This window comes from Tachypleus tridentatus, chromosome 12 (genome assembly GCF_004210375.1).
Source record: "Tachypleus tridentatus isolate NWPU-2018 chromosome 12, ASM421037v1, whole genome shotgun sequence".
Classification (NCBI taxonomy): Eukaryota; Metazoa; Arthropoda; class Merostomata; order Xiphosura; family Limulidae; genus Tachypleus; species Tachypleus tridentatus.
In genome coordinates this window covers 105,778,677-105,881,039 of record NC_134836.1, presented here as the reverse complement: position 1 = coordinate 105,881,039, position 102,363 = coordinate 105,778,677, and the positions used below count along the sequence as shown (strand labels likewise).

Sequence of the window (102,363 nt, the reverse complement as noted above, 5' to 3'; positions counted from 1 at the left end):
CAGAAAATAGAGAAAGTGATGAGAGAAAACATACAATTGCCCTCCTGGGAAAAAAAAGCAGTTCATAAATAAAGTAAACTGCACAGTGATAAATGGTGAAGAATGTTGCCAATTCATGAATGTCTGAATGACACTTCTTACAAGCAAGCAGAAAGAAAAGATATGTCTTAAAGGACAAATGATACCTGGAGGAAGAAGTCAAAGGTTGAAACAACAACTAGTGAAAGCATGGAGGACAACACAGAAGTTCTAGTCCAGAACAGGCATAGGACAAGGAGAACTGATTAGAAAATACCTGAAGAGGCCCATGAAAATCAGAGCAATCAGCTAAAATTACAGTTTGGAACTGGAGACAAGAAGAAAATGAACATTTTGGTATCAGATAGATTGCAAAAACCTGAGCCAGGACTTTCAAAGTGGGAACAAATCCACAGAAACATAAAAGGATGGTAAGTCTACTCTTTGGGAAAGATCCCATTCAAACAAGAAAATAAATCTTTCATCAGGTTCAAAGCTCCAGGGGCATTACAGACCAACAACTGAATCTGATGACCATAGATCCAAAAGAGGAATTCCTAAGTGAGAAAACATGAGTACTGAGAATAAGTGCCATCTCACAGTTAATATAAGACATGACAATTGAATGGACCACAAACAAATTATCTGTGAACTGAAGCTGAAGATGCAAGCAAGCCCAGTAAGAAGTAATGTTTCCAGGATATTGATTTGAAAGGATTACTCCTCTGGAGAATAAAATCACTGAAATAACAGACGTGTCTAGAAATGATTACATCTGGAAAGAGAAACAATGTTTACAGATGCAAATTAAGTAGCAGAGGGAGTGAAAAGGAACACAGTCTGGTTGCAGTAACAGCAAACAGCAATTACAACAAAAAACAGTTAAAAAGATGGAAGGAGAAACATGAAGGCTGATAAAAAATCCCAAGAAATGTTTCATCAGTTGCCTGTTGATTGAAAGAGAGGTAAGTGGGCAACTAAGAAGGATATGGGACTTGATGGAGTTTAGAATCCTCAAAAGTAAGAGAACCTCTCATGAAAGTAGAGTGAGAAATTAAATCCTAAGTTGGGTGGAAAACAAAAACCTTATGTCTTCTACAGGCCGTAGATACATGGAAACAAGAGGAGGTACAAAAGTGGCAGAATGATGATAAAGGGAAGTCCAAAGATACAGGGAAAGACACAAATATCATTAGCAAAGGGAGTTCAGGTAACAAGGATAGATGAGACTTCACAATGACAGAGTCAAGAAGTGTCACACAAAACAAACGTGTCTATGAATCATGATGTTCAGCCTGGTAAGAAAGACAAGAATTATGAGAAAGGAAAATAGGAGCAAGGCAGCACTGCCAACTCTCATAGATGAGAATATGTTAGAGCATTTGCAATTGATACATCAAGAAAACAAAAACTCCAGGAAATAATGCTGGTGAGCACTTCTAAAGACCTTTAACACAAAGGGAAGGAGAAAGGTGAAGAAATCGAAATAATGAAACCATGTTAATAAATACACAGCAGTAAAAGAGGTCAAGGTCTAGTGCCAAAGAATTAGGAACAAGTGTCTCCATCAATACTTTTGAGAATAAGATGGAAAAGCTTCATGAGAAGATGAAGTAGACATGTAGTAAAAGAGCTGTGCATTGGTTAGATTATGGTAAGTAAATTTAATAAAAGAAAGGGAGACATCTCAAGTAAGAAAGAGAGATTCAGAGATTGAGATTTGAGAGAAATAAAAGGTTGATGACCCAAGGCCATAAAAAAACTCACAAAGACAAAGCTGCCATGAATTAACAAGTAGTCAGGATAGAAAAGCATCAACTCGAATACAAGTACCTGGGGAATAGAAGGGAGAAGAGAAAGATAGAAGATAAAGGCTAATGAAGGAGAAAAATCCAAGATTTAACATAAACTACCAGAAAAAGAGAATGTCATACACCTGAAAAACAAGAGTTGCAAAGTAAGAAATCAGAGGTATCTGTTTCTTATCAGGAAGAGGAGAACCAAGAACAAAGATAAAAGTCGTCATTAAATGAGGCAGGCTCAACAGAAGTGATATACACAGAATAACAGAAGATATGGAAAAGACAACAATAAGGTAAAACAGTACCAACTATATGAAGTGCAACTACAATAGCATTATTGATAAAGTGCCTCTGGTTGCCAGTGAAACTAGAAAAGGGGAGTCATGAAGTCAAATCTTAAGGTCTTGGGAAATATCAAAAATCTGATTCTGAGAATTCATGGCTGAAACTAAGCTGTGTATTGACAATGGTTGCTTTTTTTTAGTATTTATAAGGTGATGAAATAGCCAATATTCATAGTCCAACAAAATAAAGATTCTTTAAGATAAATTGAGTGAGACAAAAGAAAAAGAACTCAAAGTATAAGGCCATAGTGTCACATAAAATCCCATAAAACTTGAAAAAAGCACAAGAAAAAACATGTCTAAACACTTACAGTGCTGACAGCAGAAATGACCCTGTGTTCATATGCTGTGGTACTTTGGATTACTGCAAATGGGAGATGTGTGCCTATCCTACTGGTAGAGGACTACAGTCTAATGATGATTGCATCATAGGCTAGTGCAACATACATTGACATGTGCAGAGATGGGAATTTTGTTCAAGACTTGCAGCTTACACATGAAATAATATAGCAGTGCACATGATGTATCAGCTCTCTACGGTGAAGAGATAAGTAGCATTTCAAAAACGACTGTTAATTTGAAACAATTTAATATGGATGTACTCACAGCATCAGTCATTAGTTCATCTAGAGACACATCTACAGCAATACAAATACTGCAAGAGGAATCCTTCATTTTGACTTGTTTCAAATACTTTTTGCTTGGTCCTAAAATAATTCCCTTTTCTTTTGCTTCTTGTTTTCTCTTTCTCTTTTTTCTTTTCTTTTGCCCTAGCAGTATATTAAAGAGTATATTATAAATTTCCATATGTATATAATCAAAACTATTAAACAATCCAGTACTAATCTATGTTCTAATACTCTTTCATGTTTAACAGACTACATCACATTAATACTCGAAAGTGCCATAAAAGGAGTTTTGTGCCAGTTTATTAGAGCTACCTGTCAAGTCTGTCATAATATTTGCTCTTTGCATTCACTACTAGTCCATTTACTCTTACCAAGAAATAAATAATTTTGAATGCAGGTCTCAATTATTTGTCATGGCATTGGCCATGCCATAACCCTGTTGTCCATATACACAGATGAGCTCACAGATAACTTTGTGTAACCTTGTTTAATGCTGTGTCTAGCACTTTAATTTCAGTTGTCCTAGACTAGTGATGTTACAACTGTAGTAATACAGCAATTTTCAACTTTACTGTTATATATAAACATCAACTATTTGTAAATAAGAAACTGCATCAATGCTTTAATATTTATAAAGTACAAAATTAAATGTAAATTACCAGCAAATTCAGACAACACAAATTAACTTTTATTGTCCAATTTTGTAAACAGACTCATATGAGAAGACATCAGCTTGATAGCAGCTTTCATTAACTGTTTTCTGAGAGCTGCTTAAAGCCTTGTGCATTTTCAAATACGAAGAATTGTATATATTAAAAAATACTTATAATTAATCCATATAAACACACATAGCAAATACAACAAAATTCAAAACATGCCTAAAGAATGGAAACAAGTATGTCCACAACACATCCAACTTTACCTTTTTATCTTTACAACAAACCATAAGATAAACATTTGCTCATTAATCTTTTATGAATGTGTTATGAACCATAATAAAGGTATAAGTTAAAATTCAGTAAGCAAATACAATAAACTAATAAGATTTTTTTCAGCTGGTTAAATCAACAAAGTTTATAATTATTTTGCATGTTGTTCAGTAGACTTATTAAATCTATTATATATATTAAATCTTGCAACTTCTGATTGGAAATAACACTATATAACAACATTTTTACTTTTTCTTGTTCTTGGGCAGCAAATGTTATTTTCCAATTGCTTATGCCTAAAGTAAATAGAAAAGTCCTATTTTTCTCTTCAAACTTTGTTTTTTGTGACCTGGGAGCATATAACGAAAACATGATGGGAGACTATGTTTGGAGGCTGATACATGAAAGTGATTTACATTAGTCATAAATCTCGAAAAACTACTCACTTCTAAACATTTTTGTGTAACTTTAGTACAAATACACGTACATTTTGATTCATATGTTGTTTTATTCAGACCTTACATAAATGAAAATGTGCAAATTTGCCCATTTTTACATAGCAAATAGGTTAATTTCTAAATTTCATTATCCAGGTCACAAAAGCAAAGTTTGAAGAGAATAATGGCCATTTTCTGAACTTTTACAACATATGCAATTAAGAAATAACACATGCTATCCAGGAACAAAATTTGTGTTACATAGTGTAATCAAAGACATATAATCACTACATTTATCCAGATTTAAATTTTTGAAAAAAAAAAGAACAAAAACTATTTTAGTGCATAATCATAATTTGCATTGTCAAAATGCTACTTGGAATTTTTAATAAAATATTTACTGAACCATTTGTTAAAATTAAGATAAATTGGTGTTAAATGTCTTAGTAAAAGTAAAAACTTTAAAGCATATAAATCTACATATCTAAGTGTGGAGAGAATAAACATAACTGAGTAATTAAAAGTCATTATGTGGTGTGATTTACAAATAATATTGCATTTATGGAATATAAAATATTCATACATTTTTTATAAACACTAGCAGTAGATAATACAGATGTTACAGACTTAAGACATGAAAGCTTAAAGTTATTTATAACCTTTAATGAATGACATAATTTATTGCAATTAGCTTTTCTCATATAGAAGTCTCAACTTGATAATGTGTCTATCCATCTGGAGTATATTAAGTTATATCCCTTTTCCTGCCATGAATATTACTATTCCTTGAAATCTACTATAATTTTTGATCTTATCCAATAAGGTGAATGGGCATACATGTTGTGTTTGTTAGTTCATGTTATCCTTTTTTGTATAGAAATATAACTGACAACAAAAAACATTGTTACATTCAACTTATTTTCAAAAACCAAATTGCATCCCTTTGATAAAACTAATTTCTAAATATATTTCTCAGTTATAGGTTTTGTCACTTGTTTTTGGACAGTGTTTTCATGTCTATCAATAGAAATTAATTATATAACAAGCACTGAAAATCTGCACATAATTTGGCAGAGAAATGTACATTTTTCTTAGTTTTGGCAATCATCATGTTATACATAAGATTATAGATATTATCAGACCGTTTTATATTGATGTCTTCACTACAAAATAAAATTATATTTTAAAATATGAAATGAACTGTAAGTATGTTGTATTTTCAACATTTATTCACATGTTTTAATAGGGCAACTCCCAGCCATCAACAATAGAACATTTGGTACAATGGGATATGTTTGTACAATGTAACAGTTAAAAACTTTAAAACAAGAATGTTAAAAAGTTAAACAGAATACCATATAAACTTAGGATAATAACCACTATTTTCCAATCACATTTACAATTCTTAGCATAATTGAGACCAAGAATGGGAACCAATCTTCTTCTTACTATAATGGATATACTATGTATAATAGTATCTATGTATGTAACCAAAACTCCTGCACCATCTTCTGAATGGCACCACCAACAAAAATCCATAAAAATTTCACAATTTGGGTATTCCAGACTCAGGCAGTTAAAAAAACAAACAACTGTGGTATGTGTAACAACTACTTTCTTATGATAAAACACTTTTAAATAAAAGCACTCTCCTCACAACAAGAACATGGCTTTATCTAGGGCTGTATGGAAGGGTCTGATCATATCTTTATTTATGTCATTTTTAAGTACAGTACTGAGAAAATGGGGTTCTTAAACTTTTTTTCAAATAATAGCACCACTTTTAATATACAAAACCATTACAGTTCATATTAGTAAAAGTTATGAAAATTGCTGTTGATCAAAGTCACAATCAAAACACTTTTTCCATACACTAATTCCCAGAAAAAAAAAATCCTTGTTTTTAGAAAATAAATGTCGACTTACTCTATTTTTTTTTCAAGGAGTTATGAATACTACAATTAGTACATAGTAGCATAAACAGCCACCCACAGGGTGACATTTCTTCTAGTACAAACTATAACCCTTTGCATCTTTGAAAAGCTTTAATCTTTAAGTTTAAACACTTATAAAAAGTTGAAATGAGATTTCACCCAATTCATGTGATACATAAATGAATATGAATTTTTAAGAAAACATTTTCCAGATCAAATGTTAATACAGCAGATTTTGGGGCACTTTTCAATGATACTTTACAGCTTAGAACTATTCACTTCATTCTTGCATAATATTTTCAGGTTAAAATAACACCAGTTATAAGAGCCCTAATGCAGGTAATGCCATCTCCAATGGCAATACTACACACAATCATCTTTCTTGATATCCAGTTTAAATACATATTGGTTTACATAGTGGATAATGAATACAAGTGTTCTTCCTTGGCAAAATAAAACATTAACGATGACTTTATGTTACATCAATAATTCAGTATTTCAGTTTTCCTAATGCATTTTGAATAAAAGATATGAAAAAGATGAACCACAAAACTGTTTCTTATTTCTTCACTTATGTTTGATGCTGACTACAAAAGTGTAATTTCAGACCTTCATGACATTCTGATTAAATATTAGCAATATACAATACGAAGTAAAATATCATATTATTTATTACAAGTGAACAACTGAATGATAAAATTCCATCAGATAATATTTCTGGGATAATGAAATGTAATAACCACCTCCTTTAATCTGGAATTATTGGACTACAAATGATCAAGCACCAGTACTCTGAAATCTGATAACCATTATAATAAGAAATTCAACAATATTAATTTACCTTAAGACACAACAAAAAAAGCATAAAAAACACTTGGAAAAATGTGAACAAATTAAAAATATGTGGGGCTAATGGAAGGCTTTATGATTGTCTATAAATATAAAATTATTTTTTGTGAGATATTTGGTGAAAATGTGGAAAAGAATATATGATGGGCTGACAGCCAGAACATCTATCATTAGTTCAAGTTACTGAATAAAGTAATGTTTTACACATTACTTCATCAGTGAAGATAACTATGACACAGAGGATAATGACTGCATGACTTCACTACTTTTATATTTCATGGCAAAAAAAGACAAATTTGTACAATAGCATTTGTTATATGAAATCCGATGTTCAGGGACCTGGTGTGTATTGGTTTTATGACCATATATTCATTACAAATGCTAAGCAATTTATAACCTAAAAATGTAAACTGAAAAAATACAATAAAAAAATAATACAAATACTGGTACAAAGTTTGAAATCAACCCTTAAAAAGAGCACTATGCCAAAACTAAATCTCTTAAAGAAATGTAAAAGGTATTTTATTGTGAAGGAACACAAGATAATAAGATACATAATTATGCAGCAAGAAAAAAAATAACATACTGACATTTGATCTTGTAAACTGTTAGCTTTACAAATTCTGTAGATTTGTGATTTAACACAAAATATAGGTGTAATAATTACAACAGAAAACAAGAATAATCTTTTAGTATGCTTACCATTATCAGTAAATAGTTTCTCTGAAGAGAAAATAATACAGTTGAAGTGATGATTTTCCTTCCTACAGATACTGTTCATAACCACTTTCAAACTCTGACATGTAAATATACAACTGCATAATATAACCCCTTGATGTGCATTCCTGTACATGGTGAGGGAAACCCCAGAGAAGGTTCTGTAATTTCAGTTTACCTCCTCTGGGATCTAAACATCCACCTGCGTGTTTGCTGGTCATGGTGACCTGTGAAGGGGAGGAGAGGATCCTGGTGGTTGAGGGGTCCAACTCCAACACACTACTTTGGCCTTGAATTCCTGTAGAAGGGCAGTCTTGGGGTGGGTACCCCAAGATCAATCGACTAGCCCATTTAGGCCAGGGTTAACCGAGCGCCAGCATAGGACGTCCTCAACAGGTGTTGTGGGCATTGTATCTGATGCTGGTGTTCAGGTGTAGTGCTCACAAAACCCTGGTATCGCTGCAGTGATTCATCACACGAGGTTACTACTGAGAGGGATTTGAAGTATATCCCCGAGTCAGAGATTCTCACTGGTTTTTCCATCCAAGGAGTTTCTGCAGTGAGGCATATCTCCATTCACAAAGATGGAATTAAAATGCTGATCAATGTCCTCATTTTGACATTTACAACACTACGTCAAACTGCCACCATCAAGGCCAATTATCTTAATTGCAGGGTACGGCCATACATTCTAAACTCTCTCAGATGTTTCCAGTGTCAGCGGCTCGGTCACTCAAAGAAGTCATGTCATGGTTCCTTCATGTGTGCTCGTTATGGTAGCAAGGATCATGATACCTATGAGTGTGAAACGGACCCTCGCTGCATCAATTGCAGTGGCTCTCTCCCATCCTACTTTCGTTCTTGCCCTGAATGGTTGGAAAAAAAAAGAGGTGCAGTGTTTCAAACAATTCATAACATTACTTATCCTGAGGCTCTAAGGTTGCTGTCTACCACTTCATCACGGATGTATGCTCCTGCACTCCATTCCACTACTACAGTGGGACCGCAGACAGATCTTTCTGTACTTCCAAAAGTATTGCTTTAAAAACAAATGAAAAGTCTTTTGACCTCCATAGTTAAAAAACTTGACGAATCAACTTCAACACCCATCTCTGTCTCTTACATACATTCCAACAAATCCCAAGATCCACTTCCTTTGGTTCCAGGTACAGAAATTTCCTAGGGTACATCTTCTTTTCCCACTCCAAGATGCAAAACAATCATTTGTTCACGTCCTCAGTCGCTGGAATCCTCTTCCAACAGCAAAAACCTGCCCAATCGAACTAAAGCAGGATCCATGGAGGTCGATAGACCTCCCTTGAAGAAAGACAGTAAAGAAAGAAGACGTGGTCGTAAACAAAAGGGTTCTCCATCCAATTTGCCTACACATAAATAAAAATGGCTACCTTGATACAATGGAACTGTCGAGGTTTACATTCTAATCTGGATGACACCAAAACACTGACTTCTTCCTACCATCCTGTATGTATTTCTTTACAGGAAACATTTCTGAAACCTGAAAATACAATCACCTTTCAGCAGTTTTCTTTGTACAGAAATGACAGGCTGTGTGATGGATGAGTGCATGGAAGGGTGGCACTGTTGGTTGATCAGCATGTGCCCACCCTGTCTTTGCCATTCGATACACCCTTGGAGGCCATAGCCAACTGTGTTTCCTTGGTTCATACCATCATTATTTGTTCTCTCTACCTGTTGCCTGGAGAGACCTATGATCAATCAGACCTTGATGCTCTCATTGAACAGTTGCTGTCTCCCTCTGGGGAAGTGCTGATATCGATAGGAGGGATTGCTCAATAGAATGTATGTTCTCTGATCACAACCTTTCTCTTTTCAATACTGGTTCTTCTACTTATTTTCATGCACCTTGTCAGTCCTTTACTGCTATTGATCTCTCAGTTTGCTCCCCTTCACTATTCTCCCATTTTTTTTGGAGGGTTGACAATAATCCACAAGGCAGTGATCATTTTCCTATAATTTTCAGAGAGACTGGCCATGGTCAATGCCACCCGACCCAGGTGCTCCTGTGGAAGCTGGATCAAACAAATTGGTCCTCCTTCACTGCTCCTGCAAAACTTGATCCTGCCATTGTCTGTAAGCCATTAATAGACAACTGTGTGGCAGCAGTAACTGACTGTATTATACAAGCAGCTGCTCAATGTATTCCTAAAACCTTGACGTGTTTTCCACGATATCCTCGTCCATGGTGGAATCCTGCCTGCCACATGGCATGGAAGGCTCAAAAAAGGGCCTGGTATACTTTTCGTAGGTATCTCACACTCTCAAACTGCATCACTTTCCAGCAGGCCTGTGCACATTCTCGGTGTGTAAGATGTTAAAGCCAGGAAGAATCTTAGATTAAGTTCACAACCAGCAATTCTTCTACCACCAGTTTCCAAGTCATATGGGACAAGATTTGAAAGTTCAGTGGGCAATATAATTTTGTCCCCCTCTTGATTTGCTCTCTGATGGCCAGGAAATTGATGATACCCAGTGCATTGCTGGTACTCAAGGTGAAAGCTTTTGCTGGGTATCTAGTACTTCTGCTTCTTCCTACACCTTCTTAGCCATCAAGACTCAGACAGAGAGATCACCTCTTTCCTTACAAGCTGATTGTCTATATGACTATAATCATCCCTTTACACAGGTTGAACTCAAACTGGCCTTTCATCAGTCTGGCAGTACATCAGTCGGACCTAATGATGTACACTATGAAATGCCACACCATCCATCTCTTACTTATTTTGCTATTCTTCTGATTGTTTTTAACCAGATCTGGCAGGAGACTGTTTTTCCTGATGCCTGGCTCCAGGTTATTGTCTTACCTTTCTCTAAGCCTGGGAAGGATCCCAAGAGTCCTTCAAACTACTGTCCAATTGCTTTAACAAGCTGTCTCTGTAAGATTTAAGACAGGATGGTTAATGCTCATCTCGTTTGGTTCCTTGAATCAAACAACCTTCTCTCACACACTCAGTGTGGGTTCTGAAGACAATGCTCCACAATAGACCAGTTAATTTGCCTTGAAACATCAGTTAGAGAAGCATTTTTGAAGTGACAACATCTTGTTTCTATTTTTTTTTAGAAAAAGCTTATGATAAAACTTGGAAATATGGCATCTTCTGAGACCTTTACTCATATGCATTGCATGGCAATTTGCCACTTTTTATTAAGCATTTTTTAATGAACTGCCAATTCCAGGTCCGTGTGGGTACAATACTTTCCCATTTTTTCCCACAGGAACTTGGAGTCCCTCAGAGCTGTGTTCCGAGTGTCACACTTTTCATTATAAAGATTAATGCCATTAGTGAACAACCACCTCCTACAGTTGCAAATGGTCTTTTCGTTGATAACTTTCACATCTCATGTCAGTTATCAAACATGAGATTTACTGAGTGGCAGCTTCAAATTGCAATCAATCATATACTTAAGTGGACCATAGCAAATGGTTTTCAACTTTCCCTATCTAAAACTGTTTGTGTACATTTCTGCTGCCAATGGGGTATTCATCCAGATTCAGAACTTTGTATTGATGGTGCTGTACTTCCTGTCATCACTGAGGCAGTGTTATTAGGTCTTATATTTGACTGTAAATTAAATTTTATTTCCCATATCAAGCAACTTCGCGTCAAATGTATAAGAGCACTGAACATCCTCCATGTCCTCTCTTCCACCTCTTGGGGAACAGATCAATACTCCACGCTTAAAATTTATTGTGTCCTTATCTGATCCAAACTTGACTGTGGGTGTATGGTTTATGGTTCTGCCAGAACCTCAGCACTTAAAATGCTAGATCCTATCCACTATCAGGGGTTTTGGCTTTGCACTGAGCCTTTTGTACTTCTCCAGTCCAAAGTTTGTATGTAGAGTCCCATGAACCCCCTCTGTATATTCGCCATTTGCAGCTGTCTCTTATGTATGCTTCCAAACTTCGTTCTTTACCACTACTACTTGGGGTTGTGTTTTCCATCCTCAGAAGACCACACTTTTCTATAATAGAAAATCTGCCATTGTTCCTTTTAGCCTTCATATTGAGGCATAATCAGAAAAATTGGATATATCTTTGAATAGCATAACAGTATCAGCAGTTCAGCCTCTTCCACCATGGAAAAGTACTATCCCCAACTGTGACCTATCTTTGAATCATCTGAGGAAGGCCAGTACTCCCGATTGGAAATATCGCTCTTTATTTGCTGAACATCTTTCACACAATACATCCATTCCCATATATATGGATAGATCAAAATAAGGTGACTCTGTAGGTTCTGCCATAGTTTGTTACAGTTTAGTTGTAGCATACAGAATCTCCTCTAAGGTTTATGTATTCATTGCTGAATGGTATGCCATTTCTCTTGCCCCAAATCATATTAAAACTATGTAATATATAAATTGTACAATCTATACTGATTCACTCAGCTGTCTCTTGGCCCTAACATCATTCCATATTAGTTACCATACTATTCTTATCAATATCCAAAACAAACTGGCCCATCTCTCTCTATCATCTATCTCTGTCCAGTTTTTTTAGATAACATGTCATGTTGGTATTCATGGGAATGAGCTAGCTGACAGAGTGGCAATAAACATGAAGTACCTACCTCTTACCTTCATAATATAAACAGTAGTGGCAATATTTATATGGTGTGCAAAGGCCTTTCTGCAATCTATAAGTAACTAATACCTGAAACAATAGCCAGCAGCTAAAATAACATAACCAAACTTCTGAAGAAACCTCAGCTTCTCTTAGGAAAACAAAAATAAATCCTATTCCATTATTAGAGCACCTTTAAATAAGATGTTTAATTTTATTCAATTGAGACTTGTTTTAGAATTTTATATTTGTATTGCTGTGTTAATGTTTTCAGAGCAGAAATCCATGATTAGTAGGATTTGTTAATCAATTATTCATCAGAATCACTAACTGATTTCATTCAATTATCAATTTTTCTCATGAGACTGGGATAATTGAAATAATCAATAATAGTAATAACTGGAAGCACTGATTTTGATTAATTGGTTTTTGTGAGATATGACATAACTTATTAAACTGTACAAATAATAATGAGAAATCATAATGACAATGTTTCATTACTTGAAATAACCAGAAACAGTAATCACTAGAAACACTAATTTCAAATAGCTGATAATTTTCTTAACATTGATCAATCTGATCATAATTTCAAAAAACAATTATTTACACAACATCAATTGATGATACTCTTGGGTAATTGATTATATTGATTTATTTACTCAGCTCTCCTATAGAGATTGACCTTTGTGGAAACAATGAAATTATGTTGAAGCTACATAGTTGGGTTGTGCTGCTAGTTTCGAAAGTTTTTTTGTTGCCTTCACAGGATTGTTGTTTGTAATTAAGCATAAAACTACACAAGGCTCCTGGATGTTGCTTCACCCACCACTGATACTGAAACCCAGTTTTTGGTGTTGTAAGTCCATAAACATGCCATTGGCAGCTCCTTCACAGAAATCTCTTACTACTGTTTCAGAATTATTTTTATCAAACAACAGCACCAAGGGATAATTGATAGGTTATAGTTGGCTGATGCATATATAGAAATAACTGATCTGATAGTTTTATATTTAAGCTTTTTTATACTTTTGGTGTTCTAGAATCAGTTTCTAAAATTTAGTGTCATTTAGAATTTTAACTTTTTGTAATTTTTTTACAAAAATTATTTAGTTTTTTATATATTTGTTCAGGATTTTTTTGGTAATTTTGTAAATATTTCATTGTCATTTATTAAGTTAAATATGTTGTATTTTACTCAATTTATGATTGCAATTGCACTTCTTTTACCTGCTTGGGATAATATATTCATATTTCTTCAACTCTTTCAGTGCAGAGGTTTCATGTTTTATTAAGTTGCTTTTTAGTTTCTGTTTGTGTTTTTTTTGAAAGAATGAAGTTTCTTTTGACAATTCTTCTAAAATTAAAGTAAAAAAGTTCTTTAGTTGGTTTTGGTGAGAAAGAAGTTTTCTGTTTAAATTCTTTAGGTAAAACATGAAGGTTATGTTTATGCTTGTTTTTTGCATTGTTTTAGGTTGTTTGATGTTAATGTTTTTTATATTTATATAGTTATATTTGTCTTTTACTTCTTTACCTAGGTCTTCAAAACATATTTTTAGTTCTATGACTTGTATTCTGGTGGGGAAAATAGCAATGCTCAAACCTTTGGTATAGTATTTATTTTCAGATACTCAATAAACACTGAAAGTTTAGTAAAAATTTATAGAAAAATTTGGTTCCCTCGTAATATATATTCTTCCAATTTTACCCTTTGAAAGTTGATAATTTTTATTTTTTCATTTTAACAATTAGTTGAGTATTTAGGTACTTGAATCTGATAAATCAGTTACAAAGCCAATAAATATATTACTCAGCATATCCCTTGTGTGTGTTAAAACACTTTTTTATAAAACAATATTCCATATCAACCAAAATGAAAAATTCCATCATGAATGGAACCTCAAAGCTTCTACAAACTATAAGTTTGACTTCTTTCTTACCTCCTAATAGGTTTTTGTTGTAACCACTTTTCATGTCTTGCTTGTTTCTTCAATTGTCTTTTAGATATACATGTAGTTTGCTTGACAACATTATCAGCAGTCTCACACTTATCAAATGTTACCTGTTCTTCTTGTGTTTCCTCAGTCAGTTTAATGGGACATCTTTTCTCTTCAACATCACCAGACATATTGTACTTCATTGGTTTTTAACTGTTTTACAATATTTACAAAAGTGTTAGTTACATATAAAATATTTTCCCTCTCTGTCTATCTATATATATATCTAATTATACATATATGTATCACTAAATAATACTGCAAAAACAGTTCAAATTGTGTCAGTGACTATTTTTGTAAGACTTTAATATTAATATTATTGTTTTATTGTATTACTTTTATGTTTCATTCTCAATTGCTCCCTTTATATCTTTATTTACCATCATACTTTAGTATTGTTGTTGTATTTGATATACATACAATATTTATTTTTTATTTACTCAAGTTTGTGTAGAGTATGACTACAAAAAGCCTTAAAAAAATAAAAACCATGTGTGTATTTAACCATCTGTAGATATCCACATTCTAAAAACATCTTGTAGAATTATACATGGACAGTACTCTACATTATAATACCTTTATTTACAAGCTTTCAACCCTCTTACCACAGCACTCTTCATCAATCTACAATGTACTGAGCAACACCATCAATAAAAGAGCTGAATGGTCACAAATAAAAGTATTTTAATGGAAAGAATGGTCCATAACATATTTCTGTTACTTTCACTCATTAGGTTCTTAGAAATATCATACTATTTTAGTCAGATCATTCTTCATTATTTGTTTTTCAGATACAAGATTTACTGAAATAACACATATACTGTAACAGCATTTAATATTATGTATATCAATGAAATCAGTTTCTTTCTACTTTTAGAGAAAGTTATCACTTTTAAGTTACAATTCCATATGCTAGTTTCCATGCATATATTAATTATAAAAAGGCTTTGAGTGCAACAAATTGTTTAACAAAACAATAATCCACTATTAACTATTTCAAGACTGGAATTCTTATGAGAGAAAGTAGGTTTTCATCAAATATACATGCTTGAAAAGTTACATTTTAATCCAATGGAAAATTAGATTAAAATATACAGTAGTAAATTTTTAAATATTATATACATAATTTGGTAACATCATACAGAACTGTCATATTTTATCACTGAATCAGCAAAAATATTCCATAGCTTCAAAGAAAAACTGGGAATTACAACACTCCCCTGAAATTCGGTAACCTGGAGGTTAGAGTTGGAAGACAGCTTGTAGGTGGAAGTACAAATCCAAAATGAATTATACTGATACTAAATTATACTAAATTTGGTACCAATATGGTGACCAATGATCTCCTGGGATAGGTAACATTTCATTTTATAGGATATTAAGGAATAGATATGTGAGGCAATGTTGTTGTTTTTTAAAGTCCTTGAATAGTGAGAATGTACCAGAAAATTGTAAATTGGATAATTTAGCCCTAATTTTAAGAAATATGATAAAACTGTCCAGGTAATTACAGGTCTATTAGTTTTATATCATATGTGAAAGAAGTTCATGAAAGTAATTTAACAAAACTTAACATTTTATTGGATAGTCATCATTACTTCGCCATGGTAAAATCTTGCCTTATTAATCTTAGTGTTATATTACCTTAAACTACTGCCTGGTTAACTTACCTTACAACTTACTACGTGTATATTTTAGCACTCCAATCCAAAATTGGGTTATTCTTTCAGTGACGTTCAGAATAATTTCCGTGGTCCAGTCACAGATTGTTTCAATTACTACCTGATAAAGGATAGCTGAGTCTCATGATCAGTTATAACTGATGGGGTGTATGTAAACAATTTGCAGATGACAGAAAAGTAAATATCTACATGCCCTGCAACTTTATAATTTTGTCTAAAATTAAAGATATGCATGATGCACAATATAAAAATCACTAGAATTAAAATATAACAATATTTTCTATACTGAAAACGGAAATGTACAGTTGTTTAGATTATTTTCACCATTAAAATTTTAAAAAAATAGATTCATTTTGGCAATAGATCTAATAGAGTGGCAGCTATAGTCAATGAGATGGTGTAGTATTCGTAAATTTTACATGGTTTTGACTTGAAAGTTAAAGTTGTAATGTGTGTCCAAAGTTAATAAACAAGCACAGTTCTTATTAACGAGTGCAAAAAAACCAATGTGCAGAAATTCTATCTAAAAGGTAAAGTTACGATATCTATTGACACAGTCTAGTCTCTGCTACTTCTCAGTCTTCAACAAATTAAAAATGATTGAATTTGGCCTGTTATTATTGCGAATTATTAATAATAATAAAAAAAGATACTAACATGTTCAAATAAGTTAATACAAAAGGAAAGCGTAAAGTTACATTCCACAATAAGGTTAGCTTTACCTCTCATTTTATATATTCAAAATATTCATTTGGAACGTTTTTCGTGTTACTGAGAAATGAAAAACAGTTTAAAATAATCTTTTGAAAATACCAGCTTTGAACGACTTTGACACATGCGGAATTTTTCGACAGTAGCGACACTCTCTGGATACATTCTTCGTTGTACCAGTGTTTAAATCCAGTAAATTATATATACAATGGATCAAATAGATAAATAACATTGCAGTTTACATGAAAGCTACATGCATACAGACATAAGAATTATTCCAAACCGAAACATATGTAAAATATTATACAGAGCTATGCCTTATTATAAAATGTCAAAGTCCTGGCTCCTGCAGTTTAAAAATTATAAGTGTGTTAATTATATATATATAACATATAAACATAAATATAACATAAAAAAAAAAGAAGCTAACAAAGTTCACCTACCGGCGGCTTAATTTAAAAGCTTATAACCCTGAAAAATAGGGTTTCGATACTCATAGTGGGCAAAGCACAGATATCCCATTTTGTAGCTGAGTGCTTATAACAATAAACTAAATAATATGAAACTTAGTAACAAGGTTTATACACTTACATATTGTATCAAGCAATCATGTCACTACAAGGATAAGATAAATTACAAATTTCGTGATGACGAAAAATCCACTTGAACTAAAAATGTATCCTAAGACGGCTGGTATGGATATTAAAATTTTAATTAAAATAAAGTACAGAACAATGTTTCGACTTTCCTAGGTCATCTTCAAATTAACCTGTACGTAAACTAACAGTTAGTTTCATATTTATCAATTTAATCTAAAACGGGTGTAAGAAGTTAGAGGGTGCTGAGCATCACACCACCAGAGGACAACATAAGTATATCGACCTCGGGCAAAGGGGACGATGACATCATAGTTCCAACGAAGCGGAGCCAGAGTACGATTGGTGTGGTGCTGTGACAGGTGGGAGTAGTCCAGAAATAGTGTTGCTAATCCGCGATGATTAATTTATATTAGAGTCTCTACGTCTCTCAACATGCAATCAATGTTTTAAAAAGTTAGAAGTAAAAGTTATCGTTACGATTCTTGTATGCTTTCTATTCAATTAGACTACATGAACTGATTATTCACGTTTTAAAATAAGACTGTTGTCACTCATGCTGAAACATCTACTAGCAAAACTTTAAAATAAAGTACTATTTACATAACTGTACTAGTTTATAAAATACTGAATTCGCTTTTATACAATGTTTGTACATTATGTAAACATTATTATTTGTTCATTTCAATTTACTAGATAAAATTTTATACAGTTTAAAAAGAACAGAATGCAATTATTGTATTTTAACAGTATTTACAACACAAGTATTTTATGCTTACTACTAAAGACTGTGACAGACTCCAGTTAAATATTCAAACAGTGTTAGCCAGAAAATATAGCTTAAAATCTTTTTCAAAATGAAAGATAATTTAATTATTATTGATTCAAAATTACTTTGATATTTCTGATAGCTACTTAGACTTAAAAACTACGTCAAAATGTTAAATGTACGAGATTTGCGATTTCATTATACAGTGAAATAAATTATATTTGTATGCATTTGAATGTTGAATGAGTTATTTGTTTCCAAGTAATGTTCACAAGCTCAGTAACAAGTTTAGACATATCCTAATTGTTCATATAAGAATACAAAAGAAAGTCTAAAGCTCAGCCAAATCTGGGTCACTTTTGAAATATAAAAAAATATACTGTTCGTTTCATCACCAGTAATCAGATTGATGCAGTTCTACCACATGGGAGAAAATATGACAAACCAGATTCTAAACAAAAGTACCGTATATGTTAACATATAAGGCGACTGGGTGTATAAGACGACCCCATAATTTTCAAGTTAAAGTGTAGGTTTCAGGGTATACTAGCCATACAAGACGACCTCTTCCCCTAAATTGTGCATTTCATTGGGGGAACCAAATGAGCTTGTGAGAAATTGCTGTCTGATAGTCCTTAGCCATCAGTATGCAAAGAAATAAAGTTTATATGCTTACTGAATATATTTAATATATTTTTGTGATTCTATACATAATATAACTAATTAAAACATTTTAAGGGTTAATGTTTTATCATCGATTAAAACATTTTATAGGTTGATGTTTTATCAGCAATTTCAACTAAAATAATTATTAGTTATTAAAATATTTTAAAATCCAAATTCTATTTATTATCTGACGTCAGATGCTCATCAGTTACGTTTAATTTCAACTAGTTAGAATAGGATGCTTAACTGGTTAGCGTGTGATTGGCATGTCGAATAGTAATAATGCTAAGTCTTATTATTAAAAGATAAGGTAACGTTGTACATTTTGGGGGATTTTTAGATTATGAGCAACATTTCCCCACAGGATTAAAGGTTCACATATCATACCTGGCGTATAAGATGACCTCTAGTTTTGGGTTTTTTTAAAGCTTCAAATGTCGCTTATATGCCAGCGTATACGGTATATAATAAGATATATTTTTTTGCTTAAAAATCTAATATCTATGTTTCTTTGACATGGTAATGATTGTTTTCAGCTATATCCATTACATTAACAGATAATTTTATTGTCTTTTACTCATTATGTACCACATTATATTTTAGTCTATTGGTTCATTTTTTTTGTTTGTATATAATAAAGCACAAACTACACAATGAGCTATTTGTGCTTTGCTCACCACGGATATCAAAGCCTGTTCTGCAGTGGTAGTGTTGTAATTCCAAAAACATACTGCTGTGCCACTGGGGTACTAGTCTTTTAGGAAGAAAAGAAATGCTACGGACATTAAAGAAATGTTGAAAAAAGAACTAATCCAGCAAAACAGAATAAACAACAGTTAGGTTTCTTTACTATTATAAACCGGGAAGAATTACGTGTTTTATCTCATATCTATTATATTGGTAACAACAGTTGGTATCTAGCTTTTAGATAATAGGTAATAGGGAGAGTGTATGGACAATGATGTCATAACACCACACACCAAAGACAATGATGCCTTAGTTTCATGAAGTGGAACCAGAAGGCGAGTTGCTACGGCGCCATAAGAGATGGAATTTTTTTTAGGGGGAGCATTACTGGGGCTACTTTACTAGGCCGCCATGATGTTCTTATAATAGAGTGTCTCAATATGCCATCAATGTCTAGAGTTAATTGGAATCTAAAAGTTAAAATAAATATAATGCTGTTACACATGTCAATTTTTTTTATCACGCATATTATCCATCATTTGAATGAGATAAATATTATGGCTAATAATTTACTTTATATACTTTTACAATTATCCATAATGAAAGAATTATATCATACCCAGTGTTTTTGTGAATACTGAAAGTTTGTTTTTTTGTTTGTTTTTTGAATTTCGCGCAAAGCTACACGAGGGCTATCTGCGCTAGCCGTCTCTAATTTAGTAGTGTAAGACTAGAGGGAAGGCAGCTAGTCATCACCACCCACCGTCAACTCTTGGGCTACTCTTTTACCAACGAATAGTGGGATTGATCGTAACATTATAACGCCCCACGGCTGAAAGGGCGAGCATGTTTGGCACGACGTGGATGCGAACCCGCGACCCACAGATTGCGAGTCGAATACCTTACCCACCTGGCCATGCCGGGCCCTAGTATATATGTTTCTTCTATAACTGACGCTCCCCAGTGTCACAGTGATAGGTCTGTGGAAAGAAACTGGAATTTGATACCCCATGATGGGCAGAGCACAGATAACTTACAGTGTAGTTTTATGTTTAATTTTAAACAAACCTCTAACCCTATAATTATGACTTTTATTGTTCTTGATAAGATATTTCTTATCACACATGTTACTTCAGAGTGTTTACTTACACATGTTTTACAAAGATTAACAGCGTGTATATGTGAGCATGATGTTATTATTATAAGGTCTTACTAACGACAGTATTAATTTAAACAGACAGCGTTTCTGTAGTTCTTTGGGATTTGACAAATATGCCGTTTTGTTATTAGAGGCAAAACTCTTATTTGAACGAGAAATCTATTATAACATTGTTACATATGTTACTTTGTATCATAAATATACATTATGTAAACTATGTAGACGTTATGCTCAGTAATTTACTTTACATAGTTTTATTTTTATCATTCTAAAACGTACTGTTATCTAAATCGCATATTTAGCTTTAAATTGATCACTAAAATTTAAATAATTACTATTGCTCGATGTCTGTAGTTGTGTGTATTAACAAATCTTTCTCAAGAACTTGTTTCTTGCTGGTAAAAACTATATGCATATAGACTAAGAGCTTGGTAAACTCTGATAGTAGAAAATGATTCCATACCACTCTACACAAGTAATTTTTTTCATTGTTTTCTGCTATGTATTTACCATCTAACCAATTTTAAACACTTAATGACCAGTATCACGCACATACAAAAGGTGTGGGTTATTTCAAAGTCATTCATTACTAACGCATACCAGCTGATTTAAATTATATATTTAAAAACGGCTGGTATGGGTAGAGAAAACATTGAGAAACGAGTGACATTCTTCGGTCATCGTTAGGTTTACAAAGAAAGAAAGGGTCACTGACCAGTAGCTGACCACATGTTTGAAGCGGTTGTGTAACTGAGTGTCGGAATGTAGAGGGCGTGCTCAAATATTGGATATATTTATTTATATAGGTATAAAGGTGTTCCTTTGTATTGGCTTATTTTGGGCTTGATTTCTTGTATAAGTAAGGCTTCTTTAATTTTGTGTTTGTTTATGTTCGTTTATTTATTTAGTATTTTAGTGTTTTCTATGGTTATGTTGTGTTTATTTGATTTCCAGTGTTCGAAGACGTGTGAAGGTGACATTTTGTGTTTTTTGAATCTGGTTTCCATTTTTCTATTTGTTTTTCCAATATAGAAGTCCTGGCAGTTATCACATTGTATTTTATAAATAACGTTGGTGTGGTGTTTGTCAGTGTAGTTTTCACATAGTATAGACTTTAGTTTTGTGCCTAGTTTTTTGAATAAATTTGGTATTAACTGGAATGTCATATTTTGTCACTAGTTTTTGCCAAATGTTAGTTATTTTTCTGCTGATGTCGGGAATATATGGTATACAGCAGTATATGGTTTCGTGATTTTTTAAATCGTGGGATATATTTACTTTTGTTAGTTGATTTTGCTTTTTGTCTAGGTGTGTGCGTATAATGTTTTCTACGGTTTGTGGAGGAAATTTGTTGATGTTTAGCTTTGCGCTTAACAATAAACAAACAAATATGATTAATACAGAAAGATTCGCTTTGTCATGTTTGTGTTTTTTCTATGCTTTTCATGTCCGATTTTTTTTGTTTGTTTGTTTGTTTAACATTCTTGAACTCCCCTCTTAGCGGATACATTAAATTTAAGGCTTTACTTCACCATTATACATGTGTGTTTTTCGAAAATGGTAAATACAATGTTCTAAAAAGAACTTCTTGGAAAAGTCAAGATATGAGAGATTTAATTACAGGCTGAAATTAGGCCTCTTATTGAACAGTTTTCATTCAATAAATTTTTAAATAGTTATTTTCTTAACTTGAAATTCAGTTAGTGCTTAAAAAATTATGTGATTAAAGTTCCAATTTTTGTACACAGTTACTCACCAATGTATATAAGTGGTTAATCTTTTTCTTCTATCTTCTATTCTACAATGTAATATTTCTTATACTTTTTAATTCAAGAATGCAAATTTATGGTAATATTTTAAAGTGTCACAGAATAAAACCAATCGTAAGTGGACTAACATTCCGTTGGAAAATGCATTGAGGATTAGTTTACATAAAGTCCATAGATGGCAGCAGGGTCGAAATATTTAGTTTGCCGTTAATTGCATTGATCGGGTCTGATCGTTTCACCTACAAAGAGTTCTGCACTTTTACCTATTGTCATTAGAGGGACAAAATAACATATTCTCAGTTTACCCCTGTAAAGGGTGGTCCGTAAGTCCCTACCCATCCATATATCCAGTGTATTTGTGTGCTGTCCCTCATTCTCGCTGCATAATATTATGCGACGCCATGTTCTGTGAGACATTTTCCTCAACTTATCAGGGTTTATTGTTCCAAATGCCGCGGTAACAGCTGCCTTCAACTCATCATTAGTATGTTTATAATAACATATGGATGGGTAGGGACTTACGGGCCACCCTGTAGAAGAAAGGCTCATCCTTCAAAATCTTTTGTCATAGTTTTTATGCGTTTATTAATATACGCTTATATATAAATATACACACACAAGTGTGTGTTTTCTTATAGCAAAGCCACATCAGGCTATCTGCTGAGTCCACCGAGGGGAATCGAACCCCTTCTTTTAGCGTTTGAATCTTCCGGTGCAATGAGATCTGACATAATTGTAAAATAATTTTAAAAAATTCATAAGAGATGCATAAGCTTCGATGTAAGAAAATGATTGGTGATTCATTCGTTTAGAAAACTATATGTTACAAAAGAAAAACAAATCGAAATATAAAAACAAATACAAGGTCAGTAAAACAATTCTTCATGAAGTACAGAAAGGAAACAACGACTTACATCTTCTCACTTTGGAGAAATTTGTAAGATGAGGGATACTACATCATGCAGCTCCAGAGTGAAAAGAATTTTATCGAGTTGTTTTCTCTCTTTACCTGCAATACAGTATAGTTAAAGAAACGAATGAAATGCCCTACTTGATTACTCCACTAAAACTGGAAATCAAGTACAGAAGTGTGGCCTATTTTTGGATATAGAGAAGGGATAGTTAGCAACCTCTCCAGATGCCACTGTTGGGTCTGATGGTATAACTGAACTTAAATTCCTGCTAAAATCTAAAGGAATGATTTCTGTACATGTTGCTCTGTCAATTAAATATTTCTATTGTGCTTTACTTGATAATATTTTGATACTAAAAGATACACATACATATTACTATCAAGTACATAACCGTCGAACGAAATCCTCGAGATGACAATTTTTGGAATGAAAAAATGTTCCCTGAACTGGATCGGTTTTATTTTCACACACTATTGCCAGAAATAACAGATCTACGAATGACAAGAAGCATGGTTTTATGATAACAAAACTATGTTCTTGAGGCCAAAAGATAGCTGAAAGTAAAGAAACAAAATGAAATATAGACATCCTTCTTGAAGGTTTATTTGAACCTACGTTTCGATATACATGTCTCGTTTTGTTTCGGATATAACGGCATCAGAAGCCTTGTGATTTATGTTTGTTATTGTGAGTGTTTTTTGACAAGTTATATATTTATGTTATGAATCAATGTTTACGTTACAAAAGTTTGTTTGGTTTGGTTTTTGGAATTTTGCACAAAGCTACTCGAGGGCTATCTGTGCAAGCCGTCCCTAATTTAGCAGTGTAAGACTAGAGGGAAGGCAGCTAGTCATCACCACCCACCGCCAACTCTTGGGCTACTCTTTTACCAACGAATAGTGGGATTAACAGTCTCATTATAACGCTCCCACGGCTGAAAGGGCGAGCATGTTTGGCGCGACTCGGGCGCGAACCCGCGACCCTCAGATTACGAAGCGCACGCCTTAACGCGCTAGGCCTTTTCACTTTATCAGAATTTGCAATGTTACATCACAAAGAACATGACCACGTTGTTTATTGTGATACTGTTTTACAAAATCAAATCAACCTCACAAACAATTTGGATTTATTTTAATTTTCATTTGTAACATAAAAATATTTAAAAGTACATTACGAAAATAGTTTATAAATACTTCAATAATGTGCAGTTATTTCATTGTATTATTTCAAACAATACTTTTAATTAAAAATTAATCACTAAAATTGCAACTTTCCTAACTTTCGATCAGTGTTGAACTTGACTAGTTTTGTGACTCAGCTGGGTTTTTCCTATAAACGTGCTTATTTACCACATACATATTCTAAATAGCAGGTATTATGTAATTATTTATTTCAACATTGTGTTCCTTTTTTCTTGGGGCGTTCCTCTGGCTGTTAGTGTAGAAGAGGCACCCGAGCCTTGTACTTATGGTAGCATGTGCCAAGTTTTACACACCGATATCAAATAGGCGAAAACGCCTTTGGTATTATGTGACTACTTATTTTTTTCAGTTCATAATCAAGAATGCAAAATTAATCTCGTGACTTTCTGCATATAATGAATTATAATTGTAATTATTTAAAATTTTAAACAGTCATACAAACAATTTATATGTTAAGATTTTATACGTGTTTTAGTCCCATATTATTTATCTTTACACACGTTGAAGGTATCTTACAAACATTGTTACTATTGAAATTCTCACAGAAAACAAGCAAGGTTTATTGCTTAGTTGTGAATATTCCTGCATTTCAGTTTTATGTTACTGTAAGTGTGTGTTGGCCCGGCATGGCCGAGCGCGTTAAGGCGTGCGCTTCGTAATCTGAGGGTCGCGGGTTCGCGCCCGAGTCGCGCCAAACATGCTCGCCCTCCCAGCCGTGGGGACGTTATAATGTCGGTCAATCCCACTATTCGTTGGTAAAAGAGTAGCCCAAGAGTTGGCGGTGGGTAGTGATGACTAGCTGCCTTCCCTCTAGTCTTACACTACTAAATTAGGGACGGCTAGCACAGATAGCCCTCGAGTAGCTTTGTGCGAAATTCAAAACAAACAAAACTGTGTGTTCTTTGTCAAGTTTTATTAGTTCGTAAGAAGTGCAGTTTTATATCTCTATTGTTTGTTTTTTTATCTACGTTCATCTACAACAGTGTTGAATTCCAGCAGTTCGCTACTAATCAGATAATGTATTTGTAACTAGCCTCAGGTAGGTTACTAAAATCGTTCCTTGACCTGATTCTGTGTAGAATGGGGTATTTCGTAGGGGTGATAGAGTTTCTGTGATATGTGAAATAAAACCGAAACCACCAATCTCTGTGATCTCACAATGCAGACAAAGTTGTCATTTTTACGTACAGTATAAAAAATAATAATTTTTATTGCACGAGAATTCTAAATTTAGAAAGTAGTATGTATGAATACAGCTAAGAAGGAACTGTGAACGTAAGCTTTGTTTTCTACAGCGGGCAATACTTCTCATGCGTAATGAATTAATTGCTCGTTACCTTTCTCACTTGAAGCGTTTTAAATACGTGTTATAAGATCCATCTCGAAATACAGGTTTATTATATTCAAAGCGTCTGTACAGTATTTTCTCTGCTAGTGAAGTTGTATAGGCTCACACACTGTTGAACTAAACATCAGGAAATAATTCGAGTTTTCAGTTCTACTCCATTTTAGTCATAGTGCACTCAGTTAAGATACTTTGTAATAAGAATTCAGATTCAATACCATAGATTTAGCTTAACGATATATTATTTAATTTGCATGTGAAGCATATCTATCATAAAAAACAGTACACATTACTAAATCTAAAGAAACCAAACTCATGCTTCAGATAATACAGATAAAGTTTTGAAACCAATAATACAAAATATTATTGGACAGTTCTCTGTAGATCACTAATAGACATTCGCTTCTTCTTTGTGGGTTTTTGGTTATTTTGGAAAAATTTTGATACCCACGCGGGTCAGGTTCAAAAGACCTCTTCCTCAATCCCTAATTTTCATTTTAGCCACTACTATGTTGTAGTTGTAGTGCTTTAGGGCCAGTGTAACCCACAGTACTCCGGCCCTTTTCAGGGCAATGTCCATATAAAAATATTTATAAACCATGAATATTTTACTAATTCTAACCGTCCAGTGCATCATGGCCAGCTTGATTTATATTTCTTAAATATATATTCATTGGAGAGAGGAACTTAGGGTTATGTTCATCACGTACGTGGTATCTGTCGCGATCACACAATAAATCATTTTTATGCCAATTTTTATTTAAATAACTTAGTGTATTATGCAAGAACCTCTCAGATACTGTCTCTACGTTTGCATACTTGTGCATAAATGTGGATGAAGTACTGAGTGGTACTTTATAGGCTGAAGTTAAGATTGAATTTTGTATTTTTTGTAGTTTGTGTAGTTGTTTTTGTGTTATGTTTATCCTGGCTGGACATGGTTATTCTGTAATGGGTCTAAAGTATGTTTTGTAGATTTTTATTTTATTATCAGGTGATGTACCTTGATTTTTACCCGATAGGTTTCTTGCATAATTTGCTCTTTTCCAAATTGTAGTCAAGATATTGTTTGTATGCTGTATCCACGTTTATTTGGTATCGTAAGTTAATCCTAAAAATGTAGCTGACGTAGCAGTCAGTAAGAATGATCTGTTCATGTATAACCTTTGGTGGATCTTTTATCAGTTTATTTAATCTGGTAAATAGTATTACTTAGGTTTTCGGAATATTTATTTTTATTCTATATTTCTGGCTCTATTCTTCTGAATTATTCACGGTCGGTTGGAGGTTTGTTGCTGCTATTGATAGAGTGGAGGCACTTTTCCAAACTGCTACATCGTCGACAAATTGTGATGCAAAACCTGAGTTTAGGCCTGACAGTGGCGTATTACTCACTTACATGATAAATAAGATATGGCTAACTACCCCTCCCGTGGGACTCCTGCTTCAAGTGAAAAAGACTCTGAGTGGGTTCCATTCACATCTACTTTACACTTTCTATTGTCCAGAAAGTTAGATAGCCAGCGAATAGTTAGTTCCCTGGGGTAAATCTATTTCCGTTAAGGGATGCCAGAACCGTGTCGAATGCTTTCTCAATGCCGAGAAAGTAAGCTACAACGCATTCGTTCTTGTTAAAACTGTCTATAATTGTTTCTGTTAATCTGATTAAGTGGTCTGTAATTTGTCTATATTTCCTAAAGCTGTTTTGAATTTTGGGTAATTTTGTGTTTGCTTCGAAGTAAATCGATAGCACTGCACAACAATCTTTTTGAAAAGTTTTAGCTGATTATGAGAGGTACCTGGTGGATATGCACAAAAATAGTTTTGGTTTTGCTTCATCACGTGGGAACTCTCAGAAATAGACAGTTAACTGTTTACCAGCAATAACGTATTTAATTGCGTTTATGTTTCTAATACGCTACTAAGTTCAACATAATTAAAAGTGTTTTGCTCCTGATTTTCGCTTCGTATTCAATGACCGGTGCATCACATTGCAGTGTCCAACAGTAGTCAGCAAGCATTGACGGATTCCAACTGCCCTGATATCGTTTTTCTATTGTAGCAATGTCCTGGTGAAACTGAAGATTTCGATGAAACGGAGGCCCTGTATGGCCAAGCGTGTTAAGGCTTGCGACTCGTAATCTGTGGGTCGCGGGTTCGCATCCCCGTCGCGCCAAACATGTTCGCCCTTTCAGCCGTGGGGACGTTATAAGGTGACCATCAATCCCACTATTCGTTGGTAAAAGAGTAGCCCAAGAGTTGGCTGTAGGTGGTGATGACTAGCTGCCTTCCCTCTAGTCTTACACTGCTAAATTAAGGACGGCTAGCACAGATAGCCCTCGAGAAGTTTTGTGCGAAATTCAAAAAACAAAAACAAAAAAAACGATGAAACGGTACATGATGGGCAAATTTGGATGTGATTTTCGTGATCAGCAGCCAAAAAACTATAAGAAACACCCAACAGTGTTCAAGAAGCAAAAACTTTGTTGTGCAGTGTAGTCGGTTACTAATTATCCTTTCTAATATTTTTCCTATGTAGCTGGTTAGACTAATCGGGCGGTAATTATTTGGTTTATTTGCTGGCTTTCCTTCTTTCTGGAACATTAAAATTACTGCTTTCTTCCAAGAAACAGGGATATATACAGCTGAAAATGATAAGTTAAATAAGGCTGTTAAGTATTCATATAATTTGTGAGTGCCATTTTTAGGAGAATGGTTTGTATTCCATCTTCTCCAGATGCTTTGTTTTTTTGATGTTTATTGATACTTCTGTTACTGTTATTTCTTTTATCATTTGATGAATACTCCAGTCTATTGTTTTATCTACTATTACTGATGTGTTTATTGTGAATCTTGGCATGGATATGGTTTTGATCTGTTCAACATGAGTTTATTGACTTTATTATAGAAGTATCTCTTCATGTCTGGTTTATGGTGTGTTTTGAACGTTTTTTTCAGGTGGTCTTCAAATATATCTGCTTTTTCTAGGTTAGTGTAAGCTGTTTTGCCATCTGATTCAAGCGGTGGGTACTCTTTGTTGGTTTTTCCTGTGTTGGTATATCTTTTCAAATATGTCCAGAATTGTTTTGGATCTGTTTTATGATTTAATTGTGAGCAGAAGGTGTCCTAACTCACAAATACACTTGAGGATTAGAAATCTGGTTTGAATTTTACGCAAAGCTACACGAGGGCTTTCTGCGCTAGCCATCCCTAATTTTGCAGTGTAAGACAAGAGGAAAGGCAGTTAGTTATTACCACCCATTGCTAACTCTTGAGCTACTCTTTTATCAACGAATAGTGGGATTGACCATCACATTATAACGCCCCCCACGGCTGTAAGGGCGAGCTTGTTTGGTGTGACGGGGATTCGAATCCGCTACCCTCGGATTACGAGTCGAGTGCCTTAACCCTCTGGCTATACTGGGCCGGTAGCAATCTGTTTATTAGCTGCTATCTATTTTTTATTGTTAGTAGTTTTACGTTTCCCTGGCTGTTATGATTGGCTTATATGCATTTCAAAATATTAGCTTGATCATTTGTTGAGAAACATTCGTAATAGCATACGGCTTCTAATAGGAAGAATGTTATATACGTGTCACGTGAGATCTTACCAATGCAACAAGGATAGTAGTGTACATAAACTAGATCATCGACTAATTGCAATATAACATATTCATGCATTAATACTATATATTGCTGTAAATCAGTAATAGTTGGCTCTGAAGGAAAACCTCAATTATTCAATATTAGTGCCTCTGGATACTGCAGTGCTACCCTCTTAAAGTTAACATACTTCGAAATATTACAACAGATGTATACATATCACTGGCTAGGTGTGGGAGAATACTTGTCTGTTCCAGCGCATTTTCCATGTACTACCAATTTAACTTTATACATATAATAATATTTTTCCCCGATTTACTATTATATTAAGCATTTTGATTATTTGTATTACTCTCATTTAAGTATGTGATAGTCTTATCCTGTGTTATCGAGGAGGGGGCGAAGGCAGGTTATCTTAACTTTTAAATACTGGAAATCGAATGAGAAATGTTACAGCTCATTTTACCAACACCCGGAGTTCGATTTCTCGTGGTGGACCACAGTACAGGTAGCCCGATGTATCATTTTGTACCAAAAATAAAGCAACAATATTTTACACTAAAGTAATCAAAGAGATTACTTACCCTAACCCCACCTTAAAATTGTGGATTTTTGGTTTCAATGTGCGCCTGAAATTTCGGTCATAATCCAATCCCTTTTACACAATTATTATCGATAAACGTACAAAAATGTTTCAAAGTTATCCATAATTAAGATATGAATACGGATCAGATTTGGAGTGGACCATGGAGACACTGTATCTCTTGTAAAAAAAAATCACTTAAATCGGGTTATTATCTTTCGAGCACTGACATTTAATACCCTAGCCAATCTCCTTCCGGAGGTTGAGGGTGAGTAAAAAGCACTAAGCCAAGGGTTGGCCAGGCCTAAGGTTCTTCGGGAATACTTAATTGTAATAGGCTTGTTATCTTTGTCAACATGTGTCCAAGAAAACTTAGTCCTCAAATGTTTACGGAAAAGTAAGTTAATTGCTGTTATTATAACAGTAATTAAGCACATTTATTTCTAGTAAAATTGTAATTTCATTCAAATAAGGGATAACAATAGATTTGTTAAAATCCTATGGACAATGATATTGTCATTACAATAATGGTTATATAAAATATTGTTCATTTACACACAGAGACGAATACGGTCCTTGCAGTACATTTTGTTGTAAGTTTATGTTCAACTGTTCTTATTTATGAGTTTTTACTGTTGAGATTATGTAAAGATAACCCTAATGGATGAAAACATTTTCCTTTCTGTTCTCGACCGATGTAAATACAAACCCCGTGCCGTGCCATTAACAAATGTTTCAGTGTATGTTATCTTACTAACGTATATTAATGATATTAGATTGAATTATAATGAAACATGAGTTTTCTGTAATAAAAATGAAAACGTAATCACATTTCCGTCAGTTTTACAATTCTTACTCACTACAGTAGGAATTGTAAAATGTATTCTGGCTTTGGAGATGTTTACGATAGTAGGATCTACACAGAGCGAAGGACATACCGTCTGCCAGACTTAATCTTCCTTCGCCTGTCTAAGGTGTTCCCACTATATAACTTGTACCTTGGTGTTATGTTAATCATTTCCCGCTATTTCTTTACTTTTTGATTTTAAAAAATTGTTCCTTATAAAAAAATTTTATCATCTGTTATTTATTCTGTTTAATTTTGAATATGTTAGTCTTACTTTATTGTACCTGGTGAAGCAATGGATGGATTTATATTCTTAAAAACGCCCTAAAAAATAATTACTTTCGGATACAAACTTAAAAAAATACCATCCATAAGTTCAAACGATTCAGAACCACACTCGCGTATTATTGCCTGTTCGTAACCCCCCTAGTGGCACAGCTGTATGTCTACGGACTCCACCGCTCAAAATCAGGTTTTGATACCCGTGGTGGTCAGAGTACAGATATCCTATTGTGTAGGTTTGTGCTTAATTCCAAACAGAAGCAAAAAAGTGTTCTTAAACCGTATGTTGATTTAAGAGTAAATTATTTTGTAATATCTCACCATATGTTCACTCGAAACTTCAAAGTAAAAATGAATACATTGAGTTAGGTCACAGTGTTGTACATTGAGTTAGGTCACAGTGTTGTACATTGAGTTAGATCACAGTGTTGTACATTGAGTTAGATCACAGTGTTGTACATTGAGTTAGGTCACAGTGTTGTACATTGAGTTAGGTCACAGTGTTGTATCTTTGTTGCCAACCTTTACGACAGAGTACAAAGTTCATATTTTATTGTCTAACGGTTTATATCATTTGACGGAGTCGTTTTTGATTATTAGTTAAATATAATACAAAAATACGGTATAGTTTATTGTATAGGGTTATTTATTTATTTGTTTGTAATGCATAAGTTCGTCGACAGACGTATCATAAACAGAATTTAACTGTCATTTATTTGTCAAATTTACTCTCCTATACACACCATAAACTCAACAAAAATGTATAGCACTGAAGTGACTATCGGACTGTCTGTCTGATCTTCTGGCTACTTAAATACTACAGCGTGGCTTGTAAGTCCCTACCCATCCATATATCTTATGTATCTAGTGTATCTGTGTGCTGTCCCTCATTCTCGCTGCATAATATTATGCGACGCCATGTTCTGTGAGACATTTTCCTCAACAATACAGGTGTTATTGTTCCAAATGCCGCGGTAACAGTTGCCTTCAACACATCATTAGTATTATAACGTTGTTTATAATAACATATGGATGGGTAGGGATTTACGGGCCACCGTGTATGCTCCCGTGTATGTTAGACCTGCCTCTCTCTTCAAGCTTTCTTCATATATTATTCCTTTTCAACATCTGAAATATCTTAATGTTATACGTTGTAATTATGACACGTTAAAAGTCCTTGTAACAAACAAAACAAAAATTATAAACATAGTATAAGACGCTACGATGTAAAGACTGTTTCGCAAAAAAATAAAAAATCTGTAAAATATGACACAATCATAAGATATTTAAAACATATCTATCAAACACATGTTTTTATCGACTGTGATGGTAAAATAAATAACTTGTTTTAATTTCTTTCTCTGGTAATTCTGAAAAATATTGTATGCAAAACGTTCTCGCTTGCTCCACGCTCGGCATAGCTACGTGGTTAAGGCACTTGACTCGTGATCTGAAGGTCACTGGTTCGAATCGCTGTTACATCAAACATGCTTGCCCTTTCAACCGTGGGGACGTTATAATGTGACGCTCAATCTTATTATTCATTGGTAAAAGGGTATCCCAAGGGGTAGCGGTGAGTGGTGATGACTATGTGCCTTCCCTCTAGTCTTACACTGCAAAATTAGGGACGGCTAGCGCAGATAGCCCTCGTGTAGCTTTTCGCGAAATACAAAACAAACAAACTCTCTGATCCTTCATTAATTTGGTAGAATGGTTGCATGCTTTATGGTATTTTTGTTCGAATCATCTACACGAAACTATAGAGAATTAACGCTATTTCCAATATTGAATTCAGTTGTTACGTTTGTAAAACAAATTTTGAAAAAGTGATAACGCATAAAAGCACTACTTTTCAATTAAACTTCTATCTTCAATAATCGGTGCTAATGTTTGTTTGTTCTGGAATTTCGCACAAAGCTACTCGAGGGCTATCTGTGCTAGCCGTCCCTAATTTAGCAGTGTAAGACTAGAGAGAAGGCAGCTAGTCATCACCACCCACTCTTGGGCTACTCTTTTACCAACGAATAGTGGGATTGACCGTAACATTATAACGCCCCCACGGCTGGGAGGGCGAGCATGTTTTGGCGCGACTCGGGCGCGAACCCGCGACCCTCAGATTACGAAGTGCACGCCTTAACGCGCTAGGCCATGCCCGGTGCTAATGACATTTGTTCTTTTTTAGAATGTTCGGTTAAATAGTTATTAGACACAAATAAATGTTCGATAATTTGCATTATTTTCGTTTGTGATTTCCGACGCCGTGTTAATGAATTTATTGTACACGCGTTCCTCATACTGTTATTTATCAAAATCAAACCCAAGCAAACAAGTCTTTATATTTTAGCTAGCTACGCAAATAAGATAAACTTTTATTTGCAGATTTTAGTAACTTACTTTATTATTATTAAAATGTTCCTTTCTCTAATATAAAGTGATATTAATGTTCTTTCAACCATGAAATAAGTTGTTAGTAAGTCTACTTTCGTTATTGAACTAATTTAAATTTTGTTGTATTATATCTATAAATAGCTTGACGTTGTTGTTGTTGTTTTGTATTAAGCACAAAGCTACACAATGGGCTATCTGTGCTCTGCCCACCACGAGTACCGAAACCCGGTTTTTAGCGATGTAAGTCCGCAGACATACCGCTGAGCCACTGGGGGGCAAATAGATTGAAAAGCAATGTCTTGGTTCATTCATTATTTGTAAGAAAAATATTTAGGCATACATTTATTGTTTGTTCCAACTGACTAAAAAATCGGCTGTCCTTCACACATTACGAAAGTTAATTATAGTAATACATATAAGTTGAAAACAAATCGTCAATCACTTCTAGAAATGGCATTGAAGAGAGACAAATGTATTTAAAAAGGACAAAATATGAAAGGGTGGTAGATTACACGAAGAAATAAATCTTGGATTCAATCAGCTCTATTAAAGCTATATTGTAAAATCAGGCACACGAAAACGTTAAATTGGACTCATTAGGCACTAAAGTAAGTGTACAAAAATGGCGTATAAATGAAATGAATTTTAAGACAATGATTTAAAAACTAAATTTTGAAGAATAGAGGTATTTAATAAATGTCTTGTGTACTGGAATGTATATATTCGTTCATTGCTAACGTCAGGGGGTAGCTTAACAACGAATACACCTAGGATTTACGCAGATAATACGCGATCAAGTACTAACCAATCGAAACGTGCTTTCTGCTGGGGTTCTAAAGGAATGTATAGCGGTATCCATGGCAGTTTAACTGTGTTGTTCGAAACATTGTTGGACAAGTGTGCTATGGCTACAGGTAGCCCGATAACATCCATTTTGAAGAAACGCCTGCTTTGTGAGTAAACTGAAATTCCTCACTGCTGGAACTGTTATTTCGCAGACAAAAATAGTGAACAAAAGAGTTATTAAGATTCATTATCATTATAAAGACTAAAACTCACCCGTAATGAGTTCTACTGACAATCTTGCTCGGAGAAGACCTTTAAGTAGCAGGAGTGCATGGGACAATGGAGATGGAGACATGGAAAGTCTGGGTCCTTATGACAGTGAGGTCAAGGAAGCGGGTTTTATTCCCGATAAGGATAGAGGAGGATGTTGGCATTGCTTAAAGCAGTGTATAGGAGGTAAATCCTATAAAATTTATTCAAAATACGAATGGAATTACCGTGTAATACTTAAAACGCAAAATAATATTAAAGGATTTTATTTGTAGGGTAATCAACTTGAAGTTTCAGAGAAATCCCAGTGTCATACATTGCTGGTTTAAGATTTTCACGAGTTTTAGCTATTTACCTAGACGAAATTAATGTAAATAAAACATTATAACCAAACTTTTAAAGCAACAACGTTGTTATCGTTGGTGTAGTATAATGTTTTGAGTTTTTTAAAGTTTGATTTTTCTGTGTATAGCGTAGAATGTGTGATTCTATCAAGAGATGTGGAATCTGTGGTCAGCTTTCTGCATAGTTTGTATTTAATGGGCAGTCTTCTTGAGAGTCCTAAGAGCAAACGTTTTGGTAATGTTTGATATATGATGATAATATAATATTTCCAGGTATATGTGATATGTTATCTGATTGTATAATCATTATAGCTAGTGTGTGATAGGGGACTTAAAGTGATTTTTAATTAATATGTGGTGTATATTGTAGATGGAGTCTCATCGGGTATGTATGCATGTAATTTGAAGGCAGTATTTCTAGTTAAAATGCTATGGGTTTAAAGTTAATTTTCTTTGTGATGTACGAATTAGGAAGCAGAGGCGATATTTTAGATAATGTCGATGCGTAAGGCAACAATAATAATTTTGGATACTTTATAATGTAGGATCTAAAGGTAACTTTTATGGATATCGGGCGAATAAAATGTAATGTGATCAATAGTTGATCTTCTTCAGTGATATATACTGCATAATGTATAATATGGGTTTATAGAAATGTAATTTTTGTATATTGGATACGTCATGCAAAGGTAATCTTCTCAGAGACCGTGTAATGTGAAACCTAAAAGCATTGATTTTGGAGATGTATTATACGAGTTCTATAGCATATTCTTCTGGTAATGTGTGATTTAGGGATTAAGTGATATATATAGATATTGGGTAATGGATTAAGTGTTGTGTAAGGGTAATATTTCTACATAAAACATGATATGAAAGTGTTTTCTTTGTGTATAATGTAAAAAATGAGAACTTATGTGACCTCCTTGAATATGGTGTAAGAGTTACCTTTCTCTGTGATGTGTGTTCTGAAGGCAAACTGATTATCGTCTGTCATCAGTATGGAAATTAAACAAAGCATTTATACACTGTTATAAACTTTACGTATGTTTAGCGATTAATGCTATACTTAACTGTGTTTACACATCGTTAAAGGCTTTTATGTATAGTGATAAATGGGATATTTAACATGACTGTGTTTACATGTTAGGATATTTATATATTTAGAAAAGGATTTCTTCTTACAGCATCTGTTTGGAAACTCAAATTTACTTATTGAACTATTTTCGTGAAAGGAGAGAGCCTTGTCTTGATAGTTAAAATACTTGTACATTTAAAACTTTTATCGCCATTGGAACAGATTTAGAGTGAAATGTTTGCTAAAAAATATTGTATCATCAGTTTGAATCACTCGAAATGCTCAACTTTTGTTTCTAAAATAAGCATCTCCTACTCAACAAATATATGTTTTATTCTAGGTGAATCATTTAAGTTTTCCTTTTATATTTCCTTTATATTTATACAAAATCTTGTCGGATCTAAATCAATTCCGCTAGACACGGAAAGAGCGAAACCGAATAAAGTACGTGATTATTGGTCGTACAAGAATTGTTCTAGGTCGAGTGCTCACGCGCATAATGTGAGGTCACTCGTGTGAAAAGTTACAGATTCAAATTCAGTTTGATCAAATGAGTAGAGATACAAACTATTAGTTAGATCAAGAATAGTACGGACACAATCGGTTCGGTAAATTAGGACAAATCTATCAGGTCTGTTAGGTAAATACAGTCCCACTTAGCCACGTGTTTCTAGTAATTATGAAATATTCAAACTGGTAATTCTGTCATGTAAAGGAAGTTATAGGCTGTAAGGTAAATAAACGAAATACTGAACGTTTTACGTGAATTTTTTCGGCTAATCAAACGAATATAGGCACAGACGGATTGGCTTCATGAAAATACACACCAACTAGTTGGTGATTGTGTAAATATATGTATATAAACACGCACAAAGTTTAGTCAATTATGTAGATATGCATGTTTAATTGGTCATGTAAGTACATAAGTTTGGTTGATCATATGAACACATACACAAAAGTTTAGTTGTTCACACGAATACACACACAAAATGTTTAGTCTGTCATGTAAATACACACATTTGGTTGATCATGTGAACAAACACAATGTTTAGTTGGTTTTGTTAATACACACGTTTGATTTGTCGTGTAAATACAAGTTTGGTAGATGATGTGAATACAAATTCGACTGATCATGTGAATGTTCTTATGTATATGTTAATGATATGATTACGCTCACTGTTTACCGTAGCTTAACAAACTTTTGTACATTGTATAAAATAATCAAAGAACAATATTTTGAAACGTTTATGTGTATAAAAAAAACAAATTATTTCTATTGACAATAAAACAAAGTTAACTTAATAAGTCTGTAATTTTTTGTAGCTCTTCCAGAGATCTGTAGATTTTAAACTTGTTCACATATATAACTTTTTAGAACGTGCGGAACGTCACTTTGTTATTAACAGAAACAATGTTAGTTGCCATGGAAACAGTTCGTTGCGTGGCAGCACTACTAAATTAAAGTGTGTGTATCGACCTTTGCAGCTACTGTGATTTCGCATCCGAACTATACTTTGTGCACGTATGTATGTTCTGTGCCTGACTGCAGTAACACTCTTCAAAATTCGTATAACGTGTACGAATTTCATCTATAGTTCCTAACATAATTATTCGAATTGGATAAAATCATTATTAAATGGAAACAAGCTTGAAACTTGTGTAGAAACGTAAAATCGCTTAAAATAAACCGAGTGCAAAAGCATACATTAATTGGAAATATAAATGTTCTATTTTTTTAACGTTCGCTGCGAATGTTAATATATTAAAGAACATTAAAAAGTAGTTCGATATTACAGAAGAAAAAAAGTCATTGGGTTTGTAAACAAAGTGTTGAAATAAAAATATTAGTAGAAAGAAATTCTGTTTGTTTTCTTGAATATAAAATGTATTGGAGTTAGGAAGTCCAAACCACATGCACTTTAGCTAGGCAGTTTTAGAAAACAAACAACACAATCACATTGACTATGTTAAACCTAAATAGCGTCATCATGAATCGTTTATTTATTTGTTTTATAGTATAGGAAAAAATACAAATATAGCTTCAAATAAATCTATATCATTATTTCCTTGTCGGGACTCAAATCGTAATCTGAGGGTCGCGGGTACGAATCCCCGTCACACCAAACATACTCGCCTTTTCAGCCGTTGGGACGTTATAATGTGACGGTCAATCCCACTATTTGTTGGTAAAAGAGTAGCCTACGAGTTGACGGTAGGTAGTGAAGACTAGCTGCCTTCCCTCGAGTCTTACCCTGTTAAATTAGGGGCGGCTATCACAGATAGCCCTCGAGTAGCTTTATGTCAAATACAAATTAAACCAAACCAATTTTCGTGTAAAAGTCTAATCATGTAGGCTCGGCATGGCCAGGTGGGTAAGGCACTCGACTCGTAATATGAGGGTCGCGGGTTCGCATCCCCATCGCTCCAAACATGCTCGCCCTCCCAGCCGTGGGGGCGTTAAAATGTGACGGTCAATTCCACTATTCGTTGATAAAAGAGTAGCCCAAGAGTTGGCGGTGGGTGGTGATGATTAGCTGCCTTCCTTCTAGTTTTACACTGCTAAATTAGGGATGGCTAGCGGAGGTAGCCCTCGTGTAGCTTTGCGCGAAATTCAAAACAAACCAAACCAAACTAATCATGTATACTTTACACTGACACTGCTCATTTATATAACCTATAGATAGCACCTTCGATTTCATAGCAAGTTCAGTTATTCCATCATCTAAAACTTGTCAGAGTTAAATGTTATTTGTCTTAATGGTATGCAGCAGTGTAAGGTTTTGTAGTTTGTTGTATCTTGGGATTTATTATTGTTTGTTTGTTGTAGGTCTGGGTGTGGGCGTATAAGGTTTTTACTGTTTTTGGAGTAAATTTGTTGATGTTGATGAAATGTTGTTTTATTTTGTTTATTTCATCGTTAATTTTATTGGTTGAACAAAGTTTTGTGGCTTTGTTTATTTGGTTTCTTAATATGCTGAGTTTTTGTTTTGTTTCATGTGCTGAGTTCCATATGTTCCCAATATCAGCGAAAAAATAACCAACGTTTGGAAAAAAAAAATACAAAACACAACATTCCAGTAAACACCAAATTTATTCAAAAACCAGGTACAAAAGGAAAGCCCATTCTATCTAAAAACTACACTGACAAGCACAACACCAAAATAATTTATAAAATACAATGCAACAACTGCCACGACTTCTTTATTGGAGAAACAAGCAGAAAAATGGAAACTAGATTCAAAGAACAAAAAAAAACAAAACACATCCACATGTTTTTGAATACTGCAAATCAAATAAACATAACATGACCATAGAAAACATTCAGATACTAAGTAGGGAAACAAATATAAAGAAACGTAAAATCAAAGAAGCCCTACTAAAACCACAACTAAAACCAAAATCAAACCAATATAAAGGAACACCTTTATATCTATACTAATTAACAACCTAACATCTAACTGCAACGCCATCTACAATACCGTTCCCGTTTATACTGTCGTCCCTAAGACATGTGCCCTGCAACGGTCAACTGCAAATTCTCTCTTAGTTAACCTGAAGATGACCTAGGAAGGTCGAAACGTTGTTTTCTCCTTATCAATAAAAGTGTTAATAACCATACCAGCCGTTATGAGATATATTTTTATTTCAAGTGGGTTTCTCGTCATCAAGAGCTATTTGTCTTTTTTTTTTTTTAGTTGTCCACCAGTTCTAGCATGGATAACGTAGACTGGTTTACTAGAAACTGTTGCATTTAATACAATATAGTTTACTTCAACAATATGATAATTTATTATATATATATTTTTAAATTCACTGAATATTTCACTGACATAATTAAAAAAGAGTATTAGAACATCGTTGGAACGTAGTTTAGTTAGAAGGTATTTAAGAAAGTGACCCAAAGTGTAAATATTCAGTTAAACGTTTGTTTTAACAGAGTAAGAATCCTAAACTTAAAAAATAAAAGGGATATCATATATTTTTAAAGATAATAGGTTCACTATAGTTGTATGTGTGTGATTAGTGTAACATTTGAATAAATAAAGATAAAGTGATAATTATGACTATCGTATTACATTAGACCACAGGTTTAGTGTACCCGTGTAGTGAAAGTATACAATTAATAAAATGTGAAAAACAAGGAAGCCAGTCATATATATGTATCTTAAAACTTTTTTAATTTGTCTCTTGTTCAGTAACCCCCTCAAAAAGGGTATATTTTTATAACATATAATTTATTTACAATCAAAATACAAATTTCAAAACTAACATTGCTCAAAGACGTTATTTTTCACAAAATATAAAGCAGTTTTTTGTTGTAGGTTTTTGGAGCACACGTCAGATGGCCAAGGGAAAGGAAAATGAAGACAGGGAATGGTACGTGAGGACCACACTGAGGGAACTACTAATCTACATTATTTTTATCGTCATATTTTGCATTTGTAAGTTTTCTTCCCCATTGTTTGAATTTTTTTTAATTTTTAGCACTAATATCACGTTAATTATAATGAAACTATGAGCTTGATATTTTCATTTCGGCCAATTTTGTCATGCACGCGAGATATCAGGAAAATGTTCGTGAGATGCCAGTTATTACTGTTTTATTATTTTCCTTTGATTCTGTTAAAATTTATTTTAAATTATGCTAACGTGTTTTAATTTAAGCAGTAAACTATATATGAAATTTAGAAATACATTATATAATGTAACTTCATCGTTTGTTAGTAAATTAAGTTTCGTAAAATTATACAGTAAATATACTATCTAGCTACTGTGCACGATTCTGTGCGCTGGACAAACACAAGCAGTTCATTGTGTAACTCTGACAAACACAAGCAGTTCATTGTGTAACTCTGTGTTAAAACAAACTTCTTGCTTTTCAACGCAATGGTTGGCTCACTATCAATACGTCTTTGGAACTCTGGTTTCTTCTTATATAAATGAACGTACGTGAATGAAATTATCTTGTGATATTTAGATTTACTTTAAGATATCAGGCAAGTGGTAACACTGTCGATGTCTCAGATTGTCTATCAAAATGATATTTTAATATATTCTGGATAGGTCATCAGAATTTGACAATACTATACAGTATTTCCTTTTATAACTATCAATGTAAAGACTAAGCCATACTTTATTGGAATGTTTGTAAACATCATACCAAAAAGTTTGAATTTCTTGTTCTTCCCTATTCTGCTTTTTTTTCTTTACACGATAACTCAAAACCCAAAACAATGGTGTCAACCAGATTCACTTATGTGACATAGTTTTAAATGGAATAGTAGTTTAAAATGATCATAATTCTTGTCTAAACAATGTTATCAATAATTTTTGTAGTTAGCTTTCTTACAGAAATTGGATGTTACTCCAAAAAACTTAAGTACAGGGTGAAACAGGAATCACCAGCCAATAATAGATTATCACAGTTGGAACTTTATTGTGTTTATAACATATTTATATAGATACGACTTTCCTTTGTCTACTGAAACATTTCATTAAAAATAAGCAAAGAAATACAGAAAAAAGTTAAAAAAGGAGGTACACGTATGGATGGCTAATATTAATTAGTCTTTCAAAAACTGTACAAAGAAGCTAGTAGGGAAGCTATTTGCATCATCCCTACAAAATAGTATAGACAAGAATCAACATATAGTAATATATATATAAAATTATTCAATCACAACTGAGTTTAAATTTATCCAGTTTTCATTTGTTAACATTCTTCTACACCGTACGCCTGTGATATTACGTAGCGATGACGCAAACTTCGTCACTACTTTATTGTTTTCATTGTTGTAAATGAGTGATATTTGCCATCCATAATTTAGTTCCTTTTTGAAGAGATTTTTTCTTTACTTTTTAAAGATATTAGTGACTTTTTTTTCTTCCTTTTCACGTTATCGTAACTTCTATTTACAAACTGTTAGATTACTACATCGACAGTAAATTCATCAATTGGAAATATTTAATTTAAAGGACTAATAGCAGCACATATATTTATCATTCCACCTTCAGTACTTCATTGTCTACAGAATTAACAATAATATAAATCAATGCGGTGAAGAATGTTTACTGGTGTTCTTATCCCTTCAATGGGGGACCCGGCATGGCCAGATGGGTTAAGGCGTTCGACTCGTAATTTGAGGGTCACGGGTTTGACTCCCGGTCGCATCAAACATGCTCGCCCTCCCAGCCGTGGGGGCGTTATAATGTGACGGTCAATCCCACTATTCGTTGGTAAAAGAGTAGCCAAATATTGGCGTTGGGTAGTGATAACTAGCTGCCTTCCCTCTAGTCTTACAGTGTTAAATTAGGGACGGCTAGCACATATAGCCCTCGAGTAGCTTTGTGCGAAATTCAAAAAAACAAACAAACCCTTCAGTGGGAAAAGTTCTAAAGAAGGCTGAGTAAGATGTATTAGAAGGACTTGGAACCTCACCAAGTTGTTACAGTCCGTGTCGTCACTCATCCAGTTGTGATCTATCTGTAAAATGCATGTTTAGTCATCGTAAAGCTTCTATAAATGGAATTTCCACCACAATTTCAGTTGTTATTTGTCCCAGTCGTCCATATTATCTATGTATTGACTGAAACGTATCTTTGGTAATGCGTAAGGTGGACATAATGTGGTAGTTATGTAGGGTTCTTTTTCTTGATAAAAACACAGAAATTTTAATATTATAGTATGCCATGCTCAGATGTAATAAGTTTAATATTAATGTCTTATGACAAGTATAATTAATTATTCTAATTTACTTCATGCTGATTCTTAAGTGCGTATATCTTTTGCTGGTTTATTTGTTTTAATGTAGAGCTACACATTGGGCTATGTGCAACACGATTCTCGAATTTTAGTGTTGTTAAGGATGTAAAGTGACCTCTGACCCATCAGGGAACGTGTGAAATTGTGATATTACGATGTAACTTACTTTTTTCACTACATTGATTTGTGTCTTTCGAATCTCAGGTGAAGAATAAAACCTGTAATTTTTTTCATCGAATGAGTTTCCTTCACTGTTTTACATTATCTGTTTTATATATCAAAACTTCTACGTTTGACATCACGTGTGTAATTTATATTTTACTTCAACAACTCAGTTTGGTTTATTTGTTGAAGTTCATACACAACTATTCGAGATCTACCGCTCCCAAGTGGCGTAGTGATATGTCTGCAGACTTATAACGCTAGAAACTAGGTTTCGATACTTGTGGTGGGCAGAGCACAGATAGATACTGCGCAACTTTGTGCTTATCCACAAACAAACAAATCGAGATTTGCATGCACTAGTCGTTTATGATTTTCAAGCAGTAAACTAAAAGAAAGATAACTAGACAATACTACCCACTGCTAACTCATGGACTACTCTTTACCAGAATAGAGTGATTGACTAACACATTAGATAGCTACAATGGCTGAAAAGGCTTGAAGAAATGTTTTTTAGTTGCACAACCCGCATATTTCGAGTCAAGTACTTTAACCACCAGACTATGCTACGCTCTTTAAAAATGAAATTACTATTTGTCCATGTGATTTTTTAATAGGTAAGTTATGCAACGTGATTTAATATCAAGATATTTCTTGATGATATAAAGTGTTCTGATAAACTCTGTGAAATCTAGTGGCCGAGACACCAAATGTTGAATATATAAAAAAGCCACTACAACAGAAAACTATTTAAGCTTCTGATTTGTTATTTCAATGTTGGCAGTTTAACATCTTCAGTAGTTTGTTTGTCTTGTCGTTAAACGTAAATATTCTTAATGGGCTAGCTGGTCTGTACCAATCGTAGGTTGAACTCCGAATCTGACGTCACAAGCTGTCAAGCTCACTGCTCTGCGAAAAGAAGATATTTTCATTGTTGTGCTTTTTACAAAATTCCGTGTTAAAGTGAATTAATTACATTCCCAATTAATATTAAAAATATCAAAAAAATATGTGTTTAATTTTGGACATCAAGAGGTACATCCGAAATTATATGAAACAACAAAACTACCATTTTGGATTCCTAAGAACTGAAGTTTTGAGTAATACCTGCTTTGTACTTGTATCTATGATAGAGTTACTAAGGGTACTTGCTTTAAAACTAAACTTTAAAACTACTAACCTTAGGGAAGACAACAATTAACTCTCCATTATGTACACTGAAATACTGACTGTCACTCTTACATCTCATATTGTAATATTGCACGGATAAGAACCTTATTCGCCTTTTCCGAAGTGTAGAACTCTATCACAAGATCAAACCATTCCTCCATATTTGTTCTTTACAAGTTCTATTGTGTGAACAATGTCAGAACGAAATGAAATAGAGTATTATAGATTAACATATTACTTCTGGGCTTACAAGCATACTTTAACTATCTTTTATTAAATTATAGTATTTTAGATTGTTATGAAATGAACGACTTTTCCAAACTAATGAAACATGATTGCAAATACTTAAAAATCAAACTTTTCATAAGACATTAGAATGAATATATATGCAAAAACGGCTTGTTTGGGTTGAGAAAATATTTTACATAGAAGAGCGAACAACGTTTCGACCTTCTTCGGTCATCGTCAGGTTCACAAAGGTAAAATATTTTCTCAACCCAAACGAGCCGTTTTTGCATATATATTTCTCTACAAGTGGGTTTTCTCGACATCACTGATTAGAATGAATACCTTTTAAGACTCCATTCTTTATCTGGTTCCCTATAGATTTTCAAGAACTTGAATAATGTATAATAATAATAATATTTTAACCTCATTATGTTTGCCATAATCATTGCCGAGGACTCATTCTGCTTTATCTTTAGCTCATTAGGCTGAATGGGACACAACAAACTAAATAATGAATGTGGTGTTGAAACATACAATAGGTTTAATACTAATTCCTTACGACAAATATGATTAAGCGTTTTTGATTACTCGGGATATGTTCAGTAGAATTTGTAAGTCAGTCAGTAGTCTAGAATACATTATAATGATATTGTATAAAAACTGAAACATTTGCAGATTACTAGGTAGCATGGTACCGAACATGGTCATTTGCTTTCAGGAATTATTTTATAAGTATTGTTTTTAGCGGTATTGTATTTGTAAGTACAACAGATAATCGAAGAATTTCTAAAACTGTTAATTCATTGTACTTTCTTTCATTATTATATCATGTAATTTTTCAAACTACTATTTTGATAACAGTATTACTACGTTAGAAGACAAATTCAAATATTGTTCTTTAATAGTTAACCATAGGATTCAGTAAAACTCGTTTAATAGAAACCTGTTTTTTTATCTCTTGTGCCCCCTAGTGGCTCAGCGGTAAGTCTGAAGGCTCACACCGTTAAACATCGGGTTTCGATGCTAGTGCTTGGTACAGCACAACTAGCTAATTCGTTGTGTATCTTTGTGGTTAAAAAAATCAAACAAACAATTTCTTGCATTCAGTCGTCAAAAGTGAAATTTGAGTTTTACGTTTGTTGCATTATACAAGTTTCAACTGTTTCATTGTTTTATCATATTAAAATATTATAAATATATTTTAAACAATTTCAGTACTTTATGCAATGGAAAAAGGAAATATAATTAATACATTATTTCATTCTTTAAGATTCAAATTTACTTGTCATTTGTAAGGACTATAACATGCATACTTACACTCCCCCCGCTAGTACAGCGGTAAGTCTACATTAGGCGTTCGATTCCACTGGGTGGGCTCTACAGATAGCCTGATGTGGCTTCGCTATAGAAAGAACATACACGCGCATATTTACAATTTTTCGTTAATTATGTCCAAAACTTTTATCTTTCACTCTTCTGATAAAACCACTCATTTAGAAGTGATGGTTGTTTATAAATAAACTTAAATGGACCATCTGTGTTCTGCCATTACGAGTATTAAAAGCCGGTTTCTAGCAGTGTAAGTCCGCCGCCATATCACTATGCCACTAGGGGGGTATTTCGAAGTGAACAACGTGCAATGTACTAAAATAAATGTATTGTCCATCAAATGTTTCAGTAAATTCTTTGTCTTTCTACTAATTAGAAGTTTTCTACAGTAAAATTTTGCCTTTCATTCACATCCACACATAATATGCCGAAATTCAAAATGTACCACTTATTTTTTTATATTATACACGTTTAATAATGTATTTTAGAAATAAATCAGAATTACTATGTTTAAATTGTTCTAATAAATCTTGAACATGGGGCTGTTATATTATCATGTTTAGTCTTAGAAGTAGTTTTATTGCGATAGATGTAGGCCCGGCATGGCCTAGCGCGTAAGGCGTGCGACTCGTAATCCGAGGGTCGCGGGTTCGTGCCCGCGTCTCGCTAAACATGCTCGCCCTCCCAGCCGTGGGGGTGTATAATGTGACGGTCAATCCCACTATTCGTTAAGAGGTATAATAACTTACTTTAGTACAAAAATATCGCATCTAATCTCGATAGAAGATTCCTTTAAATCTGACATTAATGAGACCATTTTTTGTAATATACACTTTAACAACCGGCTAACTATTCCGATTCTAGCCATATGTTGCTCACCATCTAAAGATATCGACATTAACTTCCTTCAAAAATGTGTTAATCGTAAACCCAAACCAATTATTATTGGATATTTTAATTCACCGCACACAGAATTAAGGGGTAACAGAGACACACGCAGAGGATCGTGCATAAAAATTTTATCTCTAGCAATAAAATGCACTTAATTAATGACAATACACCTACACACTTCTCAGCCGCTAACGGCTCATACGATGTACTCGATTTCATCATTGCACCCAAGGACATGGTTAACAGAATATCTAACTTTAAAGTGCATGATGAAATCACCAGTGACCACTTCCCCATGTCATGTATGATTCCCCATGTATGATTCACCCGCGCCACCCTGCTGTGGCGTACGTGACTCCTTCCACATACACCTACACTGAAACAGACTGGCTCACTTTTAATGCCTCTCTGGACTCATACCTACCCCATCCAACCGAACATGTAAATAACAAAACAGAACTAGACAACTATGTTGATCAAATTACAAAAGCCATAAAAAACACAATTCCTAAATCAAAAAGAAAACAATCACTTATTCAATGGACTCTAACACCAGAAATTCACGCACTAATAATCAAACGCAGACAATTAAGACGAACACACTACATCACACGCGATCCACTCATTAAAACAGAAATCAATAGAACAAATACAAAAATTAAACAAGAAATTAAAAAAGTCAGAGAAAACAATTGGCATAACTTCTGTAAAAACTTAGAAAAAACCAAGAACAATCCAAAAGAATTCTGGAAAAAATTCAAGAGTATTGCTTCAGACAAAACACAAATCACATGCTACAACATATCACACACAACAATAAAATCGCAAGGACGGACGAAGAGAAAGCTGACTATTACAAATCCGCTTTTAGCGATTTAAACTCAGTAGATTTCGACACACAACACCAACACCATGTCAACAACTACATAAATACAAACCAAGCTTCATTCTCACCAGGATTCCCCGGCGAGACACTAGAAGCATACTCAAATTCAATCAATAGAAAAATAACCATAACCGAACTGAAGATTAATATCAAAAACTTGAAGAACACTTCCCCCGGACATGACCAAATACCAAATATTATTCTCAAAAAGAATAATAATGATAATTTATTAAAATAATAATAAAAAAAACCACCACTTAATCTTAATAACAATCCACGAAAGGGGACGAAGAGGAACTACAAAGTTCCTGAACACCTCAGTTGGAGAGAGAACTCTTCTGATTTCTCTCTCTCTAAACTGAACCCCTGCCACGTTAGTTTAGTTTAGTTCCACTATTCGTTGGTAAAAGAGTAGCCCAAGAGTTGGTGGTGGGTGGAGATGACTAGCTGCCTCCCCTCTAGTCTTACACTGCTAAATTAGGGACGGCTAGCACAGATAGCCCTCGAGTAGCTTTGTGCGAAATTCCAAAACAAACAAACAAAAAAAAGCGATAGATGTAGTTGTTCTTGTGTCAAAGTAGGTGGTTGCAGGAATTTCTGACCTTAAACAAAACAGATCAAACTTTACTGTTCTACTCCAACTATATATTGGTTGTACTCGTCTTATAATTTGCTGATTTGTTTATTCAAAATCACTTCAATAAAACTTTATTAACCAAGCAACAGCATTCTGTGAGAGATGAATAAATCAAAGCATTTTTACTGAGAATACTTTTTATTGCACAAAATCTTTCAACCCGTTTAAAGTTTTGAACATGGTCCTTAAATATGTTTAAGCTACTTGTTCATTGGAATAACAGTTATAAAAATACGAGATACAATTTAGTCATGAATTTCTGTTCCACACTTATTAAAAACCCAGTTTATTTGGATTTGCCTAAAAATAAAAACTATTTAAGGAATTGAAGTCTTATTTACTGATTATGTTTCTACTTAGTTTAACGTAAGTTCGATATTTGTATGGCCAGCAGCGATGTTTATAAATCTTGATGCAACTATAGTAACATTCACACGAATGACGTGACATGTTTTTTCATAATATAAGACAACACAAGATTGATTTGACGTCATTCTTAGATAATAAACGCCTGGTAATAAATACAGAATCAATCTTAGTCACTTCCGTATGTAACTATGGCAGGAGTTTCCTAAATAACTATGATATTCAAGGCTAATTCAGTAAGTACAGCGGCATGGCGAAATAAAAAATCACAATATTCTAATAAAAGCCCAGAACACGAAGGTAATTTCCGATAGCATTATGCAAATACAGTTATTAAATTAACTAGCTTTGCGTGATCAAAAGGTCATTTAGGCTTTCATTTACTGTAGATTCTATCCAATACCATTTGACATTAAACTATTCTATTACTGATTCTAATTTTGAAAAACTAAACTAAAGCATTACTATTTTTATCGTCTTAAGTACGAATGCAGACGTTTTCTATGCATTTGTTTCTGCAGCTGCAAATATATCAAAGTGGTATAGGTCCTTTATAATATATCAAAGTGGTATAGGTCCTTTATTTGAAAAGAGAAGCTCGGAACATGATTTTCTGAAAAAACAATTGACAGATTTTACATCTTTTACCTTTTTTAGTCAACATTCTCTTAACTCTTTAGAGTATATTAGGTTAACATTACTTTTAGCTCCCTAGTACCTTCTAGACCACTAAGCTTATTAACTTTGCACTGACTCTCCTCGCCTGATGCTACTCTTAACTCTCTTAGCCTAATAGTACTCTTAACTCTGTTTTTTTTCCAACTCAACACAGCTCTTAACTGTGTCCTAATTCTTCTAGCCTGACACTATCTTAACTCCCTCAGACTAATAGTACTCTTAACTCTATTGTTTTTCCGACTCAGCACAGCTCTTAACTTTGTCCTGACTCTTATAGCCTGACACTACTCTTAACTTACCCGACTATCCTACCCCAGTACTTAAGTTATCAAATTCATCTTCTTCAGCTAACCTTCTGTTGTTTCTTTCTCCTATTTTTTTAGCTCAAGGCTGTTTTTAATTCTCCAGAGACGTCTAGGACAATAATTATTTGGAATCAGTCAGGTGGCCACGTATTTTAATTCCCTATAATCTCCTAGGTTAAAACATTTCGTAATTTTCCAAACATTTCAGTAGGTCTTCACACGTCATAATTTCAAGGGATATTCGTACGTTTCCTAGATTCTTAGTGTTCTGAGAATGTTCTAGGTTATCATACTCGTTAATTAGCCAAACGTTGTTAGTAAATAGGCATTTTAACTCTCTAGACTTTCCTTGTATCTTTTTAACCTTTAACTGTACAATCGTAGTGAGCTTTGCGAGCTTCTGTAGCAAACTATTAAGTCGAAAATCCATTTTCTCGTACCGTTTTACAAATGTTTTCATAATTACTAATACTTTTTACAACATATAGAATGGTTGTAAAAATTTAATAGAAGTAAAATAATCTGTTGTACTTGCACAATGAGACATAATAAGAATGTATTTTTTCTTACTTCTTGAATAACAATCACAATCTCTCCAGTTTAAGAAATGAAATTGTCATGCACATTCCTGTCACAGCACATCAGTAATGGAGATTGATGTGTATGTGTAGTTTATCTTCTTATGATAGGAAGGTGTAATCAGTTGGAATATCTACTTAATCTTGAGAATAACATATACATTTATTTAACATATACATTTCTTTCTCTCTCGTAAGTATTTAAGGGAAAAATAACAGTTAATTTAAAAGAATTAACATTAAAGATTATGATATTGCTATTGTTAAAATATAAATGTTGGTTTCCAATTTGAGTGAATTTACCGATTGAAATAAGAAATTAGACAGGACGTATGTTTAATAAATCAAAGCCATATTTATAAAGACGGACAGTAAGGTAAATTTCCTGCTCTAATATCTTTTATTTGTTTGTTGTTGAGTGCAAAGCTACACAATGAGTTTTCTGCACTTTGGCCATCACAAATTTTGGTCAATAACTTCTCAAACTTACTACTAAGCCACACTGAGATGGCTTAGTAATAATAGCTCTACTTCTAAACGTAATGATAAACACGCACTTTAAATATTCTTTTGTTTACTGATGTAAAAAAAGCCAAAAAGATTAAAACTCATTAAATAAACAAAGGATTATTGTATTGAAGACTATATGCTCTCTGTATTTTATGAATATAATATGGTTTAACGTGTTACAATAAATATTAAAAGGAGAAAAATAATCACTACAATACGGACAATGTTGCTTCAAAACATGTAGAAAATCATGCACATTAATTCTTCAAACAGTAACTTCTCTTCAAAGTATATATATATATATGTGTGTGTTTTAGAAAGAACTCCGTTTTTATAGTTTCATAATTAAATATATATAATGATGAAAATAAATGAGATACTACTACTTTATTAAAAACGATTTTGAGAAATGAAATATGTTTAAATAATGCTACACATTGAGCAACATTCCAAAGTTTATCGCAACACTCTATAGATTCTTATTAAAGTTCCTGTGTTTCACAAATAGGTACATGTTTTATTGTTCGTAAGTCAAAATTTATAAATGATATAATATTGTTACGAAACGTCTGAGAAGACCCTCCTTTGGAGGCGGAAGTGAACAATCATGGCCTTGACCCAGTTTCGACAAAGTAATATTAAATATGAAAATATGCTGTGGACATTGAACTAATTTACATCTAATCGACTTGGCATGGCCAGGAGGGTTAAGGCGTTGGAATCGTAATCTGAGGGTCGCGGGTTCGAATCCCCATCACACCAAACATGCTCGCCCTTTCAGCCATGGGGGCGTTATAATTTGACGGTCAATCCCACTATACGTTGGTAAAAGAGTAGCCCAAGAACTAGCGGTGGGTGGTGATGACTAGCTGCCTTCCCTCTGGTTTTACAGTACAAAATTATGGACGGCTAGCGCAGATAGCCCTTACGTAGCTTTGCGCGAAATTCAAAACAAACTATATCTAATCTGTACGGATACGTCATCAACACCAGAGGCATGTTACTAGATGATATAATATGATGACACAATCGTGTCATACCACCTAGTAACATATCTTTACACAACTAAATCTGTTATGAAAACCTTACAAAATCTCGTAACATCATAAGACTTCATGTCTATACATGCACTGTCTAAAGGAATGAAGCAATTTCGGCGACGTTGCATGAATCGAGCATGTATAATTATTATGTATAAAAGTACTATAAAGTAAATTAGAATTCGCCACTTCCTGTTAGAGAGTTATAAACCTTCTTTCTAGGAGCACAGTGAATAATGATGGATATTTATAAGCGTGGTTTTAAATAAGAACAGCTGTTCAAGTATGACCTAAAAATGAAGATGCCGTGTGTTTTATGAAGTATAGCTTGTGACTATTAAACGTGTTATAAAAGCTTTGAAAAATCACCTGTACTACAATGTGATGCCTAAACATGTATTACTTAGGGCATTACCCAGTTTCGACAAGTTAGCATACATAATTATAGTATGTAAGGATAAGTTCTGACGATGTAAGGCCTAAACATGCACTGCCTGAGGGCAGTAAAGAAACCTACATAATTTAAGATTTTGGAACGACCTCTATTATATATCATTACACCTTGAGAAAACATTTACGACATGGCCATGTTAACTTCCTGCATAGGTGCACACACAATAATACGATTACAATTATAGGCACGGTTTATGAAAAAAACATATACAATTATAGAGTAAAATGAACGGTTGTTTAAATATATCCTAAAAACTACTGAACTACGATGAAAACAGCCAGAGTTTTCGAGGGATAAACGTCTGTTTAATTATAGTGAAGATGGGGTAAGTGTGTTTTGATAGTGTTAGGAAATAACTACATTAATTTGTTATATTTGAATAATTAATCCCACATTTGTACTATTTTATTTTTCTTAAGAGACATCTGGTAAATATTCCAAAGCTGAGGTATTTAATTTCACCAAAGCTTTGTTGAGAGAAGTTGAAAAATATAATGCTATATCTACAACTTTTACTATCATTTTCAAAATTGTAAATTAATTCAATGATAACATGCAAAATATACTAGATGAGATTACATACTATTTGAAATCCAAATATAAGCTCAGATTCAGTTTACTCTCTGATTTAAATGCAATAGATTTTATCTGTTAGCGCATGTTTAAAAGTTAAAGTTGTGTTTTCAACCAACGTTTTCCTATCAAATATTGAATATGGTAATGGAGATTGTAAGGTCACTAATATTAAGACTGCCCATTAAAAAAAAAAACAGTCATTGCTAACAGTAAAGAATATCAGTAATCTACTCTGTGCCAAGGATGTTATCCAAAGTTTGGCACATATCAGAAAACTGTCCAATTATAAAGGTATCTGTGATCAATGAAAATCACTACTTACAAACATGGGTACTGACTCACACAATTCTTGTAATGTTCAAATTAGTCCTTGTGGAAGAGGATGGGTAAGAATATTTAAGCTTCATTTGGAAATTCAAGTACACGTTGTGTTTTCAGATTATTTCAACAGAATTATTTACAAGGGACTGTCATATATTGAAAAAGTTTCATTTTGTTTCATGCTGTAACATTGATGAAGAGTTTTCTTAGTGACCAGTTTTCTTATTCCATTTGTGATAAAAGTTTTTAGCATCTTAAATAAGCATTATTGTGTGGTTATTGTAATGATTATTACAATAATGGCTACATAATAGATGAAACCCTCATTTGTGCTGATTGTAACAGATTTTGTGAATCAACAGAATGTTTGAACAGTTATAAAATTAAAAACCGAAAGTTTCATTATATGTCTGATTTCATTGTAAAACATATTTCGTTATCACTGACAGGACAAAACATTATCCAGAATTTCACAGGAGTAGCAAAACACATTGTGCAAGATGTAAAAAAAAAAATGTTATAACCTCTACACATGTGTGTTTCCTCCATTCTAATTATATTAAATACTTATCCAAAAATATTTGTTTTTTATATTAAGACTGATCAAGAAATGGCGAGTCATGAATTAATGATAAACAGTTAGTATGGAAAGGAATGTGATGGATTATGTAAGTTCTTTGGTTTAAATGAGTTACAGAATGAATATTTCTTCATCTCTTTAACACGAGATTAAACCAAAAGTATCGAGGCTCTATACCCAATATGATTTTCTATTCACCAAGTATCAAGGTAACCATTATTAGAGAGAAATGTTTGGACTGACATCAATATCTTGAGATAGATGAACTTTTAAAAGTTATTATATTTAAAGTTGTATGTTCTTAAAATATTGAAAGTTATATAATCCTACAATTCTGCTTATATGGCAATAAAATGCAAAAGTACTCATGCATTATTTATTTCATATCATTAGTTATTGTCAATCTGATGTTGACATATTCTGTTGTTATTGTCTACAGCTCAGAAGTGAGTTTCTCACTACCTGCGGTATTGATTCCTTTCAGACACACTACTGTTGCTTCTGTACTCATAATGGCCATACATAGAAGTAGGGTTATATTACTGTGGTCTATAGTTCATATGCCTATCCTCATAATTCAACTAATGACCATGGCCAGGTAAATATACACTGCTCAGACTACTTGCACAGTCTGAAGGTGTTAAAATCCAATATTCCCTTATAGTAAGGTTAAAATCTTAAATTATAGTGTTGATGGAGTCCATTAAGAATGTAACACTATATATGAATTGTATGGGTGTTTCTACCACGGGTGTAGTTCATACTATGATCCTGACACAGTGAATAATGTTTTAAATAGACTCATGTGTTCTTTATAAAACAAACATTGGACAGAGAACATAAACTAGAAGCTCAAGAATAGAAGGTTGTTTCAGTCTGGGAACATGAATATAATCATATGAAATCCACCAGTAAAAACATAATTAGTTTTTCTTAAGGACCACACAGTAGTTTCTCACTTGGATATTAGGGACAGTTTCAATGGTGGTGGAGTCAATGCTGAAGACTTTTGTACGATGTGAAGGAAAGTGAAAAGATCAAGTACATTGACTTTAAGTCTATATCTAAGGGTGAATAGTACTGTGAGTGTCATGTTAGTCATCCAATTATCATCGTAAAATTTGTCAGTTGTCTGTAATTATTTGGTTTCATTAATTACAAAATTAAAACCCTAAGTAAACCCTAGTGTCATTTTCTACCTCTGAAAAATAGTGGTAAATTAATTTCCCTATTTGTAATATGTATGTTAACTTAAGATTATCACTTTTGTATTGTCATCCTGATGATGAGAGAGCTGTTATTGGCACATAGAATAACGATCTGAAAAAAACAGTTGAATGTGTGGCTATCATACTTTAATAATGTATGAACTTTGTTACTTCCCTTTAAGTTGTTTGTTATTGAGCACAAAGCTACACAAAAGGCAACCTGTGTTCTTCCCTCGACAGGTATCGAAACATTGTTCCTAGCAGTATAAGTCTGCAAACACACCACTGTGACCACAAGTGTTTAAACATTATATAAAAACGTGTAAAAATTAAATAGAAAAGATCATAATGACCCTCTTTCTGCGTTATATCGGAGGCAAAACAATAATATTTTGCACAGTGTACTGCAAATATAGATTTTAATCTAAGCAGGTTAGTTACAGAACTTAGTCTAACTCTTTCTGTAGTCATTGAGGTATGCCTGAAGACAGATCATAACTGTACTGTGTTACACCTGTTAAAGTGTATTACTCTTTAATGAATGATATCACTAATCACTAAGATTATAAAAGATGTTATAACAATAGTTAATTTGAGACAAAAGCATGAGAAAGAAAAACACTGCCTACACACGACTGAGTTGTACCATGCTATAGTGATGTTATGTTCATCTGTTTTATATTGTGACACTGATAATGTTGTTTACCTTTCAAATAGAACTAATGATACCATTTTAGGTGATTATCTTGGATAATTTACAGAAGAGCGTGATAAACGTTAGATTACATCATGAGTCAGAGGTGTACCTAAGAATTATCATTATGATGATGGAAAGACCTGTTATAAGATCTGAGGATTTGCCATAATTTTATCAATAATCAGAAGTTAAACCTCTCTGTTTCAATAAAGAGTATAATATTAGATATTTTTAATCATTCTCATCACGCTATCATAATAATGAAAGTGGTTTGGGATATGAAAACACTATCTAAAATTAACAATCGCCCTTTCAGTTGTGGGGGCATTATAATGTGACGGTCAATCGTTGGTAAAAGAGCCCAAGAGTTGGCGGTGGGTGGTGATGACTAGCTGCCTTCCCTCTAGTCTTACATTGCTAAATTAGGGACGGCTAGCGCAGATAGCCCTCGAGTAGCTTTGCGCGAAATTCAAAACAAACAAACAAACAAAATTAACAAACCAGAAAGCAAAATTATATCTCGCTAAAATACATATTTTTTTTTTCAAATTTTAAGACTATACCATACAGGTATTAAATTAAGTTATTTATTTGATTGTCTTACTTCGTGAAAGGTTGGTCCTTTGTATAAAAACAATTTATATTAAATATATTATCATTGTAGTTACAAATGAATTACCATTTAAAACATCCTTTCACTTGCTTAGTGTCAGGTACAGCTGGAAGTAAATTTGTTAACAACGTGTTATCAATTTGTTGTGATAATATTAAACCTACTACAGAAAACATTTTGTGGTTTTATAGTGAATTTCAACGGTTATGGACTAACGTAATGCAAACTATTTCTAATAACCGTTTTGTCGAAGGTTTCCTGGAAATTTCTATAACTAATTACAACCTGAAAAGCCAAATATTTTTATAACTGACGATCTTGTATGCAAAAATGGAGAAAAAATGGGGTATCTCAACTTTTTACTCGTGGAACCCAAGATTGGATTTATCCCTGTTTTATATTATGCAGAATCTATTTCATCAAGGTAAAGAAATGTATACCATTAGTTTAAACTCTAAACGTGTAAGTTTATTTAACAGTGTGAAAGACAAGTCTCGGCTGGATGTTTTAATGGTACAAATGTTTGCAGCACTTGCAAGTACTTTGAAGAAGCCTGTCAAGATGTAACCCTACGACTGTTTGGATATCTTGTTTGTTTGTTTTGGAATTTCTGCAAAAAAAATTTATCTATTTGCTGACGTGTATTGATGTGTTTTCTAAATATGCATGGGTCGTTAAGCTCGAAGATAAAAAATGGAGCACACTCGTAAAGGCCTTTGAATAGACTTTTGAACAAGGTCGAAAACTTTGTAAACTTGAAACCAATGCTGAAACAGAATTTGCTAATAGACTGTTTCAATATTACCTTAAGGAGCCAGACATTTGTTTCTTTACTTTGCATAATGAAACAAAGCCCTTATAGTTGAATATTTTAAATGTACTCTGAAAACTAACATATGGTGTTGTTTTATCCATCATAGGACATACGAGTACATCACAGTACTGCAAAATTTAGTTAGTGTCAATAATAGGTCGTATCACTATACTACTAACATGACACTGATATATATTAATCGTTACCCTGCAATAGTTCTAACAATATGTTTCCAACAATAACTTGACGAATTATATCACACATCTTCCGAGATCTATTAAACTCGAGGCTTTGTGAGAGGTAATCTTGTCCAAATTACAACATCCATACAGATGGCATAATGCACCTGTTAGTTGAGAATGAATATCCCTCCTTTCTGTTTCTGAAGGTTTCAATAAAGTTGTTTTTATATTAGACCAGGTTATTACCAAGATAATTAGATTTGAATAATAAACCAGTTAAAAGAATCACATGATGAACGTGATACAGATCCAGTATTTATTTCGTTTCTTTCACCAGAAAAAATAAGTGTAAAAGTAAAAAACAAACAAACGAAGCCATTATATTTATTAGACCTAGTATTATCTTGGCTTTGAGATTACTTTTATGATATTATCGCCCATTAAATTTCCACATACTGTTAGTATTGAAGGAGGATTTTATTCACTGTATGTTTAATCAGGTTTTGAGGAATCTAATATTGTCAGTGATGTACATGTACCGCTGGTAGGAATCATTCAAGTTAATGATCAGGATGGATACCTCATCACTAAAATATTCAAGAAACCTCATTACAGACCTGTATCTGAAAATGTTTTCAGACTATTGAACTTGATGTAATGGATAACATGGGTTGAGTTGAATAATAAAACAGTTAGAAGAATCACATGATGTACATCTGAACCATCCGAACATGGGAAAGCTCTCATTATGCTTCACTTTTGTCATCTTTAAATTACCTTGCTTTATGGTTATAGTATGGGTTATGAAATGTATTATGATTACCAGGTGGGAAGCAGTTTATCATAATTTGCAGGTAGCCAATGGCAGTATGGTCACTGTTTGGGATAGATATTAAGCAACCTACCTCATTCGGCCATATCTTTATCGGAAAAAAAAGAACATTAGTTTTAGGAAAACAAGCAGTTAAATCAAGTACAAATTTAGCATCTTTTGTTGATGATGGAAAACAATATGTAAAGGAATGAGTTCGAGAGTTGACTCCAGGTGTCGCACAGATTGTTAAAAGAAGGAAGAAGTCATGATCACGAAAGCCAAGAGACAAATACAATCGATCTGTGATATTTTATAAGTAATTATGTTCCTTATACCTCATGAAAAATCCTTCTAATGTAAGAAGATGGATCTGCACTTAATTACCCTCTCTTCTACATAAGTGTTGATTAAAGTTAGCTTATGTATAATATAATAGAATAGAATAGAATAGAATAGAATATAAATACTATCCCTTTTCGTCATCGAACCATCGATATTTTTTCTCTATCAGAATCGGGAAACGAATATATGGATCCGGCACAATCGTATTTACGTGTGAAGGCCAATGTTATTAAAAGTGATGAGATTGACATAACAAAAGATTATGATAATTTGCTCACGTAAATCTGTTTATTCATTCTCTATTTCTTCATTCACACGATGTCTATGGTTGTAAGGCCTACATAGTAACACTACTGAGATATAGTGGAGAAGCCATTTGACTATGTATACTTGAATAGAGGACATGGATGTTGGTTTGACTCTCTTGATTTTAATGATGGAATCAAAGACCGGTACATAAATACCCGATGTAGTCAAACTGGCAACATCACAGGCTGTTTATATTCAAAAAATTTTTTTCAAAACAAGTTATTTCCAAAAGGTGTTAATTTAAATGTACGCTTCGTACAAAATAATAATACATTTTTATTATGTAGAATGATGAATCCGATTTCAAAGCTGTTCTACAACACGTTTCTATTTATGTTAGAAAAGTAAAAATCGGCTCTACTATCGTTCTGTCGCGTGCAAAATCTTTTCGCAAAGGAAATCCTAAAGTGCCTCTTGAAGTGCGTGGAGCGCTAATCATTTTCAGTTCTTCAGGAAAGATTACAAACACCTTTTGATAAGCTGCTTTAGGTAAGTGCCTACTTGTTTTGTTGTAGGATGTGTTGAAAATGGTGCATTTAATGGATCTTTGGAAAAAAAAACCTAAACTTTCAAACATTAATATATATCAGTATCATGGCAATCAATGTGGATGAAAAATAAATACGTGTTTGAACTTTACAACCCAATTCTGATGCTGAGCTGTATGTACGAAGCTAGGAAAGATTATTTAAAGTAATGGAAAGGTAGTTTCAAGATCATAGAATTTATATAAGATATGATAACTATTCAAAAATACATGCACTCTTTGTATTGGATCTTATACCCGATCTATCAGCTGGTGATTTTCACTTTAATTGGTAAAACAGGGAAATTCAGAAATAGAAAAAGATTTAGTAAAGTGTTGCTTAATACTTTAAATGTTACTGAGTAAGCAGATTTTCAGTCTTTTTTAGAAATTGGTCAGTCCAGAAACATCGTCAGTGATATCTCATTGCAGAGATTTATTATAGAGTTATATCTATGACTCAGTTGTATTAGTTAGCTAATAATACTATGTCTGGTATATTCGGATCAAGTTACTGTTGATTGAACTGATATGTTATCAGTTTCTATTCTATTTCTGTTTTCTCAGTTTCTATATTGTCCACTTCATTATATAACAATGAAGATATTTTGCAAAATCTTAAGTTATATATTTGATTCATGCCCTTGGATGGTGCATACTTAGGCTTCAAGTCGTGAGAACCTATCATTACATGCTATAAGTATACATGCTACCTTGTTGAATATGTCGAGCTTTTCTAGATTTTTACAGCATGTTTAATTGTCTAAAGGCATTTACTTGGTCTTGTAATAAGATTACGTCATCATATACACCAGAAAATAATACACTCGTGGTACTGTTGACATATGTATATGAATAACAAACAAGTTAGGCCAGTGCTCTCTACACTTCATTACATTTATACTATCTTGTCGAAACTGGATCAAGGTCTTGTTTGTCTAGTTCCGCCTCCAGATGAACATCTCACTTACTAATTGCTAGTTATTAAGTACGGAGGTACATAATGGGCTATCTGTGTTCTGCCCAATTTTGGTGGTGTTGAGTCCGTTATAAGTCTTCATACTTACCACTACGATACTTGGGGATAAAGAACCATGAGCGTGTAAGCTTGTGAATTAAATCACAATTGATATCTAAACATCTCTTTCTGACTAAATTTATTCATTCTCTTCTGGTTTTACAGGCTAGCGGTTTCTATCTAGTATATCTCAATATGAGTCATTCACATGCCGTAGTAAGTAGGTTGCGTTAATTCATCAGGTGAGTACGTTTGCTGGTAATGGTAAATTCAGCCTCAATGTCTTCCGAGATCAGGCCAGCTTACAAAATTAAATTTGTCCAAACATTCATCGGTTGATTGCTTAATAACACGTCTAGTGATAATATTAAAGAACTGAAATGTGAGATATTTGTTTTAATCAACCATTGTAATAACTAAAGCTAACAACCATCCAAATCTGTGAAGTAATTTTAGGTTCACTATCTTGATCTGTGCTGGATGAATCCACACAATAGCCATACAACGTTGTATAAGAAATTTAGTTCGGAGGTCTTCTGTATAATATTCTGTATCACTGAAAATATATCTTATTTTTATTATTTACTAAAAACCATTACAGTAATGGACGAGGGTAAGTTGTGTAAGGTCATTTGAATCACTGGAAAAAAAAAACCAAAACAGGCAAGTAAAAGGTTTCTGAGGTGAAGACTTTTGGTGAGTTCTGTAAGGTTAACTATATCACGAAATATAACGTATAAGTAAATGGTAACTTTCTGAAGAAAGTCATGTCGGTGAGGGTCTAAAATGTGAATCAAATTGTAATTATTGTGTTGTGTATATGACATTTGCAATTTTAATCAGTGATTTTTTAAACTAACAGCCTAAGTTACACATATTTAACTTCTAAATAATGACAAATCGATAATGGAAATGGCTATTGATATTAACTATATTCTGAAAATGAGTATAGTGACCACTAAATAACTGGACGAATAACTTCTTCTCTTCCAGTAACATTCGGAATGATGAGTCCTGTGATGTACTACCAAACCAAAGTAATCAGTGAATTGTTTTTAGAGTCACCTTTCACGGATAACCGGAACAACGTCAAGGGTTCTACTCAGCTTGTGGATTTCTGGAGAGTAAGTATTGTTGATCTTATTATGTTAGTTATACACTAAGATAGCTATGGCAGTCTGTTGAAACATATGACACACAATATACGATTTGTTGGTTTTGAAAAAAATCCTTTATACATCTCTAACAATCTAAAATACTTCAGGTGTTTGAGTAACATGTTACTTTACGAGGGTTCTCTCAAAAGGTCATGGTCTGACCTTAAAACTGGAATGTATATTTTTTTTCTGATAAATATTAAGTTTGAACCGTTTTATGACTAAACAATACGCAGCCTATATCTTAATTATCTTATTTTGTTTGTTGCGTATTCTTGAAGGACAGAAGTATTGAAATCATGGAAAAGATCGAACTTCATGTCAAATATTTTGTTAGAAAGACAATTACACCGCAAGAAGTCCACCAGGACATGGAGGCAGCAATAGGAAAGGGTGTTAACAGTGAGAAAGTGGTGTGCAGAGTTTAAACGCGGTAGACAATTATGTGAAGATGATACGAGGTCAGGTTGGCCTTTCACATCGATGACAACAGAAATTGTAGATAAACTTCATGATTTGGCTCTATAAGATGGATGAATTACCATTAGGAAGTTGTCGGAGGAGGCATTCTGAGAGACAGTTTGGACGTGAGTAAGGCTAATGCCAGGTGGGTTTCATAAATATTGTCACCTGAGCACAAAAAAGACCCGAATCGTTGAAAGCCGACGCCTACTCCAATAGTTTCAACAGATTTGTAACTGTGGGTGAAACGTGGGTTCGCTACCTCAAACCATAATTAAAATTAAAATTTGATAGTGGAAGCACCCAAGTTCGTACACACCACATAAGCTAATGTCACAATTTTCTGTTGGGAAGGTCATGGCATCAGTGCTTTTGTATGTCAAGAACGTTTTACTGGTTGTTTATTTAAAAATGGGTCAGATCGTAATAGGAAATTACTAGATATCATTGATTAACTATTTGCGTGAAGAAAGTAAGGAAAAGAGAAGGAGGTAACTTCTAAAAGGTGTGTTCTTCCATCACTACAATGTCCCATGTCACAAGTTGCTTGTTACTTTGAACGATGTCCCTAATGATGGCATCAAATTATTCATTCACTCCGTTACCATTTTTAGCTTTAAGTGTTTTTCTTCTTTTTACTTTTCTGAAAAGTAAGTCATTTCAGATTGATGATAATTCACGTGCATACAGTCCAGTCATGAATTGTTTATGAAGAAGCAGAGTTCTTTCAGAAGGACATAAAGGGTTTAGAGCCCCGCTGACGTAAATGTATACACCCAGGATGACATAATATTGAAAAATAAAACTTAACTGAACCAGTAGGTCGGGACAGGAACTTATCCGACACCCCGTGTACTGTCACAATTAATTATTCGTTATTATTTAGTGGACAAGGTCATTTATAGGTAATTTCTTTTTCGCTGAAATTACACGTTTTTGTGTAACTATAATGCATCGTTGTTCAAAATAATTCACAAAATTTCGAACGTGTTGAAGACGTAAGGTACTTTCATAAAGTACTAAGGTTTTATTATGTTTTTATGTGATTCAAAACAGTCGACGAAGTGAAGGAAAACACGTTGTTTTTCTCAGATGACATCAAAACCTGAGTTCGATAGTTATTTTAATAAACTTCCTTGTTGACATTTCTTTAAAATTTGACCTCTATATGACCTCTGAATATTACGCTTTTTTAAACATTTCATAAGAGCGAGGCCTGGCATGGCCAAGTGGGTTAAGGCATTCGACTCGTAATCCTAGGGTCGCGGGTTCGCATCCCCATCGCGCCAAACATGCTCGCCTTTCAGCCGTGAGGGTGTTATAATGTACGGTCAATCCCACTATTCGTTGGTAAAAGAGTAGCCCAAGAGTTGGCGGTGGGTGATGGTTACTAGCTGCCTTTCTTCTAGTCTTACCATACTAAATTAGGTATGGCTAGCGCAGATAGCCCTCGAGTAGCTTTGCGCGAAATTTAAACAATCATTAGAGAGTACCTAGTCATTCTATAATTAAGCGATTATCAATGTATATATATATATATATATATATATATATATAAAAGTCGTACGTAGAATTATTTTATTAGAAGTGTTTTGATTTTTTTTTTCATTTTCTTCATTGGTCATTTACGTTCCATGCTTAATAAGATGGAATATATTGATATGATATTAAGAATGTTTAGTTTATATCTTAAACTTTATGCTCACGAAGTAGAGATTTTTAAGTTTTAGCATAAGCGACGCTTTAACTATACTAGGCACATGAAAAAAGAAACTTTTGTACCTTATTAACCTTATAATATTTATTTCTGATAATCCTTCAACATAGACTTCAGTAAAATAGTTAAAATCTTGCCAAAAGTAATATTTTAATCAGTGAAAGTTGATGTGATAAATGTTTAGTTTTATGTCATATTTTCAATTTGAAAGCATGTGAGTGATATGATTTTATATTTAATTACGTCCCCTCCCCTGTACAGTGATAAGTCTGCGGATTTACAACCCTAAAATCAGGGATTTCGTATCTCTTGGTGGGTTCAGCAGATAGCTCGATGTGGCTTTGCTATAAGAAAACACACACACACATTTAATTATAATTACATAATTCTTAAAAGGTACAGTGTTTTCTGCTTCTTTTGCGGATCACAGAATGTATAGCATTTTTAAAAATGCTATTAATTAAGACAATTATCAAACAAATAATTATTGTTCGTACAATGATTAACATTTATATTATATTAAATAAGATAAATATAACAACTGATGTTTGGGAGTTGAGTTGACATACATATTATAACCATACACACACACGTATATAATGAATAAGGTTTAATTTTATAAACACATTGAAATGTATATATTTTCATTATTTGTTGGAGTCCTGCTTACTTTATTTTATGATATATTTATAATAAACGTTTTAATAAGACTTTTTATGAACTAGCTTACTTTTCTATAGGATTAGCTATGATACGTACCAAAAGCTGTATTACTTCCAAAAGTAGTCATCCAAATTATTTGTATAAAACTATAAAATATCCAGTTGATGTGAGCATCCCTTTCCTAGTGTTGTCTTATCAAAATTTAAGCCATATTTTGATAATAGAACTAGCTGTTCGACAATTCCCTTGTGAGGTTGGGGACCTTGCTCATGGACAAGCTGTTGGACAATTCCCTTGTGAGGTTAGGCACCTTGCTCATGAACTAGCTGTTCGACAATTCCCTTGTGAGGTTGGGCACCTTGCTCATGGACTTGCTGTTGGACACTTCTCTTGTGAGGTTAGGCACTTTGCTCATGGACTAGCTGTTGGACACTTCCCTTGTGAGGTTTGGCATCTTGCTCATGAACTAGCTGTTGGACACTTTTCTTGTGAGGTTTGGCATCTTGCTCATGAACTAGCTGTTGGACACTTCTCTTGTGAGGTTAGGCACCTTGCTCATGAACTAGCTGTTGGACACTTCTCTTGTGAGGTTAGGCACCTTGCTCTTGGAGTAGCTGTTGGACACTTCTCTTGTGAGGTTAGGAATCTTGCTCATTTTTACCTTGTTTCCTCATTTCTTGATGCACTCACTCCTGCAGTTCCAATTTTTAAATATTTTTTACACATGCTTTTATATATATTTATATAAATGCAGTAAGAAAAATAAAACAGTTGTTAAAAGGTAAGTTATGAAAATTAGGCCTAAACACAAGCAATAATACCAAGCTACAAATTATAATGTGGGAAATTAATTATAAGATGTGTCTAGACTTTTAATGTAACTGCTGAAACCGAAAGTACAGAGTTGTAGTGATACGTCATCTACCAGATTTAACTTCAGTTTGCGTGCATCAACTATTGTACAAAAACGAAAACAAACAGATATGAGTATGAAAACTTACAACGTCCGATATTTATACCACCTTTACCTGACTCTAGACAGTTATGGGAAGGTGGTTTCTTGAAAATAACGAGGAAACTTAAACTATTAAGTTCTTAAAACATCTGAGTTTTGTAAGTAAATCTGATATCCTGATATCGGCTTTGAAGTTCTCTAAATGGTTAAAAGGTTAGTAAAATCGTAAGAAACAATATACGTTTTTACTATAATACATATTATAGTATTCTCAGCCAATACTCTTAATATTATTAATCGTCCTTTACCCTTAATAACCTACAATTAACTAACTGCGTAATGAAAGCTTGCCAATTACATTTTCGGTATTTTGCAGCACGGTAATTCTCTACTGGAGAACTTGGCACAACAATGCTTAAAACATAAACAGAATAAAGAAAGCACTTTTTCTGGAGATAAATTGTATATTCTGCGTGTGTTTTCTTATAGCAAAGCCACAAAGGGCTATCTGCTCAGCCCACTGAGGGGAATCGAACCCCTGATTTTAGCGTTGTAAATACGGAGACATACCGCTGTACTAGCAGGAGGCTTGTATATTTTATTCTTACAGTTTTTATTAGTTTCCAGTGTTCGTTGCGTTTACTAAATCCTCTTGTTCCAGTTTGTAGATTATGTAATGCTTGACAGTCTGTACTGGGAGACATGGTATAATAACAATCCTACTGACATGGAGGACCGGAACATTCTCTACGAAAACCGACTTTTAGGACCTCCGAGAATACGACAACTCAGAGTTAGGAACGATTCCTGCAATGTGCATGACGACTTTAAAAAAGCTATCTCTCAATGTTATGCTGTTTATTCCAGTCATATTGAAGATAAGACACCCTTTGGACTAATGAATGGAACAGCGTAAGGCCGCTATTAATGTCTGTTTTAACTAAATGTACGAAACTTTATAAGTTATTAACGTTGGCTTGTGCTTATATCATGATATTAAAAAAATATATATTTGTATATATAACCAAAACACTGCTAGCAAATGTGGGACACTGTGTGTATGAACACCCACATCTAATCCAATACTTTTTTTTTAGAATTTTTGCTTTAAAGTTTTTCCGATAAGGGCTGAGGAACCGCCAAGGATGTCCAGAAATTTTCGTTTGTCATCATACCTTACGCAAAATTAATATTCTAATTGAGTATGTGTTAGGCTTCTCGGTCGAATATTTTAGCTACGAATTAATACGACAGGCAAGGGAAAAATTGGATCGGTCTAGCGAAAATAAAATAATAGACTGGAGATTGCGGTTCATACAGAGTCTTATGGACTAATAAAATGTTGTAGTGATCGTATGGATTTGAAACGGAGGTTAAATAGGGACCCTTTTCAGGACGATGAGGCTGGCGTGATCCGTTGTAGTGTGTTACCGAAGAAAATCCACTTTCATTGTTCGGAAGCTTAATAGAATGCCTGAACAATGCTTTTACTGTTAGACCTAAAAGAAGGCAAGAAATACATGTTAATACCTATAGCTAATGTTATAGATTAACTTTTGCAGCACAGTTGAAGGGGAATTTATGTGTGGCGGCGCGAAATTGAGAATTGTCTGATTCGAGGGATCTTTCTTTAATTTTCTTAGGTGTGGAGTTACATGTTTTCCAGTCGTAATGCTCTATTATGATGTGTTTGTAACTTCTAGAATAAGTATCCAGGCGTGTTACATGTAATCACATCGTGTCTTGTTGACATGTTTTAAATTTTACCCACATTTATTTTATTTGGTTATACTTTTGTAGCGCAGTGCTACTGATTGGTTCATACTGCACATCTGTTAAATGTGATTCTTAAACAATTAAATGTGCTGTAAAAGTGATATTTGTATCAAAAATTTTACGTTTAGCTTTGGGAAGTTCTTTGTTTTTTTTGCGAATACTTCTGTAAAAGGCTACTGCTTGTGTTTTGTCAAAGTGAAACTTACTATACTGCAACTTGCACTATATCGTGATTTGATTGAGGGTAGCTTGAACACATGCTAAGGCTTGCTTTAAGTACTAACTCGAGTTGCCGTGTCAAACAGCCTATGATGCTACGTAAGTAATTTATAATCCTAGGAAAGAAATGTCATTCATTAATAAATAGTATGCATTTAAATTTGATGACGGGGAACACACTATTTAGAAAATAATCGTTTGGAAACGGCTTGAACGGGTATAAGGGAACTCTATTTTAGTGTATAATATTTCGATAGTCATGTTATCACTAACAACAAGTGGATTACATGGACACAGGAATATATATATATATATATATACACAGTATGGAACACATGCCTCGGCATGACCAGATGGGTTAAGGCGTTCGACTCGTAATCTGAGGGTCGCGGGTTCGAATCCCGGTCACACCAAACAAGCTCGCCCTTTCAGCCGTGGGGGCGTTATAATGTGACGATTAATCCCACTATTCGTTGATAAAAGAGTAGTCCAAGAGTTGGCGGTGGGTGGTGATGACTAGCTGCCTTCCCTCTAGTCTTACATTGCTAAATTAGGGCGTAATATAGCGCAGATAGCCCTCGAGTAGATTTGCGCGAAATTCAAAACAAACAAACAAACAGCATGGAACAATAGTTCACATCACTGAAGATTGCTTACCAGGTGAAGAAAGGTATTTGGAGTGTTGATTTAGAGTTGAGCTGTTTTGTTGGTTCTTTGTTTGAAATTATAGTGTTTTTGTAGATATACTGTAATTTTTTTTTTAGTTGCAGTGGTGGTGAACATGGGAAGGTTTTTTTTATTATGTTCGGTGAATCTAGTTTCTCCGATGTAGAATTTTGGACATTTATTGCACATTATTTTATTAATGACGTTGGTATTAATGGATTCTTTATAATTTTTATTTAATACGGATTTTAGTTTAGTGCTGGGATTTGAAGTTAAAAATAATTCTATGCTTAATGGCAAGTTTTCTCCAAGTGTTGACCATTTCTAGCAGATGCCAGGGATAAATGGTGAACAGCAGTGAAATGTTGTGCTGTTGTTCGATGTCAGATTTGTTTGTGAGTTGTGTCCGGTTTCATTTCTAGCGGTTGTGTGAAAATGTTTCGACAATAGCTGGTGGAAATTTTATGGTGTGATTGAATAAATGCTGTATAAAGTTGATTTCATTTTCTCTGTAATCAGTTTTAAAGCAAAGTCTTGAAGCTGTGTTTATAAATCGCATATTTTCCTAGATGATTGCACGTATTGAACAGTTCATATTTTTTTGTTGTGCAGATTATCTTGTATATGGACATGTAATACAGTAACTATCATATCTAAATATTACTGCACCTTCTTGTCTGTTTACAAGCTCTGTTAGTGACACTGGATACAGGTGTAATTCTAATTTATATCGTGTGTGAGGCTAGAGAACAGAAGTAAAATCCGATGGACAGATTATATCCGTCATCAGGACTTCACTTTTTTTAGAAATTTCTCTTACTAGAGCACGTTTTACCATTTGTACTTTGTAACCTATGTGTATTGTTGTATTTGTTATGCCTGTTTGTCTAGAATTTATTTATAAAAACATCTCAGGTAAAGTACTATTATTGTTTATGCTCTATTTTCTTTAGGCGTAACTGTGGTTTATAATGTGGAACTATAATAACTGCCACTTACAACTGTAGGAGTCAAATAATCCTGCCACGCAATATTTGTTGTAAAAGTATTTGAAATGCGTGGTCTTTTTAATTGTAGCTTTCAAATAATTACACACAAACAAGTTACATTGTAGATATTTACCATAAGAAATTCTTATTGAGTGTTCAGTGTTAGTAATTAAACTTTTTCTGTAAAACGGTACAAAGTTCAATGATCGCTAAGATAGGTTATTTGCGTTGTTATTATATAAATTTACAGGTATTTGTAAATGTGTATAATTTGTTCTTTTGTATTTAAGTAAAGAAATGAGCCACTTTTGAAGTGTCTCTGAGCTAGTCTGTTTCAGGTTAGGACTTGTTTAGGACTTTGATGGTTAGGGTTAGGGAATATGCAAACTTAAAGAGGGATTTAAGTGTTTAAGAATACAGTTGTAGCTGTTAGAACATTGGTGTTTAAGATTACTTGAAAAAAAAAAATGATACTCTTATAATCTTAAACATTGCCTTTAGAGTTATTCAGTTTGGGTTTTGAAAGAAACTCTAAAGCATTTATTTAAATAAGATAATTTGTTTAAATTTGTTTTTATTTCTTTACCTAGCTGGACATATACTAAAGAAAAGGAGATGAATGGTTCTAGCCACTGGGGGCTTATAGCCACTTACAGCGGAGCTGGGTCCTACATAGATCTCGGAACCAACAAATCGCAAGCTCTGACAGTCATGAATGAGCTACGGGAAAACTTATGGATCACTCGAGCTACGAGAGCTGTATTTCTGGATTTTACTACATACAACGCTAACTTAAATCTCTTTTGTGTTGCGAAGTAAGTCTTCGTCAATTATTTGGACACCCATGCAAGAATAAATCAAACACTTTTATGGAATCTGTAGAATTTTGAGTGATTTTAGTAAACATTCCACAATATCATGAGATAACATTGTTTTGTTTAGATCACAAAATGTTACTATCAGCTATGACTTTTGTTTTCGTTCAAAACTAGGCATACGGTAGGTAAAAACAACAAATATATGTATGTCAGTAGACTTTTAAAAAATGTTCAATAGAAAGTTGGCAGGGTATAGACCAACACTGATCAGTTAAGATATTTTGATGGTCACTGTCAAAGTTCACACAGCCAACAGTTATGAAAAAAACATTTGAAGCTCAGTTGCGTTGAACACCAGATGACGGTTTCACGGGTTACATTGATAGGAGATCACCCGATTGGCTGCCATATTATCAAGGCTTTCTGGCTCTATAATGTCCTTCTGGTTCCTTGCCTTCTGATTTTTTTCCCCTACGCCATATAATAATTTGTTTTTCAGCAGTCTTAATATGATCTTTCATATAGGAGTTTATCACCAGGCAAAGGAGGATAGGCTGTCTTCCCTCTAATAACAGTCGTGTCGATCCATATTATCAGTATTCAATACAGGCACTAGAATGAGAAATTCGACCAACGGCAGTAATTTGACTTGCTTGCTTGTATATTTTATTTTACAAAAAATACAACAACCTCTTACAAGACTATATCTCCTTTCCTTATAAATGCTTTAAAATGTACCAGTTATTTTCTAAATTTGAATGATAGGACATATGAAATTGAACAATAGAGCAACTTTTTTCTTTCTTTTGGATTACGACTTATGTTGTATGGCTTGGACGTCGAAAGCTGGCGACATATCATAAAGCATCAGACCTAAAATTGGTAATGAAAATACGTATACTGAAGATATGTTGTTATTATTTGTATATATTTCTCTTAACCTGTCCCTTTCGGACTCAAAACTCTTCTAGTTTTGAAGGTAAAAAGCAAAACCTAAAGGGAATGTTAAAAACAACAACACCTGTAATTTACTTGATGTTATCGTATATTTTAGGCCAGTTAATTACTAATGTTGTAGCTTTAAATCTAATGTTGATACTGAATAATCCGATAGGTGCAACTGGTCTGATGGAAATCATCTCTTGTAAAATTTATATATATACACTACTGTGCAAAAGTGTTAGAACAAGAGAATATTTTATCATTCTTTCCATTTTATGGGGCCTATTCTTCTATGCCATTACATAATGTAAATTTCAACACCATGGTGATGCTTGAATGGCCTGTGGTAACAACTGAATGAGTCAGGGTGAGAATACTTATCATTCTTTAGAATTACCATGTACTTGTACCACGGGCGTACAGGTCAAATTTAGGATTTGAAATTACTGTCTTGACACTCCATGCAGTATTTTAACTATATAGAAAAAAGCTAGCAAGAAGCAATCATATGGTACCGATATATGCTAGAATAAATCAATTTGATAGCACTACACAAATAAACCTTGATTAAAACAGTGCATCATGTTATATATTAAGTGTTGTTGTCATGCAATGACATAGAATATTGTCAGTAGAGCAAAGAGTTCGTATAAAAGTTTTACATGATGCTAGTTGGATTCTCTGATACATTGCTGCAGGTTTGGACAAGTTCCCAAACACTGTCAAGTGCAACCTAAATCGTGAGACCGAGACAGTTAAGTATGAAAAGAGGAAAGGAAGAGGCAGTCTACCTAAACTCAGTGATACTGATGTTAAATATCTTCGTTTATGCAGCCTTCAAGACAGAAGGAAGACTGGCACTGATCTCAAGCATGAGATAAACAACCATATAGTAAATGACAAAAAAGTATTCAGATCTACAGTATCAAAAACACTCAACGAGAATGAAATATTTGGTCGTATAGCAGTTAAACAAGTTTGCTTCAATCTCCAAATATTGTTAAGAGATTGAAATTTGCCAAAAAGTATAAAATCTGGACTTGAAGTTGGTTGAGAAAACTCCTAGTGTAAATTTTAATAATAGAATCATGAGCTTTTATTCACATAATAAATAAACATTTATATATATTTACATACTATCATGAAGTGACCAACGTTCGTTGATTTTAGTAGAAAAGGACCATATTCGGGGCTTTTTCTTTTGCAGCTTTGAAATCCTAAGACTTTAATGTTTTAATGCCATTGTTGAATGTGTTTCTCGGTAGTATAGTGTATAGTTTATATAGCTTAGTAATTTATCCAAATGTGTTTCTTACCTCTACTTTTAAATTTGAAGCAATGACCAAATTTTAAAATTGTATCTTTGCAGTTAAGCACAAAAATACATAATGAGATATCTATACTCCGTACTGCGAATATCGAAACCCGATTTTTAGCGTTATACATCCCTAGACATAACATTTAGCCACTAGGGAAGGGAGCGAATTTTAAATATTAAAAAAAAAACTAGATTAATCTATGAATAGGTTTCAAGTTATTTAACATAACTATGTTATTATGGTCTTTGTAAGTATTTCATAGTGATAGTACACGCCCTATCGGTCGTGTATGTGTTACATTGTCACGCCAAATTCCACTGTTCATTGGTTGAAGACTGATGCTGCTGACTGTTCACATTTGCTCCTGTGGGGTGTTCAAAATTAAGATAGGCGGTATATAGCTTATGTATAAAGAAAGAATCAACCAAACAAATTTCATTTAAAATAAAATACTAATTTTTAACTCTAATACCTAAAAGAAATAAATTATACTATTAACTTTTGAATATTTACCTTTTGAAGTAATAAAATGACAAGAAAAAAAATAAAAATGAATTTGTATATCGGCGCGTTTTATCAAAACATTTAACTTTTTAAAACTTGCAATTACTGCAATTGCATTGTATTCCTGTAGGGGGTAAAATTAAAACTGTCGTTTTACACTAAAATCTTTAATATTGCATCAAAAGTCAGCCTAACGTTTACATTTAGTATGAGAGAAATTCTTTTTATGCTATCTACAAGTATTAATATTTATATTAAGGTGAGTTTTTAAAAACAGTTTGCTTGAATAACTCATAGGGAAAACGACGTTAATATACGCTTGCTTAAACAAACGCTGAGACAACGAATCATAAATGGCCAATGGCCCGGCATGGCCAGGTGGATTAAGGCGTGCGACTCGTAATCTGAGGGTCAAGGGTTCACATCCTCGTCGCACCAAACATGCTCGCCCTTTCAGCCGTGGGGGCGTTCTCATATGACGGTCAATCTCACTATTCGTTGGTAAAAGAGTAGCCCAACAGTTGGCGGTGGGTGGTGATGACTAGCTGTCTTCCCTCTAGTCTTACACTGCTAAATTAGGGACGGCTAGCGCAGATAGCCCTTGAGCAGCTCTACGCGAAATTCAAAAAAACAAACAATAAATTTCCAATGGAATCTGTTGTAAAGTCGTCGTCCTCACAAACTCACTAGGCGGGCCGACTAATAATTTATTCTTAAAGACAGGTTTTCTCAGGGAGAGAAGCCAGAATATTTTGTGACGTCATTTTTTATGCGTTTTTGTACTTACGATTTGTGAAATGTTATATTTATTATTTTATGAATGAGTAAAGTTCTTTGTACGATAAAACTTTCTTTGTTAATCGAGTTTTAGAATAATCTTTTAAATCTCCACAATTTTTAAGTGTTTATGAATTTGGATGTTGTTCAACGACGTGTTTTTTTTTTCTAGTTTCTATAGGTATTCCTTTTGTGATGTACGTTCAGTAGGATGAAATACATTTCCTTACTTTTTTAATGTTAAATGACACTGAGTTTTGGACGCTCTTTATGTCTAACAGAATGTTGTTATTTAACAACAAATGGATGTTAAATTCACTTAACACTTTCTTTAAGACACATTTGATTATATCATTTCAGACATCTCTCTTGCATGTTTTAAGCAGGAGCTAGATGTGTACTCGTATTACAGACATGTAACATAACGTTCTTTATATTTATAGGAAGCTCAGGTTGCGTTGCAGAATTTATTTTGAAACAGACATCGCTTTGATGAAAATATTTAACCTTTTGTTATAAGTTTAGAATTTGTTTTTGGGACTGCATTGGTTACACTTTTTTTTTTCCAATTCTTATTTGCATCATTAATCGTTAGCTCATTACAGTTTGGTAATAAACTGTATTATAACGTATTAACTTTTGTTAATTAAATATGGCGAGTTACAAATTTCTCCGCTAAGTAAGGAAAGTTTTATTGCTTTAGTTCTTGTTTGTTTGTTTGTAATTAAACACAAAGCTAAACAATGGGCTACCTGTGCTCTGCCCACCACGAGTACCGAAACCCGGATTCTTGTATTGTAAGTCCACAGACATATCGCTGAGTCACTGGGGGGCTACTTTAATTCTAATAATAATACACTTTGACATATTACGTCCGATGGGTGTAATTCGTTTGGCCTATTTAATATATTTCTATATACTGTCTATGTTAAATAAACATATTTTATTTCTTTCACTTGCTCTTGTTTGCAACAGGATTGTGTTCGAATTCCCAGCCAGTGGTGGGATGATTCCATCCTGGAGTTTCAGGACTGTAAAATTACTGCGATATGTCACCACTTTTGACTATGTCATCCTAGCCTGTGAAGGCGTCTTCTGTTTATTTATCATTTACTATATTATTGAAGAAGCCATTGAGGTGAGAATATATATATTAGGGATGAGTACTGTTTTAATATTCTTTCTCTTCGTTAAATTCACTTCTATCTTTATTACGTTTTAATCTAACTAACTTTTTGTACGATTAATCTATGTACGTAAAATATGTGACCAAGCATATTATTATTATACAACTTGATCTCATTAACTTTGGAAGATATAATGAAGAAGGAAGCGTATTTCAATAACACAATACCAAATTTAAACAGTACAGTATCTGCTGAAATATTACTATTCTGAAAAGTGTAATAGATGTAGTATTAAATTTTGTTTTTGCTTTTTTTCCATTCAGATTAAGCACAATAAGTGCAAGTATTTCAAGTCATTCTGGAACATACTGGACATTCTTGTGATTTTGGTAAGTATTATAAACTGTTGTATAGTTTTGAAAAACGTACTGGCTGTTTTGTTTTGCAGTAATTTGTTCAGTTTATAACAATCGTTGAAGAAGACCACTTAGCGCCACCTATTACTAAAATAATATGAATAAAATTTATTTGGTTCACAAAAAAGTGAATTTTTAGTACAACTTCTTCGAAATTAAACACAAAGCTACACAATGGAATATTTGTGTTCTGCCCACCACGGGTATCGAAACTTGGTTTCTAGCGGTGGGAAATCGCAGACATTCCGCTCTGCCACTGGGGGCTGTTTTATTCTTAATCTAAAGTAGTGGAAATAATTATGAAATCGTACAGAAGATATACATACAGGAGTCACAAACAACAAATGATGACAGTTAGATTACTACGTTTTTAATAGTATAGAACATTATCACAGAAAACATACGAAAGAAAAACGAAACGTTTGTGCAGTGAACTGGAAGTCTCCATTTTGCTTTACGTATGATAATACGTTACTGTTGTCAATCTTAGAAAAAGATAAATCTAGATGTACTTAAAATTAGTTCAAATAGTTTTGATATTCTGTGGTTAATTGTGCACGTTTCACACACTGTCTTCAGTGTTCTGCAAACAACTGTTACTCATGTGTAGTTTTTTTATTACATATGAATTTATAAACATATACAGAATGTATTCTTTCATAGTTATGATATCCATACGTACGTCGCCCTTAAGCATAAGTAAATAACGAAAATTAGGCTTAACAGCAGGTAGAAAATCAAAATAATGTTCTAATTGTGTGAAGCAGAAATAACAATAAAATTTACTGTAAATGATTTTTCACTCTCTGAGGCTGATGTGATTCTTATTAAAATGTTATAGCTTTCGGTTTTGGTGCTTCATCGGATTTCGATAGGTACATGTTACTTTTATAATACTATCTAAAAACCTATCAGCGGATGACGACGAAACATATCTTTAAATAAATGTCCTATCTATAATGGTCAGGTGGGTTAAGGTGGTTGACTCGTTATCTGAGGGTCGCGGGTTCGAATCCCCGTCACACCCTTTCAGCCTTCGGGGCGTTATGATGTGACGGTCAATCCCACTCTTTGTTGGTAAAAGAGTAGCCCAAGAGTTGGCGGTGGGTGGAGATGATTAGCTTGCACAAACTTTGTGTTGATGACATTTAGAAGATCAAGTCATTGAAAAAAATGTTTTAAAATAATCAGTTTTATAAAAAGATTGTTATATTTAAAGCAGGAGAGATTTATAGAAAAATGTTTTAAAATTTATAAAGGGCACAAGATGATGACATTATGTATATATATAGAGAGAGAGAGAGAGAAAAAGAAATGAAGTTTAACATTCTCTTCAGTACTTAAACTTACAACATTCCTGTATAGATTTTATCCACTAATTCAAAGAACAAAGTATTTAATGTGCTAATTATTCGAGAATGCTAAAAAGTTTGTCAACTTTAATTTATTGTAAGAAACCTTTCACAGGACAACTCAACCATTTTAATAGCTTTATCTGATAGAGCACAGATAGCCCATTGTGTAGCTTTGGAGTTAACTTCAAACAAACAGGTAAACTATTGGTGGACGAAGTGACTAATACTTGCATTCCTTTATAACTTCCTAGTGGCTTAGCAGTTAGTCTGAGAGCTTAGAACTTTAAACTTTAGGTTTCGGCACCCGCTGTTGATAGAACACATATATCTTATTGTGAAGCATTGTGCTTAACAATAAACAAATCCTTTTAGAAATCCTATAAAGTTTTTTGTCATACTTAATGAACAAAGTGTTAAAAATAATAAAAGGTTTTGTAAATGTTTGAATCTTATTCGAAAATAGAGATTCATTTACTACCCAGAATAATCTAAGCAATTATAGAATTTTAATATTGTCAAGCATATACCTTATAACAAAGTGTGACAAGTGTAAATTTGTAATTACTTAATACTATATATTTTGGGTTAAAGAAAGTAAGAAAAACAAACAAATATGGTCACTACAATAGATTGAAAACTTATCTTAAATTTGCACGTGTATATATTTTTTGAAAAAAATTTGTGGATAGTTGGATAGGTTAATATATAATTAAATTAAACTCTCATGTGACTAATACTTCTTGAATTTGTAAAATAAGAATATTCGATATTTAATAGTTCGTTGCACATTTAAATAAACAACTACAGAAATGATTTTATTAGATCTATTGTTTTTTGTAATGTGGAATAGTACTGTTATAGAAATTAAAAAGAACGTAATTTCTGTGATTCAAATAAATAAAACATTCTATTACCTTTCATCGTTTTCTACCACTTTCATCTTAGATCTCGCTCGTGTGTATAGCGTTCAGTATCTTTAGAACACTGATGGTGAACAACGTGATGGAAAGTCTGCTTGAAAACCGGATGTCTTTTCTGACTTCGAGTTTCTCGGATTTTGGCAGACGCAATTTAACAATGCTGTGGCAATAGATGTTTTCTTTGCCTGGATTAAGATATTCAAGTACATCAGCTTTAACAAGACCATGACCCAGTTATCTTCTACTCTGTCGCGGGTGAGTAAGAAATCTTCGTAAACACACAGGTGTTTACGTAAACGAAATGCATAACACACTGTTGCATGAATAATGAATGAAAAAGTAGTAATTTTATGAAAATGTTCACTGAACGGTACCGTTTCGACATTTGCCAGTTACTATGTGCAGCAAAAATATTTACTGGCTTTAAAACTATAGTTTCACCGTATCAACTCTGATTGAAATTTGCTCATTTTACAACTTTTCTGCGAAGAAAAAACTCAATACGTATAATGTGTCCCTAACATATACATGAAAAAAACAGTTTACACATATGTAATACAGTAATTATTCAGTTTATATTTCTCAGCGAAGAGACACAGCGAAAATGTTTTAGTTGCTTTATATAATTGCTATAAGTGTAAAATAAGCTTTAAGGTAAATGGTTATGTATATAACTCTGTGGAGGTTAAGTGACTGTGTATTTTACGAATGATACATGCAGTACCTTGAGTAACGTACGAGTTGAAACTTTTGGTATATTGTACCAGGCTGTGATATCTAAATCAAACTGTATTCGGGTTTTAAAAATATATGTTTGCACACTTTTACTCTAATCAGATACTTAGTTTATAATTAACTAAATCGCCTGGGAACAAAAGAAGATATTAACAGGTATTGAAATGCAGTTGTATTATTTTAAACAAAGATATATTAGTAGGTGTTATTTTGCTGCAATCTAAATTGTACTATAATAGGAAAAAAAATGGTCTCACCTTAAAATTAAATATTTTAAATACATTATCGATAAAAACTGTTCAAAAATATGCGAGAAAGAAATGTCACCTCGAACTAGAATATTCTGTGATTTTGTTTCTTGACGCCACGTAATATACGTTTAAATAATCTAATTCGCATTGTTAAGCAGCCTATGTCTGCATCCTTTATCGTCATTATTTGGATTTATATTATCTATAAACCAAAAATTTTTTTTCCAAATATTCATAACTGTAAAAAATATATGCCCGAAAAGGTTTACTTTGTAGACAACTATATTTTTTTAAATCGTTTATTCTTATAGAATAAACACGAATACTTTATACTTTTCTGAAATGGAATTTATTTCAATTCAAAAACAAAATTTAAGGGCAAACATTTATATTCTTATTGCATTTTAACCAGATTGAATATTTTTGTTCGTACTTAAGACTGGATTAAATATTTAATTTTGATTATTTTTTAAAGATCGTTATTAAACTATAAAAATATTACTGTTCATAAATTATTTCATAAATTTATAAGATAAAGTTCTTAATTAACTCTTTCTTTCTCCTTCTTCTAGTGTTCCAAGGACGTCGCGGGCTTCGGTATCATGTTCTGTATTGTATTTTTCGCCTATGCCCAGCTTGGTTACTTGTTGTTTGGAACCCAAGTGAAAGATTTCAGTAATTTCCTAAAATCAGTGTTGGTACTTTATAAAGTATGCTTGTTTTGATTTGTAGTATGTTCTCTTGTTTTGATTTCTTGAAATATTTTTTTAATTTGTCGGATATAACGTCGAATCAGGACAAACGTGGCGCTTTTTAAGGCTATTAATGTGATAAAATATCACACTAACGTTACTATAGTACTAACACTTTTCCATAAAAAGTTGTAGAGCTTAACTGATTCATCATGTTAGACACATGTATTTGATTTATTGGTAACCATTTCCTTGAAGAACCTGCTGCAAAATCAATTTTCATGGTTAAGCATATAATATTTTATTTTTCAGGTTCACCCTTTTGCGCATCATTTTGGGAGATTTTGACTTTTATGAAATAGAAGCAGCAAATAGAGTACTTGGACCAATCTTCTTTCTCAGCTATGTGTTCTTTGTATTCTTTGTCTTAATGGTGAGCAGTTCGAGAGAATGTTGTAACTGTTTTGTTGTTTACTGGCAGATATTGAATACTGTTATTTTTTATTATATTACACGATAATATTTAAGCTATATTTTAGTTTATATGAGTTAAACATTTAAGTATTTTTTTCTTACAGAACATGTTTTTGGCAATCATCAACGACACATACTCGGAAGTAAAGGCAGAAATTGCAAATCAGAAGAATGAGTTTGAAATTGTAGACTACTTTAAACAGGTAGGTAGTTGTAGTTTTACACCAGAACTACTTTAATATAAATAGTAATAATTTTATTACTTTTAGTAGACATCTGTATATGAAATATCCAGCTTTTATTAACAGTGTCTCGGTAATGAAAACTCCTTTAAGTTTGATTGTTTTTTTTTAATTTCGCGCAAAGCTACACGATGCTATCTGCGCTAGCCGTCCATAATTTAGCAGTGAGATTGTGATTTTTGAATAAATAGAGAAGTAATTGATGTCTTAACTTGTTTATAGGGGCGCGAAAAGAACTGAACCTAACAAGGAATTTGTCGGTTTTTGGTATACATAGAGAATTGGTCCCACGTTGTTTTTTGGTTTTTTTGGCATATCTCAAAATGAAACCACAAAATATAGTGTTGGGATTATGATTTTGGCAACGTTCTGCTTTATTAATATTTTACAATAACGTTATTTAGTCTGAGCATTAATAATCCAGTGAGACCGATACAACGTTATTAGGGCCAAGTACGTATTTTGTATGAACAGAATAATCTCATAATGAATTACCTCTGTTTTACTTTCGCTTTCCGAGTATAGAAAGAAAAAAAAAGATTAAAATTCTGATAATGTAAGAACAGCAGAAGCAATGAATATAATGTTTTTTATTCATTTTCTGTTAGGGAATCAACAATATCATGGGAAAAATTGGGAAGCGTGACCATATTGTTGATATTCAGAACGCTCTGAAGCTAGCCGATAAAGATAACAATCAGAGTTTGTCATTTGACGAAATGCGACACACTCTGAAAAGGTGAGAACTAATAAATATCTTTTATTTATGTGTTAGAGTACATATATCTGCATCAACTAAAATAAGTAATTATTTTTAACTTTCAGACAAAACCTCTCAGAAATGGAGATTGAAATGCTGTTTGCAAAGTACGACCGTGATGGCAATCGAGAGCTAGACAAACGTGAGACCAGACAGATGTTGGCAGACTTAGAGGGTGAGAAGACTCAGCTGGAAAAGGAAATCCAGATGGAACAGGAAGGAGTTCGTCCGTTTAGTGCTGGTGGAAGAGAAATGTTCCAAAAGTAATATTAATGTTTATTTTTAAGCAAGGTGTTACACCTTCTAGATTTAAGAAAATGATTTTCGGTATCTACTTGCAAAAACGACGTAACTGGCGGACGGTAGACATTTGAATCAGCAGCGAAGTGTCCCTCATTTTGAATGGGGAATAAAGACTTTTGTTTGGGAAGTTGGTGTTTAAGTTTTGAACTCAATGGCCCTGGTTAACATAGTAAATAAGGTACTCCCAATCGTGTTTTCAGGTAGAATTACGGTAAGTCTAGAGATTTATATTGCTAAAAAGCTGGGTTCGATTTTACGTGGTAGACAGTGTAAATAACCCAATGTGACAAACAAATCCATAATCATCGGTGATATCCCCCACGAACTTAAATATCTTCTTCCTCCTATGGCTGATTGTAGCTTTAGGTGAGTGTTAACATTCTGTGTTTCAGAACCGATATTTTATGTGAAAAAGAAAGATTACTTTTCATCTAAAACCAACAGACAGATAAGAGTGAAATTCTCTAAAACTTCAATACACAATCACTAAAATAATATTCCATTTTAATTACGAAAGTAACTTCTAAGTGCTTATGTGAAACTTCATAAAATAAGTTATGTCAAACAAAATACATAGTAACTCAACAACCCCAAGTTGATTATGTTATTTATGAAACTTTCCCTCAAGTTGTAATAGTATTAACTAACAGAAGTATAATTATGAAAAGCTTGTAATAAACCTTATCTAATTTTGATAATGAGAATGCTTCCCGAACCGTAGTGATATTATCTTCCAGGAATATTTCTAAGCTTTCCTTTGCTACGTATTATAATTTATCTTGGACCGACTCTCCTATTAATTATGTACATTACGTATTACGACTTTAAATAGCCAGAAATTTTAATTTTAATTTGGAAGTTAATTGAATACCAATATGAATCTAATTTATGATGTCTACCGACATGATTAAGACACAGTTTTCTTTCTTAACATAGATATATTTTGATATACAAACAACAATACAATTTATAATAATGGTTATTACAAATAATACTTTATATCCAAAAGTTTTACAAATTTACAAACAATACTGAGTCTTCCATCTGATCTGAAAATGAATCTTTTATTGACAGTTCACGGAGAGCGAATTAATTCCATGCAATGAATGACAAAACACCAACTTGAACGGTTCGAACAAGAATGAACCATCTTGTGATTTGGGATGTTATGCACTAGATTTCATTTGTTTATCACTGAGCTGGTAGACAATTTCTTGAAACAACCTAGGCATAAAAATTGATCCCTGTTTAGACTGCATTTCTAGGGACAAAAGTAACAAAATCATTAAAAGCCTTCGAAGTGTTTTTGGTTGAAATGTTTCTTAAAGGGATATCTTCAGAAAATTGAGTGGATGTGCTCATGATAGTCAACAAATACTGGTTCACTGGTCGAGTTTTTTGGTAAGAACCCAACACAATCAATAATCACACGAATGAAGGGTTCTTAAAAAGCTGGGATAGGTTTCAAAGGAGCAACGGGAATTTTCTGGTTAGGTTTCCCGACCAAATGACAGGTATGATATGTTTTACAAAACTGAGAAACATTTTACCTAATTTTTGGTCAAAAGAAATGTTTCATAATTTTGCCACGTGTCTTGTTGACACCAAGATGACCTCCCAATGGGAAACTTTTAATATTTCAGAATGATATGCTTTAGGAACAACAATTTGATAAACTGCAGCCCTGTCCTTGGAAGCTGGCACCCTTAGTGGTCTCCATTTTCTCATGAGCACACCATTTTTGAAAAAGTAATCATATGGAACTTTCTCCAGTTCATTTTTTGGGAGTTCAGATTTAAATAGTGAAGATTTTTGTGAACCCTTTTCTTGCTTAATGATTAGTTCATACATAGCAAAGGAAACTTCATCAGGCGAACTAGATCCCTGTAGTGTATCATTGTCACTCACTGAAGAATTGTAAGACAATTATTCACAAGATTCTTATCGGATACAAAAAATGTTTTTGGCTTAATTTCTTAGCCTCAACTCGAGTCACAGCACACGAAGGAAACGTGTCTCAATTTCCTCAACAACAACATCATCCTTATATGAAACAGTGATCAGCTTGCTAATCATTTTGGATTCGGCAACAACTTTTCTCCCAGTCAAACCGTTTCCCAACAATAATGATACATCCTTAACTGACAGAATCGGTCTTACTTCAACTACAACTGGTTGTAAAACTAGGTTTAATGTTAAATAAATGTTATGAAGAGGAACGTTAACAAAGCCAACCTCAATACCTTGAGCAATAACAGACTCACCAGTGGCAGAACTCAAATATAAAGGCAGTATACCTTCTAACAACGATCGCTTCCATAACCATACCAACAGACACAAAAGGTGGTTAATCAGTGGCAAAATCAACAACATCGGATGATCTGTTGAAAATACATCCATATGTGGACACGAACGCACTGGGTGTTGCTTCATTTCTTCTTCTTTTTTTTTAAACACCAACAGTCGGACATAACATGACCAGGTTTTTTACAAAAAATGGCTGACAGGCCTTGATGGTTTTAATGAAGTTTTATCCTGACTGTCTGAATATTTCGAACTAGAGGAACTAGATTTTTTAAAAGAATCTTCAGCTTTAATGGATTTAACAGATAAAAGTTTTTATCGAGATAGAAGGAATTACGTTTTATGAAAAATTGTTTTATGTGTTAAAGTGTAGTCACCAGAAAGAGCAGCTGCTTCCTGTAGTGTATCAACTTTATTTTCATTCAAGTAAGTTTTGAGGTCGTCACTTGTATCGCATTTAAATCTCTGAATTAGACATAATTGTCTTACGTTGTTGAAACTGTTGCCAATATACATAAAATTACACCATCGATCAAAATAAACTTTTTTTTCATGGGCGAATTCCATACAAGTTTGACTTTGTTGCTTATGATGACCTTGAAACCTTTGATGGTAAACCTTCAGTACTAAGTCGTTTGCTCTGAGAATAGCTGCTTTAATCGTATAATCTGTACAGTGTTTTAGAGAGAGCACCATGAGCTTCTTCAATCAAAACACTATAATAATAATTACCATTTTTCGGTGAGCCATTCCATGGTCTGGAATGTTAGAAATATACTCTTCAAAAAAAGAAACGCAAAAGGCAAAATATGAGACAAATTGTTAACAAGTTCATTCCGGGTAGTTCTGTATGACATGTGTGAAACTTTGCACATTCACTGCTGAACATCCAAAGTCTGGAAAGACGAAGTCCACGTTCACTAGGTGAAGTTTAACGTCACCCAACGTCAATAACGAGTATGCCCCCCGTGAGCATCAATAACTGCTTGGCATCTCCTGCCCATGGAAGCGATGAGATGACGAATCACATCCTGTGGAATGGCTGCCCACTCAGCCTGCAAAGCTGCTGCAAGCTGAGGTAGAGTCTGCGGTTGAGGTTGCCGCCGTCGCACACGTCGGTCCAACTCGTCCCAAAGATGTTCGATGGGGTTTAAATCTGGTGATCTGGAGGGCCAGGGAAGAACGTTGGTGTTGTGGTGTCTCAAGAAGACAGTGGTGAGTCGGGCTGTGTGAGGACGGGCGTTGTCATGTTGAAAAACGTCGTTGACGTTCACCATGATGGGTTGCACATGGGGCCAAAGAATCTCGTAGACGGTTGCGTATGGTCTGATCGGAAATCCTACGCAGCCCTGGTATGGTTGAGGCAGTAGACGTCGCAGTGGTGGTCCTATCCTGAAGGTGACGTAACCGGATGTTGCGATCTTGTGCTGGCGTGGTCACACGAGGTCTGCCAGATCGTGGACGGTCACGAGTTGATCCATGTTGTTGGTGACGATTCCATAGCCTTGTGATGGTGCTTGGGTGGACATTCACAGCTCTGGCAACATCTGATCGAGATTCGCCTGCTTCCAAGTGACCAGTGGCGTTGTTGCGTTGTGCTTCAGTCAGTCTTGGCGTAACTGTATTGCATGTCGGTGGCTTAACACTGAGCTAAGGAAACCGAGAACCCTTCACTTTTATAGGGATTTTGTACATGTTACACGCACTTGCAGAACATGCAGATCTCTCAAACAAATTTATTGGACACACATGCGTTTTGGCGAAAAATCTGATGTTTTCCTCCGTTTTCAAAGTGCACAACTTTTATTGTCATTTTGGTCTGACAGTCAGTGCCTTAACACGTGTAACATTACATACTCTGAGCTTGTAACGTTATTACATATATTTCTCTTTAAAATAACAAAAAATATCCCTTTTGCGTTTCTTTTTTTGAAGAGTATATTTATTAACTTAATTTTCATTAAATGGGAATACTTTAATATTTCGAACAAGCTCAAAGTTGTTATATTCTATTGATCTATTGGAGTTGAGTCTAATTTCTATTTCGTTCAGCCTAGTTTCATTTTCGGCTTCAATACGAGCTTCTTTGGCCTCGAAACGTTTACTATCTTTTTCAGATATGATACAGGCTTGCTCTTTCTCGGCTTTGATATGGGATCGTTTTTCTCAGCTTGTTCAACGTCGATTTGTTCGAGTTTTAACTGAATTTCTAGTTTATTTTTATTACTTAACTCTGATTGGATATTGGAGACACTGGAATATTCCCCTAAAGTTTCCTCAGGCAACTAATCATCATTGAGTGGTATTTGAACAATACGCTTTTTTAGTTCATTTTTTCTGATTTATTTTTTTAATCACTAAGGTTTTGACATTTTCGAGCAATTCACTTTCGTTATACTTTTCTAGTTGTTCAAGGGAGGGTGGTTCAAAAAAATCTTCATAATGAGACATAATCAAATCTTGTTGGCACTGATGAATATAAATTGAATTACGATTTTAATTTTAATTTAAAACGAATTTTGTCTCTGTTTCAGATATCGGACATGAGCCCTCAATTTATTATCTTACGTATTACGATTTCAAATAGCTGGAAATTTTAATTTTACTTTAGAAATGAATTGAATGTCAACGTATTAAATTTATGATATTTGCCAACAAGATTGATACGCACAGTTTTCTTTGTTAACTAACACAAATATATTTTGATATACCAATAGCAATACAATTTATAATAACAGTTACAAATAATAATTTATATACAAAAGTTTTATAAACTTACAAAGAATACTGAGTCTTCTATCTTATATGGAATTGAATCTTTTATCGATGGTTCATGAAGAAAAATATTATTAGGTTGTCGAGAAATAAATGTCGGAATTCTCACGACGACATTTAGAAGCTGAATACTGAGTAATTTATCGTTGGTCGGTTTCGTCCAACGTTTGTTACTTATAAGGTGTATTAATTGTCCGCTGTTCCAACTCTACTCAGAGTAAGTTTTGAAACCCCCAAAGCAGCATGAATAAGAAAGACTTTCATCTCATTTTCCTCTACGACTTTATACTTGGACGAAAAGCTACCGAAATTACACGGAACATCAACCAGGCATTCGGCCATGGATCTGTTACTGAACGTACTGTTCAGCGCTGGTTCCAGTGATTACCACATGAAGATGACAGTCTTGAAAACCACGAAGGTTGTGGAAGGAAGCCATCCTTAGATAAAAACACATTAAGAGAAGCAGGTGAGACAGACCTTCTCACAGCAGTACATGAGCTTGCAGAATAGCTAAGCACAAGCAAATCAAGCATTGCCAACTACCTGAGTGCAATTGTGAAGACGAAAAAGTTGAAAAAGTGGGTTCTGCATGAGCTGACTGAAGATCAACAAAATTGGCGTTATTAGACCTATCAAGGATGACGCTCCAAAAATTGAACGAATTGGGAATCAAGGTTCTGTTTCTTCCACCTACAGATTTGTAGCAAAGGGGCATAAACGGCATCGTTACACGTTGGCTAAAGTGTTTTGAAGCAAATGGTGCTTACTTTGATTACGGAATGTTTTACAACACTGTTTTATACTTTTACAAACTTCGCAGTTCTAAAACGACATTTATTTCTGGACAACTTAATAATTCTATGTTGATACAGTAGCACACTTCATTTGACACCTAGGTAGCTGCTTCATTGAGCACACGCAATTTTTTTCACTGAAGACAATGTCTAATGTCTTCATAGAAATACTAATGGTCGAAGTTAATTCACTAAAGTTAAACGGTTTGTAATGTTTGAAATCTTTAGACGTTCCTGGTTAAATATCTGTAGTTTTCTGATTAATAAGCGTTCACCACAATTATAGTTTGCGAGGTTCATAGCATACTGATTGTAGCAAACTAACAATATTAAAACTGTCTCTCCGCATGTTGCGATTTATAAGCTTTAAGACGAGGTACTAGACATTTCAGCTGGCCCAACAGTACTGGTATTTACGTAAATATGTACATTGTTAACTCTTCTACAAATTTAGAAACATGCGGGTCTTTCGCAATACACTTTTAACAATGTAACTTTCATGTATTTTTAAATATATATTGACCTGAAACAAACATAGATAATAAATTAAATATGTTATAGTAAATCTGTTACACCTTAATCACACGCTACCCACCGGTTCAGCGGAAAGCTCGAGAAAATTATAACTTGAAATATCATGGTTTGATCCTCTCCGAGGAGCATAGCATAATTTGCTTATTGTTTAAAATTTCGATTAAACAAACTGCCCTTTATCAATAATTAGATTTGCACGTAAAAACTTATTAAATAAACCTAGTTCTTTAATTACTAACATTTCGAGTTGTAAAACTGTACCTTTTGACCAAAATGTCTCAGTGAAATAGTTTAATATTGTGTTCTAAACAGAATAACTTTCTCATTAAGACTGCCTGTTGTTATTAGTGTTAATGTGACGTATTATTATATACATATTTAATGTTAACGTGAACAATTTTGATGCCTTAACTTTTTGAATAATGTTATCGTTTTTAGGCAGTGTGATGACACTAAACATTGATCAGTTTTGGGAAGGTATATAACAGCCGTTTCTGACGGAAATTATTTGTTTTCAGATAATAAAGATGTGTTTAGATCGGAGATTTAGAATTTGTAATGTGGGTTTATTTTTTGTACTTAATATCCTTATTCATTACCATGATTATGTAAAGAGTAGTAGTATGTTTTAAATACGACAATCTTATGACAGAGTCTTTTCCGATGGAAACAGCGCTGCAGGTCTATTATTAAGATGCACAGTCGTTAGAATATGACTTGACCTATCGACGTTTATCTTAACGACGTGGTGTGGTTTCAAAATCGTTTTAATATTATGTTGTTGTTTTGAATTAAGCACAAAGCTATACAATGGGCTATCTGTGCTCTGCCCACCACGGGTATCGAAACCCGGTTTTTAGCGTTGTAAGTTCGCAGACATACCGCTGAGCTACTGGGGAACTAATATAATGTAATTAACGTCGTTACCTAGGCCTTATAACAAAAATCCGTGAAATATTAAATGTTCGGGTACGTAAGATACTGTGGTTAAAATAAATGCGTAGTTTGATTCTGAAAAAAAAAATATATATATATATATAAATAAATATATATAAATATAAATATATATAAATTAGTCTCCCTGAAACCTAGTAGTATACATCTCTAGTACATAAATAAAATTAACATTTTTATATGTATTTTCTAGCCTGAACGTTCGGGTAGACAAAATGGAAGAGTCAATTGGAAACATTATTATGAAAATTGACAACGTACTTGGTAAAATCGACTTCAAGGATCAAACAAAGGTAAAAAAAAGAGGAGAAATTATATAACAATAACATCAACTTCAAGAGTAGTTGATTTATCACTTCTATAACAAATAGTTTTGCGCTGTGATTTTGGTTTTTAATGTATTATTGCTTGACGAAGTTAAAAAAAAAAACGAAAAGGAAGCTTCAAAAAGTCAGCAAATAAAAGGCACAGAAGGTTTCTGTACAACTAAGACAAACAAAGCATCAAGGTAAATTACTGCTAAACGTTTTCTTGTTTATGAAATAAAAATCCACTTAACACTAATGAAAGAAAACGAAGGATAACAAGCTGGGATATTTTTAATTGTTTTTTGTACCACTTCTCTTAACCGCTTGATCCTGATTGGTTATAATAACGGAAAAAAGGAACCGAAAGAAACAGACAACAAAACAACATAACTGTAAATTGTGTTATATGTATTTTCAATCTAAGATATTCTTAAGTAACGAAAGTACAAAATTTAAGTTATTAAGTAATATACAATATATATAAGGCAATGTAATCTCTCGGATTTTAAAGTTACTTCCTTATATTTATTACTAAATTATAAACAACACCGTTAAAATAATTACATTTCAGCAGGCAACTGGAGTACCTAAATCTGAAGATGGAATTTTTAAATTCCGAAACGTTTATCTGTGTCTCCTTGTGTTATAAATAACGTTGTTTGTCTTAAGTATGGTTATCCTTATTATTATGTGTTGATGTTATATATATTTACTTGAAGCAGAACAGCACTTTTGTTTTATATTATAACAAAGTTATCGATGTACGATTATTGAATATTGTTTAAAATGTTCAGTGCTACTAGACACAATTCAAACAAGTTGTTGGGTTACTAGTTGACTTTATATGCTTCTCAGCACCTGACTGTACTTCGGTGTAGTTCATTTGCATACAGTAAAAGGTAGAAATCCAATAATATTTGTTTTTATTACTCAACATTTCCTTTGTTACTTCCAATGCAATATATCTGGATATTTGGTTAATATTTATTTTGCTGTAAATAATTGATGCAAGTATTTACTTTTATTTGTTTGTTAAGTTTTTAAAACAAATTAAGTCAAATTATTTTTAATTTTGTTAGCTTACCAACAATTATAGGACAATAAACTCGATTTTTATTAACACTTCATTTTCAAAAGCTAGTTGAATTAGCACTTTCAAAACCTACAGATCATTTGCAAATTACTCGATCAAGCTACAAGCTATCTTCTGGCTCACTGTATTTAAAGCTAACAGTTAACAAAATAGAATTCACAAGAAAATTTCTTTAAGACCAATCCTGTGTACTTATGAAATTTGTAGTTATTCAGTGCTTACATTTGTACTCTTCTTTACATCAAGATTTACAAGATGAAACTTTGTGGAATGGACAGAAACTGTTGTGGAGACACGAGTGTAGAGGACAACGTTTCGAAAGTCTTCCGCCTTTCGTCCACTCTACAAAGTTTCATCATGAATACTCTGCCTGAGCAATTTATCAAAGATTTGCAAGATCGCTGTTCTTCTTTCATTAAAAATGTGAGGCCTAGACTCTTCTCAGAATTGTTCGATACCACTTAGCTAGATTTATTTTAGGAACTTCATAAATTATCAATAACCTTGAATAATGAGAACTCTAAGTTACGACTAAGATGTTTCTTTCTTCTTCATAATTGATTTAATCAGTTTTCAAGTACTATCTCAGGTGCAGAAGTTAGTTATCCTGATAACAGTACACCCCTTGCGCTAACCTTCGCAGTCCTATCAGTAAGTTTTTCATATAATGTGATGAAAAGTTAATAATTTCCTGTTGTTATCCCTTAATGTTAATATCTTCCTGTTGTTATCCCTTACTATTAATATCTTCCTGTTGTTATCCCTTACTATTAATATCTTCCAGTTGTTATCCCTTAATATTAATATCTTACTGTTGTTATCTCTCTCCCCAACTTTTGTGGTAAGAAAACAGTGACTTGTAGGATGAGGTGCCTTACAACATGTACGAACTTGTTTAACTGTTTGGTGGTTATTGCTGTACATTAACTGTCTTTATTTTCACTTACTTGCTATCGCTAAAGCTCTTTATCGGATTTTGTTTGAATCCATATGTTTAATATTCTTCTGATAACTAATGCTTCATACTTTTGTAAACTCGCGCATTTCACTTTACTGCCCCCCCCTTCGCTAGTACAGCGGTGTGTCTCCGGATTTACAACGTTAAAAGCAGGGTTTCGAGTCCCCTTGGTGGGCTCAGCAGATAGCCCTATGTGGCTTTGTTATAAGAAAACACACAACACACCTTTCACTTTACTGATAATTTAGGTTTGAACAAGTAAGCTGACTACGTTCCAGTCAGTATTTCTCAAACTTGTCTTAACAGTAATATTTCCAGGGTTTTTTTTTAGTTGAAAGCACGAGACTTAACATAAAAGTGCTTTAGGTAGATTCTAGTTTGAAAAAATGCAAGTGCTTCCTTTGAATCTGAGTCAGCTAATGGCTATCATTGTAACGAAACATTGACTACGAATTTAGCACAAAAGTTCAGTAATTCGAGGACTACAAGTGATATTAAAACTTGTATTTACGAGCCCACATGTATGTTGTCTAGTGTCAGCTATCCATTGAACATGTGACCTTGACCTTCTTGTCGTTTTCTGAATGTAAAGCTACACAATGGGTTAGTTGAACTTTGTCCACTGCGGGATATTGAACTCCGGATTCTAACGTTGTAAATGCGCAAACTCACCGGTGATCCACCAGAAGAACTAATTCAGACAGAATAATACACAGTGTACGTAAAACGGCGTGTATGTTAGAGTATAATGGAGTAAAACTGGAAACATAAAATTGAAGACAGCCTATACACAAGTGTCATACTGAGTCATCTAGCAACCGATTACATTTTGAGTACAACAGAAGTTCTAATAGAATGCACATCCTTTCATTAAAGGGCTCTGAAGTTTATCATAAAAAAAGGCCAAGTATGCCGACAAGTCATTTCCAGAAATAGCAAGGAAGCTTGAAAATGAAAACACAGATACATTAATATTGTCAGCGACAACATGACATAGAAGTTGCTACTAAAATATAACTCACAATGAAACTTGTAGCACGAAGATCCTACTCCTCAAAATACTGAACCTTCGTTAATAGCAAGCTTTAGATTTCATGAAAAATAAATACTTCTTTTGTGGCGGTGACTACACGAACCGAAACCTATTGCACGAGGTGAATAGGGATAATACTGGAAGCGTTTTCACGAAGCTATGTAAAGGAAAAGTGATGTTTTATTAAAAGTGAAATTAAACACTGTAATAGTTTTTACAGACGCCTAAGCTGTTAATGCCACAAAAAATTGTTGACACGTCTGGAGAGAAAGCAAGACAAACTTCAGTAGTACCTAAAATAACAAAAGAAAGTGAGTTCATTTTGATTCTCCGTGAATATCAGTTCACTATATCTAAATTACAAAACACGTATACAGATACACAAAAGACAAGAGTGTGACTAGAGTAGGGAGTACTAGAGAAAGATTGAAAACATTTATCAAGAACAGAACTGTTGATAATGAATTCCCACAAGTCGCTTGGATCATTGAATCCGACCAAGTCAGTGTAAAAATTACCTACGTACAGTTGATCGCTCTTGTAACTGTAGTCAAACACAGTTGAAAAGATGATATTAGAAGTAACCCTAAATAAGTTCAAATAGATTGCTTTCTTTCAACCACAAAGCTGCGACATTCTCTTTGACCTCTGACCGTAGTGCTTAAACCTGTTTTTATGACACAAAGAACCAATCCTCCACTCCCTATTTTTCTTTCGATTTGACTTTCACATTTTTCATCTTCAATTTACACCATCATTAACAATAATAATGTTGAATTGTAGAGTTCAATCTTTTCACTTAAATTTATTAGTTTGGTTGTCTTCATGTTTGTACTAAAAGTAAAGATTTGGCTTATTATGTCCACAACATCCACGATTTGTTGACTACTTTTCTCCGATTCAGCAGCAAGAAAAATATTGTGTATATTTCATTTTTTTATCTTTTTACCACCTTTTCTAATATACAGGCTTGAGATTAGATCGCAACGTGACTTTATCTTTTCGTTATATCAACATAATCCGATAATGTTTACCAAACTCGTCAAGTCTCTAGTCTACAGTATAACACAAGATGAATCAGCTTCTATGTCAGTGATACGTATTCTTGAAATACCTACATTAATGTAAATATTCTGATAAAAATGGTACTGCAAACACCATGCTCACAAAGTAAATAAGTTATAAATGAAATTCAAAGTTTTAGAAAGTATAATTTCGAACAGAATTATGAAATAATAAATAGTTTTCTAATACAAAATCTAATGAAGGGAAAAAGGGCAACTGGAGTTTAAATTTTTTATATACGTTTTTATTAATTTTTTAACATGTTTTTAACTTAGGGAAAATATATGAAGCAATAGGAAGAACGCCTTTGTCTATGGAAGGAGAACCTGATGAAATGTGCCTCCTCAATCGCTGAGACTGAAGATAAGACATTCACATTCTGAGCGCTTGTCACCTGTTTTTTACTTGAATTATTTTTTACAATAGAACAAAGTTAAGAGTATCTGTTGCAAGAAAATATAATTATTATGATTACAATTAGCTCCGAAAGGGGTTCTATATATCTTAGTACATTTTAAAATAATACTTTTCAATATTTATTAATTTTGTCGTATTTGATTAATACTGATTCGTTATTACCAGATTAATTTTTTTATATTCAACTAATGTTGCAGATTTGTTTTTGATTTATATTCGCAGTATCCATTATTTTTGTTTTATGTTTTGTTTTACTTTATCATAAGTTTCATTGTGCTGTAACATTATGGGTAATTTGATTTATTTCTTATTATTAAATTATCTGTAAATATTATTGTGGAAACCTCCTTCCGACTTCCAAATCAGTATTGAAAAATATATGAACCTTTTATTATGCACCTTAAAGCTTTGTGTTGGCTGTTGTGATGTTACACGTTGTTATAACTGTTAGTAACACATAAACGATCAGATAATGTTATTTAAATACTACAAATTAGGACATTACCATGTTTGTACACATACGTAGTTTCTACGTAAAAATATTTATGTAACTTGAATATGCGTAAAATACGTTATAGTAACAATACAGTTAACATACTAAATACTATAAGTTAGAATGAGATTTAATGCGTAAATCGCTTGTTATAAACACTACTCACTTCTTAAGAACACACGAGTTCTTGATTTATGACAAATGATTTTAAAACTTAATGCCTTGTTACATCATATGTCATATAACCCTTCACGTATGAGAAACAACAGAACAGGGTCTGTTGTTAGTTAATTTGACCTTGACTGGACTGAAAAATTAGTTTAAATTTTATTACAGCAGTTTTCCTAATTGTTAACCAAAGTGGGGTTTCATAGAAACACAATTTATTTGTAATTAGTAACTGAAATAAGAATTAAAAAGAAACACTTCGTATCATGCAAGTAAAATTTAGCAATTTAAATAAAAATGTTTTCTGAGAGGATTCATGTCACTTACACTGTTTACCTAGACATAACAGTATAAACTAATCGGTTAACGTTTCTGTATAAATCAATTAAAAAGCAAAAACAACGCATTCCTCATCTTAGCTTTAAAATGTGATTAACTGGGAAGGTAATAGAGAACAGAGACAGCAGTAGAAACAGACAAAAACATTTAACGTTTAAAGTTATGTTAATTACGTTTTGATATATATTTTGAAAATTCAAAATAATTCATATCTATTTAAAAGGTTATATTTAAATAAGAGTGCGGCATGAGGAACTTATTTGTAACGTTTTGAGAAAAAAATAGCTATTATGTTTTAATTATTTACAAAAAAAGCCTTTATATTCTTTATTTTAAAGTATATTTTTGTAAATAGTGTCAGATGAATGAATTTTGTAAAATAAAAATAAAACTACATAATAAAGCTCATGCAAAATCGAACTGGATGAGGTTATTAGCATTTATTAAATTTCTATGAATATAAATTAATTTCAACATTAATGTATACACTATAGTCATGAAAACAAATTAACTATTACGACTATTTTCTTGTAGCTGAACATTGAAGTAACTTAAGATAAATCTCACCCATTAAATTGTATTACTGAATATTGTTTTCCTTAGCCACAGTATTAGCAGCAGTTCTGTGCAAAATAAAGAACCTGAGTGACAGCATAGGTTATTTAATGAAAACTGTTATTCAAATTAAGATATACTGCTAAAAATATTAACATCTGTCTGATAAAGAAATATATATGTATGTGTGTGAAAATTATAGTCGTTTCTTCTTAGTCTAGTCTTGATTATTTTATTCTTCAATAGATTGTTTAGAAACAGTATTCTATTAGTTGTATAATGAGAAGTGTAGAATACTTTAAAACGTTATCTTCTGTAGTTGTATTTCTACAACAGGTAGTTGGCATCCACTCAAGTAAGTTTTAAAATTGGTTTGTTTGTTGTTGTGTTTCCTGTAAATATCAATTCGAAGCAATTGAGGCCAAATATGAAAAACTTATGCGAATAAATCATTGCTTTAAATGTCGTTCGTACACAAATGAGTAATTTTCAAGATGAAATCCATTTAACTAAAGAGAAAGAATTATTACAGTACAATAAGTAAGAACTCCATCTGCCTTTAGTGAATTTGGAACTGTGTACTATTTTTCAGGTGCGAATTATTAATATTAGTCTTGTAAAGTAATTGTCACATATAGTGTGAATCAACCTTAAGTATTATGGAATCTTAGAAGAATTTACCACTTCAAACAGATCGAAATGAAGGCAGTTTGAAATTTCCAGATATGATATGGTTCATAAATTTGAAATCTACCTTTTTGTATAAAAAGACTTCTTCAAAACTAATACACGTTTTACAATTAAATTTCTTGCGGACCAAAAATAAACAGGTTTTTTAAATATTTGGGATTTTATTAGAGGTAATTAAACAAAGCTTAAATTATCAACTTGTTTCATTCATGCTGAAGACTAGCAATTACGTATAAAAATGGGCTTAGGAAACGTATGTAAATAAATTAAATTTTAAGGTATTTTTAATCTCTGCAATGAAACCATGACTTCTTTACCATCTGAACAACATATATAATTAACTTAAAACTTATTCTTTATCTATCTACCTATACTAATCTATCTATCGAAAAGACGTATTTCTTTCTTGGTAAATCGCTACTGTAATACTGTTAAATTTCTAGCCTTCAAGAGTATTATGTGTTCTCTTATAATATTACTGTACAAAGGACTGTATTGACAGAAGAAACACTAATTTTGTAGATGATTTTAAACTTACACATGTGATAGGAAGATTAGGCTTCCGCTTAATCTGCTACATAGCCAGTAGAAAATGTTTCTCAATATCTTTGCAAACGAAAATTTGTCATTACTTAAGGCTGTATAATATGGTTTTAAAGTAGCGTTTTAGGGAGCGGTACTTATATATGTAAAATGGAAGCTCTTTTCCCAACTATTAATATTTGAATATTGTGAGTTATACCTGTATTATCAATATATATTTAATGTATATACATTTCTTGATAGAATATGTAATGTATGTAACTGAGGATCCTGTCAGTATTTTGAAGCAGTTATAATTAATATATATATATATATATATAATTATAGAAAATTGTAGTTTATTCAACATATTTCAGTATAGGTACTGAGGTAATGTCTTCACGTTTAGAAACTGATAAAATTTCAATTAAAGAGAGCAAGGTTTATGAATATGTTAAGGAATATGGATTATATTTCGATGAAAGACATTAATAACAAACAAATATTTAAGAATTGTAGTGCTTAGTTGTTTAATGAAAACACTAAATCTGCATTGTTTCTGCATAGCTATAGCACGTTGTATTATGTTATGCGCAACCTTAGAAATTATTATTGAATGTTTCCATAGGATATATAAAGAATTAAAAACGTCAGTATTAAGATATGTTTTAAGAACTCTTATTTTCGAAGAAGAGGTAAAGATTTTATTTATAAAATCAGTAAACTTAAAAATACATGATATTTGAAACAAATTACTATAAACTTAAAAATACATGATATTTGAAACAAATTACTATAAACTTAAAAATACATGATATTTGAAACAAATTACTGTAAACTTAAAAATACACGATATTTGAAACAAATTACTATAAACTTAAAAATACATGATATTTGAAACAAATTACTATAAACTTAAAAATACACGATATTTGAAACAAATTACTATAAACTTAAAAATACATGATATTTGAAACAAATTACTATAAACTTAAAAATACATGATATTTGAAACAAATTACTATAAACTTAAAAATACACGATATTTGAAACAAATTACTATAAAGTTAAAAATACATGATATTTGAAACAAATTACTATAAACTTAAAAATACATGATATTTAAAACAAACTACTAAAATAATTCTGATAAACGATTTTTTTTTGTCATTAAAGTGTTTAATTTTGTTTTCGGATAAACAAAAATTGTCATTTCACTGAATGTACCTTTTAATTCCATTTTTACCTTGATATCCTACTTTCGTATTATTTTTACCTTGATATCCTACTTTCGTATTATTTTTTAGTTATGTTTCAAATTTCAACTTTTTTTATCTCTATGTTATCTTTCAAGATATTTTAAAAGTATATAAAAATATATCCAAGTATTTATATTTACAAAAATAGTGGATAAGATTATTTTCTGTAATAACATACTTTTCTTTAAATGTTTTCTGAAAACATGTTTCAGCATGGATGTGTGAAACTGGTATATCACTGGATTACTGTAACTTGTATACACAATTTTGGTAAGAATAAAGCCTTGCACGATAAATTTATTTCGTGTTTTTTTTTTCTATAGATCTTGAATAATGTTTCTTCTAAAGTAATGATAGATGTGTGGATGAATACCATAAGTGTTCATGATGACAGCAAAAGACGTAGGTTCAAGAACTTTGCGTATATAAAAAGAAAGGTACACATCTCTAAAGCGCTCGAGTTATAAGGTTTTATCATTTTGCACCATAACTTTTTTTATTCACTGTTATGCATTAGCTTTGTCTTAAAATTCTTTGTTCACAATAGACATTATAGACGTGACAAACTATTTAAACACAATCACCGTTACGGACATCCCAAACTGTTTAAAAACAACTGGCATTACTGACATCTCAAATTGTTTAAACACGAGTTACATAATTGACGTTTCTCAGTACAATACCGTGCTTTTTATAATTAAGTACTGAGTACTTGACGGAAAGGATGGATAAGGTTTCCAAATAATTTACTCATTGACAAATCACAGTAACGATTTCCTAAGCGAGAAACTATCCATTCAGAGTATTGGTTACGATATACTATGTCATTATACAATAATAATAATTTAAAAAGGTCGCTAACATTTTCGGTATAATATTCCAAAATTTCGAAAACAGCAACTTTTTTGTCTACTACCTTCCTGATCACTTCAACGGGGCTAGCCCCTAGATGGCTCAACCTATTACTACAAGATTCTTCCAGCTTACTTTACTAGTCTGTGGGTATCTGCTTTTCATATTCCAATCAATACATAGATATTTTTAAAACCGGTAAACATATCATGCATGTACTGAAATATATTTTAAACCTAATAGATAACGATACATATCTATTGATAATGAAGAGACAGTTTCTAAAGGTAAAGTATATACTTTCTACAGGTATAGCATAATAGTGAACAAACAATAATATTAAATTATTAAAATTAAATTATTAATTTTAAAATGAAGTAGAGATCTTGCACCAAGAATAATGAATTAAGAATTCAAACCACAATCACAAATTTATAAAATTTAATCACGACTTTGGTAGCTTTATACAATTATCTGTAGACCAAAGAAAGGATGATATTTTATAAATTTATGATTGCTGTTTTAATGGTTGTAAAAGCTATAACTATCAAGGTTATGGCTATGTTGAAAATCTATAAATGTTATGAATAAATAAAGAGGAAAATAACGTAGGGATCATTGATTATTCATAGAACTGCTGTAAGAAATATCCAAACGAAATAAATGCTGCAATAAGTATACACAAACAATTAAAGTTATGCTAGTTGGATAGGTTTTTAAATGAAGGAGGGATTGAAAATCGTGTAAAACTCTATCCAACTGGCATCACTTTACTTGTTTATGTACTTTTTGCAGAATAACTTTGCTGTATTTACTTCATATAACATTTCTACGAATAACTAACGATCCTTACTTTCATTAAAATTGTAATTTTCTATATTTATTTGTCTATACATTTTATACATTTATTGATACAAAAGCTATCATGTAACGGTTTCAATAGGTAGAATGTTATTTTTATTTCTTTTCTAGATTAAACACATTGTAAACTTAGTAACTCCCGGTCACACCAAACATGCTCGCCCTTTCAGCCGTGGGGGGCGTTATAATGTTACGATCAATCCCACTATTCGTTGGTAAAAGAGTAGCCCAAGAGCTAGCGGGGAGTGGTGATGACTAGCTGCCTTCCCTCTAGTCTTACACTGCTAAATTAGGGACGGCTAGCGCAGAAAGTCGTCGTGTAGCTTTGCGCGAAATAAAAAAAACAAACTTATTAACATTTTCAAAAAGTGAGAAACAAGCAAAAGACACGCATTGTTCATGATTTTAAGAAATATTTTTCTCAGTCTGTGTATGATTAATTAGTGAATTTACTTTCAACATTCAAAAACTGACTGACATTTTACGTTTGGGAGAGGAACTTAATAGGAGTGCAGTTGGACAAAGCACAAAAGAAAGGTAAAGGAAAACACAGTTACATGAAAATACTACTATAATCGCAGTTTACGAAAAGTCATATGGACAAACACGAAATTCTACTGAGTTAATTCATCACTCCTTGTTCTTAATAAAAGACAAAAACAATAAATTATTTATTTCAGAAGTAATTTTAACAAACAATGAACATTCAATTCATTATTCATTCAAACCAGCTTCTTAAGTCTTGAGAACAATATTTATTCGTTCTAGTTTTATCTAAATAGTAATATTTTACTAATTTTATCAGATATACATTACCTTATATGTAATTCAAAATGCAAAAGAACTAAACGGGCTTTTATGTTTTTCACTTTCAAAATTATTTTTTTAAATAACTTCCGCATCGTTTACATTATATGTAACGACTGCCTTTATCGAGATTTTAATTGGCTGACCACGTGTTAAACAATACATTCATAGCTTATTTTTAATTTATTTCTGAAGTATGTGTATGTATATATATATGTACTATTTATATATTAAATAAATCCATCCTTTAGTTCACTATTTATCCTTTTCAATTTACTCACTAAGTATTTTAGTATCCTCTGGCTGGTTTACATCTCCATTTATTATCACTAGAATAAATCCACTTTTACCGCAGGCAGTGTTCTCTAACAACATATTTTGTTTCATTTTTTACTCAAAAACTAAAGTGTTTAAACATAAGGCAACCACACAGGAATTATACCTAACCAAAGTACAGTTTCTAAGGCAATTATTAAATTTGTTGAAAATTCACCTTTAAGGTGGTAAATGCAACATTTCGGTTAATTCTAATAATACTGAACAAGACTGAAGTCCATTAACTGTTTAGGTAAAGAGAACGACCGAAGTCGTTCATTAGCTCTTCAGTATGGTTGATTGTTATGTTACCGTTTTGAAAAAAATAACAAAAAAAATATCCTTGTTCATAGTTATATATCAGCAACTTTAATTAGTAAACCTAATCAAAACAGTGTTCAGGTACGCTCTAAACGTATTTGTTTGTTGCAGAGGGATGAAAATATTGAACTTTTGCCACAAGAATAATATGGTTTCCTTTTCATATTTACTCTACTGTCAGGAAAGAATGTTTAACAAAAACAAATCTGGTTATTTGCTGTGTCCACCACTTACCGCAGTCCTGCCGGAGGACCTGCAAGAAGAAAAAAAAGTAAAAAAAAACTCCATTAGATCACTTCACACATACAGAGTCATTTATTGTCCTGAATTTATGTTTAAAATAGTGCCGAATTAGCTATTTATTGTTTGCATCATAAACAAAGTTGTTTGGACCACCTGTTGGCTACAATATAACAGTTTTGTAACATAGCCAATATTAAAGTAACGTGTGTTATTTATCTTTCTTGAGTTTTTGAAATTCAACCTTCAAGCTTCCTTATATGTAAAATTCTAGTTTCTTGTCTTATAGCACAACAGAAACGAGATACACCTCCAACATTGAAATTTAATCAAACCATTTCTGGTTTGTCATGGTTTGACTAAGCGTCTTAAGGCGTGCAACTCGTAATATGAGGGTCGCGGGTTCGCATCCCCGTCGCGCTAAACATGCTCGCCCTCCTAGCTGTGGGAGCGTTATAATGTGACGGTCAATCCCACTATTCGTTGGTAAGAGAGTAGCCCAAGAGTTGGCGGTGGGTGGTGATGACTAGCTGCCTTCCCTTTAGTCTTACACTGCTAAATTAGGAACAGATAGCACAGATAGCCCTCGAGTAGCTTTGTGCGAAATTCAAAAACAAATAAACTTGTCATGGTTGTCTGTCATGACGTCACTATATTATTGACAGTTAGATTTAATTAATCAGTCCAAGTTTGCCCTTGATGAAGAAAGGCAAACCTTTTGAATGTGCTCGACTGATTTGGTTTCACATTTTTGTTTTTGTGTGTTTCAGTCTACGTATTTTCCAAACGTTATAAACAATACTATGTATATAAACAGTGTTTCAGGGAATACTTTATTTTCCCTTGTTATTCTACCCAGCTAGTGAATTCTGGTATTACGATCGGCATCTTCGGCAATGATCTGTGAGAGATAAATGATATATCTAAAATTCTATTCATGATTTCTATTTCAAATTTCATGAATTTTATAGAACTATTTCAAAATCAGTCATGGTTAGGCAACAGTAAAGTAGATTATGTTATGACACCTTTGTGTTTTTTACCTATCCATTGTCACAGAAGGAGAGCATAAGATAAAAATACAATAAATGTAAAATACGATTTCTGCACCATACTAAACAGAAAAAGTAAAACGAATGATAAACGAATAAAAACAATCAAAAGCACAAAGTAAAATTAGAATTACAACACCACTAACCTCAGTACAAAACTATAATATATAGCAGATAAGATAATAATATTACATAAACTGTACTGGAGTCAGCGGATAGACCGATTTGGCTTTGCTGTAAGAAAACCCACACGCACATAAAATGTACTAAAAGAAAATTAATATCCCTTCCCTCTACAAAAAACGGCCCAGCATGGCCAAGCGTGTTAAGGCGTGCGACTCGTAATCTGAGGGTTGCGGGTTCGCATCCCGGTCGCGCCAAACATGCTCGCCCTCCCAGCCGTGGGGGCGTTATAATGTTACGGTCAATCCCACTTTTCGTTGGTAAAGAGTAGCCCAAGAGTTGGCGGTGGGTGGTGATGACTAGCTGCCTTCCCTCTAGTCTTACACTGCTAAATTAGGGACGGCTAGCACAGATAGAAGGGCCTGGCATGGCCTAGCGCGTTAAGGCGTGCGACTCGTAATCTGAGGGTCGCGGGTTCGCATCCCGGTCGCGCCAAACATGCTCGCCTTCCCAGCCGTGGGGGCGTTATAATGTGACAGTCAATCCCACTATTCGTTTGTAAAAGAGTAGCCCAAGAGTTGGCGGTGGGTGGTGATGACTAGCTGCCTTCCCTCTAGTCTTACACTGCTAAATTAGGAACGGCTAGTACAGATAGCCCTCGAGTAGCTTCGTGCGAAATTCCAAAAAACAAAAACAAATGCACAGATAGCCCTCTAGTAGCTTTGTGCGAAATTATAAAACAAACAAACAAACTCTACAAAAAAAAACAACCAAAATAAAACAAATCCAATAAATGCATCTATAATAGAATTAAGTACGATGTATTAATTTAGTTTTAAGGTAATTTAGAAAATGTAAAACTGTAACCCTAAACAGTCTGATACATCAAGCTCTCAAAACTATATAAACATATGAGTTAAAAGTTACAATAAAGAATATTTACGGTTTTGCAAACCCGAAATCTTCCTAACTAATGCCTCTTGTTACTTTTCCTTAAACTGTCAACGCTCGACCTATCTTTTGAAGATGACCTAAGAAAGTCGAAACGTTGTTCTTTACTTTATTTTAATAAAAGTGTTAATACTCATACTATCCGTCCTGAGATACATTTTTACTTCAAGTGAGTTGGTTTTTCGTCATCAAGAAGGTAGCGGCTTGTTTAAACAAACAGTTTTCAAAACATATGTACTTTAAGTACAGTTAGTATAATGTTGTATATACCTGAAAGGTGACCGTAAAAAGACGCTTTGATATAAATATTGTTGTGTAAGAGAAAAGGAAATTTCCCTGCCGAAGAAAAGATGGCCTTGAGTGTCTGTTTTGAAATGGTAGTGCGCAGACAGCCTTCGAGTTGC

The 102,363-nt window shown here is 33.2% G+C and overlaps 1 protein-coding gene and 1 pseudogene across 5 annotated transcripts; one reads left to right on the top strand and one right to left on the bottom strand.

Moving 5' to 3' along the window:
- Positions 1-2,775: 2,775 nt before the first annotated feature.
- Positions 2,776-16,819, bottom strand: LOC143235858 (uncharacterized). 4 transcript variants are annotated; one of them, XM_076474098.1, is made up of 4 exons: positions 16,664-16,819; positions 15,930-16,041; positions 14,203-14,412; positions 2,776-2,934 (listed from the first exon to the last, which is right to left on the bottom strand). In XM_076474098.1, exons 3-4 carry the CDS (start codon positions 14,400-14,402, stop codon positions 2,787-2,789), a joined length of 348 nt encoding a protein of 115 aa, XP_076330213.1. In that variant the 5' UTR covers positions 14,403-14,412; positions 15,930-16,041; positions 16,664-16,819; the 3' UTR covers positions 2,776-2,786. The 4 variants fall into 4 exon arrangements, with proteins under 4 accessions (XP_076330213.1, XP_076330216.1, XP_076330215.1 ...); XM_076474101.1 differs by having other exon boundaries at positions 15,930-16,141; positions 16,664-16,816; XM_076474100.1 differs by having other exon boundaries at positions 15,930-16,141; positions 16,599-16,813.
- A 17,507-nt stretch (positions 16,820-34,326) lies between these two features.
- Positions 34,327-93,829, top strand: LOC143234246 (polycystin-2-like protein 1; annotated as a pseudogene). The gene is made up of 15 exons (XR_013018539.1): positions 34,327-34,704; positions 40,260-40,379; positions 60,928-61,058; positions 65,550-65,800; positions 69,129-69,353; positions 73,874-74,036; positions 74,349-74,414; positions 76,742-76,971; positions 78,275-78,396; positions 78,707-78,827; positions 78,973-79,071; positions 79,719-79,849; positions 79,936-80,133; positions 87,731-87,830; positions 92,270-93,829. The product of XR_013018539.1 is annotated as a polycystin-2-like protein 1 (transcript).
- Positions 93,830-102,363: the final 8,534 nt, after the last annotated feature.

Excerpts from the sequence above, each read along its gene's own strand:
- LOC143235858 (XM_076474098.1), bottom strand. The coding sequence starts at position 14,402 with ATGAAGTACAATATGTCTGGTGATGTTGAAGAGAAAAGATGTCCCATT. Across the intron at positions 2,935-14,202 it reads CAACAAAAACCTATTAGGAG|GGCAAAAGAAAAGAAAAAAG; the intron begins GTAAGAAAGAAG and ends ATATACTGCTAG.